The sequence below is a fragment of the Leptodactylus fuscus genome, chromosome 2 (genome assembly GCF_031893055.1).
Source record: "Leptodactylus fuscus isolate aLepFus1 chromosome 2, aLepFus1.hap2, whole genome shotgun sequence".
Classification (NCBI taxonomy): Eukaryota; Metazoa; Chordata; class Amphibia; order Anura; family Leptodactylidae; genus Leptodactylus; species Leptodactylus fuscus.
The window spans coordinates 254,186,790-254,330,968 of NC_134266.1; the positions used below are offsets into that span (position 1 = coordinate 254,186,790).

A 144,179-nucleotide genomic window follows, 5' to 3' on the forward strand; every position below is an offset into this window, starting at 1 on the left:
ACCATGAAAAAAAAAAATGTTTTGAGGCTGGTAAACCACTTTAAATTACTTCATACAGCGACTTTTTAAAGCTGGACCTGGTGTCATATGATGGAAACCAACCCCCATTCCCTGGGTCGCTCTACCTCCTCTTTATAGGTAGCTACCTGTATTATAACGGCTAGCTTTATTTAGAGTCTGTGAGCCACCATAGCACAGATAAGGGCGGGTTCACACCTGCGCCCAATCTCCACTTTGCAGGCTTCAGCCCGAGAAACTGGACAGGAGATGGAAATCGGCAGTCAGTTTTCAAACCCATTCATTTGATGGGTTTATAGTTCATAGGGTCCGTGGCCAACCAAGCTCTCCATCGTTTGGGCCCCAAGGTGGATATGAACCACAGACAGAACAAGTGTGAACTTCGCCTAAACCAGGGGTGAAAACGAGAGCGGAGGTAAAGCAACATGTCAGAACAAGCCAAAATCCCACAGGTCCATGTTCAGAAAGAAATAAACTTAAAGAGGACCTTTCATGGATTTGGGCACATACGGTTTTATATACCGCTGGAAAGCTGACAGTGCGCTGAATTCAGCTCACTGTCAGCTTTCCTGATCTGTGCCCCAGGTGAAGAGTAATCAGTGCCGGTACCGTAGCTCTTCACCATCAGCGTCTATAGCGCTGTACAGTGTGAGCGGGGAGGAATGCCCATAGGCAGTGTGAGGGGTGCCCATAGGCGCTGCTGTGAGGAAGGGCGTTCCTGACTGACTGTCTACTGACTGAGCTACAGTACCGACACTGATAGCTCTACACCCGGGGCACAGATCGGGAAAGACAACAGTGCACTGAATTCAGCGCACTATCGGCTTTACAGCAGTATATAAAACCGCATGTGCCCCAGCTTATGAAAGGTCCTCTTTAAGCGGATTTCACACAGTTTTTTGGGAATTCACCTAAAAAATGCCTCCCAATAGAACTCTATTGGGAGACATTTTTTTTGGAGACTGATTACTGACCAAAAAACTCCATGTGAACTCAGCCTCAGGGAGCGTTCACACTACCGTCTGTGTCCGACAGGTAGTGTCCGCTCCTACATGTCGGGTTTTTCTGTCCGCTTGAAAAGTCAGACATCTTTACATGCGGACAGTGAAGGAAGGGCACGGAGTGCAAAAGAACGCACCCGATGCCCATTTAAATAAATGACAGGTGTCACGGACACAGCTAGTGTCCGCTCCTAATGTCCGTGCCAGATTTGGAGCGGACACTACCTGTTGGACACAGACGGTAGTGTGAACAGTCCCTTAGGGTAAGTTCACACAGAGTTTTTTGTACTGGAACCTGAGGCGGGGGCCGTGACTGCAGCAGCATCCAGTCGCACACTCCGCTCCGGATTAGGCCCAATGAATCGGCCTGAAGAATGAATATCTCGCTTCTTTTTCCGGAAGCCGGAACAAACTGATTTCAATGGGAGCAGATACGGCCTCAAAATCATAACCAAAAATCTCCATGTGAACTCAGCCTTATACTCCCTTTCAGAAACTGTAGTAAACCATAGCCATAAAGTGCAGATAGTAAATATGGATTCAGTAGTAAATCTGGTGTGTGTGAACAAGTCCTTGCCGTGACTACACAGAAAAGTTCACCTTTCTGACAGGAAATCTCTCAAACTGTCCATAGTAACCTCACAATCCCACCATGAGGGGTAGAGGGTAACTACGTCCACATACTGATGCCCCTTCACTACACATACACAACCGTTCTGAGGTAAATCCCGCCCTACAATCCTCTCCTAGCACCAGCTCAGCCATGTTTACACGTCCCCATCCGCAGTCACAACGCCCGGGGTGTCAGTGTTTGCCCTCAGACAGGTAAACCTGACACGATAAGCTGAGAGCGCCACAGCTTCCCCGGCTCCCGCCGCTCTCCACACCCGACAGCCTTTGCGGCGGCCAACGTACATTGCGTAAGGGCTGCTGGGATTCGTAGTCTCTTCTCTGTTCTGTGAGGAGAACCAAGCCGCGGGCGGAACTACATTTCCCATCGTGCTCCGCGCTCCTGCCGCTGGGTTAGCTTTGTTTGCGGAGGGCTTGGCAGGAGTAAAGCGTAGCCGGGCATTTAATATTTGTTTGAGTCTTTTGGCACCCGGGTGACTGCAGAGCTGGATGTGCAGGTAATAGCCGAGGGAGAAACGCTGCGACTTCTCCTGTCTCGTGGCTCTGGATATGCGTTTCTAACTCTGTCCCTGGAGTTTTAGCTGTTGCATCGCTGCAGACTTGTTGCTATGTAGGACAGGGCGCACCGAGGACTTGTTGCAAGTATATAGTTAGAGAGAGATGAGGACATTGTCTCAGCTTTTGCACATAAGCAACATTGGCTTATGTATAACAATGGAATATTTTGCATCAATTTCTCTTATTTCTGATATTATTCTATAGCTGACACAATTCAGAGCCGTAGTCTAGCTCTCCCGAGGCTGTTTACCCCCAAAATGACCCAGTTGTTGGGGTCTGGCGTTCCTAATGTTGCATTGCTTTGGACAGAGCCCTTCAAAATGTGCGGGCTACCTTATAATAGCTTGTTGTACCCCATCAACCAGCCGCTCTTTGTAGTATTATGTCATGTGATGTACAAAGGGGATATGGATGGCGACAATCTGGCATGGACAGGACTGAGTGGTGATATTGGCTGTAATCTCAGTCCTTCAATCAAAGATCACCGTGTGGCCCTACAACACCTGTACTAATGCAAGAGAAGGGGGTTATAAGTTGCAAAAAAGACTGATCGCTAGCCTTAGGTATTGCTGCAAATGTCTGTGACTGTGCCGCCGTAGGAGGTGTAGACTTGGTAAAGAACATCCCTTGTATATTTACTAGCTGGGAATTCGCTGTAGATGTTCCATCTTGGTATTACTTAGATCGACATTGATATTGGTTGGACTTGATTTACCCGTTGTATTATTGCTGTACCAGCAAAATAAGGCTAAATTCACATCCACGTTCCATCTAAAATCGACAGAGAAAAAAGTTCTGCAAGGCTTCATCATAAAACCAGTGGCAACCTGTCAGACCCCATGATAGCTTATGCAGTCCATGGGTAACTGCTTTTAGCAGCGGTTGGGCTCTCCATCGTTCAGGTCACCATGTGGACCCAAACGATGGAGAGAAGAACGCAAGTGTGAACCCAGCGGGAATGAGGTTTTACAGAATTTCATCCACGGGCTGCAAAGACCGACCTGCTTTGGGATTTATTTTTTTTTTAATCTATTCTGAATAGGGCATAACTGCTGAAGAGTTTTCTTGATCCAAATGCATTTCTGATACTGATGACCTTTGCACAGATTCCCCATACCGCAGTTTCCACTGCCTGTAGGCTGCTGGAACAGATGATCTGCGTGCGGTATCTGAATTGGTGTGCCTTTGGCTAAAGCCCCACATAGCAAAATGCAGCTATGCTGTGTTTTTCTTTGAGTTTTGTTGTGTTTTTTTTTTCTTTGCCTAAAATGCTGATTATTCCACAGCTTAAAATAACTTGGTTTGTTTTTCTAAAGTACCATTCACTTTGCTGTTACTGAAAAATGCAACGTTTTATTTTCTGCTCCCCCCCCCCCCCAAGCATCACTTCTCTCCACTTTTTTGTGCGGAAACCGTGCAGAGACCTCGTGGACCCCCTTATAGTCTATAGGGTCCGCAGGTTTCCTAAAGTAACCGCTTTATTATGCAGATTAGGTTTCCATTCGGGGGGTCCCCAAGTGGACTTCCCAAACGGAAACCCATCCGCAGATGTGAACCGGGCCTTAGCCTTTGCATCTCAGTCCCATTTATTTTAATGAGACTAAGCCACAAACAGGCTGCATAACTTCAAACTGCTGGGGTATAAAGGATTGCTGTGCAGTTCTGATCTGGATATTGGATAGTGGTGGCACCAGGAGAATTGAAACTGTGGTCATATATCTCCAGCTCTTGTCCATTGCTGTAGTTTCTTGCAGGAGTTGGGATGTTGGACCCCACAGATCAGATACTGATGGCCTATCCTTTGAGTAGGTCATCAGTATCAAAAATGCATTTGGGGCCTCCCACCCCTTTTTTTTATGTCTATAAGTAGGTTGTTCTATGAGCTCTTCTCTGACCCATGTAATGTCTTTTTCTTTTTTATTGCAGTGATCCACCATATCAATATGGAATTAACCCTGCAGTTCCTGTAGAGCTGTGATACCCCGATGAATATGCCAGAGATGATTTCTTCCCCAGATTTCAGCAGTGAACCTAATTTTATGGCACAGTACATATCAAACATTGGCCGTGCTGGTGTCATTGTAAATTCTGCTTTCCCCAATCTGGAATCGGGCGGAGATGTGCAGGCAGTAAGGCCTCCTAGTGCCCTTTCAGGAATGCGGGTGCCCACACCTTTCTCCGGGAGCAGTAGCCTGTTAAGTGAGGATTCTTTTGAACACCAAAATGCTGCCCAAAAACCACCGCACCATAAAACGGACCATCCAGGACAGATCTCAATCCTTAAAGACCCTGACTGGGAAGGGAGCAGAAGCCGACCACACAGCAGACCGGTGTTCAGAGAGGAGAACGTTTTAAGAGAAGAACTCAATGACCCACTATTAAAAAAACTGGAACAGGTAAAACAGATGGATTTGTCACTGATTTTGGGGCTTCTTATTTCTTTTACACACTGCTGTTTAGTTAAAGGGATTTTCTGGCCTCTAATGGAGTTTTCATATTGATGACTTATCCACTTGATAAATGTCCTGGACCATGTGCATAGCAGCCGTTTCAGTGGCCTCCAGGTGCTAGAAGTAACACTGCAATTCCCCCAAAATCACTGCTATACAGTGGACAGGGCTGCACGTGATTAAGTTTTCTGTATGAAATTTTTTTTGGGGGTAGGAATACCCCTTTAATGGGCTTACCCTTGAAGTCTGCTGCTGTTCTTGCCATCACCAATTTTAGATTGCTGGGGGTGTGACATTCGTGGCCCCCACGGATCAGCCAGACACTCTGGAAAACAGCTGACGCTGGGTTGACACCACCACTTGATTTCCGTTTTTAGGTTTCCGTCTTCTGCAGAGAGAATACGGAAACCTGTTAGACTATGCCCGGCCGTGAGCGTTTTGTGCTCTCCGCGGCGAAACCTTTTTTTTAAACCGGACACTGCATGTCCGACTTTGTGCCCGGATAAAAAAAAAAAAACAACTGTTTCACACCGTAGAGGCACAAGACACTCACGGGCGGACACTTTGCAAACCCATTCAAATGAATGGGTTTGAAAAGTGACTGCAGGTTTCAGTCTCCTGTCCAGTTTTGGGCAGGAAACGGAAAGCTGCATAACGGAGACCGGGCGCAGATGTGAAAGAGCCCTGAAGTGACACCAGATTGTCCCTGCCGATATTTGCTGGGGTGAACTTTAAAGCCTGATTTCTACTAAAAAGGAAGTGAAATAGGTTAATACAGTGGTCAAAAAAAGGTGCGCTGATTCTTAAACTTTAATTCTGTTCATTTTGCATTGATGTTAAGTAGTAGTAGGTTTGTGTACAGATGGTCATGCATGGTAGAACTTATTGATGGATTGTGCCATGTTGATTGTATTAGTCTTCAGTGTTTTTAATGCTGTCCGTGCCATGAAAAGTGTTTCTTAACCTGGCACGAAACTTCTTTTGTTGTAGCTACCCTAAAGTGCAAGTATATGAAAATCATAATGTAGGATAAGAAATTGGCTCATATATGTGTATTATCATGGGTCCTTGCAGGGAAGCCGTGAACCCAAGGGCAAAACTCAGGGCACGACCTATTCCTGTCTATTTCGCGTTCTGAGCTTATTAATGAATTATATAGGACCATTGAGCTCACGGATGGGATATCCTCCATGTGCTATTTCCAAATGGACCCGTACATTTACACATTCGTTTGGCTACTTCCAACAACTTCTAATTGCAGAAGTTGCAGAGCCACCTAAAATCAGCGGAGAGAAAAGTCTTGCATGAAGAATTATATTATAGTCAATGGGGTCTGCCGGTCTCTGTGTGTAACAGCTGTTTTAGTGGTCCGACTCTCCGTCATTTGGGACCACCAGGAGACCAGAGCGCTAGTATGAACCTGGCGTCAAATCCAACAGCCCAATCCATGTTTTCTCTGACTCCTGCGGTCTGCGGAGAGTTGTAGATAAGAGCTTTAGGCTTATTGTCCCTTTAAGATACCACATACTTGTGTTGTTTGGCACGCTGTATAAACTGCGACACTTGTTCTCAGCCTGTCCTTCTTTTCACCGTTGTGAATGATGCAATGTATTGATAAACCTGACATTCTTATTATATTGTATATTTGCTTTGTAGCTGAAAGAAATCCAACAGCAGAAACAAGAGCAGCTAAAGCAGCAGCAGATGGAGCAGCTACATAAGCTCATGGAGGAGCAGAAGATACTGCTGAACTTGGTGTCGCGACAGCCCGCGTACTCCGGTTTGTATTAACCCTTTTGTTTGAAAAGTGTACGTCAAATGGAAACAATAAAAAGCTCTTCAGCTATGGCTTTATCTTAGAGACTGAGCTATCTAAGATGGCCGTGTCCTGCTCAGGGAATGCAGTCTGTGTGTTGTCCTCATATCCTGTCCCAGTCGCAGCTTGTCTGAACAGAACTAATAGCAGCGTAGTGATTTATGATGCTGTGAGTTACACAATTACTGAATGTCTATTGTCCTGTACTCACAGCATTGTTTTAGTACGGGGCAGCAGACCTGCCACAGACGCCAGGTTTTCGTAGTCCTTTCTTTCAAATCTTTTAAGTGACAAAGGAAATCTTTTAAGTGCAAAAATTGGCCAAAAAAATGTTGCACTAATGGAGAATTGGTAAAATGGCCAGTGTATATCTACAGAGGACCACTGACATTAGGCTAAAGATGGTGAAAGTTAACAATTTCATCCATGACAAATATCAACAAGTGAAATTTAAAGGAAGGGAGTTGAAATTGACTTGTTTGGTCTGGTGAATGCTGATGATGGAGATGACATTTCTGGCCGTGTGACTTCGCCCCCTAATTCCCGATCCCACAAGTAGATAATTGCCTGTAAGGGTCAATGCTCACTGAGTTTTTTCGGTGAGGATTTTGACGCTGAATCCGCCTGAAAATCAGCCTCCAAAAAAAAAGCCTCCCAATAGAACTCTATTGGGAGGCTTTTATTGGAGGCGGATTTGGAGGCAGAGTCAGCGTCAATATCCTCGACAAAAAACTCTGTGTGCAGAGGCCGAGTTCACACAGGGTTTTTTGGTCTGGAGTTTGACGTGGAGGCCGCCTCAGATTCCGGACCAAAAAAGGGCTAGCTGCTCTTGGATGCTGGTGCCAGTCATGGCATTCCGCCAAATAAATGGGCCTAGTGGGGAGGGAGGTGTCTTGAGGCAGATGTCCGCGGAATCCGCCTGAAGAAAGGACGTCGCTTCTTTTTTCCGCGAGTGGGAACAAACCTCTTGCGGAAAAAGGAAATGACCGGCTTCCATTGATTTCAATGGGACGCGGGTTTTTTTGGTCAGGATTTTAACGCGGATTCTGCGTCAAAATCCTGACCGAAAACCCCGTCTGAACTCAGTCTATAATTGGAGAAGGATGTAGGAGTCAGAGTGCTACTTCCCATCACATCACCCATGGGTCATCCTGTAACCACTACCCCTGGGTCCATCACCCTGGATCCTCTAGACCAGGCAAGTGAATTTCAATTTCCCAGTAACCCTTTTAACATTGGACACCCAAAAGTTGTTTGTGTAAGGATTGCTCAACCATAAACCTATTTGTGTCTGATTTATGATTACTTAAGCCTAGAAGTGACTCCCCACACACAATCGAGACTTTATTACTTTCCCATCGCCCTTTGTAGGCATTGTATTTTCTTTTACATTGTTTGACGACATATACATTGTGCTTAAAGCCAGCTATGAATGAACAGTACGCCCGAGGCCTTCAGTTAGTAGGTGCTGATTTTTACAGGAGGTGGACAACAAGGCTCCACTAGCAGCTTATCTGCAGATTAGCCGGATAGACCAGAGCGGCCACAACTGTATACAAGTGTTACTATAGTAATGTGTGTGTATAGTAGGAAACTTTATACACAGAAATACACTATGGACTGCGGCATCGGACGTGTGACTGGCAGCGTCATTGTAAATATTCATACGTTACTTTGTGGTTTGTGATTTCTTTAGAAATATTGTTGTATGTTGCCAATTTTTTTCCACTGCCTGATTATTTTTTATTTTTTTTTCCCGATCTATTTTTTTTCCCCTTCTGTTTAATTAATATACTTAATTAATGTTTTTTTTTTCCTCTAATGAATTTTACTGCTAGTAGAAAATAAGTGTCAAGCTCGATCTTCAGCCAGATTCTTGCTGATGATTCCCATTCATTATTAGAATCTGATGCTAAATTTGACACGGTATTTGATCAAGCGGAAAATTCTGCTTCAAAATCTTGAGGGTCCATTCAAATGGAGGAAAATAGTCAGGAATTTGTTGTGGAATTGCAGCGCTGAAAAAAAAGACATTGCTAGCAGAAAAAGGAACCCATTAAAGTCAATGGGAGGCTTTTTTTCAGTACTGAAATTCCACATCAAATTCCTCACCATTTTCCTCCGTGTGAATGGGCCCTTTAGCTGATTTTTTTCTTTTTCAGGTACGAAAAATTCTGCCATGTTAACTATTAGAGATGAGCGAGTACTGTTCGGATCAGCTGACGCATCGAAATGAATGGACGTAGCCGGCACGCGGGGGGTTAAGCGGCCGGCCGGCGTCAAAGCGGAAGTACCAGGTGATTCCATTCATTTCAATGCATGCGTGCTGTTCGGATCGGCTGATCCGAACAGTACTCGCTCATCTCTATTAACTATGCCTTCGGGTACATGCATACCATCAGGGTTTACGTTCAGAAAATGTGCATGTAAATATATAATGTATACACATGGAAAATCTACACCAATTTCCACTGAATTTCACGCATGTACATGCAGTATTTATTGTTGTTATTGACTTGTTCTGTATTTTTAATGTCTATTACTCAATTTCCATGCAGAAGAAAATATGCGCCATGTGCATGAGAAATAGAATATCTCATAGATTTTAATGCTAATGGATGACGGTCCATTTTTCCACATTGAATCCACACGGAAAATCTGCAAGTGTATACTTTATGTACCCTAACAATCGTTCATATACATACATGCAGGACAGTGAATGCTCTATGTGAATGAAGCTAAACAAGTACCGATCAACTTGCTGTTTTGTTGAACGTGACTGCAGACTTTGTCGGGTTTAACCATGGCACACAGGTCTTTATAGGTGTAGTATAGCCAAGCTAGGTGAAGACGTTTAAGACTATTTGCATTATTGTGTTTTTTTACAATTTTTTTTTTAATTTGGTGCATTGGAATAAAAAAAAAAAATATTAGCAAAAACTATAAAAGGAGGTTGTTTTAGGGCTAGTTCACACGTTATTTGGTCCGGATTTTTGGTTAGAATCCAGACCAAAATGCACCTGCCGCAGCTTTCCGCTCCGGATTAGGCCCAAATGTAAGGGCCTAGTCCGGAGGGATTGTCTTTCCGCGGAATCCGTGTCATGACAGGGCAGGTCGCTTCTTTCTTCCGCGAGCAGTAAAATACGAAAAAGGAAATGACCGGCTCCCATTGAATTCAATGGGAGGCGGTTTTACGACGCGGATTCCGCATCAATCCGGACCAAATAGCTACGTGTGAACTAGCCCTTAGAAGATAACCCATGTCCACTGTAGCAAGGGATAAACTTTTTCTTTGTATTTTGCTAGTCAATGACTGGTCATAATAAAAAATCTTGTACTACTGTTTGTTACTGTTACAGAGCATGAGCAGCAGACCCTCCTATCCGGACACCATAGCAGTTCTTTGTCCCAAAAACATCGTTCACGCATCATGTCCCCGGTCAGTGGCAACATCCCCAGAGATTCCCCGTACATGAAGCATGATCTTATCACCAAAGACTCTCCATCTCGGCCGCCTTCTGTATGTGTTCGAGAGCTTAGTCCTGAAAAATCCAAAACGCTAGAGGAGTTGTTAAATGAGGAGGACACGGAAGGTTACTCTGGTAAGGAATATTGGCTCCTGCTCTCTGAATGGGGCATTGTCCTATTCTGACATTCACTTTCTCTTTTCTGTGACTATATATTTAATACAATATATTATAGGTGATGGAAATGAAACAGACGATTCCTCACGAGAAGAAGATTCCTCCAGGGTACAGCACGAAGGGCTTACTAAGAACAGTGCAGATGACAGGTGAGTGGTTTATTCCCTGGGGAGGGCGTAGAGCGGAGATAATTGTATCTAGCATTATTCCTACTGTTCTAGGTGGTTAGGGTCCCACCTGTCTGGCTATCTGCACATATGGTGTGGGGCATAAGGTGGGGGTCCTGCACATATGGTGTGGGGCACAAGGTGGGGGTCAAAGCTCAGCCATAACACACTTGTGTCTATACTTTTTCTCACAATTTTAAATCTTATTGGGTATTGAGTTGCAAAGTAGACTATACCAGTTTGGCCAGGGTAATGGAAATGTGATGCTACAGAACCATGACGCTAGTGTGAACAGAGCCGTAAGAGTATAAAGCACCGATAAAATATTGAATGACAGCTATGATCCCCGTGTAAATAACATTGGTGGTGGTTCATTGTTATCATGTTAGTTCTGTGAAGAGAGACCATGTATTCAGAAGCACCGAGCATTTCTTTGTTTTCATATTTGGTATGTGAGTTTTATGTTACAGATAATTGTGTGAGCGTGTTGGAGTGCGTTCACATCACGATTTTTTACATACAAGTTCATAGAGATAAAAGATCAGTTTCTGTATGTTTTGTGTGTGTATGTATATATATATATATATATATATATATATATATATATATATATATAATTATTTATTTATTTTTTTTAAAGGACAGAGAAATGTAGAATACCATAACTCCTACTTCTAGCGTTTATTTACATGTAATTCTGCCAGGAGTAACTATAAAGTAACATGTAAAATTGCAAACCGCTGAGAAAAGCCCAAGAATACATAATATAGGAGATCCGGGGACAGTGGACTCCAAATACAGGACTGCAAATGCAAAAAAAAACCCATCCCAAACACGGGAAAAGAGAAATCAGAGCACGATTTAAAAAATAAATAAAAAAGTTGCATACAGTCCGTTTCCTAATATCTTATCTGCAATAACACAAACAGCTAGTCACAAGTCATCTTACATTTACATTATATAGACTGAAGAATTCTCTTGGTGCCTGTGCACAGAGAAAACTATTTGCAGACGTGCTGTGAGTAGAAAAACGTCCCCTCCCATCTTTATTTACTATGTGAGGAGGTAACAGCCCCCTTCCCTCACTGTTCACTTGTCTTAAAGCCTGATTTATCTATTATTATTATTATTATTATTGTTTATTTATATAGCACCATTAATTCCATGGTGCTTTACATTTATCTATGGACAGACTTTCCCTAGTAACAGGCAGTGAACAGCACATTGGTTAGAAGGGAGACACCTAGTGCAACTTTGGAGAAGTTTTTTTTTTTAAGCATAAAAATCAACATTTTTAAATAAAGTGAATTACATTTTGGTCCTGAATCACATACTAAATGAGACTAAGTTGTCTGTTAAGTCCCATTGTAAGGGCACAATCTTTATTTACTCTATAGGCCTATTATGTCCAGCATCAAGGAAAGAAAAAAATCATTTGAAGAGTTCTTGGAGGAGCAGATGAGGATTGAAGAACAAAGACTTAAACAAACTAACCTGCAACAGGTAACTTTTACTGGGCCCGTTTCCTAATACTTGGTGCTAAACCAGTTTCCACTTTTGACTCCTCTGACTGCTTGCGCTCACTAGAACACTGGGATAGAGTTACATGAGATTGTGAAGGACAGATTTAGGTGTGACACAATACCTTTCGTCTTTAGTTTGTCTGGGCTGTTTCTCAAGTTGACTGTATTGAATCTACTCTTATGCTGTAGGTAAACAGTTTGTACCTGTTCTTTAAACTGCTCCCTATACAAGGGGACTCCAATAACAGACCGCAGCTTATTCAGATCAGTGTGTATAGGCTGAATATATGTACCTGCTGATGGACTGACAAAACAGTCGGTGAGAAATTGGTGTTTGCAAAGGGAGTGATCCTTACGAGCTTGTATGTAAGTGTAGACAGATGAAGGGAAATCTTTCTTAGCCTGTTGTGGGCTACACATTTGGGATTCGGTATCTGCCTAGTTACCATATTGATTGATCTTGGTTGACTCGAATGGTGAGAGTCCCACGCTGCAAGTGACACTTCACCTGACAGTATAGCGCTGAGGAGACCTTATAGGGACCTGATCTGTATATATGGTGTATATCATATAGATGTCTTAAATAGTAAAACAATTTTCTGAGCACATCTATAGTAAATAGTTCCAACCGTTCGTGGACTTTGCATGTAGTGGTCCTCTGGCACGACTCACTCCAATAAGGGGTCTACGATTCTTGTGCTTCCGCCCAATATTTTTTTCTGCACGGTTTACATTCCCCTCCTGAAAATAAAAAGTTCATGCTTGTGATAAGGTCATAGTCGCGTTTATGACTAATTGACTTATTATTATTGTTGTTTATTTATATAGCACCATTAATTCCATGGTGCTTTACATTTGGGGGTTTACATACAATACACAAAATATACAGGTAGATATAATACTAACACTGACAGACTGGCACAGTGGGGTAGAGGGCCCTGCCCGCGAGGGCTTACAATCTATGGGGGAAGGGGGGTAGAGACAGAAGGAGAGGGGGAGACTGTACAGATGGCAGTGCGGTGATAGTGTTATTGGAGGTTGTAGGCCTTCCTGAATAGGTGAGTCTTCAGGGCCTTCTTGAAGCCTGTGATTGTGGGGGTCAGTCTTATGTGTCTTGGTAAGGAGTTCCAGAGTATGGGGGATGCACGGGAGAAATCTTGGAGGCGGTTGTGTGAGGAGCGGATGAGAGAGGAGCGGAGCAGGACGTCATTGGAGGATCTGAGGTTACGTGTGGGCAGGTAGCAGGACCAATAATATCGGGTAACTTAATTAGGCTGAGTGCCAGCTGGTCTAGAAATCACACCATTCTATGTGTTGGTATTCATTCTTCGCTCAGCAAAAAATGTATGCTGATGCACCTTTATTCAAGAACACAGGGGTTAAATAGTAGCAGAGAAGGAAGTGATATAACAACGTAAGTTTTCATATTCATTCCTAATTGGTATGGGACATCTCAATCAAACAGAAAAAGTGAAAACCAAAGTGATGGCCAAGGGGCTCATATATTTTGACATTGGAAAAGGGCTTATAGCCGGAAGAAAATTTCCTGTATTCACCCTGGGGGCTTTGCAGGGAGAGAACACAGTAGAATGGTATGTTCAGATAGAGAAATTGGTGCTGATTTTCAGGCAGATACTACTTCAAAATTGGCACCAAATTCTGACCTGAGTCTTCCTCTTGTATTCAAGAGGAGACAGAATCCAAATTAGATGCTGAAAAATAACTGCCCTGATTTATTTAGCCCGAATTAGATCTATTCATTTGGGGCTAACTCGTGAATGAAAGTCGAAGCCAAGGGACAAAAAGTGGAGGAGTTGAGGCAGAAGTCTGACTCTTAATTCCTCTTTACTTTCTTCCATGTGAACCAGCCTTAAGTCGGTCTCTTTTCTTCCTGGTGTTACTTGCTGCTTCATTCTCTACAAACTACGATACACAGAACCAAAAGGAAAGCTTTTCATACTCTTCTTGACTACTATTGTGTGTTGCTGTGTTGTGGTTCTATAAGTTTTCACTGCCTGTGGCCGACTCAGTCGTCATATTTTGCCTTCTGTTTCTGAACTTCCAAATGTGCCTTAATAATATTTCTTTGTTATGCTGAAGGCCATTGAAGAACAATCAAGGAGTAAGCCAGAAGTGAAAAGGCCATTTCTTCGTAGAGGTGAAGGGCTTGCTAGGTTTAAAAGTGCCCCAACTAAACAAAGCAAACATCAGGAGGCCAAAGCCATTCCTCAGAAGGCTTCAGAAGTCCCTGTTCCTCATAAAATGGAGAAAGTGCACCTTCAGAGGAAAATTGCACCACTGAGCAAAGATCTGGCATCTGAAAATGGTTCAGGAGCAGCCAAAATTCCAGCTGTACCTGGAAGAGAGAAGAGTGAGTCCATGCAGAAAAAATCTGTTCTGAAAAACCACAACTTAAAACGTAGCTTGTCCTTTGCACATGGACAGCTAGAAGATAAAACCACCTTCAGTGGGAGAAGTTCTGTTCCCCTGGAGAGAAAAGGATTGCCAGAACTGGATAAAGAAAATGTGGACAGCGCAAAGTCCACTGAAGCAGGCAATAAGGTCCAGGATGGTGACTCCAAAAGTGCCAACCCTGCAGAAATATCATTCGAAATTTCCTTCCAAAAACGAGCAGTGAAATGGGAGAAGGAGAAACAGAAGGAACACTATGAATTGGATGAATTTTTGCTCCTGGAACAAGCTGCTGATGAACTCTCCTTTTCCAGCAACTCTTCGTTTGTCCAGAAACTACTTGACCCTAATTTTCAGAATGACAGTCGCAGGTTGTCGTCTACACCAGTTAAGTCTACGGAGAAGCACCACGAAAAAGTCTGTAACCCTATAAGGACTACAAGTGGAGGAACGTCGAATCAGAGAATGGAGGCGTTAGGGTCTTTGTCAAAAACTGATCCTAAAGTTGGACTTCTTGAGAAAATTGGAAAGAACTCATCTGAGTTACATAGGACTAGTGAAGAGGCAAAAAAATCTCATGTTTCCGACCCCGTTTCAAGTGAAGGAGACTATGCATCTTCAGGAGATGAACATGGTAACTCAGTTTCCAGTAATAATGAAGAAGTAGACAGTGATGAGGGCATCAACACCAAAGAACTCAAGGAGTCTCCTAAACGACTCACCCGACACAGTAAGGGCAGGGATTTCGATCTTGACTTATCTGATGGAGAAGAAAATGATAGTAAAGAGCAAACACTATTGGCAGACAACGATAAAACATCCTTGAAAGATGATGATGATGGTTCTTCATCCTCTGACTCAAGTCAAGTAGTGTTTGATGATGAGCGGACTTGGGATGACCTCGGGAATGTGCAAAGTTTGAAGGGTGTTTATGAAAGTAATTTTGCTACGAAGCAGTTTATTCCATCTGAGTATACCAGCAGTAGTCCTACAGATGCCCCAGACAAAGGCATCACAAGGAAAGTGGCATCAAAAAAAGGAGACCAGCTTAAAGCTACAACTACTAGTACTCCAGATACTCCTCCAGCTTCAGAACTCATGATGAAGTTGTTTCCAGCACTAAAGCCCAAAGCAAAACCAGAGGCTCAGAATGTAACAAAAACTGTGCCAAGTCAAGAAGGGCCAGGTAAGAACATATCAGTGGCAATACCCTCATTGCCCCGAACAGCTTTATTTGCATTGACCAAAACTCTGATCTTGGCAACTCAAGCACCAAGTCATAAGGGGAGAACACTGTTAGGTTAGGGCCACCTGAATTAAACTATGGTGTGGGGTGGGTGGGCCTGTTTGGTTCTGATGACTGCCTTTAAAACAGCCATAGACTGGGGCCCCACCGGAAAAATTGCGGCATTTTACAGTAAGGGCAAAGTGGATGGGATTTTAGCGAATCCCATGCCCACTTTGCGGTAAAAACCGCGGTGCGGACATATGTCGATTTCCAAAACCAGCGCAGTTTTGGAAATAGCAGCATGTCAATTATACTTATGGAATTGGCGGTTTGCTCATGGGTATAATTGTAACAAAGTTCGCGGAGGAAAATTCCAAAACTTTCTGTCTAAAGCTATCTGGGAATATCTGCGATGCTGCAGTGTATTTTTTTGCTGCGGCACGTCCCATGGGGCCTTAGCCTTACATGTGTTCACACTAGGTTCACACTAGCATTCGGCTTTCCATTCTTTGGGTCCGCTTACAAAGTTTCTGATCCCATAAACTAAAATGGGGTCCGTCGGGTTTCTAATATCTGTTGACCAAATGAGCAATTGGATGATGATCATCTAATGTTCATGGGCAGACTTGGAGATAAGCTGTTAGATCACATGACAACAGGGTGGAGCTAACCTGCTGTCTGCATGAATAGACATCCTTTAATGAAAACAAACTTGAAACGGGCATAGTCTTGCCGGGTAGTCTGTTCTATGACTATATAAGCCTTCATACATGGTGTCTTATCAGTTTTTCTGCTGCTGATATCTCCATTATGGCGACAGCACGTTTTACATTTCTCTCTGGGGCTTTGGGTGTGTACAATAAAGAGAAGTTTGCCCTATCCATTACTAAGAATACTGGTTTATTTACATGTAATTCTGCCAGGAGTAACTGTACAATAGCAGCTGAGAAAAACCCAAATGAACATCGTATAGGAGATACAGGAACACTGACCTGCAAATTAGGTAAGGTGATCCCTGACACAGGAAAAGGGCACAGTCAGGAAAGTTGTTGTCTGTGAAAAATATCCCATCTGCAACCACTCAAATCGCCAGGAGTGAAGTCACCACTGTCACTGTGAATGTCTTGCATCTGTGAATGGGGCTTCCATAGTAACAGGGGTTTAACTGCAAATTGGATAGAAGAGAGACACCTAGTGGCAGTAACTTAGGTTTAGAGAGATTTTTTCAGGCAGAAAGCAATATTTTTGATTAAAGTGTATTACTGTCAGGAGGGGCATTCTTCACAGCCCGGCTAGATTGTCAGAAACGCCCTTCTGACAGTGAAGAGATATCGGTAACTGCACCGATATCTCTTGCCCCGGGGCACATAATGAGAAGGCAAACAGTGCTCTGAATTCAGCACACTGTCTGCTTTCTAGTGGTATTAAAACCATGTGTGTCCGAGGACATGAAAGGTCCTTTTTCCTTGCCTTGTATATGGTAGCTCATAACTGCTTTGGAATTTTACAGCTTGTACTGTACGGTTTCCCCACTTCCAGGCGATGCTGTACGGTCTCAGCTTTTGAAGGAAAAACTAGTTGAATTAGAAACAGAAATTGAAAGGTTTAAGATGGAAAATGCCTCCTTGGCAAGACTCCGGGAAGACAAAGAAAAGACTCTGGAGACCCTAAGGTTTGATATATTTTACTGGATTGTTATTATTTAATCATTGTCCAATCAAACAAGGTCTACTTACAGGAGATGTGCACTTCTTACAAGTCTTTTACATATAAATGGCCCCCTTACTGACTATGGGGCGAATATTTGTTGCTGCTGGGAGTAGCAGGTATTGACTTCTCAATTCTACTATGTTTTTACAATGCTCTCCAGTTACTTCCAGACACTTCATAATACTCCTCAGTGGCTCCAAACAATAGTTGTGCCATATAAATTAAAAAAAAAGCTATTTACCTAGCTCAGTCCCCATGCAGCTCTGCTTCACTTGTTTGCAACTTGATGCAGCAAAACTGTACAGAGTTGCAGCTGCTGAATGGTAGAGCAGGAAGTTCAAGACTTCCTGCTCTACCATTGCATTCAGTTTACCCATATCTTAGGGTTTGCCGGGTTTCCACATGTCCCCAGTTGGGAAATGGTTGTTTTTGCTCTGTGTGATCTCCAGGGAGAACTTTATTCTACTTAATTTCTTAATAGATTTTATTTAATCATTTTTTTCCATTTGTCTGTAAATTTATGATTTTAACAGGAAAGAAGTTGCAGACTTTGAACAGCAGAAAACAAAAGAACTAGCCAGGATTGAGGAGTACAAAAAAGAAGAAATGAAGAAACTCCAAAAAGAGCGGAAAGTGTTTGAGAAATACGCTAGTGCTGCGCGAGCAATACCGGACAAAAAAGAACGGGAGGAAATTCAGGTGAGGGCGATGTAGCCACACAACGTATGTCCCAGCAAAAACACTTTGAGCAACTTGCGCATCTTATATAAATGATTCTCCGATTGTCATCAGGCCAAAGTCCTGTGATCTTGGCTGTCGCCCTTCTCTTCTGACTGACAATGTATGATGCAGAAGGCACCAGAGATGTCAGTCAAGGCTATAAGGCAGAGGGGCGTGTAGTTTACTTTGTATCCATACCATATGTTTACATGTAAATGTGCATTTTGATCTATTTCCAAAGACTTTAAAGCAACAGATCAAAGACTTACAAGAGGAGTTGAAGAAAAAGGAAACAAAATGGTCGACTACCCATGTGCGTCTCCGAAACCAGATAGAAACCTTGTTAAAAGAAAACGGGGAACTGCGGGAAGAAATCAAGTTTATGGAAAAAGTCCGGTTGGAGTCTTGGAAGAAAACGGAAGCTATGGAAGGCAGAAAGAAGATGAGTGAAACGCCTACAAGTCAGCTGAAGAGATCAGAATCTGTAGTAAGTGACTTCATCCTATCAATGGCCATGGTCGCATTCATTGCTACTTATTACAGCTACCTACAACCTTAGAGATGCACAGAACCATATTACTACAACCAAATCCAGGGGGCCATACTTATACCTCCAATTATGAACTACTTTACAGACATTAATAGTTCATGTGAACGAGAAACTTTGTAATATATCTTAATAAGGAAATAGGTTTCCTTCTCCGCTTTTCGAGCTGAGTTATTTTTTAAGTATTAGAAATGAAGAAGAATCCGGTGCAGGCACACCCCCTTAGAGTCGCAAGTGGTATTAAATAGTCGTGATAAGGTCAAAGTCATGCTTATGACTAATTGACCAATAAACCAAGGGTAACTGTCGCCATCCTAATTAATTAGGCTGAGGGCCAGGCGGTAAAGAAGTCACACCACTCTGCATTGGTATTCGTTCTTCTCTCAGCAAAAGAATGTATGCTGACGCACTTTTTATTAAAAACACAGGGGTTAAATGATAGCAGAGAAAGGAAGTGATATAAACAATGTTTCATACTCATTCCTGATTGGTATGATACATCTCAATCAAACAGAAAAAGTATAAGCAGTGCCATATATAGCCAGCTACTCCCGGTCCTGCGTAGTAACCTTGGGGAGATGTCTTCTGGCAGCAAGCCAAGCATTTGTTTTTCTTGCACTCATCCTGCATGCAGGCGCCATCTTATCATATAACATTATACCAGTTTCAAGTATAAGCAACTATATCTAGCTTTCAGCTTTTAAGTATAACAAGGTTTTTCATACATTACATGAATATAAACTTCACGGTCATACACTACAGCTTTGTGACTATTTTATTCCAAAAGATTGCATAACATATTGAAGAATTCCCTCCAGTATTTGCAATAATAAAGTACTGTACAGATGTAACATGTAGTTCTTTACAGCCTCATAGCATACAGTATAGGACTGTGAATTGTGCCGTCGGACATCTTAAAGCCTCTTCTCTCAATTTTCAGAGTCCACTGCACATGTTAAAGCAGAGACGAACACCTGTCCCCGAACCAGAAAAGAGCACAAAGATTCTCCGAAGCCACTCGCCCATTAAAGGTACACTAAGTGAGGACGGGTAATTGTCTTATATGCACAACATATCGGGGCACATTTATCAATACTGTCAAAACTTTTACCCCCCCCATATAATCCCATTAGCAGTTTTAGCCATATTCGTGAATCTGTCATATAGACCTTCATAAATATGGAGTATGTCTAGAAGCACCAAAATTCTGTGAACTTCTTCAGTGGCATTATACATCTTCTGCTCCTTCAGGTTTATCTTCCAAAAGTTTCCGAAATTCATCTCTCAGTGACTCCAGTAATTCTGAGGCATCAAAAGCCAAAGCAGCAGAGTCTGTGACTAGTAGTACGCCCCAGGTAAGCAAATTTATCACAGATCTTTGCAAATTTAATAGAGAAGAGACCATGTTCCAGTCTGTGACCCTCAAAGATCTAGTTGATATTTTTTCCTTTGCTTTGTGTATTTATTTTTGGCTATAAAAATACTAGAACATCCTATAAGTGGTTGCAGGTCTCTCTGTTCCCATGTTCTCCTACTTGTAGGGATTGGTTATTGCACCGTGTGGGTGCACTTATTCTGTCCGCATCTCTATGTTTCCCTGCAGGTTCCAGACAAGGTGCTATCTACAGAACCAAAAAATGACAGCGCCCCAGTGAAAGACAATGACTATGTCCAGGGAGAAATTACATATCCAGATGGAAAGGTGAAATGACTGTTGTTAGTGTTTTCTGGTAGTGTATTATATTTGTGGAGGAGTCCATCCTCTCAGGCTAAGCGCAAAGCAATCCGTACAGAGAACTGAAGAGCCTAAACTTTTTAAGACTAGAGATGAGCGAACACTATTTGAAACTCCAGTTTCGAATAGCACGCACTCATAGAAATGAATGGACGCGGCCGGCCACCGGCAAAGTCTGCATGCCGGCCACTTCCATTCATTCCTATGGGTGCATGCTATTCGAAACAGCTGTTTCGAATAGTGTTCGCTCATCTCCAGTTAAGACTATTCTGTCTTCTCTCCTATATCTTTATCTTTCTATCTGAGCTTTCTGTATGTTGTTTTTCTTTTATTACAATTGTATTGTCGGTGTTGCTGTAACATACTGAATTACCCCATGGTGGGACTATTAGAACAGGGCCCCACCTTGCGGAAACACAGCTTTTTTTGTTGCAGATTTTGTTGCGTTTTTTTGAGTCAAAACCAGGACTAGATTGAGCAGAAGTTAGGAAGTCTTTATACTGCTATATACCGTATATACTCGAGTATAAGCCGACCCCCCCCCCCTTCTTTTTAAAGCTGCTTTTTTCCCCACTATTTTATGGGAGATCATATACATTACTATTGCGGCTGGTCATAGACCACCCACAAAAAATATATAATTTTTTTTTTTTTGCTTGACTCGAGTATAAGCTGGGGGGCTTTTTCAGCACAAAAACTGTGCTTAAAAATTCGGCTTATACTCGAGTATATACGGTATTTCCAATTCCATTTGTAGCTATTCTTGGCTTTGGCACAAAAAACCACAACAAAAAAAGCTGCATTTCCGCAATGTGGGGCCTCAGCCTTAAAGGGATTCTATCGTTAGAATTCCCTTTTTTAACTAAGAGCACTTCAGCAGAAGAAGAGAAGAAAGGTTATTCTTCTCTTACCTTTCTTTTTGTGATCTTGATTGTAATGTACCATCACTCGGTTGAAATAAGGTGCTCAGAAACGGCCTCTCACTGCCGTATTATCAAATAAGAAATTTCCGGCACTCATTTGAACTTCCAAAATAGTGACACGTTTTATTACATCCAAAATGATAAACATTTTGGTCCCATGGACATTCTTCAGTACATCGGGTGCAGTGGAGAAAGTAGAATGGAAGTCACACAGGATACCCAGATAGTTCAGTTGTTGCAATCCATCTGAACTATCTGAGCATCCTGTGCGATTTCCATTCTATTTCTGATCCGCACCACTGTTCCTGAGAAATTTGTTATTTCTTCCATCTATAAATGGAAGAAATAACAACAGCACTGGGGGCATCCGAAAACTCTGCAGCGACGCTTCTGTCTTCTTCTCCTGTCCGCCTCTTCACCGCGTCAATGGTCACATCTTCATCCAAAAGCGCCGACTGCGCATGTCCTTTGGCCATTTTCCTGTGGCTGAATGGACGCTAGTGTAAGAGGCCACAGGAAAATGGCTGACGGACATGTGCGCTTTTGGATGAAGATGCGGCAAGGAGAAGAAGACGGAGGCGTTGCTGCAGAGTTTTCGGGTGCCCCCAGTGCTGTCTGAAAACTTATCTATATACGGAAGAAACAAACTTCTCAGGAATGGTGGTGCAGATCAGAAAAATAAAGGTAAGAGAAGAATAGCCTTTCTTAAGGCTATTTTGATATGTACTTAGTTAACAAAAAGGGAATTCTAATGATAGAAACCCTTTTTAAAGGATTATCTTATACATAAACAGGTTTTATTATATTAGCCTATTATTTAGTGTTGTGTGTGATTTGGAAAATTACGTGCAATTTAAATAAAATTTTCCATACAACGAGATCTATATAAAAAAATTTTGGGGGTTGTTCGTTTTAATGTACTGCAATTTTTCATTCCCTAATTTGCAGGTAGAGCGGATTTTAAGAAATGGCTGTCATGTCATTTTATTCCCAAACGGGACACGTAAAGAAGTCAGCCCGGACGGAAAATCTACAACTGTGACCTTCTTCAACGGGGACGTGAAACAAGTGATGTCAGATCAGAGAGTGGTAGGGGTCTGACTACACCTCCTTTGTCTTATGTTTGACGCCTTTTGCGATCACTTTTAGAATTTCTTTCATTCTCTTTTCAGATTTATTATTATGCTGATGCACAAACCACACACACAACGTACCCCGATGGACTGGAAATACTTCAGTTTTCCAATGGACAGATAGGTTAGTGGTCAGTTTTGTAAGACATTGCGTATGTGGTTGAACAGGCTGCGAGTACACGACACTGATTTACTATTGAACGACTCTGGAGGAAAGCTTAGACACGACATCTTTCTGACTTGCTCTATAAGAGGAAGTGATTTCGTGGGAAAGGCGCAAGGCTGAAATATAACAAATTGTACAACCGTAAAGAAGCAGCAGATTTATCATCCAGAATCCTCCACTGTGATAAATCTGGCACATTTTCAGACTTGTCAAGTTTACTCTGTTACTATTAGTACATGTGAGCTATAGTGTGTTGTGTACGACCTGCCAAACGTTCCCAATATCAACGTCTAGAAGATGTCAGGAGAATTCTGTCTTCCTTCTCAAGTCACCATTCCTGACGTAATTATATAGTGTGAAATTATGTAGAAAAAAAACAAGGGGTTGTACCATGGAAAGTATTTATCATCTATTCTTTGGGGTGGGGGGTCTGACTACAGCGACCCCCGCTGATTCTGAGAATGTGTGTTCAGCCTAATTGCAGCCAGGCTTACTATAGATGCACCAGGTGGAAAACGTTCCCCTATTCACTTCAATGGGAGCACGGAGGAAACCGAAGTACAGCATTCAGCTATGTGCGGTTCTCCCGGCTAGTCTCTACTTCTTGGTTTCTCTCGACAAGCAGGACATGACCATTGAAGCCAATCCTTGGCCAAAGCAGTGACAGTCGAGCTGAGTGCTCTTCTTTGTCCAGAGGAACTAAGCAGTAGAGACCAGCAGGGAAGACTGAAATTTTAATTTACAGTCCAGACAACCCTTTTTAAGCTAATAATCCAGAATATTTTACGGATGATAAATCATAATACAATATATTTTGTTCATTTAGAAAAACATTTTCCCGATGGAAAGAAAGAAATAACATTTCCAGATCAAACAATAAAAAATCTTTACCGTGATGGAAGAGAAGAGAGCATCTTCCCCGATGGCACAGTCATAACCACTCACCCGTAAGTTACATCTAATGTATTCTGTCCAGGAAACACGGTCCACTTTTTGGCAGTTTGAAAGGGACTCACTGCTTCATAGCAAGTTATGGTGCTGCGAGTTCCCAAATGACCGTAGCGATACTGTACTGACATACAACTGTCATGAGGACGGCATCACTGGCTATTCAAGAGCACTTTACTTTAAGTGGAGCTTTCATGTCCTGTAACAAAGTATGTGTTATGTCGCTGCGAAGTTGACAGTCTGCTTAATTCAGTGCTGTCAGTATTGCCTGTATGGCCTAGTATCAGAGAGATTGGTGCTGTTTGTTTTGGTATACATGTCGCTGCACAGTCAGAGGGGATCTTTTTACAGCTCAGCCCCATTGCTGGGCGGCAACACCCCTTTCGCTTGACTGTACAAGACTACAGAAATCTGGGTGTGTGTTCCTCACCACCTATTGATAACGCAGAATTGCTGACCAAAACTAACAGTATCAACATCTCTGCAGCGGGGACAGATACTGGTATAGAACATGTATGATATTAGAGGACATGAAAGGTCCCCTTTAAAGGGGACTAGTGTTGAGCGAGTAGTATTTGATAGAATACCTCGCCGACATAGGAATGTGTGTAATCTGCCGAACACCAAGGGGTTAAACGCTTCGAATATTCGAAGCGTTTAACCCCTCGGTGTTCGGCAGATTACACACATTCCTGGGCCGGCGACGTATTCGATCGAATACTACTCGCTCAACACTAGTCCCCTTTAAACAAGTATTTCGGTAAATTCACGTGGGATAACTTTATGATGCTGCCAAGCACAAGAATGGGGATCACCCCACATGGCTGCTCATGTGTTGTGCCGATTTACTAGCAGTCCCATCGAGATAAACAGAGCAGCAGCAAGTAATATGCAATGTGTATCCGTTATCAAATACGTTACACAATTTCTCTCAGTTTGCATTCTGGCATGTTATCTACAGTGGCGGCCAAAAAAAAAAGCACCACCAGTGGATTTTGTCAAATGTATATGATGCGTATATAATGAGTCCCTGCAGATGATATGTATACCTCCTACCACGAAATGGTGCGTGTTTTGTTTGGTCGCCACTGTATGTTAGTCATCCCCTTCACCATGTTCATATAGGGTCCTGATTGAGAAATCTCATGTCACGTATGGCTCTGGGTTACCTGCCGGCATGTATTCGGATTACCACTTGGCATATAAGACTACATTTTCCATACACCTGTGTCTGCAAAATTCACTGAAAGTAGATATTTTGATGAATAATGATGTGTCTGTATGCCCTGACTGACTGTATAGGTTGGGCTGTGATGAAGAACTCGGATACACTTTGCAGCAGGTGTTATTATTAAAGGGGAAGTTGTTCTATGCAAAGCAGGTTTACTCACTGAGTAATGTTCCAGTCCTGCAACATTCCTATATACAGTCTAAGAAATTGATCAAACAAGTGCAATGCAAGTGGGGGAGTCGTCCGTAGCAAACAGATTTTACTTTTTAGAGGACACATGGAAAATGAAAGCTGGACCTATCTGGTGCAGTAAGTGCTCCACTTTCCTTTGCGCATATTTTGATAAATATCCCTCCATGTCTCACAGCTGTTGAGATCTGTCTGTTTGATATTAGAGATGAGCGAGTACTGTTCGGATCAGCCGATCCGAACAGCACGCACGCATTGAAATGAATGGATGTAGCCGGCACGCGGGGGGTTAAGCGGCCGGCGTCAAAGCGGAAGGACCAGGTGCATCCATTCATTTCAATGCGTGCGTGTGTGCTGTTCGGATCGGCTGATCCGAACAGTACTCGCTCATCTCTATTTGCTATCAGTAAATGAGCACACGCCATTCAGAACCATTGAGATCTAGCACCGGCCCCATTTGGAAGTCAATATAGTTGCATTTGATTTATTTCATAGCAGAAATTTATTTATTTTTTTCCTCTACATTTAGGTGCAGGGGATTCAGCTAATGTTTTTTTCTTGTACATAATTACCAGTCTGACTATAGTAAAAGCAGTCCCTATAATATAGCGAATTACCTTGGAGCACTGCGTTCAGTTACGTGACCCCCAATCCATTCTCATCATCTGCTGGATCTATTCGCAACATAGTGTCCCTTGTGTAGCAACTATGCCAAAAAAGAGGAAGGGTCTTTCTTATCAAAAAGGCCCCTTTAAACAAAACCCCATATCATAAATACAACCCCTAAACCACTATCACAATAGCAATAGGTTTCTAAAGCTGCCACTCTCTCAAATGTCCCTTGCAGCATGAAGGAAAAATAGAATGGCTGCAAAGAGTCATGTGGGCGGTCCCAGCTTCCAGAAGAGTCCTGCAGTCCCCTTGCTTCACTGTGCATGTGCTAGATGTCCCTAGATAGCTGGTTAGTAATTATGTATCCCCGGGCTGTGGGACGTCTATCAAGCCAGGACTGCAGGGATCCTCAGGAGTCTGGGACCACCCACCCGACTCTACAGGCAGCGCACACTACTGTTATTTTTTTCCTTTAAGAACCCTTTTACCATTGTAATGTTGGCAGTTTTAGGGGCTATATATGTGCTCAATAGATTGCCAGTCTGGAAAAGGCATACGGGTGTGTTCACTATTGTAGTATGTCCGTGATCTATTCCTATTATTTACTAATGTTTATTTTCACGCCTCTAGAGATGGGACTAAAGTTATCCAATTTGACAACGGTCAGCGGGAATTGCACACGGCACAGTTTAAAAGGCGAGAATACCCGGACGGCACAGTCAAAACTGTATACACCAACGGCCAACAGGAAACCAAATACGCATCAGGAAGGGTCAGGGTTAAAGACAAAGATGGCAACATTATCATGGACACGAAGATATGAAGGATTCTGTTATTTATGTCATTATTTATGTTTGCGCTATGTATATATATGTTTTGTAAAAGCAGAACGTCCCTATGTACTTACTGTATATACGAGCTGTACATAAGCATTTTATTTTTTTAATGAACATGTAAGTAAAGTACATTTCTTAATAATAATAATAAAAACAAGATGAAGTGACAGATCACACGGAACTGCCTCGGTGGAGATGGGACTCTAGGATCCCGCAGCTCATACAGATCCTGGACGGGCAGATCACATGACTGCCAGGGTGAGCCGAATCTAGGCTTGTCATCCAATTATAAAACCACTGATCAGAACTGAATGGTACAGGTGGATATAAAAAAAACTAATATCTTATTAAGGAAATCTGTTTCCTTCTCCAGGTTGTCTCTTCCTTCTTATCTTCCCTTTAGTTTGTCTACATATCCAACTCATACTTAGAAGTCTATGGAGAGGGAAGGGGGAGGAGAGAATGTTAATTGATTTATTGCTCATTCTATGCAGTGGTTGAGTCTTATCTTGAACATACAGCAGTGTAAGAAGAGCTCCTTCAGTGTAATAGGGTTTAGTAGACAGCCTCCTCCTCCCCACTCCTATAAAATATGTATAAGATAACTTGGCTTGATAAATGGAGAAGGAAACTGATTTCTTTAATAAAATATACAAAGTTTCTTATATTCACATGTACAATTTATTAAAACTTGTTTTATAATTGCAGGTATTCTTTAAATCAGACGTCCCCAATCACCGGGCCACAAACCAGTATCAGGTCGTTTATGACTTGGTGCCATTCTGCCCCGGTCTTCAGGGATATTAGTCTGGCTACTAGGTGTTCACATAGCATAGGAGCAGCGGCAGACTCCTGGTACAGAACCTGTTTGCTGCAGCAGCCCACTTTCCATTTACCTAGTATTAATACAGCTGCTGGGATCTGTTCTGACACACAAGATGTCTGCATCTTCTATGTCACTGCTAGAACCTTCACTTTAGTGCCGCTGGGATCGGGGAACAGAATATAAGATGCACACATCCTGTGTACAGGAAGAGATCCCTGGAGAGCTGCATATCATCTCTTACCACAGGTAATGGGGTACTATTATCGTAATAGTGCCCCCCAGTTAATATCATTACCTGTATGTGGGGGGATGGTAGTTAACTTTTATAGTTATAGTAACCCTAATAGTGCCAGTCCCTCCCCCACCAAAACCCTGCCCCCCACCAGGCCATAGGAAAATTGACCTACTTCTAAGGGTATGTTCACATGGCAGAATTTGCATTCCGTGTGTGAACATTACGCACGACTAGCCACAATGGCAAATGAATGGGCCCAATTGTAAGGGAGCCGCGGAATCCGCAGCAAAAAGGGTCACCTCGCTTCTTTTTTACGCTACTAGCTAGTGGAAAAAAGAAGCGAGTAGCTCCCACTGAAGTCAACGGGAGACAGTTTTGGCAGCAGATTGTGAGGCCGATTCCACATCAAAGTCCGCTGCCAAAAAACTGTGTAAACTGACCCTGAGTGGTTCTTAGTAGAGATAAGGTTGGGCACCGCTGCTTTAAAAATATATATTGAATATTAAAAACTGGATGAGACACAGACACAATGCACAGTAGCAACCTTTAATGGCCACCAACATCATTTCTAATGACATGGTGAAAAACAAAAACTACTTCTATTTACATCTGTCGCCAAAAACAATTCTCTAGTACTAACTTAATGGTAGCTGAACAAACATGAACTAAGGAGACTTCTCACCAGAAGAGAATACAACGTGTTACCTGTAATGAACAAAGAGAAACCGAGTAAGACATCTTGATATTGCTTAGACATCCAACACAATAGAACATCGCCAGTAAAACAGAGCCTACCCTTAAAGGGGTTGTCTGGGAGAGATTAAATTGACTTACCAGATCCAGCCTTGTCATGCCAACTCCCCCACCCAGGGCATGTGATGGGAATTAGCGCTCTGCCCCCCAACCCCCTATGCTAGGGTTTCAAAGTAATGCTAGGTTCACATCTGCATTCGGGTTTCTGTTCGGGGTGTCCGCTTGCGAAACCCCCGAAAAGAAACTGAATCCGCTTTAAAAAAAAAAAAAAAAAAAACGGTTACCTGCGGACCCCATAGACTATAATGGGGTCTGCATAGTTTATAACTTGTTAGCCAGAAAAATTGAAAAGTGAAATTATGTATATAAAAAAATAAATTAGATTTGCAACAGAATGGGTAAAGAAAACTTGGAACATGAGCTGATGTATTATTAAAATAAGCCGTGCCAATAAAACGGAGGTTTTTGTTACAAATGGAATGAAAAAGAATTTGCGAGCAAGTCCCTCTTTGTGGAAAAAAGGCAAACTTGCTCTAAGCCTGCTTTTCCTTACAGTAAAGGAAGGACAATATGCCAGGTGCCATTTTATGGTGTCTGCATAAATCCATCCTGACTTTTACACTGTGAATTGCCTAGGGTACACCATATCTTGCACCAATGGAGGAAGTACATAAGAATGTGCCAAAATAAACCTGCCTGAAGAAGGGGCCTCTGTGCTCTGAAAGCTGGCAGATACAATTGTTCTGGTTACACAATGAAGGTATCAGGTCTAGAAGATCTTCGGCTAGTAAAAAAAAACCTTCCCCATCAAAGAATGTTCTGTATATACTGCTGTAATCTTAAAGGGGTCTTCTTGCTCCCCACCAAATGCTAGAACCTCAGCAGTAGCCACAGATGTCATCACTGCAGTTCCACTCACATCGTAGTTAATAGCCCATCCCATTCACACAAGATATGCTGTTGACAAACTATCATCTTTGTTCCTTGCCACTGCCCCATGTAAACACACCCAGTAACAAAGTCCTGCTGAAGAAGAATTCAATATACTGCAGTCAAGAATGTTTCAATCCATCAGGCGAATAGCTAATACCTTCACATATATTCACATGTCATCTAACTCCGCCAGTCCCATTGCAATCAATGGCTTGTGCACCAGCTCCTGGTTGTCATCATACAAGAACACAGTTTTTTCTGGGCCGGCCTAAGAAAGGAGAGACAGGACAGTCACTTAGGTTTAGTTATATGACAAATCATTCAGACACGACCATTCACACACAGAGACAGGTAGCATGTTAAAGGGTTGCACAGTTACTGTCCTGTGGTTAGGGGTTGTGTCCAATCGCCGGGTCCCTCGATGATCAGGATTCTGGGGGGGAGCAAAAGTCCCCCTAAAGCTGCCTTGTGAATGTAGCATTCTATGGGGCTGCCTTAGTCTTGATAACCTCATAGAAGTGAATGGAGCGCTGCTCACAAGGAGGCCTTAGGGAGACCCAGCGCTGGGACATTTATTCCTCGTCCTGTGGCTTGGTGACAAGTATCTACAATGGCAAAACCCCTCTAAGGCTTTACTAGGACTAAATATAATATAGTTGATCACGGTTCCTAGTCACAGTTACAATATAAAGTTCTGGCTGCCTGCAGTGCCCACTAGAGGGAGCTAGCAGAATATAATTATACAATGAACTGTATACACAGTACACCGTTAGCTCAGCACAGAAGATCAGTGTGGGCCAAGTCTAACCAAGCCTGCTGATCTGCTGCAGGAATGGGCTGTGGCACTTGTGGCAGCACTGCCGCCGGTTACATGTAGTAGCATGGTGCATAGCATGGTGCATGAAATTGCAGCTCATTCCTGTTCACTTCAATGTAGACAGACGTCAATGTTGATAATGCAGTGCTGTTGAGTGATGTGTGCTCATTTATACACCCTGAAGGGTGGCGGTCTGAAGAGTCAGAAGCCCTCTCCAGCCTGATAATGATATCCTATCCTATCCATCAATATATTGAACTAGGTAAACCTGATTAACCCTTTGTATCTGTATCACAAATGTAGAAATCTCGCATGATAAATAGCTAGATGGACACACACAAGATCTATCTATCTATCTATCTATCTATCTATCTATCTATCTATCTATCTATCTATCTATCTATCTATCTATCTATCTCCTATATATAAATATCAATAAGATCTAAAATGTTCTTACAATGCATGTAGAAGTATATGTCTTTCCTCCCACCATGTCCATCATCTCAGTCATTGCCTTCATGCTCCACATTGGGCAGTAAGAAATTCTCTGGATTTCTGGATCATTTTTCGGAGGCTTAAATCCAGCCAGTTTCACCTTGATAGCTTTTGCTGGATACTGAATAAGCGATTCGGGCAGCTGAAATAAACTGGAGGGAAAAAACAAATCTAGTTTCTACAAGTCCATACATTAACCCTTTTTCCTTTCTCTGCCACTCACGTATTTATACGTCCTCCCAGGGTGGCACTTTTGTAGTCGAGGACGTAACTACTACGTCCTTACAACCAATGCCAATATCTCAGGATCGGTTATTGCTATGAAGATGCTCTTGGATTCATTTTAAAGAAGAGAATCTTATACTCAAAATGATACCAAGATCATCATGCCCTTACAGATCTGGAGCGAATCGCTAGTGAAAACGCTATTCGGCATTGAGATCTCAATGCAGAACACAATTCCCAACAGAGTTTTTAACAGCAGATTTCTCCGTATTGGCAAGAGCTATCATGATGATCTTTGTATTACTTTATGAGCTTCTTCTCTTTACAATGAATCCAAGCTCATCTTCATAGCCCTAACGGATACTGTCCTTTCCTCCTCCAGCCTCAGGCAACATCTTAGAGCTGCAGGTAAAAGAAAGAAAGAGGAAGGAGCAGAGCTGCAGAGACAATGATAAATCATTATCGTCTGTGCATAACCTATATGTGACTCCAGGGGAGGGAGTAGCGAGGACTGCTGTCTATGTTATCCCCTCTCCTATCAATCAGAGACCATACTATACTTTTACACTCTGATTGTCACAGAGAGGGATAAAGTAATACCCCTCTGAACTTAATCACAGGGGTATTCTTATGTAATACCCCTCTGAACATAACCAGGAAGTTTATTGACACTGTGACCCAGACATTTACCATCATCCAGGTCACAGCGCCAAAAGAGTTGCACCAAACATTTACACAACACATGCACAAACTCATCAATAAAGTTTACATCTGACCCTGTCCTGTCCATGCCTGATCTTTATACAGTGAATGAAATTAAATGTGAACAAAATCTTGCACATGCGTTGTGCTCACGAGATTTCATTTACGCTGTCAGGACTAGCTGCTCATTGAAGCAGTGAAGACAAAAAGAATGAGGAGGGATCTTCAAGCAAGAATAGGGTGGTGAAGAAAGTTCCAGGCTGATGACGTGGGTGTGCTCAGAGCACAGGGATAATACTGGCTGTGCTCCAACAAGACTCATTAGCAGATGAAGAAAAACTTTTTTTTTTTTTCTAGAAAACGGCTGGAAGGGTCAGAAAAACAGAGGTATGGCTAAAATAGCCTTTCTAAAGGCTACATTAATATAGGCTTGTTTAAAAATGATAGACAGCAATGATAGACTTCCTTTAAACCCAGTCAATGCCTTATAAATGACTTACACAAAATCTGCCTCATACTGAAATGTAGTGCGTGCCGCCTGCCAGTGAATTACCCTGATAAACTGTGAAAAGCACTTACCGTATATACTCGAGTATAAGCAGACTTTTTCACCACAGTTTTTATGCTGAAAAAGCCCCCCTCGGCTTATACTCGAGTCAGGCAGCACAGGACTGCAAGGATCTGCATAAATTAAGAGAAGGGGGGTGTCCTTCAGTGGTTGCTACAGTAATGATATAGGACACTCCCCTCTTCACTTAATTTATACAGGTCCTTGCAGTTCTGTGCTGCCTGACTTGAAACTTCCCTGCTCCTGTGTCTGCATTGAGGTGAGCTGAAAGTGAAAGTAAAACACACAGGTACATACTGGGGTTACTCTGCCTATTAATGTCAGGCATTTGGGGTTATTAATTTAGTTTTAGCAACTCCATGTGCCTCACATTAATAGCAGTTAACCCCATCATGTCCCTCGTATTAACCCCTGTGTGCCCCATATAAGGGTTACTAATATGTGAGACATATGGAGGTAATAATAAAGGACCTTAATAATGTTCAATGTAATAATTATTACCCCACATATCAGTAACCCTTATGTGAGGCACACAGGGGGATAATGTGAGGGACATGATGGGATTAACTGCCATTACTATGAGGCACATGGAGTTACTAAGCTGCAATGCACATGAACATGATGTCTCAGTTAATGTAATTTTATTGGTATCTATTTTAATTTTTGAAAATTTCCAGTAGCTGCTGCATTCCCCCCCCCCCCCTTCCCCAAATTTTCCCAGTATTTTTTTGTGGTAAAATTAGGGGCCTCGGCTTATACTCGAGTACCTCTAGTTATTATTTTTTTATACTACAGTAAAAATTTTTTTTTTTTTTTTTTTACCAGATACCCCACTAACAGGGTATTTTTGTAGCCATTTCCCCATCAGTCTGCTATATAGATAGGACATAGTGCCTCTGAGTTGAGCCATCTCCAGAGAGGAAGGCAATCACTTCACGTGACTAAATCGTGAGGGGATCACACAAGCTTGTGAGCCAAAAAGCATGGCAAAGCTGCAATTAAAAAAATTGGCTGTGTGGCAACCCGAACCCAGTTTGTAACTGGTCAAAGGCCTTTAAAAGTGCCAATCACTTGTATCTGACCCAGAAGGGTTACACCTGTCATTTGAGCCACTGGCTTACCGATCGTTCCAAGTTCAGAGTTTCTTCCTCCCCATCCTTTTAACTGTTATAACTGGGATGCCAAAAAGTACAACCAGTGGTGCAAATACTCTATTATATATGATACACAGTCTTGTGTCATCTACCGTATATAACATCTATAGACATGGCAACTATAGGTTATCAATCACATCCTACTGCAAATTCAGTCTTTTTTATTACCTGTTGGTATCCACTACTTTTGTAGATCCATAATCAACAAATTCCATGAGACAACTGACGGGGTTGTAACATTTAATGGATTGTAATTTCGCTCTATGCAACAATCCATCTCCGTAAACTGCAAGACATGGCATAGCTGTATATAAAAGGGGAAAGGTCAGCGTATTACAGTGACTATCAGGGACGTCTACAACAAGCAGGGACTGTCACACTCACTAAGTACCTGTTCTAAAATCTGTCAAGTATGGCAATTCATTCTCTTCAGTGTTGAGCTTGTTAAGGATGAACTGAAGAGGATCGCAATCGCCATCACCGGACCCGCTGGTCTGGCCTTTTTTAACAATACAAATCCAGACCTGCAAAAAAGGGGAATCGTTCAGTACAACTAGTGTCACATCCTACAGGAAAGAGAATTCCGATCGTACAGATTTTAGTCAGTATTATGACAAACATTTGTAATACACTTATCCCATGTAAGGAACTCCAAGCATTGTGGAGTAGGGGAGTGCCGTACAAGCGCTCATCCCCAACACCCATAAGGGTCAGTTATTTTACAGGAAGCAAAATTTACCTATTAGTAAACTGTTCGCATGTGGCAGGAAACATTGTACCCAGAGGAAACCCACACAAACATGGGGAGATCATATATATTTCATGTAGCTTTTGCTCTTGGTTGGATAAGCAACCTCTTTATAAATGGAGGCTGGCCCCAGGTCAGCTTTTTAGGGCTAGTTCACAATGGTCAGGATTTTGACACGGAATTCGCATCAAAATTCTGCCGCCTCCCATTGAAATCAATGAAGAAGCGAGCTGCCCTTTTTTTCAGGCGGATTCCGCAGCTGATTCAGCTGCGGCGTCCGCCTCGCAACACCAACCTCCGGACTAGGCCCATTCATTTGGGCCTAATCTGGAGTGGAAAGCCACGATAGAATGCAAGTGCACTGCAACGACATTCCGCTGTGGCAGCCGCGACGGAATGTGTTCACGCGGAACCCCGTGTGAACTAGCCCTTACAGTAGCGGCAGTAAGCCATACATTTCAACTGCAATGGTCATGGCAAGGAAACGTACAATTACATGCGGATCAGTTCTATGTTCAGGTGGTGGCGGTCTAAAGGGGTGGGGTTAAAAGGGAGTCTGTCACCAGAACCCAGACCCACAGATAATAAGTTAAAGTGACCTGAATCAAACAGTGTTTTCCTCTTTGCTGCTGTTTCTGGCAATATGCAAATTACCTCTTAGGACCAACAAGGGCGTTTCAGTTATTCTAAAGAGGTAAGAGACCAGACCTTCATTGCTCCAAAGACCTAATTTACATATTGACAAGCACTGTGATATTTCTTGCAACCGAGGCATTGATTCACTTAGCTCGGCCCAATCCCTTTAAACCGATACCTAAGTGTATATATAATGTACTTACAATGTCGGGTGTTTCAATATGCGTCACTTTAGCTTTGAAGAGCTCTCCTGGCCCAGGCAAGGACTCTGACGAATATTTAGGCAATAAAGGGGTTTCATAATCATTTTGAAGCAATTCCTAGAACAGAAATATGACATTTCTGACTTTTCGAACTTGTCCCAAATAATATTCGAGCACATCTGTACATTACATTGTAATGCAATAGATTAGATATGAGTTGCAAAAAGAAAAAAAAAAAGAAAAGCAAATTCCATCAAATTTGTCACAACAGGGACATTACTTTTCACTAAATACTTACAATAATGTGATAGTTGGGGGTCCGTGAAAATTTAGAATAGATGACACACTGATGGCCATGCTTTTCATGGACCCATACGCACTGCAGTGAATGAAACCAAGCTACAAAAAACAGTTAGTATATAGGGCCTCGTCCAAAGTTTTTGTAGCCTGGTTATACAGTCCTATGAAAAAGTTTGGGCACCCCTATTAATCTTAATCATTTTTTGTTCTAAATATTTTGGTGTTTGCAGCAGCCATTTCAGTTTGATATATCTAATAACTGATGGACACAGTAATATTTCAGGATTGAAATGAGGTTTATTGTACTAACAGAAAATGTGCAATATGCATTAAACCAAAATTTGACCAGTGCAAAAGTGTGGGCACCTCAACAGAAAAGTGACAGTAATATTTAGTAGATCCTGCTTTTGCAAAGATAACAGCCTCTAGTCGCTTCCTGTAGCTTTTCATCAGTTCCTGGATCCTGGATGAAGGTATTTTGGACCATTCCTCTTTACAAAATAATTCAAGTTCAGTTAAGTTTGATGGTCGCCGAGCATGGACAGCCCGCTCTCAAATGATCTGAAAACAAAGATTATTCAACATAGTTGTTCAGGGTAAGGATACAAAAAGTTGTCTCAGAGATTTAACCTGTCAGTTTCCACTGTGAGGAACATAGTAAGGAAATGGAAGACCACAGGGACAGTTCTTGTTAAGCCCAGAAGTGGCAGGCCAAGAAAAATATCAGAAAGGCAGAGAAGAAAGTGGTGAGAAGAGTCAAGGACAATTCACAGACCACCTCCAAAGAGCTGCAGCATCATCTTGCTGCAGATGGTGTCACTGTACATCGGTCAACAATACAGCGCACTTTGCACAAGGAGAAGCTGTATGGGAGAGTGATGAGAAAGAAGCCGTTTCTGCAAGCACGCCACAAACAGAGTCGCCTGAGGTATGCAAAAGCACATTTGGACAAGCCAGCTTCATTTTGGAAGAAGGTCCTGTGGACTGATGAAACAAAGATTGAGTTGTTTGGTCATACAAAAAGGCGTTATGCATGGCGTCCAAAAAAAACAGCATTCCAAGAAAAACACTTGCTACCCACTGTAAAATTTGGTGGAGGTTCCATCATGCTTTGGGGCTCTGTGGCCAATGCCGGCACCGGGAATCTTGTTAAAGTTGAGGGTCGCATGGATTCCACTCAGTATCAGCAGATTCCTGAGAATAATGTTCAAGAATCAGTGACGAAGTTGAAGTTACGCCGAGGATGGATATTTCAGCAAGACAATGATCAAAAACACTGCTCCAAATCGACTCAGGCATTCATGCAGAGGAACAATGACAATGTTCTGGAATGGCCATCCCAGTCCCCAGACCTGAATATCATTGAACATCTGTGGGATGATTTGAAGCGGGCTGTCCATGCTCGGCGACCATCAAACTTAACTGAACTTGAATTGTTTTGTAGAAAGAAATGGTCCAAAATACCTTCATCCAGGATCCAGGAACTGATTAAAAGCTACAGGAAGCGACTAGAGGCTGTTATCTGTGCAAAAGGAGGATCTACTAAATATTAATGTCACTTTTCTGTTGAGGTGCCCATACTTTTGCACTGGTCAAATTTTGGTTTAATGCATATTGCACATTTTCTGTTAGTACAATAAACCTCATTTCAATCCTGAAATATTACTGTGGCCATCAGTTATTAGATATATCAAACTGAAATGGCTGCTGCAAACACCAAAATATTTAGAACTAAAAATGATTAAGATTAATAGGGGTGCCCAAACTTTTTCATAGGACTGTATGTCCACTGTGTATGCAAGCAGTAGGAGCGACCAAAAATGGCAACAAGAACCAGAAAAACTGCGACCAACGGAATCAGAAACTGGGGAAAGAAGAATTTACCCAGAAAACTGACAAGTAATCCCACAAAAAAATAGGCTTAGTTAAAATGAGTTTCCCAATAACAGAATGACTTTAACCACTTCCATACCAGATCCTTTACCCCCCTTCCAGACCAGGCACATTTTCAGGTTTTAGCCATGTTCCAGTTTAACTGCAAACTGTTTTTCCATTACTTTGCCAACCTATATGTATTTGGTCTCCTTTTTCTCGGAACATAATGGGCTTTCACGTTTTATAACAAAATAATTGATAAATTTAACCTTTTAGAAAAAAATAGAGGGAAAAGAGTAAAAAATGTGTAAAAAAAATGCTTTTTCCTACATTTATACACGATAGCCTCAAAAAAAAAAAAAAAAAATGCAATAAATATATAGATTCTAAAATATATTTTCTTATTTCTGCTGTTTGTATTAATACCACATTTGAGTATTTTATCCATTATTTGGGCCTACAGAAGAGCCTGCAATGAATGGTGTGCAAACCGCTGTGTTTCTGCACCCTGAGGCCGGGGCGTTGCTCAGTGTTGGCGGTGTTGTACAGTGCTGGCAAAGTGGATGGGATTCTTGCAAATCCCATGCCCACTTTGCGGAAAAGATCGCAGCACGGACACGCCACGATTTGCAAATCTGTTGCGGCTTTGGAAATCGTGTGTGTGTATGTGTAGTGATTTTCCAATCTCCCTCTCTGTCAGGATCTGAGGAGAGGGAGATTGGTAGCCACTTTATATACTTTTATTACTTACTAAGTAAACTTTATGTGAGCAGTGTGGCAGACTGTCACAGTGCTCACATGCCCCAGAGACCACTATGTCCTATCAGGGTGGTCTCTGGGCAAAACTCTGTGATCATAGCTGTCTTCTGAAAGCTGACCACGGAGCATTGCTGGGGGTGGAGGCAGAAGAGCTGATCTCCCTCTCTGATAAGCTAAAGGAGAGGGAGATCAGCGTTCAGCCAGTGAAGTTTGTCTCTGTGACAAACTTCCTTGTGATCGCTGTGACTGGCTGTCACAGCGATCACACACCCACACAGGCTGGTCTCCTGACTGGCTGTCACAGCGATCACACACCCACACAGGCTGGTCTCCTGACTGGCTGTCACAGCGATCACACACCCACACAGGCTGGTCTCCGGATAAGCTCTGAAGTCTCTGCTGTTCAGTGGAGACTTCGGAGCTGTGTGCAAGGGGGGTGGAGGGAAGGAGGGGGGAGGTGCAGTGGAGCAGAGGAGTATATTCTACTCATGCACCATACGATCTGATCGCTGTGACAGGCTGTCACAGCGATCGTATGCCTAGAAACCACAGAAGCTGGTCTCTGGGCAAAGCTATGAGGTTTCCACTGTCAATAGACAGCAGGACCTCATAGCAAAGTACAGGAGGGGGGTGGAGGCACAGCGGAGCAATCTGCTGATGTGCCGACTGTCGTCGTTATCTCTGTGAAGGTGTGTCACAGGGATCACATACCTGGAGACCACACAGAGTGGTCCCTGGGTGAAGCTCTGAGGTCTCCACTGTCTATTGACAGCGGGACTTCAGAGCTCAGTACGATGGGGGAGACGCAGTAGAGCAAGTTCTGCTGGACGTACAGGTACGTCCTGTCAGAACTAGGCAACCACCTTCCGGACGTATATAGTCTTTGGGCGGTCCGGAAGTGGTTAAACTGCTGTGACCGTATAAAGTTTCCATGGTTCTGAGGATGTGTCATTTGGCTGAAGCATCATTCCATTGATCTGGCTAGCTTCCTGAACAAGTTTGCACATAATCAAAACTTACCTGGAAGTCAATTTGCCAAATGTTCTCCTGAGAAATGTCTGTAATGTAATTTGTCTCCTGAAATAAATCCAAAAAGTACAATGAGTTTTCTCTATCTTTCTGAGAAATGTTATCATTTTAAAGCAAGAAAATGAAGAAACTAAATATACATAAGTCACAGAAAATACGTTCTTGGTGCTTAACATAAAAGTTGAGTCTAAAATGGAGTGGAAAAAAGGGATCCTATCATATAAACACATTTTTTTTCTGGTTGAGACGTAGGAATATCCTTAAGAAAGGCTATTCATCTCCTACCTTTAGATGTCTTCTCCAGACCGCCGTTCGCTTGAAATGCTGGTTTTCGCCTTTATGCAAATGAGTTCTATCGCAGCACTGGGGGCGCCCCCCCGATCCTGCGAGAGAACTCTCCAGCGCTGCCTCCATCTTCTTCAGGAACGGCGTCTTGACGCGTCTTCTTCCAGGGGTTGGCTACAAACTTCTAGGCCTTGGGCAAAGCCAACTAGGTATGCCCGCCGGCCACAAGAAAATGGCCACTAACACAGTATTGTAAGCGGCCATTTTTGTGTGGCCGGCGGGATGCACAGTCGGCTTTGCCCGAGGCCTAGAAGTTTGAAGCCAACTCCCGGAAGAAGACGAGTCAAGACCCCGTTCCTGAAGAAGATGGAGGCAGCGCTGGAGAGTTCTTTCACAGGATTGGGGGCGCCTCCAGTGCCGTTTACGCGCTGTGGCCCGCCCCCAGTGCTGCAAGATAACTCATTTGCATACCGGTGAAAACCGGGATTTCAAGCAAACGGCGGCCCAGCAAAGACATCTAAAGGTAGGAGATGAATAGCCTTTCTTAAGGCTATTCCTACGTGTCAACCAGAAAAAAATGTGTTTAAATGATAGGATCCCTTTAAAATCAGGTGTTTGATGTGGATACAGGTGGTACCCGATACTAACAGCCACATTCGGCAGCGCCACCTACTGGGCCCATGGCATACCAGGAAGCACCTGATTGTACACACTCCATTGTAACAGCTGCCTTGATATACATGTTGCCTTAATATCCAACAATCCCAGGAACAAACAGGAAAATGCAATTCAGTGTTTTCCAATGTAAAATAATGCACCCGAGGAGAAGGAGCTAAGGATTGCCCAGTACTGTCAGTTTTGTGTTAGCCAGGACATTAGAAGAGTAAGGTTTAGGCCTTATTCACATGAATAAAAATGAACAGGTGAGAAATCTGATAAATGGAGAAAAAGGGATTTTCCTGTGATTACATATATTACAAAGTTTCTTTCTCCATTTGTACTATTAGTTTAGGCCTTAAGCACATGGACGTGCCGTTTATCACTGACCTAATGTTTGTGAAAAACAAAGTGCAAATTTTTTGAAACATCGCATGGCCATTATAGACCCATGATTATCAAAGGGACTATTCACACACCGCTATCTATGTGCAACTTGTGCATGTAAGTTTTGCACGTTGGGTACATCAGTTTTTTGTTATCAAAACGGGCCTGTGAGGGTGGTTTATCGGGTTGTGTTGAAAAGTTGGAACGGCAGTGCCCATTTCAATAATGTAATCGAACATGATATCAACCTTTACAAAATATTAAAGGGTTAACTAAAGTCTATGTTAAAGGGGCTACACCACAAAGTGAAGACTGCAGTAGCTGAATATGGGTAGGACTGGTGGTTGATAGAGATGAGCGAATACTGTTCAGATCAGCCGATCCGAACAGCACGCACCCATAGAAATGAATGGAAGCACCTGGCACGGCGACTGGCCGCCGGCAAAGTCAGCGTCACAGGTGCTTCCATTCATTTCTATGGGTGTGTGCTGTTCGGATCGGCTGATCCAAACAGTGTTCGCTCATTTCTAGTGGTTGGCGCTTTCATTCACTTCAATGGGAGCGCCAGAGATAGCCGAGCCGAAGGCACTGCTGAAAAGAGTGTTACCGCCATACTGCGCTGTCCATTCCAAATGATCTCAAGATCACTAGATATAAATAACCACTTAAGGGCTAGTTCACACGTGAGTATAAGGGGAGGTTTTTGACAGCGGATTTCGCGTCCAAAACCTCCCCTTATAATGGTGGTCTATGGAGACCGCCGGGCTTCTGTTCTCCGCTAGCGGCGAGCTGCTGCTAGCGGAGAAAAGAAAGGACATGTCCTTTCTTCAGGCGGAAGCCGCGCAGGTTCAGCCGCGCGGCTTCCGCCCCCGGCAGCTCCCTCCTATGTCGGCTCATTCATTTGAGCCGACAGCAGAGGGTTAAGGCGCGACAGCGATGGTCGCGGCAGGCGGGTTTTGACAAGAGAGAGACGCGGCTCGCCGCGTCTCTCTCTGTGTCAAAACCCGCGCGGGCAGTTCACGTGTGAACTAGCCCTAATAGTGTACGATGCACTAAAACTACTTACTATTATGTTGTTGTTTATATCACGGTCTATACGAAGGCCATGGTTGTATAGCTCCAGAATAGCAGAGACTGAAGCATTTCCACAATATATACGAACAGACGCGCTATCGTGAGAATCTTTAGGAGGCTCCTGTGAAATGTATAGGGTTAGAGGATCACTTACTAGATAATAATCGTTAACATGACTTCATATAGAACAAATAATTTTTTTTAATAAAGCAATTTAATCTATATAATTGAGAATCAGTAGTTAAGGAAGTCTACCACCAAAATCACTTTATACCCACTTGTATGCTGTTGGAGGGTTCTTGCTCACTAGTGTTAAAGTGAATCTTGAGCGAAAAATTCTATATTTCTTCCATATATGTAAATGAGTTGTTTGGTGCCCATGAGGAGTGGCTGCGTCTGCTACAATATCCAATTTATTCTGTGGTCACCACCTATCTCCATCCCATATACAAAAGAAAACGGGTGCTACAGTGGACTAGACCATACCCCCGGTGCACTGAGCAGCTTTTTTGCGTAAGGAATAAAGGGTGAATTTTTCAGCAGCAAGACTACATTTTGGCAAAAGAATGTTAAAGGGGTTTTCCTGCTGTGCAGCTTCCAGTGTACCTTCCACAAGAGTTCCCTCTCACTTAGACTCCCCTCCTCTTTCACTCCATTCCACCCCCTCCCTGTCTCCCTAGCTAAGCTATCCTGTCCACTACTAGCCCCTCCCCTGTCTCCCTAGCTAAGCTATCCTGTCCACTACTAGCCCCTCCCCTGTATCACTAGCTGAGCTATCCATCCACCACTAGCCCCTCCCATCTCACTACCTAAGCTATCCATCCACTACTAGCCCCTCCCCTGTATCACTAGCTGAGCTATCCCTCCCACTACTAGCCTCTCCCGTCTCACTAGCTAAGCAATCCCTCGCACTACTAGTCCCTCCCCCGTCTCACTAGCTAAGGTATCCTGCCCACTCGCAGCCCCTCCCCCGTCTCGCTAGCTAAGGTATCCCACCCACTACTAGCCTCTCCCCTGTCTCACTAGCTAAGCAATCCCGCCCACTACTAGCCCCTAACCTGTCTCACTAGATAAGCTATCCCACCCGATACTAGCCCCTATGCCCTTCCGTCTCCCTAGCTAAGCTATTCCGCCCACTACTAGCAGAGAGGGAAGGAGCCGCTCTAGGACACAGGAAGGCTGGTAAGTATTGATGGGGATAGAGGGGGGGAGTAATAGTGATGTTTCGTTTCAGAAACAGTGAAACAAAAAGTCACCGGATTATCAGAAAGTGTCCCTGGGGCAGTCACATGACAGCTTGAGGAATATGGGTAATTTTAGATATTTTTTTTAATTTTTATAGAGGTAACTTAGAAGTTAGTTGGGAGGAGGGGGTTTAAGTTTAGGGGTTAATTCTTAGTTTATCCTGGATAAACCCCTTTAAGTGTTCCACTAACAAGCCCTACAACAGCATATACATGGTCCGGAAGCAGGCTGGTGGCGGTAGACTCCTTTTAAATGGGTACAATTTTGGTAAACATTTAAAAGGGAGGAGTTGTTTCAGAAAAGAAAGAAAGAAAGAAAGAAAGAAAGAAAGAAAGAAAGAAAGAAAGAAAGAAAGAAAGAAAGAAAGAAAGAAAGAAAGAAAGAAAGAAAGAAAGAAAGAAAGAAAGAAAGAAGTTGTTCCTTGACAATCTCATATCCCTCTCTGTCCACGTTCCAACTGGTCTCTCTCAGAGCTACCTGAGCAGTCAATTGCTGGGTATTTTTAGGGCCAGCAAGTAGAGAGAGGCAGAGGCATGAGAAGGGCTGTTACTTAGTAATTTTATGGAATAATTTTTTTTTAGGACTTTACTTTCTGGAAAATCCTTTGAAATATTTACAATAATAGTAGGAATTACTGATAAAACATACAATTTTCTGAGCACAGAGTTCACCGGCTGTGTTGCACCTGTGATCAATAAAAAGCATGAAATATTCTTTCACAATCAGACTACTGGGACAGTTTTAAGTGTGAATGGGTCAGTAAAAAAAATAGGTGTTGAACAGAATCTGCAGTCACACAGCCCAGTTTTGGCTTCGTTATATTATAGTCCGTATTAATCCACTGCTGACTATCACAATCTAAATGGATAGCCCAGGATTACAAGAAGAAAAAGTCTGTTTTTTTTTACTTTCAGAAAAAGGGTCTGCTTCATGACTGTAATAAGATAAGATAATACAGCTTCTATTTTATAGACTTCAGGGTTGATGCTCTCTGATAACTTATATAGTAGTCATAAGCAGCCTATGGGGACCTCAATGCCATTCTTGACATTCCGAGGCATTGCTACAATGTTGCTACAGACAAGTGTACGTGCTAACAATCATTATATTCCTAATTTGTTTTACAAAACACCATTATATAACACATTATAAAATACCACAATATAAACGGTGTCAATTCTCTCCAGCAGAAGTTCTTTCAGAAACTGAATCGCATCCGGCTGCCAAAGTTCACCAACCTGATAAATCAATAAGTAAATGAATATTAAAATACTAATCCAGTAAAACACGTCGGTCACAAGTCTTCATCATTGATTCTTGGTTTATACAGAATGTGTGATAATATAGGGAGTGTTCTTTCCTGTTTCAGTATAAGGTGTGTTCACGTAGGAATTTGAAGCAGATTTTTTTTTTCTGCTGGTCAAAAACTGATGAGGATTTTGACGCTGAACTTGGAGAAGCACACCGCTGTATTTTGGCATTATTGGGCAAGGACAAATCACGTAAGCAAATTTTAACAAATTCCGCACCGATGGATGGGAGTGCTCAGGCGGAACCCGTCTGAAGAATAAGCAGGACTCTAATTTTTTCCGTACCAGAAAAAAAAAAAAGCTATCTCCCACTGAAATGAATGGGACAGATTTCAGGTGGAATATGAGATGGATACCCCCTCAAATTCAGGGTCAAATTCCGACATGTGAACACAACTTGAGGTTCTGCTTGCATAAATAAAATAATCAAATAAAGATTTTTTTTTGCAATAACATTCAATGGGCAGATGAGTCCCAAAGTTTGTACCTTCCCATATTGCATCTCTCTTTTTTAATACAGTGTATAAATGGTTGTGCAGATTAACCAAGTATACCGTATATAGTCGAGTATAAGCCGAGTTTTTCAGCACAGTTTTTGTGCTGAGAAAGTGCTCCTCGGCTTATACTAGAGTCATTACGGTAACTTTCTGCTAGCAGGCCAGGTACGCACCCCCCCACCACCACCTTCACTGCTCCATCACACGCAGGGTGACGTGGCCACGTAAGGTCAGGCCCGCACCCGGCGTATGTCTGCTTCCTGGCGTGCTAGCAGAAGCATCATAAGTAGTTCTGCAGATTGAAATGTACAGAATTGCAATTCTCCTGGCAGTAGCGTGGCGATGCTGCGGCCCCAGCACCCACCCCGGTGTCTGTATGCCGGGTTTGTAAGGGCCGGTTCACACATGCTGATGTGCTTCGTCTGTAAGGAGTCCGCATGAGGACCCTCCCGGACAGAATACAAGCGCAACTTGTATTGCCGTCTATGGGACTTGCAATCAAATGATTGCAGGGTCAAGCCACCTAGGGGGGGCTAATAAAATAGTGAAAACAAAAAGTTTAAAAAAATATAATAAATAAAAGTTCTAAATCACTCCTTTCCCTAGAATAAATATAAGGGCGGGTTTACACCAGCACCCGATCTCTGTCATGCAGGTTTCCGTTTTCTGTCAGCAGAAGACGGAAACAGACATCCACGGTCCGCCGGTGAGCGTCTTCTGCTGTCCATGGCGAAACCGTTTTGTCTTTTAACGGACACAAAGTCCTGCATGTCTGACACTGTGTCCAGTTAAAAAAAAACCAAAACCCGTTTTGCCGCGGAGAGCAGAATACGCTAACCAGCGGACATTTTTCAAACCCATGAACGGGATTGAAAACTGCCTGCCGATTTCCGTCTCCTGCCAAGTTTCTCGGGTAGGAAATGGAAACCTGTATAACGGAGATCGGGCGCTGGTGTGAACCTACCCTGAAAGTAGAAAATTACTATGAAACACATACACATTAGGTATCCCTGTGTCTGAAAGTGCCCGTTCTACTGAATATAGGGGATCTGCAGTGCTCCTGTTCTGTCGGGAAGAGGTTAATAGGAGCACTGCAGATCCCCTATACTCAGCCAGACTGAATTCCAAGTGTGTGTGTGGGGGGGGGGGGGACAGTCCTCAAGCTCAGGGAAGGGGCAGACAGACAACCAAAACACCCCCTCCCCTTTCCCAGCATCTACTGCACCCAAGAACTCCGACCATTTTAATTTTTGAAATTTTCCAGTAGCTGCTGCATTTCCCCCCCTCGGCTTATACTTGAGTTAATAAATTTTCCCAGTTTTTTTAGGTAAAATTAGGGGCCTCGGCTTATATTCGGGTCGGGTCGAAAATAACGCAAAACTGACTTACAGGGAGAATATCACTCAGCTGGCATGGTATACCATAGCGCGGAGTATGTGGATTATACACAGATGGGTAGAGGTGACATTTGGGGATTTTTTCTGTATAACCAAAATCTTCATACTGCACCTGTGAATTTAGACACAATAAAATTATAAACACACAATGGACAAAACACGAGGAACTAATGGTATTTGGTTAAAGAGAAGATCATAAAACATTTAATTGATGACAGAGGTCTTTGTGGATTTTACACCAATGTCCTAAGACTATCGGATGCATTGAGGTTTAGACAACAGGAAAAAAAAAACAACAACCATATATTGAATTTTAACTCATATTTTATTTTTTGCTATTGTGTTGAGGCGTGTTTGGTGAACATTTTATTCATATATTTAATTAACCTATCTAACTTCCTTTTAATAGAAAACATAATCTAACATTCTTAATAGCAACCATATAACTGAGCTCTACACATTTGTATTGACAGCATGCAGCACTATAGCATTTGCCAAAGGGGGCATGGCGACTTCAAATGGCTGTACATGTGAAGTGTATATTAGGTTACAGCTACTCCTACTGCCCTGCACTGATTTGACACATCACTGTAGCATAGCAAAAAGAGAACTGTAAAGCTATGAGGAGCTGCACAGTTCTCTCAATGATCAAACAGATCAAGGAAGGGGGGATGGCATTAATGGAACCCCCGCTGACTAGCAGAAGACCAGCTAAATATATTCTTGCAAAAAGTGCTTTTCAGAGTCCAAAAATATATTGACATTTACATATAAATATAATATTTCATTATTTAACTATTTTTGTTGTTGTTGCACTAGAGCACTTTTAATATAATGTACTGGAAAACCTTTGCATGAAAAAAAACACATATTTGTCTACAGCAAAGGGGATCAGAGTCTTGTCATACAGTGGTCCTTGCTGGGGGTCACATTGGTCATGAGAGCAAGTGTCACGCTGGCATGTTGCCACTCCATCCATCTCTATGGAACTGCCAGGTAAAGCCAATAGCTGAAGTTGAAGTAGTCATATACCAATTAATGGATTAGCAGCAAACCTGTGCAACAATCACTCCTTTTATTTGGAGGATTAAAGGACCCCTGTTGTGTCTGGTAGGGGTCCCGATTCTGGGGTGTAATAAATAAGTTATACTTAAGGGCCAACCCTATAAAACTGATTACAGCTGAATTCTTTCCAAGCTAACAACTGTTTATTATACAGTAGCATTATATTGTGAATTGTCATCGACTGTACGCAGTATAAGGCTGTGTTCACCTTTATGCTGAGAAGACTCCTCTATACCATCTGCATGAAATCGGCAGATGAAAAAGTTCACAACTTTTTTTCATGCACCGCTTTCAATTTTAAAACATTGAACACCCAACAGTCCCTATTATAGTCAAAGGGGTTACCCAGGCCCCATATATAACTACTATTTTAGCGTTCCATCGTCTGTTGTTCTGGACCCGTCAGATCAGTACAATGGACAGATGATGCTAGTGTGAACCTCGTATAATAACAGGAAAATCAGTAAATCATTTCCTATCAGTTTAGTGTCTTGTCTACAATTTGGGCTATCCAAATTTTTAAGTTAACTTAACCTATGATATTAATAATCTAGCCATACCGTAATCATATCTCCACCGAGTATGTCAACAACCTTCCCTCGGTATAACATAGTATCAGATCCCTTAACAAGGCAGCCTTCACCTTTCTTCCAAGAGTAGGGCGCCATTAAACCAAGGCATTTAAATGAATTCTGGATCTCAAGCATTAGCAGAACAAGGTCATTCTCTAAAAGAACAAAAACAAAAACATTTCACTTTATAGCAGATACCAGAGACAAATATATAACATGCAGTATGACCAGCTGCAATAGTAGTGTACTGCCGTCTATGGGACTTGCAATCAAATGATTGCAAATGATTGCAGGTTCAAGTCCCCTAGGTGGGGGCCAATAAAATAGTGAAAAAAAGGTCTAAATCCCTCCTTTCCCTAGAATACATATAAAAGTAGAAAATTACTGTTAAACACAAACACATTAGGTATCCCTGTGTCTGACAGTGCCCGGTCTACTGAATATAGGGGATTTACAGTGCTCCTATTCCGTCAGGAAAGGGTTAATAGCAGCACTGCAGATACTCTATATTCAGCCAGGCTGAATTCCAAGGGGGGGGGGGGGGGGGGGGAAAACCCCAGTCCTCAAGTTCAGGGAAGGGGCAGACAGACAACCAAAACACCCCCTCCCCTTCACCCAAAAATTTTTAATTTTTGAAATTTTCCAGTAGCTGCTGCATTCCCCCCCCCCTCAGCTTATACTCGAGTCAATAAGTTTTTCCAGTTTTTTTGTGGCAAAATTAGAGGCCTCGGCTTATATTCGGGTCGGCTTATACTCGAGTATATACGGTAAATGATGTCCATCAATAAAGTACAGTAATAAAAATAATGGCATTACCCAAACATTCCTGGACTACATATATAGTCCCATCTTCAGCAATATGATGGACTTTAGCTAAAAATGTCTTCTGATCAGGCAGCACAGGAGGCAGGTAGGGCTCATCAACCATCGACTCCATAACCGGCTCTGTAATGTTACTTTGCTCACTTGTTACGGTTACGACACTCTCTGACTCTGGTTCACTTTTAATGTCTTTCACCGGTTTGGGTTCCTGAGGACAATTCTTAGCAGATAACTTTGTATTTTTGTCTTTAACTTCTAACAAGGAATTGCTGGAGTTCCTGTGAAGAGAATGTGGGATGTTTAGGTAGAAGCAAAAAAGCAAACACACAGGGATTAAAGGGGAGAATAGCCAGGTGACCCCCAGTACTCTAATCTTTGTTCGAGAAATGTGACAGTGATATGTCACTGGAGCCAGACACGGGTATATGTGTGTGTGTGTGTATATATATATATATATATATATATATATATATATATATATATATATATTAGACAGGTGGCTTCATCGGTTGCCTTAGTCTACCACTCATGCACACTTTCAAGGACTTGAACTTATAAAAAAAAAAAAAAAAAAAAAAAAAAAAAAAAAGATGCTGCCATATAGGAATGCTTCCAGAAATAGAAGAGTTAATATCGGTAGTTTATTTTTGTCAATTAAAAATGAAGTTTACAACTCAACCCACAAAAACAAGCCATATGGCTACGTTGACAAAAAATATAAAAGATCATGGCTTTAAGCATCCAACGATGAAAAAAATGCTTGTAGTTTAAAGCTAAGTTCACACTAGCACTTGATCTCCATTAAGGGTTTTGGTCTCCAATTCCACTTGAAAAATGCAGAGAGAAAATTCCTGCAAGCAAGTCTTTTCTCTCTGTATTTTTCAGGGGGAAACCCACCAGACCCATTATAGTGCATGGGGTCCGCGGGTAACCGCCTTTTATGCGGATAAGGTTTCCGTTCTTTGGGTCCACAAGCAGACCAGAAGAACAGAATACCAAATGCTAGGGTGAACACAGCTTAAAGACTAAAACAGTCTGGTCACGGGTTAAAATATACATATATATTTTTAACCCCTGTGCACTGAAAAGGGGTTCTAGATACCCAGCCTCAGGCAACTAAAGCATTACTACATAGACATTCTTTTCAATAAAAGCTCCACAATACTTCAAAAGCAAAGACTGCTTATTGTGGAGCTCTTTAACAAAAAAAGGACAACCCCTTTAAAAATGAAGATGCCTTGAGCAAAACACAAGTCCTGCATTTAGTCATTTCCTTTGTCCAGTACCCCAGTATAGTGCAAACGCTGTCTGATCTGCTGTGACCACATATATCAATTGTTTTAGACACTTTTACAACCCATATGATAAAGGCAATGCTTTGCGGAGAGGGATGTGACCAAATTCGCAATGCCATGGTGCATTTTATTCCAAGCCAAGTAATAGATGGTGTAAATTTATATTAGGCAGTCTAACGGGCATAGTCGTCTTGGCATTTCCATCAAAGTGAATGAAGTGCTAGCCAAGCATGCGGGTACTTGGGGGGTAATTACTACCCTTCAATGGCACTCTATTGCTGTTGCTCTCAAACTATGATGGATGAGAGCAACGGACATTAAAACTATTTCAGAGAATTGCAGGGTCACCAGTACAGACCTTCTATCTCTCAGAGCCAAACCCTTTTTCACCAAGAATTCAGAGATGTCCACCAGCTGTTGGGATTCATCCTTGCATAAAATTCTAACAGGCAAAGGCCAAGATGATGCATTGTCCTATAGAAGAAAATATAATAATACTTGACATTAATACAATGCTAAATGCACTAATACTTAAGCCACATTACCCTAAGTAGTCACAGATACAACCTAGTCATGCCCTTTGCTTATCATACCTCCTTGCAATCTACTTCGTGACATCAGCAAGTGAGCAGGCCTGATGTCAATGATGCCCAGGAGATGTGACTAACAAGGGAACAGCAGGACTAGACTGAAGCTGCCCCCCGCCCATACTGACTACTTAGCTTTATTTGCAGATCACTTTTTATGCTTTTAGACATGTTTAACTTCAGCATAAACATTAGAGAATGGGAACAATGCAAAGCCAAGTACTCTATCCTGTACATCATGGGACCAGTTTATGGTGGAATACTACCAGACAGGTTCCCTTTAAAATAGCTTTTTTTGGCCACATAATTTTGCTAGTAATACCGCAAATTTAATCCAGGGGCAGTAATAATCATGTTAAAGTCTGTAGTTTTACAGATAAAATTGTCTGGCCAAGTCATAAAGATATTTGAAAACACAGTAAACCTCATATAGGCCGGGTGGTGACCCGCATACAACCAACCCGCAACAGATGCATCATTTTCCCTATGGTTAAACCGGCCCCAATTCTGACCCTTAACCCCTTAAGGACCAGGCCATTTTTTGGTTTCGCATTTTCGTTTTCCCCTCCTCACATTTCAAGAGCCATAACTTTTTCATTTTTCAGTTCACAGAGTCACATGATGGCTTATTGTTTGCGGGACAAATTGTACTTTGTAATGGCATCATTCAATATGCTGTGCAATGTACTGGGAAGCTGGAAAAAAATTCAGAATGAGGTGCAATTGGAGAAAAAATGCATTTTTTGCCATTTTCTTATGGGTTTAATTTTTACAGCGTTCACTGTTTGGTACAAATGACATGTTACCTGTGTTCTACGTGTCAGTACGAACGCGGTGATACCAAATTTATATAGTATTTGAAATGTTTTGATACTTTTAAAAAAATGATAAACTTTGCAAAATAGAAAAAAAATTTTGTGTCATCATGTTCTAACACCTGTAACTTTTTCATATTTCCATGTATGGAGCTGGTTGTGGTGTCTTTTTATGCGGGACAAGATGACGTTTCTATTGATACCATTTGGGGAAAGATCTGATGGTTTGATCACTTTTTATTCAATTTTTTATAGGAGGCAAAGTGTTGAAAAAAACGCTTTTTGGCTGTTTTTATTTTTTTTGCCGCTACGCCGTTCGCAGTACGGGATAAATGTTTTAATATTCTAATAGTTCGGGCATTTTGGAGCGCGGGGATACCTAATATGTTTATGTTTAATGTTCTTTAATTACTTTTATAGCTAATCTAGGGAAAGGGGGGTGATTTGAACTTTTATATTTTTTTTATTTTTTTTAATACTTTTAAAAACTTTTTTTTTCTTCTGTTACATTTATGATCAGACCCCTTAGGTACCTTGAAACCTAGGGGGTCTGATCGCTCATACTATTCACTGCAATACTACAGTATTGCAGTGAATAGGAAAATCGCAGCACTTCTATTAGACGAGGCCTCTGGCATCGTCTAATAGATCTAGTGCAGAGACAAGCCTGGAAGCCTTCAATAGGCTTCCGGCTGTCATAGCAACCGATCACCGCCCTCATGTGACGTTCAGGAGGGCGGCGATCGGGGAAACATGGCGGCGCCCATGCCGCCGGCGCCGTTTACACGCTGCGGTCGCGTTTGACCGCAGTGTGTAAAGGGTTAACAGCAGCGATCGGCTCGGGCACCGACCGCTGCTGTTATTGGCAGGTCCTGGCTGTATTATACAGCCGGCATCTGCCGTGTATGGAGCGAGCTCAGCGTGTGAGCTCGCTCTATACATCCCCATGCGACCCATGACGTACAGTTACGTCAAGGGTCGCTAAGGGGTTAAAACATTTCCTCCAGGTATAAACAACTTTTCAAACCTGAATAGTGCAGGATACAATAAGAAACTTTGTAATATATCTTACTAAGGAGATCAGTTTCCTTCTCCACTTATTAAGCTGCTCTTCTGCTCCTTATCTTAAATCTGACTGCTTGTTTACACTTTTCTCCTTCTCCATATTTAGCCTCACACATACAAACCTATGAAGCAGGGAGGGATGGTGTAGGATTTCTCCTGCCTAGTTAATGGATTTATTGCTTCATTATGTTTATTATCAGCTTCTTATCTACAACTTAGTAGTGTTAAAATAGCTGTGAACACAAGAGTGAAACAGCAGCAATTGTTTCAGTGTCTTTTCTATATCTCTCCTCCCTTCATAGATTAACATGGAGAAAGTAAACTGCCCGAAAACTGGAGACGTAAACAGATTTCTTTAATAAGATATATTTAAATTTCTTATTTTCGCCTGTACTATTCATTTATGAAAATGTTCTTTTATATAATTGGTAGGCTTTAAACAAACTAGTGACAACTAGCGAATGCTTAGGTCCCCTGCTGGTCTCTCTTGACACACACGAAATGACCGCTCATGTAATCAATGGCAGAGGCCAGGCATTGTTGCCGCTACTGAGTGGATATTTCCTATTCAGGGACTCGTGAAAGCATTGGGGATCGCTTTACAGGGTATGATTTTTTTATTTTATTTTTTTTACACTGACTTCAATAATCACTGTGACTGTGGCTCCACAAAGATAACTGGAAAGCAAGTCACAAGCTGTTGCAGTCCAGTTCTGACTTCCACCAGCAGGCCTGTAAAACACAGAAGAAGCAAATACAGTTATATTACTTCTATTATAAAGTGAGGTGGTAAGGTAAACCAACATCTTACTCAAGACATTTGTAAAGCTAAGAGCGGGTTCCCATTCACTTGAATGGGATTGAAAACTGACTGCCGGGTTTCCCTCCCCTGTCCAGTTTCTCGGGGCAGAAGACGGAAACCCAGCAGGATTGCATAAAGCGCGCACGGGCGCAGATGTGGGCCCGCCCTAAGTATGCATACACCAACTACTAGAGTAATGCACATGTGACAAAGGAAGCACACTTTTGTATGTATCATTATGGGAATATGTTTTTTCGTGTATCTATCATTTGAGAATATAGTGTTTATGGATGTATCGTACAATGGTAGGTGTGTTATAATTAATACCTGGGACTGGTAAATAGTGAGATATTGGCGGGAGGTCTTATACACCTTCATCAATATGTATACTAAGAACCTCATGGTCAGTATTGTAGAATTTGCTGAGAAGCAACAGATCAATGTATAAGACTGGGATGTGCGGGCCATGTCTTTCTCTCTTTTTACATACTCTGTTTCCCCGAAAATAAGTCATCCCCCGAAAGTAAGACGTAGTAGAAGTTTTGATGAATTGCCTAATATAAGTCACCTCCCGAAAGTAAGACATCCCCTAATAATAGTCTTTCTGTGCAAACATTGTATGAAGAAAAACATTGCAGCCGGCTGAACACTGTGCACGATGTTCCGTGTACACAAGTATGCCGGCTTCTGACGCCACTGCGATACGTTGTATCCAGTGTTCCTGCTGCCGTAGGATGAGCCCGCTGTGCATACACTAAGCATCAACAAACCAAAAAAGGAACAACAGGAATAAGGTATAAAAATATAAATTTTATTCAACAACAACAAAACACATAACACTAATAAAAGGTGACTAATCACCAGTTACCATCAAATGACCGTGGGTACATGGGTGGTAAAATATGGGTAAGAACACCATAAAGGGGATAAGAAGTACAATAACATATACACACAGATCTATGAGGAGGTAAGTATACCAGACAGTCTCATATAGTCGTACTAGATATCAGCATATAAAGATATTACTGCACAATTGTTATGTAATGCATAAATAGTGTTATGACTCCCCCTAGTGGGGTATTTTGGAATTACACCGAATATATATGTATATACAAGTGTATTGAATAGACGGTGTAGTCAATAGAAATAACAAATGCATTAAGGAGGGAGTGTAATGCTGAACAATATGCAGTACCTCCTAAACTATAAGTATTACCCCCTATCCGGAAGGAAAAGGTATAAGTCTAAGTGACTCATATATTAGTAATAGTCATACCAGAATCACTAAATATCAGTCAAATGGTGAGCTTACCCATAGTGTAGGAACCAGTGTTCACCACAAAAAACGTGCCCACGTGTCCCCGGGGTGTTCTTACCCATATTTTACCACCCATGTACCCACAGTCATTTGATGGTAACTGGTGATTAGTCACCTTTTATTAGTGTTATGTGTTTTGTTGTTGTTGAATAAAATATATATTTTTATACCTTATTCCTGTTGTTCCTTTTTTGGTTTGTTGATATTAGTTGAACTCAGGATCCTATGTTGGACCATACTAGGGGTTATGCATGATGCCTTGATATTTCTTAATTTTTTCCCCCTTTCTACCATGTTTGTCTATATACACTAAGCATCGTATGTGGCAGGGAATCCACTCTCCCAGCTCATCCCACAGCAGCAGGAACAGAGGATACAACGTACGGTATCACAGCAGCAGCCAACTTTCCTGCGCACACGGAGCACCGCACACAGCGTTCAGCCGGCTGCAATGTTTTCTTTACACAATTTTTGCGCAGCAAGCACATCTCAGCGTAGCGCAGTGGTGGCAGCAGCACACAAAAATAAAATAAGAAATCCCCTGAAAATAACACATAGCATATCTTTAGGACCAAAATTTAATATAAGACACTGTCTTATTTTTGGGGAAACACGGTAATATATATGGTAAGTCTCTTCCTTCACCATTTTTATTATTTTTTTGCCCCCCATTTGCCCAGGTGTTTTTAATTAGCAGGAGACTGCAAAAAGGGACCCACCTACTAGCTCTCAGTCCTCTGACTGGAGCAATATGGTAAGGTGAATTTTTGAGATCTGTTCACATGGTACGGTGCTGCGTGGCGTCTGCTGCTTCTGTGGCACTGTGCCCGTGGGGCGGCGCGGCCCAGAGCCTGGGGGCTTGTTCTGGTGGCAGGGGTGTTGCCGGACCACTGGGTCGCTCGCCCTGGAAGCGCTGTGTTGCGGGCGCTGTGCAGCGCCGCGCCCAGTAGAGTAGGGACCCACTATAAAGAGGTTGCTGTGAAGTGGCTAGTGGGCTTATACACCTTGATCAATATGTATACTAAGGATCTCATGGTCAGTATTGTAGAATTTGCTCAGAAGCAATAGATCAATGTATAAGACTGGGATGTGCGGGCCATGTCTTTTTCTCTTTTTGCACATAAACAGTGTGACATTGCCGTCCTGTGAGTACAGGAACAGACTCCCTGCCTGTTTATGACCCAGTCTGGACTTAACTTCTTTGAAGTAATAAACACCAGGTCATGTTTATGGCCTAATAACGCTCTGTGACTACCAGGCTCACTCTGACGTAAAGAGTGGGGTGGTCAAGAGCAAAGTTAACCTTCCATTCCAGCAGGGACTCAACTTTCATGAAGGAACTTCCCAATTGTCCTTGAATTGGCTTCTCCATGACCTCAGGGAGTAGGAGGAAGGAGAGCACTCTGGCATGAGGCCTGGCTAAGTACAAGCCAGAAGCTTTGTCTTACAAGAGACTGTGAATACTTTGGAACTTGATTGACTCTGTGGAAGCCAGTGAATAGGTCACCAGTATGAAAAATGCACTTGGAGCCACAAAATTTCCTTAAACACAGATGGGCCCTTCAGGACAAGTGACACCTTTTGTAGCTGCTATTCACACTGTTTAATAGACAAGGCTCCCGATATCCTAAAATAATACCTGAAAATAGGTGTTCTACACTAGTAAAGTCCTTTAAAAGTACATTACATATAATGAAATCAATCATAATACAACTGATTCATTTTGGATATGGACTAATAAGCCCAATCGTTTATAATACATACTTTATATCCATGAGGGAGCACTCCAGACACATGCTACCATATACCATAAAGCTTTCATCCAGTGTTCTTAAATTGGTGACATTTGTCACTTCCTGTAGACCATAGTCATAACAGAATACCTGGAAAATAAAGTGATTTGACAATTTGAAGAATGTAAAAATAAAAATATAGAAATTAGAGAAACTTCTAAAAAATAAGAAGGTATCCTTTTCATTGCTCTAGTAAATTGTTCTGTTAGTTTTCATTGGTAAGGCTTGTATTACATGTCCGAGTTTTGGCCATGAAACTCAGGGCGGGTTCACACCTTCGTCCGGCAGAGACCAGAAGACGCTCAAGGCCGCTCGCGGGCGGACACTGACTGCCGGTTTCCGTCTCCTGTCCAGGTTCTCGGGCAGAAGACAGAAACCCATAAAGCGGAGACCGGGCGTTGGTGTGAACCCCATCCTTAGTCTGTGCATGAGCCGGATTTACTGGCCTGAACACTATGTAGGAAAACAGTCCTGGTCTCCTCACACAATACTGTTGAGTAGTAATTATATTACAGGACTATAACATATGGCGGAGAGGCAGAGATTCCTATCAGCATAGGTAATGGCACCGTGTTCAGACTGGTAAATCCAGCTCACACACACACAGTTTCACAACTGCAATAGGGTCGTGTGAAAGTAGACTAACAATACAGTGTTCAGACAAAAGCACAACCAACAAATCAATGGGGTTTTCTCTCCTGATGAAGAGGCAAGCCAAGCCTGCACCCTATCACTCCATTGATTCTCTATGGAAGCCTCAGGAATAGCCATGTATACTATTTCTGGCCATTATATGACTTACATTTTGCATTATTCAGCTCTTTTCTACCAGGCGGGCTTTATCTGTCATCTGCATTTCTTCCTAATCTGATGGATTAAGACTAGCTAATATACGCTGCACACAGTAAGTAGAGGAGAATCTGCTCTATAGCTCTCACTTCTACATACACAGAAGAAGTACTGACATGTACTAATGTGAATAAAGTACTGTGGTTGTCATAGAAAGCTCTTATTTAACTCCAGCATGAAGCTAAGCCTCTGTATCCGCTTCTCTCTCTCTCTTGCTGCTCGTATTCACTCTTCCCCCCTCCCCAGATTTCTATAGAGAAGTGTAATTTCAGTCATGTTAAAACAGTTTCTTTTGGAACCAGAACAAGTCCAAACTAAAACTGCTATTAGGGTCCATGAACACGACACAGTGTGCACCCGAGTCGGGGGCTGAACTTATTACAGAATGCAGTCGGGTGATAACGCAAGTGCATTCCATTATGCAATCACATCTATGGGGCTCCCGTATCCATTCCATTTTGATAACATGGATGATTATAAAGCAGGTCCTACTTTGCTCCATGTTATCGGAACGGAATAGATGCAGAAGCTCCATAAGGTTGAAGGTATCAAGGAATGCACTTGGAGTGTCAGCTGACAGCATTCCGTGATAAACTTGTCCCTCAACTTGGATGCAAACTCTGTCTGGAGTGAAGGCCCATAGAGGGAAGCAAACATAAAATACATTGTTACTCACCTCTCCTGCGCTGGTCCTCATCCTTCAGGGACCGCTGGGGCTTATGACTGGGCCTCAGGAGTCATGTGGGTGTCGCAGCATTGTGACTCTTGTGTCTGGGCATCACCACACCACTTGACCACTAAGGCCTAATCATAGGCCTCAGTGGTCCCTGGTGAAATTTTGAAGGCCGGAAGAGGAAACAGAGTCACCCTGAAGTCCAGGAGAGGTGAGTGAGACATTTTTTGTAATTTTTGTCACCTCCAATGTGTCTCCAATAATAGCAGTTAGGAAGTGATCAGTCCAAAATTGAAACAGGTAGAAGCTCACGAGTACTGAAATAACCAAATTGAAATAACCGATGTGCACAAAATCACGCTGGTTAACTGGATTGATAGTCAGTTTGGGGTATTTTTTGATTAATTGCCCAACCTTACCTGGACTACTGATTTCTGCAAAGTCTGCTGAAAAGTAAGCGACCATTTAATAGGCAATTTTCTCTTTGAGTTATTGTACCAGTAACGGCAAATGGCATCTCTGACATGTCCAGTGAAATATAACATACACACAACCTCTACACGTACAGTTCGGGCCAGAAATATTTGGACAGTGACACAATTTTCGCAAGTTGGGCTCTGCATGCCACCACATTGGTTTTGAAATGAAACCTCTACAACAGAATTCAAGTGCAGATTGTAACGTTTAATTTGAAGGGTTGAACAAAAATATCTGATAGAAAATGTAGGAATTGTACACATTTCTTTACAAACACTCCACATTTTAGGAGCTCAAAAGTAATTGGACAAATAAACATAACCCAAACAAAATATTTTTATTTTCAATATTTTGTTGCGAATCCTTTGGAGGCAATCACTGCCTTAAGTCTGGAACCCATGGACATCACCAAACGCTGGGTTTCCTCCTTCTTTAATGCTTTGCCAGGCCTTTACAGCCGCAGCCTTCAGGTCTTGCTTGTTTGTGGGTCTTTCTGCCTTAAGTCTGGATTTGAGCAAGTGAAATGCATGCTCAATTGGGTTAAGATCTGGTGATTGACTTGGCCATTGCAGAATGTTCCACTTTTTTGCACTCATGAACTCCTGGGTAGCTTTGGCTGTATGCTTGGGGTCATTGTCCATCTGTACTATGAAGCGCCGTCCGATCATCTTGGCAGCATTTGGCTGAATCTGGGCTGAAAGTATATCCCAGTACACTTCAGAATTCATCCGGCTACTCTTGTCTGCTGTTATGTCATCAATAAACACAAGTGACCCAGTGCCATTGAAAGCCATGCATGCCCATGCCATCACGTTGCCTCCACCATGTTTTACAGAGGATGTGGTGTGCCTTGGATCATGTGCCGTTCCCTTTCTTCTCCAAACTTTCTTCTTCCCATCATTCTGGTACAGGTTGATCTTTGTCTCAACTGTCCATAGAATACTTTTCCAGAACTGAGCTGGCTTCTTGAGGTGTTTTTCAGCAAATTTAACTCTGGCCTGTCTATTTTTGGAATTGATGAATGGTTTGCATCTAGATGTGAACCCTTTGTATTTACTTTCATGGAGTCTTCTCTTTACTGTTGACTTAGAGACAGATACACCTACTTCACTGAGAGTGTTTTGGACTTCAGTTGATGTTGTGAACGGGTTCTTCTTGACCAAAGAAAGTATGCGGCGATCATCCACCACTGTTGTCATCCGTGGACGCCCAGGCCTTTTTGAGTTCCCAAGCTCACCAGTCAATTCCTTTTTTCTTAGAATGTACCCGACTGTTGATTTTGCTACTCCAAGCATGTCTGCTATCTCTCTGATGGATTTTTTCTTTTTTTTCAGCCTCAGGATGTTCTGCTTCACCTCAATTGAGAGTTCCTTTGACCGCATGTTGTCTGGTCACAGCAACAGCTTCCAAATGCAAAACCACACACCTGGAATCAACCCCAGACCCCTTTAACTACTTCATTGATTACAGGTTTACGAGGGAGACACCTTCAAAGTTAATTGCAGCCCTTAGAGTCCATTGTCCAATTACTTTTGGTCCCTTGAAAAAGAGGAGGCTATGCATTACAGAGCTATGATTCCTAAACCCTTTCTCCGATTTGGATGTGGAAACTCTCATATTGCAGCTGGGAGTGTGCACTTTCAGCCCATATTATATATATAATTGTATTTCTAAACATGTTTTAGTAAACAGCTAAAATAACAAAACTTGTGTCACTGTCCAAATATTTCTGGCCCTAACTGTAACTACTTTAGATCCTGACACAATTATTTTAACAAAAGCTGTATCCTAGAAATAGGTACAAAAGATTCCCCACAGCGACAATTGGTTAGGCAACACTAACTGTAAAAATCGGGGCACATGATTTTCTTTTTTATATGTAGATTGTGAGCCCCATATAGGGATCACAATGTACATTTTTTTTCCTATCAGTATGTCTTTGCAGAATGGGAGGAAATCCGCGCAAACACAGGGAGAACATACAAACTGCTTATAGATGTTGTTCCTGGGGGGGATTCGAACCCAGGAGTCCAGCGCTGCAAGGCTACAATGCTAACCACTGAGCCACCATGTTGCCCCGGGGCACATGATTTTCTATGTAAATGTGAAGGTTGTGTAAACTACAATATTCTTACCTCAACCTGATTGTCCGATATAACTTTTGTAACCTTTGCGCGTCTCCACTTCTTATCATACTCAACTGCGACCATCATATCCACTTGCCACTGTATGGCTTCCGGTTTTGAATTCTCGTACCGCTCTAACATATTCGCTTGCAAACTGGAACCCCCAAAGCAGAAAAATATGTTAACTGGACAATCATTAAAAGGGGTCTCAAGGATCATATTCATACGTGTAGCTTAAAAGGGGTTGCCCAGGATAAATCAATATTTTAATAAAAAGTCCCATGCTCCTTCCCCCCTCCAACTTCCTAATGTACATCTGTTTTCAATATTCTTTTGTTGTTCTGTAATAAATGTAGGTCATGTGACTTTTCTGTTGACATAGTGGGTTTTCTGTCTAATTGGTATCCTGACCTGCTACATTAGTGTAAAGGACCTGCCCACAGCCCCATTGTACTCACCATTTCCTCTTGTGAGATCCAGACCCGATACATCATCTTTGAAAGGCTCCTCTTCACACATGTGCAATAGCACCAAAACGCTTTCATGCACAGTGCGGAGGGAAGCCGTTACACATCCATCTCTACTCACCAGCTTCAGCAACAGCGCAGGGGATGCCTGTTCTATTATTGCACATGTGGTGACATCCCAAGCGCGGACAGGAAGATAAGTAAGTATGATGAGGTGGGGGAAGAAGGATGGGTGTTGAGTTAGTTAGGATGGGCTAGTAATGAAGGGAAGGGCTATCTACGGAAACAGGGAGGGGGTGTGAGTGAGAAAGGGGGAAGTAGTGAAGGGCGTAGTGAGAGAGGGATGGGGAGGCAGTCAGCTCTGAGTGAAGTGCAAGGTCTTATGGTAGTAGTAGGAAAACAGAACATGAAGCTACTCATGTAAACAAATGCAGAAGATGCCAGGAGCTCACAGTCTAACTCAGAAAATCACCCAAAACACTGCTACAGGTATTTGGGTTCCTTATTAACCTATTAATAACACTAACAGACTTTTTTGAAAATGAAAACCCCTTTAAGCTGACAGAAGTGTTTTACCAAACACTCCGTACGGCGATTTTGTTCCCCTCTCCGCATGAAAAGTGCAAAGAGAAAAGTGCTGCTTTTCAAGCAGAAACCGAACAGAAACCACACAGACTCCATTTTAGTCAATGGTGTCCGTGGATTTCCTAAGCTAACCACTTTTTTATGCGGATTAGGTTTCCGTTCGGGGGGTCCGCTTGGGAAAACCCATGCGCAGATGTGAACCATGCCTCATCCATCTTTCTCTCTTTGCCAGATACAGCTAAATCTCTCTCCATAGTGTTTACATTTAGTTGCCTAGATTACAGACCTGCTCTTAATTTGGGATAAGGATTCCGTACAAGACAGGTATGTAAAGATACTCTATAGCAGTGATGGCGAACCTATGGCACGCGTGCCAGAGAGGGCACGCAGAGCCCTCCATGCTGGCATGCGTGCGGTCGCCCGGATCGCTCACCAACAGGGAATCCGGTACAGGATTCCCCGTTGATGAGCGATCACTGCCTTCAGTTGTATGTGCAAATGCACATACAGCTGAAAGCTGTCAGGGTAGGCCGCGGATCGCGCGACCGTGGCCTACACTGGCTGCAGAGTTTGACCTCTGCCCCGACGCGGGCGCGATGACGTCATCAGCGCCGCCAGTGACAAGAAGGTGGATGCCGGCGGCTCTTCAGGGGTGAGTATGAGAGTGGCTCACTGTGTATATGATGTTGGGGGGAGCGCTTATAATACTTGGTGGGGTGTATGATACTGGGGGGGAGTGTATAATACTGGGGGGGCTTATAATACTGGGTGGGGTGTATAATACTGGGGGGAGTGTATAATACTGGGGGGAGTGTATAATACTGGGGGGAGTGTATAATACTGAGGGGGCTTATAATACTGGGGGGAGTGTATAATACTAGGGGGGCTTATAATACTGGGTGGGGTGTATAATACTGGGGGGAGTGTATAATACTGAGGGGGCTTATAATACTGGGGGGAGTGTATAATACTGGGGGGGCTTATAATACTGGGGTGGCTTATAATACTGGGGGGTGTACTAAAGAGCATATAATACTGGGGGGGGGGGGCTATTTATAAGCACACAATACTGTGTGTGGATGCCACTGTGGAGCATATAATCCTGTGGGGGGGGGGGGGACACCTACTGCGGAGCATATAACACTGGGGGGCTACTGTGGTACTGTGGAGAATATAATATTGTGTGGTGGGCCCACTGCAGAGCATATAATACTGTCTGGGGTCCCCTCACTATTTATATCACACAGTATCTGTTTTATAGCAGACGTGATATTAGTACAGGATGTAAGAATATTACACGGTAACTATAAAACAGATCCTGTGCGATGTAAATAGTGAAAATTAATTGTTCAAAGTACCAAATGCCGAGACCTTTACATTTCAGTACAACGTTGTTTGTATTATTGAAAGCTCTGTAAAGCCCCACATGACTGTAATTTTTGGTCAGTAACTGTCCGCAATTGTGGATCCGCATAGTATTAAGTCTATATTGTCGTGTTGGCACTCCGTGAAAATTTTGTGGGTTTTGGGTTGCAGTTTGGGCACTCGGTCTCTAAAAGGTTCGCCATCACTGCTCTATAGGTTTCCATTCACCCAAAAGAAGTGAAGAGAGTGCTTTGGGCATCAATACATCTTGTGACGGATGGTGTAGTCGACACCACAGTGCTATCCATAAGTATTTTATATAAAATGTATAATGAATGGTATTCTTTTTTTTTTTCTCCAACATGGGCGTTTATGGGCACCCGTTGACAATGGCATGTGTTGACGTTATACATTGGGAAATCCTCCTATCATATATTACAGATGCAGTGTGAATAGAAGCTAAATGTGACACTATACATTTTTTTAGCCATTATGCAAAACTAAAGACATTACTTTTTGATAATGTTCTGTGAAGTTAACCACCGTATGAAGATTTTGCTGGGAGACACGACATGACTGATGTACACTTCAATCTCTTTCCGCTCAAACAGAGAGATGTTATCCATGTATTCTTCCTCAGAGTCAGGTAATAGATTGGTTACTGGATCCCATACTTCCTGCACTGGCAGATGATCAATGCGGGAATCGGATTTACTGAAGAGCAACAAAAAAATTGATAAAAATTCCTCCAGATCCCAAAGTTAAAAAACAATCAGACAGAACAGTTCTTTACGCTCTGGTGCATACCTCCATTTAAAGGGAGTTTCCAGAATAAATTATTGATGATTGATCATCAATTAAAGATAGTCAGGGATGCGACATTCAGTCCCTGGTCGATCAATTGTTTTAAGAGGCTGTAGTGTTTAGGTCCTCATTGTAGCCTCTTCAGTACATACCAAACATATCACCTGTACTTGGTATTGCAGCTTAGTCCATTCACTTGAAAGGGACTGAGCTGCAAACAAGCCATGTGGTCTATGAATGTGATGTCACTTCACCTGTGAAGCAGAAGCACAGCCCAGGAGGTGCAATTGCTGCTTCAAACAGCTGATCCATGAGAATCCCTGGTATTGGACATCAATTAAAATGTCCCAGAAAGCCCCTTTATATGAAGGATCCTTACAGAGTATCAAGACTAATGTACATTTATACTAAGTAAACACAGCAGGAATAGGCGTAGGTTGCTGTTGCAAAGTAGGGTTGAGTCTAAAAAGTTAAAGAGGACCTTTCACCATTTTGGGGACATGCTGTTTAATACACTGCTAGAAAGCCGACAGTGCACTGAGTTCAGCGCACTATTGGCTTTCGTGTTCTGTGCCTCCGGTGAAGAGCTAGTGGTCCCAGTACTGTAGCTCTTCACTGTCAGAAGGGCGTTTCTGACAGTCAGCCAGGAACACCCTTCCTCACTGAAGCGTCTATAGCGCTGTACTGTGAGAGGGGGAGTTGCTTACCGCCCAGCCATGACACTGAGCAGTGAAGAACGCGCCCCCCCCCCCCCCCCCCAGTACTGGTCTACAGCGTTCAGTACAGCGCTATAGATGCTGCTGTGAGGAAGGGCGTTCCTGAATGACTATCAGAAACGCCCTTCTGACAGTGAAGAGCTACGGTATCAGCACCGATAGCTCTTCACTGGATGCATAGAACGGGAAAGCCAAAAGTGCGCTGAATTCAGCGCACTGTCAGCTTTCTAGCGGTGTATTAAACCGCATGTGCCCCAGGGGGTGAAAGGTCTTCCTTAAACAAGGGCTAAACAGGAGAAACAAGCCTATCCAGGCAGGCCACTTACTATACAATAATATCCGTTAAAAATGTGTCAATGTACCAGAGCTGTGGTTTTGGAAATTGCAACATGTCAATTATACCTACAGAAAATCTGCCAGTTTCCCTATAGGTAAAATTGAAACAGAAAGTCCGCAACGTGGGGCCTTACCCTTACACTACATCTCCTGCATTGCAAAGATGCTCCGTAAGACCCTGAAGGAGCAAAAGTTGCAGGGACAAGCACGGTCAGCACTAACAGGAAGACAGGAAAGCATATATAACAAATACAACTCAAAAAAGTATCATGTAATTGTAGGATATGCTCCTGCCAACTATTTCTGTTATCTATTGCTGAGCATAGTGACAAGTGAATTATAGTGCTTTTGGTGTACATCAGGGATATTCTATAAGTAAGCACTATAAGGTTAATGTATCACAATACTGTTTGGATATGGTCACCTAGTTTGAAGTCTAAAGTCTGATACAATAACTAAACATATCACTGTGGGCTCGCTCTAGAGACTTCGCACATATGTCATGTATCATGAGTGTCTCTCTGCCAACTCAGCTGAGCTGTAACTATCCCCAAGGGTACTTTAAGATTTGACCACTCACAGACAATGAGTTGGGATCCCTGTTTGGAACCAAAATGAGTTTCTACCGTAACAATATTCAGATGTTAACGTCTTGCAAAGAAGAAAAACTTACCACTGTATATAAGAGGCAACTTTTTCCTCAACAAGCATGGTGTTAATGCTGGTCACGTTGCTTGGATCAATATCAAAAATCTCAACTGATAGCTTGTTCTCAAGCAGGACACCTGCGTAAGCAAATAAAGGGTGCATGTCAAAAAGCTGCTCTGGTGTAACTCACCGTCGAGCCCGTACACTGCCCCATCATTTCATACAGTCCTTGACTTGCTTCTTGCTTATGTGAGAGGGATTGTCAGGAGCACCCAGGTCCCCATTACGTTTTGAACCTGTGTAATATTCTTATACTTGTACTGTTTCTTATGTGCCAAATAAACTGAGAGTATGTTATTTGTTCTTTGTTTTTCAACTTTCCTGGCCTAATATTAAAATGATCTTTGATAATGCTGGATTAATGGTGTACCCTTCCTCATGTCTCTATCCTTTTCCTCCTCCCTTCTCTATAGAGAAAAAAATAAATAAATTTATACTTATTTGTTCACAAAATGTACTGTAAAACTAAAATGTATTTATTAAATGGATTTATCTCTGAACCTGACATTTACAAACACATAGACTGTAAAAAGTAAAGGATGCAGGAACTCCCATGTGCTAAGTATTCGTGATAAAGCGAATTTCAAGCATGTTCAATCAACCCCAATACATGAAGCCTGTGATAGAAAGCCTCAATTGTAATTATAACATACTGTACACATGCAATGACATGATGCCGAGTTCTGTACCTAGTGAAGTACACCTTAGCTGTTTATTGCCAGTCAGCTTATCAAACAGAAGACACGCATCTGAGCTCCAAATTGGTCCGGCATTAGGAGGCTGAATATAAGCAAGCCTGCAGCAAATTGCCTGAGAATACACGAATAGTGAAAAGGGTTAAAAAGGCAAAATAAATAAAAGACTATTAAAAGGGAAATTCAAATGAGTTAGTGCACTGAAGGCGGGTCTCCGACTCCATGGAGTTCTGCTCCAGCCACTTAGGGTCCATTCACACGTAGGAAAATGGCCCTTTATTTGGCGCTGAATTTTCAGCGCTAAAAAAAATCCTCCCATTGACTTCAATGAGTGCCTCTAGCTTTTTTTTTTCTTTTTTTTTTTTACCACTCGTGAAAAATTCCGCTAGTTAAAAAAAAAAAAAGCTAGCAGAACCAATGAAATCAATGGGAGGCTTTTTTTTTCAGCGTGGAAAATTCCACAACAAATTCCTCACCATTTTCCTCCGTGTGAATGGAACCTAAGGGTATGTTCACACGGAGATTTTTGCAACGTGGAATCCGCCTAAAGATCCTCCTGCAAAAACGTCTCCCATTCATATCAATGGGAGTCACTCACTTTTTTCCCCCCGCTAGAGGTTTTTTACCAGCTAGCGGGGAAAAAAAGCAGCACGTCAGCTATTTACTAGACATAGAAAGAACAGTAAAGGCCAGTTTTCTGGAGTAAAAAAAAGTTGCAAATTTGGTTTTTGTGAAAAGATTTGTAACTTTTAAGGCTGCCCTTACCGCTTTTCAAAAAGGAGGGTGGGACTCAGCACAACGTCCCCTTGGCAATAACAGTATTTACCTTGCGTGGTAAATCCATGAACTCGTCCTTCATCCTTCTTAAGCCTACAACATCAACTTTAGCAATATTGCCAAAGTCAACATAGTTTATGATTGCTTCGTAAGGATTAGGTAAAGCTAGAATAAACGAAAAGGAAAGAAATGTAAGCGTCAGAATGTTTCATTCCGAACAGTCTGTGCCCTGTTCTAAATAGTCTAATAATGTAAAGAATTTATCACCCCTTCTCGACAGTATTTTCATCCTCACTTCAAAAACTTTTTATTTTTCTGTCGACATAGCCGTACGAGGGCTTTATTTCTGGGATGGCTTGTACTTTTAATGGCACAATTTAATATAACAAGTATTTAAAATCTGTGTTACCGATCTTCGTACACTCAGGTTCCTTGGTTGCATTTGATCCCAGCATCTAAGTGGTTAATGCCCATGATAACAGTAATCTCTGTTATGGACAATACTTCCAGGTCCCTGCTGTGTGAAAGAGCACAGATCCGGCGGCAAGTGTGTCGGCGCTACTTCAGAGTGGACGCCATTGTTAGTCACGTGCACCAGAATGTAACATGTGCATAGGGATTAACACTGAAATAGCCACGGGGGAAGAGGGGAGGTTACACTGCCCCACTGTTGTGCCTTTGGGTTTGGTAATGATGACCAAGCTCCCCAACAGAGTGGACGAAAGTAAAGCAGTTCAGATGGACTGGTATCATGTGACCTCTGTCAGTGCTGCTGTTTGGATCTATGACTCCTCCTCCACGTCAGCCAAACAGCAGCACTGACAGATTAGGTGTCTTTACAAGAACAGGAGGTGCTATGTCTGGCCTCTTTTTTGCCCATCTGGAGGTGTTTAGGATAGGTCATGAAAATGTGACAGTTTGGGGTCAGACACCCACAACTCCTGCTAATAAGCTGCTTGAAGAGGCTATGGCACTCATGAGGTTGCCTTGATGACAGATGGGCTCACACATTTTGATCAAAAAGTATGCTAAGAACTTCATGTATTTATACAGTAGGCATAGCAGCAATGTTCTTGGCACTAGCAGAACACTGTTACATTTTTTGTGTTTGCATGGTACAATAGCAGCTCACACCCATTCAAGTGAATGCAATACCAAAAACATCCCCAACGTTATATAGGACATTGTCCCTGGTATTCACTGAAGACGCCACAGCCCTCGTGTGAACACTGCAGCCTCTTCAACCAGCAGATCTGTGGGGGTCCTGGGTGCTGGACCCCACCCATCACATTTTAAGGATAAGGCATTAAATACAAGAATGTGGAAAAATCCATTTGGTATGTGATTAGCATCTAAGGGCTAGTTCACACGTGGGCAAAGGGGAGGTTTTTGACAGCGGAATTCGCTTCAAAAACCTCTCCTTTAACATGGTGGTCTATGTAGACCACTAGCTTTTTTTTTCCTCCTAGCGTTTTCCGCCTGAAGAAGCGACATGACCTTTCTTCAGGCGGAAAACGCCTGAAGAATTGCATAGAAGTGAATGGGAGGCGAAAACCGCGCGGTAAAAAACGCAAAAAAAAAACGCGCGGTTTTCGCCTGCAGTTTCTATAGCACATATAGGAAAAAAAAAACCCTAGCGAAAACCGCTAGCGAAAACCGCGTCAAAAACCTCGTCAAAAACCGCGTGGAATGCAAAAAACAGCGTCAAAAAAACTCCTCGAGGTTTTTTACCTCGCACAAATAAGCTAGGCGGTTTTCACGTGTGAACTGACCCTAACTGTTTGTGGAACAGGGCCCCCACTGTCTTTGGCTCTTTTTGGTCCCTATACCTCCCAAAAAAACACTGGAATAATAATGATAAAAATGTCATTTACACCCCAAAATAGTACCAATAAGAATTATAGCACGCCCTGCAGAAAAACAAGTCACACAAATAAAAAAGAAAAAAAAAAAAAAAAAGTTTTCATATCTGCATCTAATTTCCCTTCAGTCAAGTGAAAAAGAACTGTTAGGACTAGTTCACATGTAAAAACCCCCTGGCTTATTTTGGTCCCGAAAAAAAATGCTTCCTAATTAGGAAGCGGTTTTTTGACCTTGAGGCTTTTTTTTGGAGCGTTTTCTGGAGTTTTTGGTAAAAACTGCTTCAGAAAATGCCAGGCGGTGTTCCCCTCCCCTAAAGTGAATGGACTGTTAAAAAAAAAAAAAAAAAAAAAAGGCGTTTTCAGTCGCGTTTTTTTTTTTGCAAACCCCCCCCCCCAAAAAAAAAAAAACCGCTAGGCGTCTTTCGCCTCCTATTCACTTCTATTGCTTTCCTCAGGCGGAATCCACCTGAAGAAAGATCATGTCGCTTCTTTTTTTCTGCTAGCAGAAAAAAACGAAAGCTAGCGGTCTCCATAGACCACCATTGTATGGAGGCAAATTTTGAGGCGAAATCTGCTGTCAAAATCTGCCTCATTACCCCCGTGTGAACTAGCCCTTAACAGGATAATCTTACCCACAATTTCTGCTCTGTACCACTGATCATTGTCATCTTCAACATCATATTTAGCAATGCAAGGTTGACCCACTGATGGGGACACAATTTGCCAGTCCTCAGCCTCTTCGCTGTTGTATACTTCCTGAATCTCATTCACAGTCTTTGAATATTCTGATTCTCCAATCTGAAAGTGGTGAAATAAACGTAATCCAATGCCAACAAAAACATGCGATAAGAGACAGTGCAAAGATGTAGTTACACGGATATGAACAGGGCTGTGGAGTTGGGGCAACTAGTGGGTGAAGCTGGAAAAAAGTTACCAACTCTGGCTTTAACATAAAATTAATAATTCTTTGAAATAATATTCTAGAATTATTAAATCCTATCGAATTAATTAGATGTATAGCTTGTTAGCTATTTACACAGTCCAGTCACATTAATGTGAGCACCTGTCAAAATCCAGAATTACCCCCTTTGGCAAAGCGGACCGCTGCGAGACGTGCAGGAAGAGAGGGGATGTTGTGATGATGTTCACTGAGATGTTGAGCCATGCCGACTCCAGTGCCGTGGCCAGCTGCGCTAGGTTACGCGGTTGAGCATCCATGGCGCAGACAACCCGATCGAGGCGGTCCGCGCCATTGGGTTCAAGTCTGGGGAATTTGCTGGCCAAGGGAGTACGGTAAACTCATCCTGGTGCTCCTTGAACCACACACGTACACTGCGAGCTTTATGACACGTCGCATTGTCCTGCTGGTAGATGCCATCATCCTGAGGAAAAACATTTCGCGTGTAGGGGTGAATATGGTCCGCATGGATAGATGCATACTTGTGTTGGTCCATCGTGCCTTCCACAATGATGAGTGCACCCAGATGGCTGATGACGCGCCTTCTGCCATTGGTTATTTAATGTTGATGTCAAAAGTAGGCGGCGGTCACATTAATATGACTGGACTGTGTACTTTCATAGGAATTTAATCACCTGCTTTTCCCCTGAATTAGAGGATTTTTACTACTTCGGACTGACCACGGCTGTCAGATATTTACAAAGTAGCCAGAGTTGGAGCAGAACTGTGGAGAAATAGAAAGATTGGAGCTTTGGCCTACTCACTCCACCGCCGTGGATATGGATATTAAACAAGACATAAGTATAGGAACTTACCATATGGATATAAAAGTCTGATGGATTGATTGAATAGCAAATAAGAACGCAAACTTCACTCATGTTGTTGGGTAATACAGGATCCTTGTAATAAGCGACCGTCATGTGGTTTAATGCAGTAGAAGTGTTTGAGGGAATCCTGCAAATTTTTGCACAAGTTTAAAAACAGCCTTTTTGCAAAATTGAGCAACCAGCAAAGATACACTGAAAGACTTACAAATCCTGTCTATTATTTACATTGTGCAAATAGAAACCGGACAGTCTAACAAGTGCCAGATTTATCATAGTGGGTGATACTGGATGATAAATCTGGTGTGTCTTTAGCCTGTCTGGACTATACCGTCTATTAGCTGACTTGCTTGATGACAGAATTATGTGGTAACATTTTTGTACAATACTGGTGCACACTGGGGCAACTTAAGCCATAAATCTTTTCTGTAAAGCCACGCCCCTTTGGCAGACCAGGTAAAAAACATTTTCTAAAGCTTCTTTTATTTTATTGTCAATTTGGCTGCATTTTTTTTTAACAATCAAATTCTGTTTACCTCTTGCGAATCGCTGCCTCCATTGCCAATACATTGCTATTTTTGTCAAGAGGCAAATGAGCTCTCTGAAGCAACAAGGGTGTAAGCGACAATGCCCTCATTGCACCACAGGATTAATTTGCATATTTATTAAAAAAAAAACAAAAAAAAAAAAACAGCATCGGAGATACCGATTTGCAAGGGGAAAACACTATTTGATTTAGGTAACCTATCTATTTGCAGGGCTGGGTTGATAGGATGGCTTCTGGTGACCCTAACCTATCTGCGGGGCTAAGTTGATTTGCTGGATATTACTGACAGACTATCTTTAAAGAGGACCTTTCACCACCTGGGGTACACGCGGCTTTATATACTGCTAGACAGTGCGCTGAATTCAACACACTATCGGCCTTCACGATCTGTGCTCCCGGTGAAGAGTTATCAGTGCCGGTACCGCAGCTCTTCACTATCAGAAGGGCGTTTCTGACAGTCAGTCAGGAACGCCCTTCCACACAGCAGCGCCTATCGCGCTGTACAGTGTGAACGGGGAGGAATGCCCCCTCCCCTCCTGATAGTGCTCGTCCATAGATGAGTACTGGGGGGGTGTTCCACCCCGGTCTTACAGTACAGTGCTATAGGCGCTGCTGTGAAGAAGGACGTTCCTGACTAACTGTCAGGAACACCCTTCTGACGGTGAAGAGCTATGGTACTGGCACCGATAGTGTCATGACCTGATTGTTTGTGTTGGTGTATTGTTCTGTCGGGGATTTGATCTGGGCTTCTGTGATCTGCTGGTGGGTTCCCTACCATTGAGCCATCAGTGTGCACATAGTGTTCTGGTCTTCTGAACACACTTGAGGTTATAGGAGTCTAACCTCAGGTGTTATGTATCGCCATCATCCTATGGGAGGATCTGGGGGCCTTTATTAGGAAGAGGGCTGGCTCCACCAGTTGCCGGTTTTTGTGGTCCCAACTTAGAATTCTTGGCCTTAGGAGGAGGAGGAGGAGTGTTCTTGTGCTTACTGACTAGAAAGGAGTTTGAGTGTTGTTTGTGTGTGAGTTGTTTTTTTCCCTCCACACTTTTACTCTGCCCTGCCCTTCACGTCTGTTTGTTTGCCACTATCTGGTTGTTTGAGGTGGGTTCCAGTTTATTTTACCCCAGTCTCATGTTTACCCTTTCCTCACCTCTCCACTGTCCCTCTCCTCATTCTCTTGTTGCGTATTGTGTTGTGCTGCGTGTCAGTTGTCCAGCACCTCCCGTCCTGTTTGTTTGTCCGCAGCTGCACCTTTATTTCTGCAGGGGTGACCACCCTAGAATCCCCAGTCCCTAGCTTTCTTGCAGCTCTTGCCCTGTCTGTCTGTCAGGTCTTCGTGCTAGAGAGCCAGGAGTCGTCGGGGCCAAGGTTAGCTTGGAGACAGCTGACCACCACCTGTAGGCAGGGCCTAGCTAGCCACCGTAGTGCCAGGGATAGTCTCCTTCCCCTGTCTCCTTAGCGGTGCAATCTGCAGCCTGGAATCTGTGTCTGGACTCTGACACGAACGTGACAGATAGCTCTTCACCCGGGGCACAGATTGTGAAAGCCAATAGTGCGCTGAATTCAGCGCACGGTCAGCTTTCTAGCAGTGTGTAAAACTGCATGTGCCCCAGGTGGTGAAAGGTCCTCTTTAAACCAAAATCCAGATGCGTTTAGGTTACAAAACTACTGCACTACTGTTGATATGGGTCTACGCAGCTTGAACAACTATTGCCCATTTCCCCAGCAATTCGCCACATCCTCCACTTAAAGAGGACCTTTCATGGGTCCAGGGCACAGGCAGCACTGAATTCAGCGTACCGTAGCTCTTCACTGTCAGGAGGGTGTTCCTGACAGTCAGTCAGGTACGTCCTTCTGCACAGCAGCGCCTATCGTGCTGTACAGTGTGAGCGGGGAGGAACGCCCCCTCCCCTCCTGATAATACCTGTCTATGGACGAGCACTGTGAGCAGAGGGAGGGGGCGTTCCTCCCCGATCACACTGTACAGCGCTATAGGTGCTGCTGGGAAGAAGGACGTTCCTGACAGAGTGTCAGGAACGCCCTTCTGACTGTAAAGAGCTACGGTACCGGGACCGATAGCGCTTTACCCGGGGCACAGATCGGGAAAGCCAACAGTGCGCTGAATTCAGCGCACTGTCAGCTTTCCAGCAGTATATAGAACTGCGTTTGCCCCCAACCATGAAAGGTCCTCTTTAAGCAGAAGACACTTCAGGATTTATCTCAGACCCTTGTTCCATGTTTTTATCTTCCTCAATGTGTCTTTCTGATAGTAGTAGTCCTTCCGTACAATGCATAAAACTAATAAAGAGCTAACCGATGCAGGAACAGAGCAATGGCATTATATAGGCAGCTTCTATTTGCAGAGGTGCATAACAGCATCAGGTCTTAAATAGTTACCATTGTTGCCTTCCTACCTTAGTTTTGGATGAATAATAGAGCGTGAAATAATATTAGAGGATTTTTGTACCTTGTGCGCCCTGCTTTCTGTAACCAGAACTGCTAGAAAACAGTTCTATATACTCACGTTGCCAACTCCATGAAGATAAGGGCATCCCGGAGAGACACAGGCATGTCAGTATTAATCTTATTTCCAAAGGGTTTCTTTAAGTCGACAATCAGTTTGTCGTGTTCTTCCCTCAAGACTTTCATAGATACGCATTTATTGCCGACCATTTTTAAAATGTGATTTTTAACCTCCTTTGGCCATAATCCATCCTATAAAAATAGCATTAAGTCTTCATTCAAAATATCTAAATCTTATTTTTTGGGCGATAAACAGACATTACTATATTACAGCACAGAACTGCTAGATCATCTTGGAAAATCATATCAATCGCTCAAGGAATTTGGTGCCGATTGTGAGGCGAATGCCGAATCTAAATCAGCGTCAAATTCCATCCCGTTTCTGCCTCCCATTGATTTACTGGGAAACCGTGTTGGCAACCATTTTTGGCTCTCTGTTCTCTTCGCTTCTTCGGCCTGACGTCAGCGACTGCTGATTGGGTCTCAGGGGTTCCGTCGGTGTCGTGACACGTCATGACGTCGGCGTAACTCCTGAGGCCCTAGAAGAGAACAGGGAGCTGCGCCAGAGTCCAGGGAAGGTGAGGATCACAGGTTCATTCCCCTTGAGGGGGAGGGCTAAAAACAAGGTAAAAAAATATTATCAAAAATATAACGTTTCAAATCACTCCCTTTCACTAGATCACAAATAAAAAATACAATAGAGTCCCCAAGTCCAAAAACACCATAACTAAACAGAAATGAAAATGGTCAAGCTGCCATTTTTCCTGCCCCTTCCCTTCCCCCAAAAAATTGAATAAAAGCTGATCAAAACATCAGACATTTTTAAAAACGGTTTAAATAAAAAAGGTCCCACAAAAAAGATGCCTTACACAGCCGCATAGGTGGAAAGAAAAGCGGGTGAATATGGCAACTCAAGAGAAATTTTATATTACTCTGATACCAATGACTGAAAGAATAGGTAACGTCACAGTGACTGCAATGAATGGCATTAAAGTAAAACCCATAGGAAATTATATGGAAGCAGTTTTGTTTCTATATACCCCCAATTTTTTTTTTCTAGCTTCTCCGTACATGGTACACAATATTAAAGTGTCATTAAAGTACCATTATGAAGTACAACCTGCAAAAAATGAGCCCTCATGATGCTCTGTGAATGGAAAAAAAAGGGATTTTGGAAAGCAGACATTAAAAAAAAATTACAATAAAAAAACAAAAAAATGTGACGGGAAGGGGTTTTCCATTTCCCAGGTGTTTAAAAAAAACTAAAAAAAACTCATGACCTATGTGCAGTATAGGTCACCAGCATGTGCTTGTGGAGGTGTGAAACCCAGACCCTGCGCTGACCAGTTGATCCTGCCTACTGAAAAACACTGCACTGGAAAGAGTCAGACGGAGCTCTGCTCTTCTAATAGGTGCAGACCATTACTGTAGTGCCATTGCTATACTGTGGATGGGATGATATAATAATAATACATTAGCTTTACATAGTGCCAACATATTCTGCAGCACTTTACAATTTGTAGGGTTCAAATACTGACAAAATGAGACATTACAGAGTAATAAGTCACACAATGGGACTGAGGGCCCTACTCGCAAGAGCTTACAATCTATGAGGTGGAGGGTGTGACACAAGATGTAGCAGGGACAGCATTGGTGTTAGCATTACTTATATAGTGGCCCAGCTGATATACAGTGGACAGGTCTGAAGCTGTGTTTGCAATGGAGGAGAGCTGCTTCCAATACCATGAGGCAGCAGGATCAGCTCACTGGTGCAGGGTCCACGTGGAGATGAGCGAGCAACATCATCCTTTGAAAGCCTTTCCTTACACATTAGACTAGTCTTTACTGTTAAATGCGTTTGTGGTCTTTGCTCTCAATGAAGAAGGGATTTCCAATGCTCAGGTGTTGTTTTTTTTCTAACCTGATGACTAGAGTTGATTTGATTAGTTTTCGATACATATTTTCGAATACCTCGCTCCATAGGAATGAATGGAAGCGGTCGGCGCTTAACCCTTTGCTGTTCGGCCACTTCCATTCATTCCTACGGGAGCGAGGTATTCGAAAATATGTATCGAAAACTAATCAAATCAACTCTAGCCATCAGGTTAGAAAAAAACAACAAAAAACAACACCTGAGCGCTGGGAATCCCTTCTTCATTGAGAGCAAAGACCACAAACACATAACAGTAAAGACTAGTCTAATGTGTAAGGAAAGGCTTTCAAAGGATCATGTTAAGAACCAGAATAACCTTTTTTTATAAGTAAAAAGTAATGTTTCACTTACTGGACTTCGTGGAACAACATCCAATGAGCAATGAACGGCAAATGGGGGCATGAACCTTATGCCTTCTTCCTGAGCTGAACTCAGTTTTATTAGGAGTGTATGCAAGTCAGAAACTTTTGTTTCACAGAGCACCGCCGGGTCACTCTTACTGACACAGCCGCCTGCAAACCTTCAAAGAAAACACGGATATATTTTACAGCTTCAGAAAATGAAAAAAAAAAAATCAAACTAAAAACAAAAACATATGGTGGAAGATGGAACATGCACCAAATTTATTTAATGTCGCACAAAGTGATAAATCAATCAAGTGGATGCATTTATAAATCGGACATGTCTGTCTTCAAATGTTACTCCACTTTGGACAACCGATGGACCCCATTACAGTCAATGGGCTCTGCGTGTAAGCCCTGTTTTAGCGATCTGACCCTCTGTCGTTCAGGTTCTCCAGTGATATCAGACAGACAGCCCAGAGCAGAACCTAGGCTAACAAGCCCGCCATCAATGGCAAATTAAAGGAATACGGTTATTATAACGTTGATATGAAATTTAGGCCAATGCTCTATCTTCACCAGACAGAATATGTAGAGTTACACGGAGAGACAACATACCTCAATGCAACAAAAGTCTCTGATCCGCCATAATCGAGTAAGAAGAGTGTTAGGCGAGTGATATCTTCAATTTTATATCTCGTAGGACCACAAGGTTTTAGGATGCATTTACTTTCCAGAGGAATCAGCTCTATAATGCTTCCGCGGCACCATTTATTATATGCAACGCTTCTGAAAGCGATTATTTCACCTAGAAGACCAGGGACAGGTTTAGCAATGAAGGTGCCTCTTGATAGAAAACAACTACAGCTCTTGAATACTGCATGAGGTTGAATCAAAAAGTATATTAGAAAATTGTCCAACTTTTGATTATAAAAAAAATGGGATTTTTGTAGATACCATAAAATCCCATGTTGAAATTATTGGGGCTAGAGCGCCACGGGTATATATGTCCTGCATTAGGTATATACAAAAAAAGATGGACTCTGCCCAGGTGGGCTATTCCCTTTCTACAGATAGCAGAGAGGAATAAATGTCTGCATGTACCAACATATTCCTGGAAGGAGGGCCTAGCCACAGAAGCTTCCCACCTAGGCTGGCATAGACAGAGAAAATAAAGTGGACTTGGTAAAACTTGAGGACGGGGCTCAGGTGCCAGCCTTGCAAAGCTGGGGGACAGAAACCTTATGCTGAACCACCCGAGGCGTGGCAAACATATGTACAACGTGGACCGTCAACAAGAAAGGAAAAAGCAAAGAAAGCATAAGGCAGAGGTTAAAAGAGCAAAAGCTGCTGAACAGTAAGTGGACCCTTCTGACAAATTCAAGCATGTCTCCTATAGGCACTACAGTGCTACAGATTGAAATAATACTGGAAAATTCAATTTTGAATTACACATGTAATTAATTATAATAAAGACTTACCGTATATGCTCGAGTATAAGCCGACCCAAATATAAGCCGAGGCTTATTATATATTTTTTTTAAAGCTTCTTTTTTTTTTTTCACTATTTTATGGGAGATTCTATACATTACCATTGTGGCTGGTCATAGACCCCCCCTCCCAAAAAAAGATAAAAAAAAAAAAAAAAAAATACTTAGGGTATGTTCACAAGGCGTAAAATGAAGAGGAATTTCTCTACATTTTCCTCTGCCAGCATTTTTGCTGCGGACTGACTCAAACAGGGTTTTCCCCTTGACGAGATATTGGTGCTTTTTTCAAAGCTTGAAAAGGGAACAATGGAGTTCCGAAACGCGTTGGCGTTTTTTGGGGGGTTTTTCTATTTGTGTTTTTTTCATTTGCAATTATCATGATTTGGTCATTTTTATGATATCTATTAAAAGTTAAATTTTATCTACTATCGGAAGAGTTGCCGGACTACAGATTTTTCTATATGTCATGTATTTCCAGCACTTTTGGAGTGAAGTGCAAGCCGTGCACCCCGAAGAGACCTTTTCAGCATTAGAGGTGAGCAGGAACAAACTTTGCCTTTTTTATACATGAATATAAAATACCTAGCTCCAATACATCTATAGGACCACAATGGCTGCATTTCTGACCAAGTGTAGTTAGCATCCGCTCAAGTATGATGATCTGCCTCCTATGGGCAATGCGATGGACATAAAGGTTGCAGGGATTTATCAGGTGACTTAGGTATACGAGTTCTAGTGGATCTGAAAGATAAAATAAAGTGGAGAAGTTGATCAAATGATCTTTTTTTTAATCAAAATCACAGACAGAAGCCAAGGGAGAACTGAGAAATGAGAGAGACTGACTTTTCTTCTGACAAAATGGAGCAGAGGCACCCATCATCTTCTCGTTCTTCTTGAATCTCTTTGGCTTACAATCACTGAATTCTGTAAATGGAATATAAACTATTAATAATGAATAATGTACATAGTTACATACCTACATTTTACATGCATTGATATTTTTATCAGAATTTCTAAAGTAGCACACTCACAAAAGAAAACAAAACACAACTTATATTCCCTGGTCTCTTCCAAAGGTACGTGCTATACATTGTAGTAACACTGGCTATATTTGTGAGTTATCCCCTCACGCCTGGTCCTCGGGCTGTGTCATGTGACCAACAATAAGGCTCTCCAACCGTGGGGCAGATAAACTAATAAATATGCAAAAGAATTCTAGTGTTATTTGCATGAAAAACCTGGTGTATATTCTTTACATCTCATTTTCTATGTGATTTAGACACTTTCTAACAAGTTTGTGTGGCTTGCTGAACGGGAGTCTGGCTTAATATGCTAAACTGTGAACCATAAGTCGCACCAAATTTTCATCCATTGCGCCAAATTTTTGCACCAAAGTTTTGCTGTAAACTAAGCAAACTAACAAGTGGTTTAAAGTTAAACTAAGAAGCAGTGGTGTAACTAGCAAAGACTGGGCCCCCCAGCAAACTTTTGACTTGGGGCCCCTACTCCCCACCACATAGCGCCCCCTTTCCTGGCCCCCACACTGGTCTTTTCAGACCCCAGAGTATAATGATCGGAGACCCAGGGGAGGAGATGAACATAAAACACAATGTTACTTACCTTTCCCAGGCTCCGACACACTCCCTACTGCTTTCGGTCCTCTTCAATGTTAGTACAGGTCAGAGTTGTGACGCATAATGACGCATAATGACGCCGGCCCAGCCCACGTAACGTATGGGACAATACCAAAGGTGCCCGAAGACTGCCGGATGGCAGGAGGGGTAAATAACAGTGTTTTTTTATAATCCATCACCTACTCTGGCCATCCAATCATTATATTCTGGGGTCTGAAAAGACTCTGGAATATAATGATAGCAGTGTTTATTATTATTATTGTTTATTTATATAGAACCTTTAATTCCATGGTGCTTTACATTTGGGGGTTACATACAATACACAGAATATACAGGTACATATCATACTAACAGTGATCGGCTGGCACAGTGGTGTAGAGGGCCCTGCCCGCGAGGGCTTACAATCTATGAGGGAAGGGGGGTAGAGACAGAAGGAGAGGGGGAGACTGTACAGATGGCGGTGCGGTGATAGTGTTATTGGAGGTTGTAGGCCTTCCTGAATAGGTGAGTCTTCAGGGCCTTCTTGAAGCCTGTGATTGTGGGGGTCAGTCTTATGTGTCGTGGTAAGGAGTTCCAGAGTATGGGGGATGCACGGGAGAAGTCTTGGAGACGGTTGTGTGAGGAGCGGATGAGGGCAGAGCGGAGTAGGAGGTCATTGGAGGATCTGAGGTTACGTGTGGGCAGGTAGCAGGAGATTAGGTCAGAGATATATGGAGGGGACAGGTTGTGGATGGCTTTGTATGTTAGCGTTAGTAGCTTGAACTCAATTCGCTGGGCTATAGATAGCCAGTGGAGGGACTGGCAGAGGGGAGCAGCCGATGAAGATCGGGGGGTGAGGTGGGTTAAGCGAGCAGCGCAGTTTAGGGTGGACTGGAGGGGGGCGAGGGTGTTTGCTGGGAGTCCATGCAGAAGGGTGTTGCAGTAGTCTAAGCGGGAGATTATGAGGGCCTGGACGAGCATCTTGGTAGTTTCTGGGGTGAGGAAGGAGCGGATTCGGTGGATGTTCTTGAGCTGGAGGCGACAAGAGGTGTTGAGGGTTTGAATATGTGGTTTGAAGGATAAGTCGGAATCCAGGGTTACCCCAAGGCATCGGGCCTGTGGGACAGGGGTAAGTGGGGTTCCATTAACTTTGATAGATGGGTCAGGTGGAGGGGCCATACAGGATGGGCTGAAGATGACAAAATCTGTTTCTCCATGTTGAGTTTGAGAAAGCGGGAGGAGAGGAAGGAGGCTACGGCCGCTAAACAATCTGGAATTCTGGCCAGCAGGGAGGTAATGTCTGGTCCAGAGATGTAGATTTGGGTGTCGTCGGCATAACAGTGGTACTGAAAGCCATGAGATTCTATGAGTTGGCCCAGGCCAAGGGTGTAGATGGAGAACAGGAGGGGTCCTAGGACGGAGCCTTGGGGGACACCTACAGAGAGAGGGCGAGGTGAGGAGGTGGTGTGCGAGTGGGAGACGCTGAATGTGCGGTCAGTGAGGTATGAGGAGATCCAGGAATGGGCCAGGTCTGAGATACCAAGGGATGAGAGAATTTCTAACAGGAGGGAGTGGTCAACTGTGTCAAAGGCAGAGGAGAAGTCGAGGAGGAGGAGGACAGAGTAATGGCGCTTGGCTTTGGAGGTTAGCAGGTCATTGGTGACTTTTGTTAGGGCAGTTTCAGTGGAGTGCCGGGGTCTGAAGCCTGACTGAAGTCTGTCAAAGAGCAGGTTGGATGAGAGATAGAAGGAGAGTTCTGAGTGGACGTGTTGCTCAAGAAGTTTTGAGGCGTACGGGAGCAGTGAGATGGGACGATAGTTGGCAGGGGAGGACGGGTCGAGGGACGGTTTCTTAAGTATAGGAGTGACAGTGGCGTGTTTGATGGCTGAGGGGAAGGATCCATTGGTTAGGGATAGATTGAAGAGATGGATTAGGGCTGGAGTGATAACTTCAGTGAGCATGGGGATGAGATGTGATTGAATCGGGTCGAGCGTGCAGGAGGTGAGGTGGGATTTGGAGATTAGGGAGGAGAGTTTTTCATCAGTGATGGAGGAGAAACAGGTCAGGGATGGGGAGCAGCGAGTAGTTGGGTGGATGGATTGTCGGGGGAGTAGGGTGAGGCTGTCTCTGATGGTGTCAATTTTAGTTTTAAAGTAGGAGGCGAAGTCGTCAGCTGAGATAAGTGATGTCGGAGGGGGGGCGGGAGGACGGAGGAGGGAGTTGAAGGTGGAGAATAGTTGTTTGGGGTTGCGAGAGAGTGCGGATATGAGTGTGGTGAAATAGACCTGCTTGGCGGCGGTGAGTGCGTTCTTAAATGTGAGAACTGCCTCTTTGTACCTGAGGAAGTCCTCCTGGGAGTGGCTTTTCTTCCAGAGGCGCTCTGCAACCCGCGAGGCACGTCTCAGTTTTTTAGTCTGGCCGGTGTGCCAGGGTTGTCTATTGGTTGGTCGGGCTCTGGAGTTTGTGTAGGGGGCTACAGAATCAAGGGCTGAGGTAATGGTGGTATTATAGAAGGCAGCAGCGGCATCTGTGTCCAGGATTGAGGATATGTCAGCGAGTGGTAGGAGAGAGTCTGAGAGGGTGCAGGTGTCAAGGCGGTTGAGGTTCCTGCGGGGGTGTGGTGGTTTAGAGTGGGGGGTCCGTTGGAGAAGAGAGAGCAGAGAGCGTTAGCAGGTTGTGGTCAGAGAGCGTGGATGGAGAGTTAGAGAGGTTGCATATGGAGCAGAGGCGGGTGAATATTAGGTCTAGTGTGCCCCCCTTTATGTGGGTGGCAGAAGAGGACCAGAGGGAGAGACCAAAGGAGGTGGTGAGGGACAAGAGACTGGAGGCGGAAGGGTGGTCTGTGTTAATGGGGATGTTGAAATCCCCCATGATGATGGTGGGGGTGTCTGTAGATAGGAAGTGTGTGAGCCAGGTGGTGAAGTGGTCGATAAAGGCAGCGGTAGGTCCTGGCGGTCGGTATATGACGGCCAGTCGGAGGTTGGCGGGTGAGTAGATACGAACAGAATGCACTTCAAAGGAGGGGGGGGCTAAGGGCAGGTAGCGCCTGGATAGGGGCAAATGAACACTTGTCTGACAGGAGGATGCCTACGCCTCCGCCAGGTTTGTTGTTGGGGCGGGGAGTATGTGAGAATTGCAGACCTCCATAGGTGAGTGCAGCGGGGGAGGCTGTGTCTGAGGGTGTCAGCCATGTTTCAGTGAGACCAAGAAATGTAAAATCATTGAGAATGAAAAGGTCGTGGATGTAGGTAAGTTTATTACAAACGGAGCGGGCATTCCATAGTGCACCAGGGAGGGCAGGGGGAGGGGTAGGAGTGAGTGAGATTGGTTTGAGATTTCGGGGGTTCTGTGCTCTAGCGCCAGTTGTGGGGAAACGGCTGACAGTGGAGATTTGCTGTGGAGGTGCAGGGTTTATTGGGGTTTTGCGGGCATGCAGCTTCACTTACCGATCCCCACTCCTGCTCAGCTCATAGTCGCCGCTGCTTCCCAGGTGGCCGTTAGCAGGAGCAAGGATTGGTAAGTAAATAGGGCCAGATACCTGCTGGGGTTATGCACCAGGGGGACTCCTAATGTCCCGGGCCCTGTGGCAGCTGCTACCTCGGTATTTAAGTCTACAAGTACGCCAGAATTTCAAACAGCATTCAATACTTTGGAAAATCTGGTCGAGTTAAAGTCTGTCTAGAGTAAGTTTGCAAAGACTGTTTTAATTCATGTGCCCCAGTGTTTTATATGTGGACAGAAGGTCAGTTTCTCCATTCATTCCCTACGAGTCTCACATCGATGCTCTCAAAAGGAATGAATTCAGAAACGCACTTCCTATCCACATACAAGACACTGGGGAAAATGAATAGTAAATTAGCAGCATCTCCTGTCCTCTGTGTGCCAGAAACTCACATGTATCCCAGCGAAGAGCTAGCACAGATCCGACTTACAATTTATACCAGTTTCTGCTGCAAATCATAGTAAGGGCTAATCCCACTATGGGACGCATAGGGTTAAGTGTTTATAGGTATAGCTTGTTACTATCCTTGTCATGGCAGGAGTTATTTTCGGGTTCGTGGGGCAAGTTTCCTAGGGTGAGTACAGGGATACTTAGGCGAATTGGTAAACCTCCTAGGACATTGCACGGGGTAAGATCAAAACAATTTATATCTTTACCCTGTGATGTCACCCTTTACCAGTGTTACCGGATATAAGTACATTATATTCCCTCACATTATTAGTGTATTGTATTGTTCTGTTTTTAGGGGTTTATATTAAATGTTAAGTTTTAATGGTATTTATTCATCAGTGCTGGTTTTGATTGTATTTTTTCTGGTGATAGTGGTTTGTTATCTCATATCGGGGAACGGACCTATTGATTTTGGTACACCTTTGCTGTATTTGGTTATTCATTCTATCTATCTAAGAAGAGCTGTAATGTCCCGCTCCCCTCTCGGCACTAATCTGCGGCCCGCTAGGGAGTCCAATTGCTCATATAATATACTGCAATACAACTGTATTGTAGTATACTGTAAATTCCATTCACTTCTACACGCTGCCTATGGTATTGTGTAATTGGACCATACTAATGAAAGGCCTGTAAGCATTCAATAGGGATCAAGCTATCATAGCAAACAGCTCACTCTCTCCAATGTTTGGGGGATGGCGATCAGGACCAATATGTCCTGACGTTTAGAAGCCTCAGTTGCTATAGACCGAGGTATCTAAAAGGTGCCTTGGTCTATAGCCTAAAAATAGGTCAACGACAGGGAAATCCTACTAATATTATAAATGTGAAAGTTTGTGTGTTTGGATGTTTGGATGTTTGTGAGTTTGGATGTTTGTTCCTCAATCACGCTAAAACGCCTGGACGGATTTGCGTGCAATTTTCCACAAACATAGTTTTCCCTCAGGATTGAGTCACAGGCTACTTTTGGTGCCACTAAACAACATGGCTTCCTAGCAGGCGACTCACAAAAGCAGGACTCCTAGCCCCAGCTATAGACTCACACACACTGCCTGGCATTTCCTGCCTCAACCTGCCTGCACACTCCTTACTGTCACCTCAGGAGTAGCCCTCACTCTACTCACTCACATAACACATCACATTGTCTGTATCACTACATACACAATACAACACATCACATTGTAATTACATGTATCTCCTATCACTGCTATATACAGTACCTGATACATATATACTCATGTACACAGGCTGTATATACTATATAATTACATGTATTACCTACCACTGATATATACAGTACCTGATACATATATATACTCCTGTACACAGGCTGTATATACTATATAAAACAGTGCCTGATACATATATACTCCTGTACACAGGCTGTATATACTATATAATTACATGTATTACCTATCACTGCTATATACAGTGCCTGATACATATATACTCCTGTACACAGACTGTATATACTATATATTACATGTATCTCCTATCACTGCTATATACAGTACCTGATACATATATACTCCTGTACACAGGCTGTATATACTATATATTACATGTATCTCCTATCACTGCTATATACAGTACCTGATACATATATACTCCTGTACACAGGCTGTATATACTATATATTACATGTATCTCCTATCACTGCTATATACAGTACCTGATACATATATACAACTGTACACAGGCTGTATATACTATATATTACATGTATCTCCTATCACTGCTATATACAGTGCCTGATACATATATACTCCTGTACACAGGCTGTATATACTATATAATTACATGTATCTCCTATCACTTGCTATATACAGTACCTGATACATATATACTCCTGTACACAGGATGTATATACTATATATTACATGTATCTCCTATCACTGCTATATACAGTACCTGATACATATATACTCCTGTACACAGGCTGTATATACTATATATTACATGTATCTCCTATCACTGCTATATACAGTACCTGATACATATATACTCCTGTACACAGGCTGTATATACTATATAATTACATGTATTACCTACCACTGATATATACAGTACCTGATACATATATATACTCCTGTACACAGGCTGTATATACTATATAAAACAGTGCCTGATACATATATACTCCTGTACACAGACTGTATATACTATATATTACATGTATCTCCTATCACTGCTATATACAGTACCTGATACATATATACTCCTGTACACAGGCTGTATATACTATATATTACATGTATCTCCTATCACTGCTATATACAGTACCTGATACATATATACTCCTGTACACAGGCTGTATATACTATATATTACATGTATCTCCTATCACTGCTATATACAGTACCTGATACATATATACAACTGTACACAGGCTGTATATACTATATATTACATGTATCTCCTATCACTGCTATATACAGTGCCTGATACATATATACTCCTGTACACAGGCTGTATATACTATATAATTACATGTATCTCCTATCACTTGCTATATACAGTACCTGATACATATATACTCCTGTACACAGGCTGTATATACTATATATTACATGTATCTCCTATCACTGCTATATACAGTACCTGATACATATATACTCCTGTACACAGACTGTATATACTATATATTACATGTATTACCTATCACTGCTATATACAGTGCCTGATACATATATACTCCTGTACACAGGCTGTATATACTATATAATTACATGTATCTCCTATCACTGCTATATACAGTACCTGATACATATATACTCCTGTACACAGGCTGTATATACTATATAATTACATGTATTACCTATCACTGATATATACAGTACCTGATACATATATACTCCTGTACACAGGCTGTATATACTATATAAAACAGTGCCTGATACATATATACTCCTGTACACAGGCTGTATATACTATATAATTACATGTATTACCTATCACTGCTATATACAGTGCCTGATACATATATACTCCTGTACACAGACTGTATATACTATATATTACATGTATCTCCTATCACTGCTATATACAGTACCTGATACATATATACTCCTGTACACAGGCTGTATATACTATATATTACATGTATCTCCTATCACTGCTATATACAGTACCTGATACATATATACTCCTGTACACAGGCTGTATATACTATATATTACATGTATCTCCTATCACTGCTATATACAGTACCTGATATATACAGCCTGTGTACAGGAGTATATATGTACTATATAATTACATGTATCTCCTATCACTTGCTATATACAGTACCTGATACATATATACTCCTGTACACAGGCTGTATATACTATATATTACATGTATCTCCTATCACTGCTATATACAGTACCTGATACATATATACTCCTGTACACAGACTGTATATACTATATATTACATGTATTACCTATCACTGCTATATACAGTGCCTGATACATATATACTCCTGTACACAGGCTGTATATACTATATAATTACATGTATTACCTATCACTGCTATATAGAGTACCTGATACATATATACTCCTGTACACAGGCTGTATATACTATATAATTACATGTATCTCCTATCACTGCTATATACAGTACCTGATACATATATACTCCTGTACACAGGCTGTATATACTATATATTACATGTATCTCCTATCACTGCTATATACAGTACCTGATACATATATACTCCTGTACACAGACTGTATATACTATATATTACATGTATTACCTATCACTGCTATATACAGTACCTGATACATATATACTCGTGTACACAGGCTGTATATACTATATATTACATGTATCTCCTATCACTGCTATATACAGTACCTGATACATATATACTCCTGTACACAGACTGTATATACTATATATTACATGTATCGCCTATCACTGCTATATACAGTGCCTGATACATATATACTCCTGTACACAGGCTGTATATACTATATATTACATGTATCTCCTATCACTGCTATATACAGTACCTGATACATATATACTCCTGTACACAGGCTGTATATACTATATAATTACATGTATCTCCTATCACTGCTATATACAGTACCTGATACATATATACTCCTGTACACAGGCTGTATATACTATATAATTACATGTATCTCCTATCACTGCTATATACAGTGCCTGATACATATATACTCCCGTACACAGGCTATATATACTATATAATTACATGTATCTCCTATCACTGCTATATACAGTACCTGATACATATATACTCCTGTACACAGGCTGTATATACTATATATTACATGTATCTCCTATCACTGCTATATACAGTACCTGATACATATATACTCCTGTACACAGGCTGTATATACTATATAATTACATGTATCTCCTATCACTTGCTATATACAGTGCCTGATACATATATACTCCTGTACACAGACTGTATATACTATATAATTACATGTATTACCTATCACTGCTATATACAGTGCCTGATACATATATACTCCTGTACACAGGCTGTATATACTATATAATTACATGCATTACCTATCACTGCTATATACAGTACCTGATACATATATACTCCTGTACACAGGCGGTATATACTATATAATTACATGTATCTCCTATCACTGCTATATACAGTACCTGATACATATATACTCCTGTACACAGGCTGTATATACTATATATTACATGTATCTCTTATCACTGCTATATACAGTGCCTGATACATATATACTCCTGTACACAGACTGTATATACTATATATTACATGTATCTCTTATCACTGCTATATACAGTGCCTGATACATATATACTCCTATACACAGGCTGTATATACTATATATTAAATGTATCTCCTATCACTGCTATATACAGTACCTGATACATATATACTCCTGTACACAGGCTGTATATACTATAGATTACATGTATCTCCTATCACTGCTATATACAGTACCTGATACATATATACTCCTGTACACAGGCTGTATATACTATATATTACATGTATCTCCTATCACTGCTATATACAGTACTTGATACATATATACTCCTGTACACAGACTGTATATACTATATAATTACATGTATCTCCTATCACTGCTATATACAGTACCTGATACATATATACTCCTGTACACAGGCTGTATAACACATCACATTGTCTGTATCACAACATACACAATATAACACATCAAATCACATTTGCTAGCCCACCAAACTTTTTAAAGCACTTTTACAGTTTCACACGTCTGTGTCCGCCCAATACTCAACTCACCGCAGACGAAGTCGCGGGTAAAAGCTAGTTGTAGATAATGCCTTTAAAAAAGACCTGTCACCAGGTACAAAATGCTAAATGACATCTAGTACATCATTTGTTTGCTGCTGTGCCTCTGAAAAATATGGTGTTTGTTTGTGAAATCAAAAGATATGGCCCCGAGAGTAATCACCCACTTGGAAAATAAAAATTAATTTACCGTACATTTAACCCACCAGCGGTCTATATTTGAGGAACAGGTGGAAGTATTTAAAAAAAATGGATATAATTTAGACTTTAGATTCTCTTTCATTACACATTCCCTGGATACAGAATTATTAATCTCAATATCTCACCTTTTTTCACTAGTTTTTCTTTGCTACATTCAAAGGCAGTATTATTCTGAGACTCCAGCAAACCTGAAATGACATGATCAGAAGTAAAAATCTTCAGCACTTATCTACCATACAACATTTAGAGAAAAAAAAATCCGGTAAATCACTAGAATTGGTTATTCCTTTGGAGAATAAAGCTACATGCACTGCAGAACGGACAAGAACAAAAGATCTGTCCTAGGTTTTGCCTCCAGATGGATCCGTGATAATACATGGGTGTGTTAAAGTGTAACTAAACTTACAGACAACTTGTGATTTCTGACAGTACATTTATCATTAAAGGGATTCTACCATTAAAACCTTTTTTTGTGGATAAGACGTCGGAATAGCCTTTAGAAAGGCTACTTGTCTCTTACCTTTAGACGTGGTCTCCGCCGCGCCGTTCCTTAGAAATACCGGTTTTTACTGGTATGCAAATGAGTTCTCTCGCAGCGATGGGGGCGGGTCCCAGCACCCAAACAGTGATGGGGGCATCTCCACCGCTGCCAGAGAAGCGTCTCCAGCGCCGCCTCCTTCTTTGTCCGCAGCGTCATCTTCAATGTCTTCTTCCGGCACAGGCTTGTAACGGTAGAATCCCTTTAATACATTTTGTAATATACTTTTATTAACACATTTTGTCTCCTTTCTGTGAAACCCTGTATTTTTTTTCACTCTTTCCATTGCTTCTGTATGGAGAGCTGTTCCTGCATCTCACTGAATGTTACTGTGTATGGGAGCAGGGACAAGGGATGTACAAACTTGCTTTCTGTGTCATATGAAAAAGGAGATTCTTTTCTTTCCTCCTCTTTCATATGACACAAAAAGCAAGTTTGAACGTTTTATAATGTCAGAGATATACGGTAACTGTTTGAAGTGACCCTCCCCCACCCCCATTTTATCTACCTCTACTCCCATTCACAGTAACATTCAGTAAGAGGCAGGAGCAGCTTTCAATACAGAAGCAAAGAGTGAAAAATGAAGGATTTCACAGAAAGGGTACAAAATACATGAAGTATATTACAAAATATATTAATGACACAAATACTGCCAGAAAATCAAAAGTTGGCCGAAAGATTAGTTATACTTTAAGGCCTTGCAGCTCCTTAACCCTTTCCCGACATCCACCGGAGATGGGCGGCCGCCATAGCCGCCGGGTGTCTACTGTGTTACACAGTAGACAGCCAGCGCTAATGCGTCCGATCGGTCCCCGGACCGATCGGAGGCATTAACCCCTCCGAAGCCTCGGTCAAAGGCGCCAGAGGCGCCATTTTCTCGGCAGCGCATGGGCGCCGCCATTTTGCCGGTGATTGCTGGGGCCTGGAGCAAGCTCTAGGACCGACGTCACGTTTCCATGACAGCCTGGAGCTTTTTAAAGGCTCCCGGCCAGTCTGCAGCATCTTTCTTTTGCAGGCTGCTCTATGCAGCCTGCAAAAGAAATGATGTTTTTTTGCAATGCATCAGCATTGTAATGCATTGCATTAGTGATCAGACCCCCTGGGGTTCAAGACACCTAGGGGGTCTAATAAATGCAAAAAAAAAAAAAAAAAAAAAAAAGTAAAAAAAAAATATACATTTTTTTTAAATAGTATTAAAAATTTAAATCACCCCCCTTTCCCTAGAACACATATAAAAGCAGTTAAATACTGTGAAACACATACATGTTAGGTATCCCCATGTCCGAAATCGCCCGCTGTACAAATCTATAAAAATATTTTTCCTGTTCGGTAAACGCCGTAGTGGGAAAAATAGTCAAAAGTGCCAAACCGCCGTTTTTTTCACTGTTTTGATTCTGATAAAAATTAGAAGAAAAAGTGATCAAAGCAATAACATTTCCCGAAAATGGTAGAACTAAAAAGTACACCCGGCCCCGCAAAAAAAGACGCCCTATGCATCCCCGTACACGGAAATATAAAAGAGTTACGGCTGTCAGAATATGGCGACTTTTAGAAAAAAAATTTTTAACACAGTTTTGGATTTTTTAAAGGGGTTAAAATGTAAATAAAACCATATAAATTTGAAATCCCCGGAATCGTACCAAAACACAGAACACAGGGGACATGTAATTTTGGCTGCACAGTGAACGCCGTAAAACCAAAGCCCGTCATAAAGTCGCAGAAATGCATATTTTCTTCAAATCCACCCCATTCTTAATTTTTTTCCAGCTTGCCAGTACATTACACAGAATAATTAATGGTGGCACCATGAAGAAAAATTTGTCCTGCAAAGATTAAGACCTCATATTAAGACCTCTCTGGGAGCAGAGAAATAAAAAAGTTATGGGGTTTAGGAGGGGAGTCAAAAACGAAAATCAAAAAATGCCATCGGTGGGAAGGGGTTAAAGAGTACAACTCCCTCCTAAGTTTGGAAGAACTTCCACTACATGCTGAAAATGAGTCCAAACACAATAAAACTTATCCCCTACTCCAAAGAAGGAAACTACAAACTCACAAGATTGGTCTTCCTCGATAATTTCCTCAATAATAACATCAGGGCTGCTCAAGGTTTGAGATTCTTGAAAGGTATGGAGGTTCTTTCCTGACGTCAGTTGACTGGTTGTGTCCATCTTGTAGTCGTCTGTCTTCATATACCCAATATCAGATTCACACTCTTCACGCATCAAATCTTTAGCACAACTCTTAAGACGCAGTCTGGTGTTTCGGGGTTTTGGCTTGACATCTAAGTGCTGAGAATCCTTAACTATTTCAATCCTGCTAGGTGTGGACTGGCACCTAATAGAGAATAAGCGTAATGTCAAAAATCCTACTAATATTATAAATGTGGAAGTTTGTGGGTTTGGATGTTCCTCAATCACTCAAAAACGGCTGAATGGATTTGCCTGAAATTTGCCACATACATAGATACTTTTTATCCTGGTAAATGACGTCCCTACACGACTGCTATGTAGGAATTTAGGTTCACACAACACTAAAGGACCTGTGATGATTTCATTACAGGTCCTTGAGCCGTACTCTGATAGGATCAGGCTTTGCGGTGGGCGGAGCTGCATGCTAATTTGTGGGCAGAGCTATATTGGATGAAGCTGAACACTGTGAAAGCTGAAGAAAATGGAGTCTCATGGAAGATCAGGAGACTACAGAACATGCAGGCTGTGTCTGGACATGAGGAGTATAATGGGTGTAGAGTTTCAGTGAATATGACGGGGAATGTGTTGTTCTGCCTCTGATGGGGAGGGGGGAGAACTGTGGCACACTACAGCAACATCCATTAAGCCGTTTGTAACATAGAAGCTGCTCAGACACTCTTACACAAGACAACCCCTGTAATCCAAATTGCCAGATGTAGCAGAGCTGAGACAGCGCGGTAGCAGTTTGTGTGTGTAACACGAGGCTATGTGCTGTTTGGGCTCTGCTGGGGGGGAAGGGCGAACTGTGTCAAAGTTCAACAGCAGCCATTCAGCCGTGTCTTAACAAAGACGCTACTAGGACACTCACAGAAGACAACCCCTCGATCCAAATTGCTAAATGTAGCAGAGCTGAGGCACGCAGTAGCACAGCTTGCTCTGCTCTCCGTAGGGATGTACATACAGCTGCGTCTGCTACGCATATGCACAGATATAGCAGAGCTGAGACGCGGACACAGGCGGATCATCGCGAACCGCATTTCGCTAAATATAGGCGGCTCATTGCCAACAACAACCCCCCAGACGAAGTTGCGATACTGCTGGAAAGCCAACAGTGTGCTGAATTCAGCACACTGTTGGCTTTCCTGATCTGTGCCCCGGGTAAAGCGCTTTCAGTCCCAGTACTGTAGTTCTTTACAGTCAGAAGGGCGTTCCTGACAGTCGGTCAGGAACGTCCTTCACTTCAGCAGCGCCTATAGCACTGTACTGTGTGAGCGGGGAGGAACGCCCCCTCCCTCTGCTCACAGTGCTCGTACATAGACAAGTATTATAAGGAGGGGAGGGGGCGTTCCTCCCCGCTCACACTGTACAGCACGATAGGCGCTGCTTTGAAGAAGGATGTACCTGACAGACTGTCAGGAACGCCCTTCTGACTGTAAAGAGCTACAGTACCGGCACCGCTAGCTTTTTACCCGGGGCACAGATCGAGAAAGCTGACAGTGCGCTGAATTCAGCGCACTGTTGGCTTTCCAGCAGTATATAGAACTGCCTGTGCCCCAAACCATGAAAGGTCTTCTTTAAAGATTCCGATGTCATGGCAAATAAAAGTATTTATTTTCTTGAAAGTTTAGCATTTTTGTAATGGTATTAAAATATGAAGAAAAAAAATTATTGTTCTGCTATTATGCAGAACAATTGGTCCTGCGGAAAAAAGCCCTAATACATGTCTAGGAAAAATAAAATACAAAAAAAAAAAAAGTTATGGCTTTTGGAAGGTGGGGAGTAAAAAAGAAACCTCGCATGTATTGTACAGATGTTAGAGTTACGTGCCTGGCCAATATTGGAGCAATAGAACATATGAAAAGGGGAGAAAAAAAAAAAAAAAGCATATTATCCGTATTGTACTTACGCAGGACTGTAAACACTAGCAATTGTTCCCAGATTGTCAAGGCTTTTTATTGTGTCACCGTCTATACTGAAACTGTGAAGGATAAAGAAACGTGAATTCCATAAAATGCCATTTACAACAATTCTCCAACTTCTCACAATCCATTTGTTAGATGGGACCCTTGACTATAAGCTGATCACATTCCTTCTCCTGCAACCCCCTTTCCCACATTCAGCTGCTCTTTGTGATGAAACATAGTAGCAAGTGCTCGATTTTCCTGCAGCACCCCCACAGGGAAGATGAAGTATTACACAGTGTCCCCTCAAATCAATGGGTTGTCTATGTAACACAGGACAGGACAGGTCCTCCAGAGTGACAGATGCTCTTTAACCCTTTCCCGACATCCGCCATAATAGTACGGCGCATGCCGGGTGTGTAACTATGGCGACCTCCCGGGAGCGGTATTGCTCTCAGTGTGTCAAGAGTGGGAGAAGAGAATCGTGCTGACAATTCAACACAATGGGCAGCACTGTGAGCACATCCTTTAGTGGGTTACTATTGTTGCTCCATGTCACAAACGTGTCAATAACGCGATAATGAATAAAGCTATGGTACAAATGAGCACACCATTGTTTTTCTTGTGCAATTCTCCATGTGTTTGATGTCTCACATGACCCACTTCCCATTGGAAAAAGTAAAGTTGAATCCAAAACGGTGGCTTTGCAAATGGCCGCCACCCAGCCTCAAATGTTTCCCCCTCTCGTGTACTAATATATCACAAACGGCAAGGCGATATCAGCAACCACTTCCATTTTATCTGGGTGTATCCATACTTATGGCCCACACTGTATTGTTGAACCTCACTCAAACGTCATCCAAATAGTTACTGAAGCCACCCCCGTTCCAATATCTGTATACTCCACCCTGTAGTAAGGAAAAGTACGATGCATCCTGCAGTACACTGCACTTGATCTTAATTTTGGGGTACACAGTGATCTTGGGTACATTCATGACAAGAAAAGACCAATACTATAAAACACATCCTACCGTCCTAACGCTGAGTTCACACCAGCGTTTGGGTCTCCGTATCAGGTTTCTGGCAGAAGATGGAAACCTGGCAGACCGAGTCCGGCCGTGAGCGTTTTATACTCTCCGCGGCGAAACCGTTTTTTTTTTAAACTGGACACAGAGTAATGCATTTCCGACTCTGTGTCCGGTTAAAAAAAAAACGGTTTCGCCGTGGAGAGCATAAAACGCTCACCAGCGCTCATGGCCAGACACTTTTCAAACCCACTCAATTGAATGGGTTTGAAAGATGCCGGCAGGTTTCTGTCTCCTGCCCAGCTTTGTGCAGGAAACGGAAACCTGCAGAACGAAGACCCCGGGTGCAGATGTGAACGAGCCCTAAAGAGCCACGTATGTACAAAATAATAATATGTACGTGTATGGTGTGGGCGGGTGGAATTCTTGTTGGTAATTGTAAACCAAGAATATCTCCAAACAAGTCTTACTAGTACTACAGAGATATGTAATGCTATATAATACTGTTCACACCTAGTAAAATAGTTTCGATGACCATCTACATACTGTCCACCAATAACAGGATTCCCTTGTAGTCACAGCTGGGATTGCCTTCTTTTTTTTTTCTTTTTTTTTTCTTCAGGGTTTATACAGATCACATTTTATGTGTAAACTGTATTTTATTGAAAATTTTACAACAAAATAAAAGGAACAGACAGACAAAACCACAAAGTATAGCAAAAATGCAAAATGAGGACCAACCATGGGCAGGTCTAATGGCACGGGAACAACCACACATGGGATTGCCTCCTTTTACTTTTTTTTTTACTTTACTGTTTTTTTATTCTATTCTTTTATTATTATTGTAAAATACTTGAGAAACGCTACCTTATATCAGGAAACTTTTTCAGAGACTCCACTGCGTCTTTGTCTTGAAAACCCATTTCCAGGTCTAACACGAGCTGAAAAACAACAAAACATTGACGTAATACAATCCAAATAAAGAATAAAGTGTAAGAATACAACATTATGTAGACAAGTAACATCCCATTTGCATGTAAAGGCGATTACGTTCACTCCGCATCAACTATATACACATGTTCTCAGGGTATAAGATATCTTTCTAGAAAAAAATAACATTTTGAACAATATACCAAATGCTCTGGGAGGGCAAAATGGAGTATACTTACTTGATCCAGATTACAGTACATGGTCATCAATGGTGACTGCTTTAGACCATCAGCAAATGCAATTCTAGTCTCCAAACACTTTTTCTGCTTCTCCATGTTCTTGACAGCGTTCTGCAGCGTTATAGCATGCATTTCACTGACTGTTCTTAATTCAGTAAGTAGATCGGATTTCCTAGGAAAAAGTAACAATAAAATAATTCCGACTTCATATTGTAAATATTACAGCTCACCTACTTCCCCTCTGCACAAGACACAGAGCATGCCCTCAATAATCTCTGTTAGAAGGCAATGAGTTATTCAGTCAAACTTCTATGGTCTGTTGTAAAGTATACTGTCACGTACAATGTTCAGCTGTCAGGGGTCAATTCACCGCACTCCCTCAATCTTGCGCTCACCCTTCATTCAGGCTGCAAAGTGAGTGTACCTCGCACCCCAATAAAGTCCACGCACCTAAATACACACTGCCACTATTACTAACCGTACCTTTTTTTAAGGACAAGGAAAAGTTTTCCAAACGACTGATGAATCGAAATGGATACGCGCCTTTCCAGCAGCCGAATTTTAGTATCCACATCTTTCAAAGCCTAAACTCAAAAAAAGGGAAGAAAAACTCAGTAATCCACAGTTCACATTCAGAGGTACAGTCATATCCCTCTCTGGCCTGTAACAGCATATACACAGCACTAAATGATCAAGGGACACAAAAGGAAATGATCTTTTCTCTATGAAGAATTTAAAGTAAATGCTAAACATGAAAGAAGTAATAATAACATAAAAAAACATTCCAGCAATTCTTCCTGTCTCAACAATTCTGTCTCCTATCGTCCCTTTTGTGATGTTACCAAGATCAGAAGATACAGTCTACTTATTCTGCAGGATTTTCTGTATAACCTTCATATTCCCATAGGCTACGGTCACATCTGTTACATTGATATCTGCAGTGGAGAGTGTTCAGCACCTCCAGCAGAGTCCGTGTAAAATTGTGGAAAAGAAACTCCAGCAAGGGCAACTTTTTTCAGAAATGTCATAGAATAAGCAATCTATATTTGACTGATCCCATCGATGAGGACCCTTGGTATCCGTTGAGGTGTGTCACTAGATGGATTCCCCTTTATTCTTTAAATGAGCTCTCTAATTTCTGAGACAGACAGCTTTTCCTCGGGATACCTGGGACCCCCATAGATCACGAGTACTGAGGCACTACTGCAGTTTGTCCTGTGCTGCCTCAGTACCAGTGATTTGCAGGGGTCCATCATTCGCAGAAACCAGATAACCCCTTTAATCCATTCTTCGATTTCTAATCCGGAACAGAAGGACGGATTTAACAACAATGACGTAAAAGTTCCCCAAGACTGTGTACTTCAGGTTTCCATTGGATACAGCCAATGATGTTGTGATCCAGTGATGGCCATGCTTACATAGCGGCATGCAGAGTACCATTTGAGCTGCTCATATTGATGGCTATATTCAAGTAGATGGAAGCTCAACACACACAGGCTCTGGTTTTGTGCCCTCTTTTTATTCATATGGAACAAGGTTAGTTCCCGTAAGGGATCATACAGTCCTACATGTTAGGAGAGATAATCTATGAAAGTCATTATGAGCTATAGTACTATACTCTATTTTATTGGAGGTTGTGACCTGATAGTGTTCAGCCCACGGCACGTTTCAGGGATCAGGACCAGCGAGCCACAAGGAGACACTAAGCCTTGCCCCATTACCAAGAAGAAAAGCGAAAGTGAAAGTAACCACTCAGATGCTGTGAACGCATTTGACCATGAGTGGCTAAACGCCTGTGATCAGAGTCATCTCTGATCATGGGCATTGCTGCTGGGTCTATTATTAACCACAACCTACAGCCATGCTTAACATGCAATTTAGGAACTTCTGCGGTGTGCAAACAAAGCAGAGGCCAATAACATGATCACTGTTTACCTGCAAAGCTGTATTAAGCTGGCGAAGAGTATCATTCGCAGAGATCATTGCCTCATTAATCTTGAGATAAAGATTGTCCTGAAAAATAAAAGCAGAATGTGTGTGTGGTGCAATAGTGCTGGAAGAAAATGCATTATAGTCCGTGGAATAAACACTGAAATGGTCAGGTGAGATTTTCCAAACCAAATGATCTATAATGCATGATGCGGCACTCAGACAGGTGGGCACACTCCTCTTTTGCTGTTCATAGTCTTCTGATCGCAGAGAAAAAGATGTTAAGCACTATATGCAAATTACGTTTAACCCCTTACCACCGCAATCATTTTTCAATTTTCCAAACCCCATAACTTTTTCAAAAGTTGCCGTTGCACGTGGACTCGAATAGCACAGAACTGCGTGTGTGTTGCTATACCAGGCATACACACGCGCAGTCCCCCTTCGATCCACTACACAATAATAACCGTCTCTCAAGTACTGGGAGCGCGCAGGCGCCTGAGGTTCCGATCGGGCGTGTGCGCAGCTGGACCACAAATAAAGGCTTGCTATGCGCACGCGTCCTCTCCAGCAGTCGGGGAAATCGGACGCATGCGCATTCTATTTTAACAGACGCCGGACTCTGCTGTGCTTCCTGCACACGTGCGCCATAGTGCGCACGCGTGAACACAATTTTTGTGCGGGAAGCAACACTAGCACGTCCGTGAAACACTATATATAGTTTGCCCTCCACCAAGGCAGTAAGCTTCTCGGCTGGACGGCAAAGGTAAGCCAATATGCTTCTTTATTATGATGTTTATGCCTATGATTATTGCACCATCACAATCTAACACTAGAACTACTCACTATTGACCATAGTGTTGTATGAATTTTTTTTTTTTTTTTTTTTTAAACGTTTTTTTGGTAGTCATTTGTTGGTAGCCTTTTATGGTGATTTCTGATGCACATGCGTCTGAAAAACTGCGAAAAAGATTCTGGTTGTAATATAAAATTGTTGTGAATACAGGTTTTACATGATGCTGTGTCAAAAAGTTTTTTGCCAACCATTATTTATATATTTTTACCTACAGATTGTCTCTTTTAATATATATTGTAATTTGTAACAAATGACTATTGCTTATCTACACAATAGCCAAAATATTGGTTGTTTTTGTATCACTACAAAACAACTTAGGTGTAGATATTGCTATATGATTTTTATCCTTTATCGTTTTATTGTTTATTTAGAACTATTGCACCTGAAGAAGGGCAGAGTGTATGCCCGAAACGTGTAGTGTGTTGTTCAATAAAAAGTCGTTTTCACTTAACCATTCAGCGCGGGTCCTTCTTGTTCCGGATTTGTAATTGCAAAATCAGCAACTTGGTCCATCCTTGCACAGAGCTATATAAGGGCTTAATATTTGTGGGAAAAATTGTACTTTAAATGGTACCATTTAATATTCTTCACAATGTACTGGGACGCTGAAAAAAAATTCAGAATGGGGAGGGGGGGGATGTGCTTAGTTTTAAGAACATTTACTGTGCAGCCAAAATTACATGTCACCTATATTCTATGAGTTGATATGAGTCTGAGAATATCTAAAATTTATATAGATTTATTTAAGATACAAAAATGATAAACTTTGCAAATAGCAATTAACACTGTTCTAATAAAACAACTTCCCCAAATCCTCTTCCCTTTCAGTATATAACATAACTTCCCTTCTCCACATAGGGAAACCAGATCAGAGCACATAATAGAAAGTCCCTTTCCACCCATAAGCTATGGCTTCCTAAAAGTAATTGTTCCTAAAATCCCGCCATTTAACCTTTGACTCTTCTAGATCAGACCAGTTTTAGAAATGACCCAAATAGGTGCACTCGTTCCTATCGAGCCAACTAGTCAGTTCTAGTATTGACACCAACTGATAGTCAGGTACTGCCCATTTGGTTTATGTAATGTCGCCTGCCTTACTCCCTCTTTTTTATTCTCCCAAATAAACCTAAATATCTGGGGGGTTTTCACTTTATAGGACGCACCTGAAGATAAGAAACACCCAGATTTTAAGAAGGAAACACGAGAAAAAAAATATTTTGGGAATGATCATTCATTTTAGAGATACGTGCAGGTCCCAGAGATGAGACAATCGGCTATCATTCACTTTTGGCATCACCTGTGCATGTGCCATAAATGTCTTTTGTGGGAAAACCCCTTTAGGCTAAGGCCCCACAGGACGGAAAAACCGCTTCTGGTACGCATTGCGGTTCTCCTCGCAGCACTTTGCGGAGTTTTCCTCCACGGACTTTCTGTTACCATTATATATATGGGAAAGGCGCTGGTATTTCCGTAGATATAATTGACATGCTGTGATTTCCAAAACTAAGCCGGTCTTGGAAATCGCAGCATGTTCGGGCTGCAGATTTTACCGCAAAGTAGGCATGGGATTTGCATGAATCCCATCCACTTTTCTATTAATGTATAATGCCGCGATTTTTCCCAAATTGCAGCGCTTCCGGCCCTAAAGAGGATCTTTCATGTCCTCATCCATATGCGGTTTTATATACTACTCGAACGCCAACAATGCACTGAGCTGTGAGGTACGCCTCCCCGATACAAGTCTATGGATAAGTACTGTCGGGGGGGGGGGGGGGGGGGGGGGGGGGGTATATAAAACCACATGTGCAGGAGGACACATGTTTAAAGGGATTCTACCATTAAACTACCTTTTTTTCTAATAAACACGTCGGAATAGCCTTAAGAAAGGCTATTCGTCTCCTACCTTTAGACGTGGTCTCCGCCGTTCCGTAGAAATACCGGTTTTAACCGGTATGCAAATGAGCTTTCCGCAGCAATGAGGGCGGGCCCCAGCGCTGAAACACCGATGAGCGCGTCCCCATTGCTGCCCAGAGCTCTTTCCTGCGCCGCCTCCTTGTTCTGCAGCAACTCCGTCTCTTCTGGCTTCTCTTGCTCTTGTAGTTCGATACAGGAGCATAGAGAGGCCACCCCAAAATGGCCGCCGGCCAGCTCCTCCTGTATTGAACTGCAAGAGCGGCTACCCCAAAATGGCCACCGGCCAGCTCCTGTATTGAACTGCAAGAGCGGCTACCCCAAAATGGCCACCAGCCAGCTCCTGTATTGAACTGCAAGAGCGGCTACCCAAAAATGGCCGCCGGCCATTTTTTGGGTAGCCGCTCTTGCAGTTCAATACAGGAGCCGGCTGGCGGCCATTTTGGGGTGGCCTCTCTATGCTCCTGTATACAACTACAAGAGCAAGAGAAGCCAGAAGAGGCAGAGTTGCTGCAGAAGAAGGAGGCGGCGCAGGAAAGAGCTCTCGGGCAGCAATGGGGATGCGCTCATCGGCCTTTCAGCGCTGGGGCTCACCCTCATTGCTGCGGAGAGCTCATTTGGATACCGGTTAAAACCGGTATTTCTATGGAACGGCGCGGCGGAGACCACGTCTAAAGGTAGGAGACGAATAGCCTTTCTTAAGGCTATTCTGACGTGGTAATTAGAAAAAAAAAGTTTAATGGTAGAATCCCTTTAAGTGAATGCAGCATGCTAGGGTGAACTAGAGGTGCTTAGAGGTTGAGTTACCAAAGCACAGTAAACCAATGACCAGCATTGCACGCTACTCTCTTGCCTCTGAAGGTGGAAGCAATTATAATAGGGAATAACTGAATACGCACTAGCTGTAAATCAGAAATATACTAATATATATATTTTTCTTTTTTTTGTTCATACTCACCTTGACATCACTGGAAATCGCATTCTCCGTATCCATCACATGTATGACACCGTCTAGAACAAAAAGAAAATCTGTTTCTAACTAATGCTGGCAGACAAAATCCAAAATACTTGTGATCTGTAAATGAGATGACATGCTGACAACGGAGACCTTATGAACTTGTACACTACAACAGGTAGGTTTATGCTAGGTTCCCATCTGCATTGGGGCATCCATTCTTCAGGTCCATTTGGGGACCAGAAAAATGGATTTTCACAGCCTGGCTGATTGTATTGGTATAGATGAAACTATAAAATATAACTTTTAATAATTGCCACTTACACAAACGTGTACGTTTTAGCCTAAGTGGCAATTATTAAAAGTTATATTTTATAGTTTCATCTATACCAATACAATCAGCCAGGCTGTGAAGATCTTTTATAGTGGTTGAATTATACCCCTGTGAAGCACCAGAAAAATGGAAAACCAATCTGCTTAAAAAGCAGTTACCTACGGAAACCCATGGACACCATAGACTATAATGGGGTGCGCTGGGTTTTTACCTAAAAAAATGCAGAGAAAAAACTCCTGCTTTTTTTTCAAGCGGAATGGGGGTCAGAATCCACGAACACTAATATAAACTTGGCCTTATATAACGCTTTAGTATTTGGTAGAGTCTGTGTTCATTGACCTCAACCGGTGATATTCTATGAATGCGTCTAAGACAGTTTTACTTTTCAAGTTGTGATTGCAATAGCGCCATTTTGGAATACACACATTTAAGAGATAAACTAACGGATGGATGGATGGATGGATAGATAGGAGATAGATAGATAGGAGATAGATAGATAGATAGATAGATAGATAGGAGAATAGATAGATAGGAGATAGATAGATAGATAGATAGATAGATAGATAGATAGGAGAATAGATAGATAGGAGATAGATAGATAGATAGATAGATAGATAGATAGGAGAATAGATAGATAGGAGATAGATAGATAGATAGATAGATAGATAGATAGGAGAATAGATAGATATGGGATAGATAGATAGATAGATAGATAGATAGATAGATAGATATGATAGATAGATAGATATGATAGATAGATAGATAGATAGATAGATAGATAGATAGATAGATAGATAGATAGATAGGAGAATAGATAGATATGGGATAGATAGATAGATAGATAGATAGATAGATAGATAGATAGATAGATATGATAGATAGATAGATATGATAGATAGATAGATAGATAGATAGATAGATAGATAGATAGATAGATAGGAGAATAGATAGATAGGAGATAGATAGATAGATAGATAGATAGATAGATAGATAGATAGATAGGAGAATAGATAGATAGGAGATAGATAGATAGATAGATAGATAGATAGATAGATAGATAGATAGCATACTGAATCCTGGATTGTCAGTAAAGCATTCTTTACACATCCTCAACATCTGCAGCTCAACACTAAAATAAAACATCTTTAAAATGTTTTTATTGCTCAAAATAATTAAATATAATTGTGGGATGGCTGCATCCTTTCCTCTTTTAGGCAATTATCTATAGATCACAGGAAAGAGACCTACAGTGAGACCTAAGTTTGCCATATAAATGTAACGCGGATGTGCATGTGTGGCCATTGCGGCAATGACCTCTACAGAACTTACAAGATGGCAATTCTTCAGCAGTCTTATAAAGTGACTGCAGACATGGTCATACATGCTGAATTCTATTTATTGCACTACTGCTTTGGTAATCACTGTGGATTCCAGCAATTCAACACCCAGCGCTCAGTAAAACCTCTGTAAGATCCATGAATTGTGTCCTAACAAATGGATTGTTCAGGATTTTAGTTTTTAGGGTCTTTCAAATATCTGATCGTGCAGGGCCAACAGGTGGCCCCTCATGCCGATCTGCTGTACGGGTTCAGCTTCCGTATACTATATATAACATGAGGCCGAAAGCAGTTTACACCATGCCCTGTACAGCGGCGGGTGCCAGTACTGCAGCTCAGCTACCAAATACACAAGGAGTGCAGCATTCAATGCTGTGTATAGCAAGGCACAGGTAGAGGCCCGGTACAGCTGATCAATGCAGGGATCGCTTGTAAGCCCCGCACTGATCAGATATTTAGAATAGCCCGTAAAAAATGAAATCCTGGACATCCCCTTTAATACTGATATGAATTCAGACTTACCATTAACCACTTGCTTCATCTTTGATTTACTATTATTATCGTCCACTAACATGACTGAATCTGAGCTGTAAGGAAAGAGAATGGCATTTTGTAAAATCCTGCACAAACCAAGACACTGTACATTTTTTTTAACATGGAGCCAACCTAGAGTCACAATTGTATTTACAGCAATTCCATGCCTTGCTTTAGCAATGTACTGCTTACTATATAAAGGGTATTTATTTACAGAAGTCTTTTGCTATGTCATAATGCGGAGACCCCTATAATCACCGAAACAGAGGGGCAAAGTGCTCAGCTCAGCTGTGTGTCCTGTGGTCAGACTTGGGGTATACAGCCCACACATGGACCGTATAAAAATACCAGACCTATAAAGACCAATAACTCCCTTCTTACCTGCTTGAAGATTCTTTGGAGGACAAGGAAATTGTCATAATTGATTTCCCCATTGTGGAACCTGGAGTTTCAGGAAGTTCTTCCCTACACAGAGGAAAATAAAGCACCAATGTTAAATTTCAATTTCATGTATCCTATGAAATAAAACTTCTCTCTCCTTCTATCAGATGAGCCCTAAGATGAAAGACTTGGACCAAATAAGTTATGACCGATGTACAGAATCTAATAATTTGGCAATCGGTAGGGATCTGACTGCTGGGAGCGCAGTGTCCTGTGTGTAACCGCTGTTTTAGCGGTCTGGCTCTTCGTCGTTTCGGGTCCTGCAGTGGCGCCGGGGAGCATAACGCTAGTGTAAAACCTAGAGAAGAATAAAAGCCACAACTTTATGTCAGTAGATACTTACATTGCCAATAACTGTACAGGATTTTCACTTTGGATGGAGATGTCTTCAGAACTGTTTAAAATGTTGCAGTCTTCCTATTCAGTGAACAGATTATGAAGCAAATTAGTAAAAATATCCTATCCTACTATACTAATATTAATAAATCCTACTACTATATCCTATCCTATCCTGAAAGTTTGTATGTTTGTTACCCAATCACGCAAAAACGGCTGAACGGAAATGTGAAAGGTTTTTTGTTTTTTTTTAATGTAGATTGTGAGCCCTACCTAGATCTCACAATGTACATTTTTCCCTATTAGTATGTCTTTGGAATATGGGATGGAAAGCCATGAAAATACGGGAAGAACATACAAACTCCTTGCAGATGGTTTTTTTTGCCCTTGGCGGGATTTGAACACCAGGACTCCAGCGCTGCAAGGCTACAGTGCTAACCACTGAGCCACCGTGTGGCCCCGGAAATGTGAAAGTTTGTATGTTTGTTACCCAATCACGCAAAAACGGCTGAACGGATTTGGCTGAAATTCTGCACATAGATAGATAGGAACCCCAATTAAAATATAGGCTACTTTTTATCCCGGTAAATGACGTCACTACATGACTGTTAAGCACAAATTTACACACACACTACGTTTGAGGACCTTTGATGACATCATAGGACCTTCAGCTGTCCCATAGGATCACGCTATGTGGTGGGTGGAGCTACTCACGAATTTGGGGGCGGAGCTAAACAGGAGGGAGACTGATACTGTGAAAGCTGAAAAAGATGGAGTCTCACAGAAGATGAGGAGACTACAGAACATACAGGCTGTGTGTGGCCAAGAGGAGAATATCGGCTGTAGAGTTTCAGTAAGTAGGACGGGGAATCTGTTGTTCTAAAAATACAAAAGATAAATGCTACATCCGACTCAATTGTAGATCCGATATGGTTGCATCGGACAAAACCCCAACTGCAAGGGGTCAACAATGTTCAAACATTTACAAAAAAGTATGTCCAGCAGCCATTGAATAAAATATAACTTTTACTTTATCAAAAATAAAAAGGAAACATCTTACATGCTCCAGGAACAAGACAGAAGAAAAAATATCAGCTTACGCGTTTCGGGACATGTTGTTGCGTCCCTTAGTCATAGCACTGTGCTATGACTAAGGGACGCAACAACATGTCCCAAAACGCGTAAGCTGATATTTTTTCTTCTGTCTTGTTCCTGGAGCATGTAAGAGGTTTCATTTTTATTTTTTGATAAAGTAAAAGTTATATTTTATTCAATGGTTGCTGGACATACTTTTTTTGTGAATGTTTGAATCTGTTTTTCTGCCTCAGATGGGGGAGGGGGGAGAACTGTTGTACATTTCAGCAACACCCGTTCAGCCGTGTCTAACACAGAAGCTGCTCAGACACTCTCACACAACACAAGCCCTGTATTCTAAATCAGCAGATGTAGCAGAGCTGAGGCAGCACGCTAGCAGATTGTGTGTGCGTAACACAGGGCATGTGGTCTTCGGACAATGCTGGGGGGGGGGGGGGGGCTCAAACTGTATCAAATTTCACCAGCAGTCATTCATCCGTGTCCAACACAGGATTGCCCGATGTAGCCGAGCTGAGGCAGCGCGGTACCACAGCTTGCTCTGCTCTCCATATGGATGAGCATACAGCTGAGGCTGCTGCACATATGCATAGATGTAGCAGAGCTGACACGTGGACACAGCTGCATCACCGCCAACCAATTGGCTAATTATTAGCGGCTCATCACCAACAACAACCTGCAGACTAAGTTGCGGGCAGAAGCTAGTCTAATATAAAGTTTGTCAAAGGTTGCACCACCAAAGCTTGTTTTGACAGGTCAGTGGTAGTCCGTCTGATTCAAAGAACAGTGTCCTATGTCCCCCATGTGCATATTACCACTCCATTACCTGTCATACTCCCAAAGACATTGAATGGAGCGTCCATGTGCATACACAACTTGCTGCGTCATTCATAAGGTGGAAACAGGTCTCTATTCTTGAGATGGATGAGGGGTGACTGCAGCGGTAGTGTGAACCCAGCCTTATCTACTATGTGTGCAAGCAATGTTTGAGGTCTGTGACTCCATGATACAGCTGGTCCCACTTGCTTCTATGTAAAAGCTTATCATCATTTCTGTACTGCTCCCCTTTCCCTTAAGGTGATGATCATGTAACCAATAATCGATGAAAGAAAAGAAAAAGTTGAGAAAATGGAAATAAGCAAATAACCTTACCTCACACAATGGGCATATCATGGTTAAGGAGTCCATCCTACAAGAGCATACTCCACACAGGTAATGTCCACATTCTAAGGTTTCCACAAAGTCACCTAAAATATTAAAAAGAAATGCGGGTAATGTGTTGTATCCAAAGGACAATGGTAGCAAATCATGGAACGGAGGTAGGGTACTGTCTACGGTGCCCTTGCGGCGGCCATGTGATCTCATTACCAGACATTTGAGGCTTCATGCATCCTACTGTGCAGGTCGAGTTTTTAGCGGACTGTGACTCTGGTGAATCTTTCCGACATGTACAGGGGGCTAGGACTAGCATCTGACCTGTTGTGCCTGATGGGGAGGCTTCTTGCTGCCACATACTGGAGGAAATGCATGAAAAGGTGGACAAGATCGGAATTACAGAAATAGCCAACCTAGCCACACGCCTGGCCACCTCTCCATTCATTTTCTGCCTGTAGGCAACAATCAGAGTTTACTCCATAACTTAGGACCATGTCATGTGAAAAACCAAGCCTATTGGTTAAAAAAAATAAAATAATAAAGGACTTTTGCTGGAACAAGCCTCGCCTCTGGTCACTGCTGGGATGCACAGCTGCGAGGGACACCAGAGCGCTGAAGACAGGGGAGAGTGTTTTGTTTTTTTTTCTTCTTCTTAGGTCTCACCTACCCTGACCTCCTACCCCAGCACTAAAACATCCTGGACAGTTTTATGTTAAACTTTCACGTTCATGGTTCGTTAGCAGTTTCTCAGACCAATATGGAGGCACTTTCTGTTGTTGCTTTTGGAAAAACAAATGTAGCTGCCACAACCAGAACTACAGCAAAACGAGCCATTGCTAAAATAATAATAATAATACAATAAGTACATTGCCGAGCGAGGGGAGAGCTGCAGCCCAGCACAGTATGCCCCCCATATGCTGGGACCTCCATACACCGGCGTTGGCTGCAATGAAGAAGTGCTGACATGCTAACGGCATTTCTACATATAACCATGCCGTTATGTCTTCAGTATACAACCGATTTAGGCTTTATTGTCCCCCTGTTTAACTGAATACATATAAGATCTTGTTTATTTTGTTTTTTCAATGATGGACTTTCATTTATTGATTTAGCTACCCGGTCATATCGTCCAAAACATTAAATTTTTGGATGCAAATAAATACATAAATATTCATGATTTCCTGCGAGTGTCACATTTATAAGTCTCATGACTTGTCTGCAGTTTAGTCCCATTCAAGGAAAATGGACTAAGGGCTCGTCCACATCTGCGCCCGTACTCCGTTCTGCAGGTTTCCGTTTCCTGCACAAAACAGGGGCAGGATACGGAAACCTGCCGGCATGTTTCAATCCCATTCATTTGAATGGGCTTGAAAAGTGTCCGGCCGTGTGCGCCAGTGAGCGTTTTATGCCCTCTGCGGCCAAACCGTTTTTTTTTAAACCAGACACAGAGTCGAACATGCAGTACTCTGTGTCCAGTTTAAAAAAAACGGTTGCACCGCGGAGCGCATAAAACGCTCACCGGCGCACACGGACGGAAACTTTTCAAGCCCATTCACGGCCGGACTCGGCATGACAGGTTTCCATCTTCTGCATGCAGAAGAAGGAAACCTGAAAACGGAGTTCAGACGCTGGTGTGAACCCAGCGTAAGTCGCAACAACAACCACAGCTACTACCGTGTTTCCCCAAAAATAAGACAGTGTCTTATATTAAATTCTCTTCCGAAATATATGACCTGTGTTATTTTCGGGGGATGTCTTAAGCGGCGGCTGGAGCGGGGGAAAATCGGCAGTCATGCTGGTGCTTCCTTAGCGGACTGCCGGTTGTAGGTGGTCCAGGAGTTGGAGGGGGGGGGAGTTTGCTACTACTTACCTTCCACATCTTCGTAGCAGCGCTGGTGCTGCTGTTGGTCGCGTCGGAAGTGGTGGGCGGGGCTTAGCGGAGTTTAGTGAGGCTTCCAGTGGTTGCGGTGGAGAGCCTCACTTAGTGGGCATTGCAGCCGGCTGAACACTGTGCTCCGTGTGCACAGGAAAGCTGGCTGCCTCCTCTGCTGTGATACCAATGTTTCGGCTGCTGTGGGATGAGCTGGGAGAGTGGACTCCCCGCAGCATACGATGCTTTCCCAGCTCATCTTACAGCAGCAGGAACAGTGGTATCACAGCACAGTGTTCAGCCTGCTGTAGTGTTTTTTGAGGGATGTCTTATTTTCAGGGGTGGAGGACCTTATATTAGGCAATTTAACAAAACCACCTCCATGCCTTACTTTCAGGGGATGTCTTATTTTCGGAGAAACCCGGTATAAAATGTATGTATGTTACTGTACTTGGATTTCAATAAAGAGGTTGCAACTCTTGTCCAAATTCTTAAATCTCTTGGAACAGCTGATCAGTGTGGGTGTCACTATAGATACTAATTACCAATCTACAGGATAACGAAAAATGTGTCTAATGGCTTGAGGACTGACCAATGGAACCCCTAGCACTCAAAACAGGGGCCTGCACTTTTCTTTAAAGGGATTCTACCATTAAACTACCTTTTTTTCTAATGAACACGTCGGAATAGCCTTAAGAAAGGCTATTCGTCTCCTACCTTTAGACGTGGTCTCCGCCGTGCCGTTCCGTAGAAATACCGGTTTTAACCGGTATGCAAATGAGCTCTCCGCAGCAATGAGGGCGGGCCCCAGCGCTGAATGAATAGAATAGAACTACAAGAGCAAGAGAAGCCAGAAGAGGCGGAGTTGCTGCAGAACAAGGAGGCGGCGCAGGAAAGAGCTCTCGGGCTGTAATGGGGATGTGCTCATCGGCCTTTCAGCGCTGGGGCTCGCCCTCATTGCTGCAGAGAGCTCATTTGCATACCGGTTAAAAACGGTATTTCTACGGAACGGCGCGGCGGAGACCACGTGTAAAGGTAGGAGATGAATAGCCTTTCTTAAGGCTATTCCGACGTGTTCATTAGAAAAAAAAGGTAGTTTAATGGTAGAATCCCTTTAAGTGCTTCTTCATGTGAAAGTGGCAGTAGTGTGTATTGCGTGGCTGGTGTTTCATGCACCTTTACGTTTCCAGAATACAGGGGAATATAGCCAAGAAAATCTAGTCCATACATCAACCAAATTTTGTTGCCCAGAGCCCCTATGAGCATCATTGATCTGTGATACTAGGAATCCCTGCCTCTTCACAGCTCTATATTTGATAAAGTAGATGCACAGGATAGCAGGGACTCCCCTATCATAGGTCACTAGAATCCTTGGAATTCAGGTCTGTGAACTGGTTCATATAGCCACTATTTTCCTGTGTACAGAAAGCCTTCATGAGCTGCCAGAGATCTCCAATGGTCCCATACAAGTGAACGGAGCGGTTGCCACCCATTGACAACAGTGCTCGACTGAACATCAGGTAAACTTGCAGACCCCTTGTCTTGTAACTGCTGGAAGAACCAGTGGTCGGACCCCCAGCAATCAGTCACTTAATATTTAGATAGGAGATAAGAGACTATTCTGTCACCACCCTTATAACGTTCACGATGGCTACAATGTGACGTTTTCTGTGTCAGGGACTGTAGTAGTAAAGATGAAACTTTTTCTGATTTGTGACCTCACATAGCGGGCCATGGTATAAAAAAAAAAGCGCGGCAAGAAAAACCACATCAGAAACACACTGCGGTTTTTCCTGCAGCACAGAGGTTTCCTTTGTGGAACAACTTCTTCTATTGTACCTACAGGGAAACTGCCAGCATTTCTGCAGGTGTAAGGGCCCGTTCACATGGAGTAAACGCGTGTGTATTTTGGCAAAATACACGTGTAAAAATAAGACTCCCATTAATTTCAATAACATTTTACACGTGTAAAAAAATGTCATTGAAGTCAATGGGAGTCTTATTTTTACACGTGTATTTTTTACATGTGTATTTTGCCAAAATACACGCGCTTTTACTCCGTGTGAACGAGCCCTAATTCACATGCAGTGATTTTCCAAAAGCAATACTGCATTTTTCCCCATAGACTTATATGGGGAGGCATAAAATGTAACATTCAATGGAAGAAGTAAAAAAAATACAAGTGTTTTTGCTGCATTTTTTTTGCACTTTTTTTTTAGTTGTGATTTGCTATCTGTGGCCTTCGCCCCCATGCACATGACTGAGTGTGTCGTCCGATAATCCGTTCCGCTGCTTATACAGATGGTCATATCCTGCTGTGCCGTTGGAACAGAACGGATAAAAAAAAACCCCATAAATATTATATCACAGAAGGCCCGCAGTCATCTGAGAGCATTTAGTTAAAAAAAAAAAAAAACAGCACTCTGTGCGCTGTGTACACAAGGCTTAGAAGTGGTTTTCTGGCCAAAAATAGAATTTTCCACAGGATATGTCTGAACGCTGTAGCCTCTTCAAACAGCTGGTCTGTGGAGGCGCCAGGTGTTGGACCCCCACCTGCCACTTTCCAATAGTTTAGTCTCACCAACACTTGTTTTATGGAAACCCCAAAAGTCAACTTGTCATTCTTAAAGGGGAGGTTTTCATCAAGGATTTACTATGACCTAATAAGCCTATCTGACTGATAGTCCACCCATATAACAGACACACCCAGGTTTTATAACAAACTACCATTTATTACGCCATAGACTGCCTGTGACCACACTGTAAGAGCATGTGACTACCTCTACCAATTACATCACTGCTCTCATTTGTAAGCTGCACTAGAAATATGAAAGCTAGAATGTGATTGGTTTAACCTGAGACCAGTTTTTTGCCGACCTATTTCAAGCGAGACATGCTTCTATACTTCACAAGTTTGGTGTATGTCAAAACTGACGCATTAGGCCACACAAGGAGCGTCATCTTACCCGCGCTGTGCTGGCAGCTATCACACGTCACCTCACCGTCCGCCATTTTACAGCCTCGGTTGCCTTCGCGCTGCTCCTCACAGCTCCGCAGCAGAGCGCGTCATCAGGGGCGGGGCTTCTCTCTCAGGCTGTCACGTGATGGGCGTCGGCGCGCAATCCTGTCAGGGTCTCCTGTGCTCTGTCACTGGGTCACGTGATCCCGGGCTAGGCGTCCTGTTCACGGTCTAGGGGTCTTGCGTAATAATGGAGTCTTATGCGCAAATAGTGGTGTATGCGTCATGGTGGTCTATAGATATCAATTACTGCGAACCTTTCACTAAGCCCCGCCATTACAGTGCACCTAACAGAGTCTGCCATAACTAGGAGTGCATAGAGGAGACTAGCTGTTGCCCATAGCAACCTGTCAGCACTGCTTTCATATTGCGGTCACAGGTTGTGGAAAAGCTGCATTTTGTGGTTTTTTTGTAGATCTTGCAGTATCTTTGTGGCTTTAACAGGGGTAATATAAGGCTGCATGCTACCCAAAGATTGTAAAAAAAAAAAAATGGATGCAATGGCTCTATTGACAGATCTGTGGAAATGGACAAAAAGAGGACAGGTACTGCTTATTGACGGTCTGTAAGGCTGAGGCCCCAAATGTAAATGCGGCTTTTTTTTGTTGCAGATTTTGCTGCGTAATTTTGAGCCAAAGCCAGGAGCGGATTGAGCAGAAGGGAGAAGTATAAGAACTCCCTAGATACGCCCTATCCTTCCTATAGCCATTCTTGCCCTTGGCTCAAAAAAAGTTGTGTTTATGCAATGTGAGGTTTCTGCCTTAAAGAGGTTGTCCCATCACAATGATCCTATCTATACTGCTGGTTAATGTGAATGTAAGACTTTTCCTAAATACATTGCTTCAGCAAAACTGCTTTGTTTGTCCACTATCTTACTTTATTCAATTTTTTGTGGCCACAGCCCTGACCTAGCTGCTCCTGAGTCAAATGATGTATCTGCTGCTCTCAGGGGGGAGGGAGGAGGGGCTAAGTGCAGGGAGCCAGCCTGTGTTTCTAGCTATTCCTGTGTCTTCACCATGTGACCTAGGTCCTGCACTCAGATAGGGGAGAGGAGCTGCTTTCATTTCTTCTGTTCTCCCAGTTATCAGGCTAGCTAATCCAGTTGTGTTCATTATGGCAGAGACAGGCAGTCTCTGTATGTAACACAGAATGGAGTTGCTGCTGCCTGTACTTCATAGTCCAATATGGATGGGTGGAGCTACTCGCTAATTTGGGGGCGGAGCTAAACGGCAGGTTGCCTGTGAAACCCCGCCCACCAAATGATGGAAGCAACCAGGAAGAAAGAAGATTTTACAAGAGTGAAGACTGCTGAGTATGTGAGGTGGGAATACCCCTTTAAAAGGGGGTCTATCTTTTGAAAATCTCGTTTTCATCAGATCGGGCACAGGCAGTTTTATATACTACTGTAAAGCTGACTGTCGGCTTTCCCGATCTGTGCCCGGTGTAAAGCGCTATCGGTCCCGGTACCGTGGCGCTTTACAGTCAGAAGGGCGTTTCTGACAGTTAGCCAGGGATGCCCTTCTGCCCAGCAGCGCCTATCGCACTGCACAGTATGAGCGGGGAGGAACGCCCCCTCCCTCTGCTCACAGTGCTCGTCCATAGACGAGCATACCTCCCAACCGTCCCGATTTCCGCGGGACATTCACGATTTGGGTGACCGGTCCCGGTTGGAGGGAGGTATGTCCCGATTTCAACTCAGATCTGCGTCGAACACATATGCGGCTGAAGCAAGGAGCTGACACAGGTCAGCTCCTCGCTTCACCGCTGCCGCCGGCTATTGGCTTGTAGATGCGATGTGACACATCGCGTCTACAAGCCAGTAGCCAGCGGCGAAGCGAGGAGCTGACACAGGTCATGTGGAGACATGACTCTGGGGGCAGAGGTGGGGGACATGAATCTGGGGGCAGAGATGGAGGGGACATGAATCTGGGGGCAGAGATGGAGGAGACATGAATCTGGGGGCAGAGATGGAGGAGACATGAATCTGGGGGCAGAGATGGAGGAGACATGAATCTGGGGGCAGAGATGGAGGAGACATGAATCTGGGGGCAGAGATGGAGGGACATGAATCTGGGGGCAGAGATGGGGGGACATGAATCTGGAGGCAGAGATGGGGGACATGAATCTGAGGGCAGAGATGGAGGGGGGACATGAATCTGGGGGCAGAGATGGAGGGGGGACATGAATATGGGGGCAGAGATGGAGGGGGACATGAATCTGGGGGCAGAGATGGAGGGACATGAATCTGGGGGCAGAGATGGGGGGACATGAATCTTGGGGCAGAGATGGAAGAGGGACATGAATCTGGGGGCAGAGATGGAGGGACATGAATCTGGGGGCAGAGATGGAGAGACATGAATCTGGGGGCAGAGATGGAGAGACATGAATCTGGGGGCAGAGATGGATGGACGTGAATCTGGGGGCAGAGATGGGGGACATGAATCTGGAGGCAGAGATAGAGGGGGCATTAATCTGGGGGCAGAGATGGGGGACATGAATCTGGGGGCAGAGATGGAGGAGACATGAATCTGGGGGCAGAGATGGAGGAGACATGAATCTGGGGGCAGAGATGGAGGAGACATGAACCTGGGGGCAGAGATGGAGGGACATGAATCTGGGGGCAGAGATGGGGGGACATGAATCTGGAGGCAGAGATGGGGGGACATGAATCTGGGGGCAGAGATGGGGGGACATGAATCTGGGGCAGAGATGGGGGGACATGAATCTGGGGGCAGAGATGGAGGAACATGAATCTGGGGGCAGAGATGTGGGGATATGAATCTGGGGGCAGAGATGGAAGGGGGACATGAAACTGGGGGCAGATGAAGGGTGTATATGAAACTGGGGGGGACATATAATTTACGGGTGACTGTAAGAGGATTATACTGTGTGCGGGCACATGAAAAATTAACGAGTGGGCGGAGTCAACACAAAAGTGGGCGGGGCTAAATTTGCACATTTTGTCCCTCTTTCGGTTCTTCAAAAGTTGGGAGGTATGGACAAGTATTATCAGAAGGGGAGGGGGCGTTCCTCCCCGCTCACACAGCACAGCGTGAAAGGCGCTGCTGGGCAGAAGGGCGTCCCTGGCTAACTGTCAGAAACGCCCTTCTGACTGTAAAGCGCCACTGTACCGGGACCGATAGCGCTTTACTCGGGGCATAGATCGAGAAAGCCGACAGTGCACTGAATTCAGCGCACTGTCGGCTTTTCAGCAATATATAGAACTGCCTGTGCCCAATCTGATGAAAGGTCCTCATTAATTAATGCCAAGCTGAAATAGGCTTTATAAAGGCTATTCTACTCACACTTTTCTTCCGCTTGTGCTACTTCAAGTTTGAGCAGAGATGACGGCTCATGCTTCGTCAGCCATTTTGTGGTGGTCTCTTACACGAGTAGTTCTATGAAGTACTGAGCATAGAACTACCAAGCAAATTGCATGCCCAGTTGGCTCTGTCTGAACCGAAAGTGGCAGAGCCGACTGCGCAATCCCGAATAGAACAGTGCCGATGCTACACAAGACTTAAAGTGGATGTCTAGGAATTTCAGTACTCAGGAGGCCGGAGAAGGTGAAATACCGTATATAGAAAAAAAAGAAATCAAAATCCCCCATCCCCAACACTAAAGTGTCTGCTGCTGCAATGCAGTGCAGCGTGTGCCGTGCCTTTGCTGGCAGAAGTCCTGCACCACATGTGACTGCTGAATTCTGAAATTCCTGGACAACCCTTTAGGCTGAGGCCCCACGTTGCGGAAATGCAGCTCTTTTTGTTGCAGATTTTGTTGCATTTTTTTTTAAACCAAAGCCAAGAATGGCTACAAAAGGAATGGTAAATATAGAGGAAGTTCTTATACTTCTACCTTCTGTTTGATCCACTCCTGGCCTTGGTTCAAAAAACCACAACAAAATCTGCAACAAAAAAAAGCTGCGTTTCCGCAACGTGGGGCTTTAGCCTAAAACCTTTATGCGCCACATTCTGAAATTGGAGACTACATTTTTTCCCAGATTTAAAAAACTGACAGGAAACTGTGAGACCCAATTTAAGGGTAGGTTGACATGTAGAAATTTGGATAGAATTTGAGGAAGTCTTCCACTTCCGATTCCTCTCCAAATTCCACTTTTGTGGATTCCACTGTAGAAAGACGAAGCAGAGTTGAAAACAATGTGAGCCAGATTCCTAAAAGACACAGTTGCAATTTGGAGCTGAATTTCTGGTGCAGAATGCTTGGCAGAAATATAGGATGAAACCCAATGGACCTCTTTTCAGTGGAGCCTGCCTGGTGCCAGTGCTGTCTAGTTATGTGTCGTCGTTTTTCATTATAAACAGAAAACACAGCGCAAGTGTGAACAGCGCCTAACTCAATGAAATCTTTCAGAATCCATTACACAACAAATCCACCATTGTTTCGGTACAATAAAAGCCTTGAGGCCAGTGGGAACAGAGCCTACTAGAAATCAATAAAGTGGCTATAGGAGTTCAAAATCCTCACCCCTACCAAACCTCACAGAGACACAACTTTACCTCATGTGGAGGAGCATTTAAGCCATAAAATGTCTAGATGCTATTACTTTATTTACATATTGGGCTCCAGATTTTTGCGTGTCAAAGACAAATGTGTACCATGAAAACACACATATACTATACTAGCAGGAGGACCCGACTTTGCACAGGTATATTTATTTTTTTGTTTGTGTAGTGGCCCCATAAGAATTGTCCAGTTTTGTGGTGTATTTTGTATATCGTTTGTGTATGTCCATAAGCGTCATGTGATCATGTGTGTCTCATTTCGGATATCAGTGAAAAAACTGCGATCGGTTGTTATGGAGACCTGGAGTAAAGTTGTATGTATGTGACCTTGTGTAACAGTGTCATCCACAGCTCCTTGCCCCTTTATGGCTGACATAAAGTAGTGAAGAAAAATGGCTGGGTTGCTATGGAAACCTGGAGTAAAACTCTAATATGTGGTACTCTGTGCAGAGCCGTGTATCTAATCCTCCGCTGTGTGCTGACGCACAAATCTATTCCACTGGCATGTGATTCTGTGTGGAGTGGTGCATATCTAATCCTCTATCATGTGGTACTGTGTGCAGTGGCGCATATATAATCCTCTGGCGTGTGGTACTGTGTGCAGTGGCGCGTATCCAATCCTCCAGCGTGTGGTATTGTGTGCAGTGGCGCATACCTAATCCTCTGGCGGATGGATTTGTGTGAAGACGCGTGTATCTAATTCTCTGGCACTTGGTACTGTGTGCATATGCGCATATCTAATCCTTCAGCTTGTGGTACTGTGTGCTGACTTGTGTATCTAATCCTCCAGCGTGTGGTACTGTGTGCAGATGCACGTATCTAATCCTCCGGTATTGTGTAAAGACGTGAGTATCTAATCCTCTGGCGTGTGGAACTATGCGCAGACGTGCCAATCTAATGCTGCGGCATGTGGAACTGTGCGAAGACGCGCATTTCTAATCCTGTGGCATGTGGAACTGTGTATAGACGCACGTATCTAATCCTCCGGCGTGTGGAACTATGCGCAGACGTGCCAATCTAATGCTGCGGCATGTGGAACTGTGCGAAGACGCGCATTTCTAATCCTGTGGCATGTGGAACTGTGTATAGACGCACGTATCTAATCCTCCGGCGTGTGGAACTGTGTGAAGACACACGTATCTAATCCTCTGGCGTGTGATACTGGGTGCTTACCTGTGTATCTAATCCTCTGATTTGTGTATCTCAGTTTGTATATCAGTATTGGATTGTACATGTGGAGTGACCATGTGTATTGCAGTTGAGTGAGTGAGTGAGTATGAGTGAAAGACTTGCAGGTTTGTATTGGCTAATAGGGCGTTCAGGGTGTTGGGAAAGCTGTATCTCTGGAACGATACGTCTGAGTAAGTTACGGCCTCGTCTTAAACCTTGCCAGACACCTAAAGTGTCTGTGTGCCAAATTTGGTGAAGAACGGTCCAGTCGTTTGGTCGCGCATAGAGAACAGACAGACAGACAGACAAGAATTCATTTTTATAATATAGAGAGATATGTATAGCTATAAGTATATTTATATTGTCCTTATTGCTCAGCACTTCGTTTGAGGAGTCATTGTGTAAATATATAACATGACCACAAGATGGCGCTCTATCCCTCAAATGATAATCTCCTTGTTTTACGACTTGAACTGCTAAAAAAATTTTCTCAAGGTTTTGTTTACAAAGATAATTTTTGGGGCGTTTCACATGGAAAAGAAACATTGAATGCTAACAGCAGAAATGTCAGTGACACTGCGATGTCCTGACAACTTAAAGCGTAACTAAACTTCCAGACATCTTATGATTTTCTGGCAGTATTTGTGTCAGTAATACATTTTGTAATATTCGCTTCTGCCATGTGATACTAAGGTTACAGTGCTATCTAAATTATTTCCAGAGATATCACTGGTTGAAACACAGTCGGGATTGGGATTTGTATATGACATATATTATATGGTTGCATATAAATATTCTAAGCCCGACTGTTTCCATACCTCCCAACTTTTGAAGAACCAAAAGAGGGACAAAATGTGAAGCGCACGTAGCGTGCCACGGCAAATTTAGCCCCGCCCACTTTTGAGTTAACTTCACCCACTCGTTAATTTTTCATGTGCCCGCACACAGTATAATCCTCCTAAGTCACCCGTAAATTATATGTCCCCCCTCTATCTCTCCCCCAGTTTCATATACACTCTTCATCTGCCCCCAGTTTCATGTCCCCCCTCCATCTCTGCCCCCAGTTTCATGTCCCCTCCATCTCTGCCCCAGATTCATGTCCCCCATCTCTGCCCCCAGATTAATGTCCCCCATCTCTGCCCTCAGTTTCCTGTCCGCCCATCTCTACCTCCAGTTTCTTGTCTCCCCTCCATCTCTGCCCCCAGATTCATGTCCCCTCCATCTCTGCCCCCAGATTCATGTCCCCCCATCTCTGCCCCCAGATTCATGACTCCACATCTTTGCCCCCAGATTCATGTCCCCTCCATCTCTGCCCCCAGATTCATGACTCCACATCTTTGCCCCCAGATTCATGTCCCCTCCATCTCTGCCCCCAGATTCATGTCCCTCCATCTCTGCCCCCAGATTCATGTCACCACATCTCTGCCTCCAGATTCATGTCTCCACATCTCTGCCCCAGATTCATGTCCCCCATCTCTGCCCCCAGATTAATGTCCCCCATCTCTGCCCTCAGTTTCCTGTCCGCCCATCTCTACCTCCAGTTTCTTGTCTCCCCCCATCTCTGCCCCAGATTCATGTCCCCTCCATCTCTGCCCCCAGATTCATGTCCCCCCATCTCTGCCCCCAGATTCATGTCCCCCCATCTCTGCCCCCAGATTCATGACTCCACATCTTTGCCCCCAGATTCATGTCCCCTCCATCTCTGCCCCCAGATTCATGTCCCTCCATCTCTGCCCCCAGATTCATGTCTCCACATCTCTGCCTCCAGATTCATGTCCCCCCATCTCTGCCCCAAGATTCATGTCCCCACATCTCTGCCCCCAGATTCATGTCCCCTCCATCTCTGCCCCCAGATTCATGACTCCACATCTTTGCCCCCAGATTCATGTCCCCTCCATCTCTGCCCCCAGATTCATGTCCCTCCATCTCTGCCCCCAGATTCATGTCACCACATCTCTGCCTCCAGATTCATGTCTCCACATCTCTGCCCCCAGATTCATGTCCCCACATCTCTGCCCCCAGATTCATGTCTCCACATCTCTGCCCCAGATTCATGTCCCTCCATTTCTGCCCCCAGATTCATGTCCCCACATCTCTGCCCCCAGATTCATGTCCCGACATCTCTGCCCCCAGATTCATGTCCCGACATCTCTGCCCCCAGATTCATGTCCTCTCCATCTCTGCCCCCAGATTCATGTCCTCTCCATCTCTGCCCCCAGATTCATGTCCCCACATCTCTGCCCCCAGATTCATGTCCTCTCCATCTCTGCCTCCAGATTCATGTCCCTCCATCTCTGCCCCCAGATTCATGTCCCGACATCTCTGCCCCCAGTGTCATGTCGTCCTCTCCTTCATCTGCCTCCAGTTTCACGTTCTACCTTAGTGTACGCATTCACTTACCTTCTCCTTCGCTCCCTCGCCGCTCTCTGCGTGCCTCTCTCTCTCTCTCTCTCGCTGACACAGTTGTAGAGGCGATGTGACTTCATCCCATCGTGTCTACACAGCCAGTAGGCGGCGTGCAGTGGCGAAGCAAGGAGATGATCTGTGTCAGCTCCTTGCTTTAGTCGCGTAAGAGTTCAACTCAGATCTGCATCCTCTGGACGCAGATCTGAGTTGAAATCAGGACATACCTCCCTCCAACCGGGACCGCGGGACACGTCACCGAAATCGTGAATGTCCCTCGGAAATCGGGACGGTTGGGAGGTATGTGTTTCAACCAGTGAAATCTCTGGAATGAGTTTAGATAGCATTGCAGCCTTAGTGTCAATTTTGTACATTTTATAATGTCCAAGATATAACAGTTTGAAGTGACCAGTGTGGTATCAATCGCGGTCACAGTAGGAGTGACCGCAACCGGGCCCAGAGGGGTACAGGGCACACGGCTAGCTGGAAATAGCTGAGGCCCCAGACCACCATGATAGTGGTCGGGGAAAGCCTAGTTCTCTGAACTCTATAAATACTGTTACGTAGCCTCTTCACTACTCACCAAGCTTAGCGCTGTAACCTGTATAGTGACTGTGCTTGGTATTGCAGCTCAAACCCTTTCACTTGAGTGGGATTGATATGCACACAGGCCATAATGTATGAACATCACTGGTCTGTGAAGCAGAAGGAACTTGGCCACCTGTAAGGGTTCATTCACACAGAGTTTTTTGGCGCTGATTTTGATGCTGAATCCACGTAAGAATCCACGTGGAAAAAAACCCTCCCCATAGAGTTCTATGGGTTCTGCTAGTGGAAAAAAGCTTCCTTCAGATGGATTCCGCCTGCAAAAAACCAACGCAATGGGAGGCAGAAAATCCACGTTGTGGATTTGGGCGCAGATTTGGGACTGGATTTTGGCACGGAATTTGCAAAAACCACGTGGAAAAACCACTAGCCTTTTTTTCAAGGTCCACACACTGTGCTGGAGGAAAAACACATTTCCTAATTCCTGAAGCAGATTTTTTCCTCGCCAAAAAACTCTGAGTGAATGGACCCCGAGGGTCCATTCACACAGAGGGAAATGGTGAGGAATTTGGTGTGGCATTTCAGCGCTGAAAAAAAAAGCTTCCCATTGACTTCAATGGGTTCCTTTTTAGTCCACCGTGTCAAAATCCGGTCAAAAAAACTCCTGTGGGACCCCGGCCTAACATGTATATTCAGATTTTGAAGCCATTATCTTGAAATTCACGCTAGAAATAAATTGACATCCTGAAGATTTTAAAAATCCGCACCATAGGTCAATTTCCACATGATGTCCGTGAAAAATTCAATTTCTTAGTGACTTTAATACTAATGGATTATGGTGCAGATTTTCTGAATATAATCCTGATGACATGACAATATTAAAATTCAATTCAAGTGAATGGGAGCTATTCACATGACTGTTATTATGACCGTCCGTTGTAACAGAGCGTCAAAATATTGGTTATGTCTAGAGATGAGCGAGTACTGTTCGGATCAGCCGATCCGAACAGCACGCTCCATAGAAATGAATGGATGCACCTGGTACTTCCGCTTTGACGGCGGACGGCCGCTTAACCCCCCGCGTGCCGGCTACGTCTATTCATTTCTATGCGAGCGTGCTGTTCGGATCGGCTGATCCGAACAGTACTCGCTCATCTCTAGTTATGTCCAATTTTTGGATCTCTATACACTGTAATGTATGGGAGATCCTTGAAAATGGCTGCAGCTCGTGAAAATTGAGGTTTTTCATCTCGGTTGTCTGAATGTAGCCTCAGGCTGCCTTCACACGATGTAAACGCGAGCTGATTTTGTCAAAATACATGTGTAAAAATCAGCCTCCCTTTGACTTCAATGCCATTTTTTACATGTGTAAGAAATGCACTTTTTTGTGCGTTTTTTGCACGTTTTTTACACGTGTAAAAAATGGCATTGAATACAATGGGAGGCTGATTTTTACACGTGTATTTTTTACACGTGTATTTTGCCAAAATGAGCACGCATTTACTCCGTGTGAATGGACCCTCGATAACATCTTATGCCTGCAATGACAACAAGGGGGCGCTCACTGCCTTCATATCTATATAGCTCCCTATTCCATTACAGAGCAGATCACCGTATACTCCTCACTACAGCTGGAACAAATGTTTGGTACAAGATTTTGCTGTAGATATGGCCACACATCCACCACCAATCCAAGTGTATTACATGTGTTTTTGCCATGGATTTTTCACCTGATTTCACTCTTTGCATTCTGATTAATGTTAAAAATCTCCATTTTTTTGTAGTCTTACCACAGTTTTGACATCCACAAATGTGCTGTACAATATACTGTTGCATATTTTTAGTGCGGAATCCAAAGTGAAAATCAACTACAGATCTGTAAAGTATTAACATACCCTTATTGATCATAATCCAAAATACGTTATAATATATATATAATTATGGTGCAATGCTTGGAATTTACCATAATAATACCGTATATACTCGAGTATAAGCCGACCTGAGTATAAGCCGACCCCCCTAATTTTACCACAAAAAACCTGGGAAAACTTATTGACTTGAGTATAAGCCGGGGGGGGGGGGAATGCAGCAGCTACTGGAAGATTTCAAAAATGAAAATGGTTTTTGGGTGCAGTAGGTGCTGGGGAAGGGGAGGGGGTGTTTTGGTTCTCTGCCCCTTCCCCAAGCTTGAGAACTGAGTTTTTTTCCTCCCACGTGGAATTCAGGAATATAGAGTATCTGCAGTGCTCCTATTAACCCCTTCCTGACGGAATAGGAGCACTGCAGATCCCCTATATTCAGTAGACCGGGCACTGTCAGACACAGGGATACCTAATGTGTGTGTGTTTCAAAGTCATTTTCTACTTTTATATGTATTCTAGGGAAAAGATTTAGAACTTTTATTTTATTTTTTATTATATTTTTCAAAGCTTCTTTTTTTTCACTATTTTATGGGAGATTAATAAAATAATAATAATAATTTTTTTTATTTTTTTTTGCTTGACTCGAGTATAAGCCGAGGGGGGCTTTTTCAGCACAAAAACTGTGTTTAAATATTCGGCTTATACTCGAGTATATACAAATTCTTTATATCATGAGAATTCTTATTTTCTCTATATTAGGAGGCTGAGCGGATCCGACATCAGCAGTCTGAATGACAACCCTTGTGAGAGCTGAAAACCAGGGAGGAAAGACAGGGGTATTTCTAAATTGGTCTGAAAAGTATTTTCAGAGACTTTTCTTCCTTATTTTTTCTCTTTTTTTTAAATGATAACCATTTTCTCTTGCACCTTGTCAGATGTGGGACTTAGCATATAAAGTTACCTCACTGCTTCTATGGACAACCAGCGAGGAATGTGGCCTTATACTGATATTTGAGTAAGTGACTCATGTGCTGATATCTGTCACCTAATTATAATATGGTCCAGCAGTTCTGTGGTTATTACGCTGGGTGTATCTGAGGACAGCTTATATTTAGCATCTGACAGATTCTTCTATCATTCCTAACAGAACCTGGCAGCCGGTGGTTGTAAAAATGATTTACCGTGCAGGTGACCTCTTGAAAGATTACCCATAAAAACCACAGCACTTATATAATAAATCGCTTGTATTGTGCACTGATATGATATATTGCTAGTGCTGTGTAGTAATAGAATGGATCGCTAGTGCTATAAACGGATGTAAACATTTCTAGAGCTGAGTATTAAAATAATAGATTATTAGTCATACGTGTTAAGTATCATGACTTACAATATGCATGTGAATGGGACATATATATGCCCTCTCAGTGGCCGCAACATAGTATAATGCCCCTTAGGGAAAGTTCACACAGGGTTTTTTAGTCAGGATTTTGAGGCTGTATCCGCCTCAAAATCCTGACCAAAAAGACAGCTCAAATTGAAATCAGTGGGAGCCGGTCAGTTCTTTTTTCCGGGAGCTCTTTGTTCCGACTACCAGAAAAAAGGAGCGACATGCTCAATCTTCAGGCAGAGTCGCCTCGTGACATCTGCCTGAAGACACTCCCTCCTGACGAAGCCCATTCATTTGAGCCTAATCCGGAGCGGAGTGCGCGACTGGATGCCGGTATTTTGGTTCGGAACCTGAAAACCTTGTGTGAACTTACCTTAAGTGACCCTCACACAGTATAATACCTCCGCAGTGGCATCACACATTAACCTTTCCCCCCCATACATTAAAGGGGTTGTCTGGGATAAATTAAAACTTTACCCCTAAGCTAAACCTACTTCCCTCACCTAACTTCTAATTTACACCCTTTAAAAAAAAAATTATATTTACGCATATAATGTATATTTACCCATACCCACTATTTTTATTTCCTGGTGACATCCTGTTTTGCTGTTTCCGGAAACGGGAGGTCACGAGTACTCCTTTCTGACCCTGTCCCCTGCATGCTCCCCACTCACTTCCCCACTGGCTGTTGCTTCCTTCGTAAGTGAACCGGAACTGGCGCCTGCGCGATAGAACAACTGCAGAAGTAAAAAGAAGCAGCGTTCTATTGCGCATGCGTAGCTTCTGCCAGAGTTCCATTGCGCAGGTGGCAGTTCCGGATCCCTGGTGCAGGCAGAAGAGGGGACAGTGGCACCTCAAAGTCATCTCCAGGACGACAAGACAGGTAAGTATGATGGGGTGTGGAGGGGATTGGGGGACTAAGTTAGTTAGCTAGCTAGATAGGGCTAGTAGTCTACAAGCTAGCTACAGAAATGGGGAGGGGGTTGTGAGGGAGGAAGTGAGAGGGGGATCTGAGTGAACTGCAATGCATCATGGTAGCTGTAGGCTAAGACAGAAGGAAGTTACCCATGTAAACAAATGCAGATGACACCAGAGAAAGCCAGAAATCACTCAAAACACTATGAAAGGTATTTGGGTGAACTTAGTGCTATCAATGGGTTAATAACAGACCTATTTTAAAAATATTTTTTTTGCCCAGAAAACCCCTCTTAGGAACCGGAGGCAACAATAATTACAGTGAGTCTTGGGCAACTAGAATCCCCAGGCACCAAGGCAAAAACTGTCCTAAGTGTACTACGCTCTCCTACCCATAATGTAACCAGTCCCCAGAGTTCTTCACCAGAGTTCCTGATGGTGGGGTTGGACTTGATAAAATCCAGGGCCTAGAACCACATCTGCCCAGAGAGCAAGGCACACCCAGCGAACCCCAAGTAAGGAGGACCCAGAAAAACCCAGACACTAACCTCAGTGGATGAAGTTCAGGAGAGCAGGTCAGCTCGGAGAAGCATACGTACAGGGCAAACAGGTAATCCAGAGGTCAGGTAGTTTCCAGAGGAAATCAAGGCGTAGTCAATCAAGCCGAGTTGGTTCACAGGAGGTCACATAGTAGCAGGAGGGAGAGGCAAAACTGTAGTCAGGAGCGCTGGGTCATACACAGGTGGTTAGTGGAGTAGCCAAATCATGATCCAGATAAGGGAGGTCAGGAGAAAACCAAAGGTCATACACAGGAGGCCAGGAAGATGCCAAATCAGGAGATCACAAAGATGATGTCTGTAAAGCAAGCCAAGGTCATACACATGCAGGGAGTACAGGAATAGCAAAGACAGGAGACTGGCAGGGAGTAGTGACTAGAGTGCTGATGCTGAATAACCAGCAACGGGCCAGAATAGGGCCTAAATAGCTGCTGACTTCCCTGACCCCGGAAATGCCGGTCCCGCCACGAGGGAGAAACCGGAACCTCCGCAAACTCACTCGCAGGCTTCCAGCCTATCCAGTTTCACCATTCCGGCGCTGGACATGGAGTGGGCCAGGAGCCTCCGCGCAGCACAGTGGAGGCCCCGGCCAGCTCTAACAACCCCTTTAACTTGTTGCATGCCAGTGGCCCGTCAGATATTATATTATAATGTCCCCCTCCTGATTGTCCCCACAGTTTCATGTCCCCTTCCAGATTACTTTCATAGTTTCATGTCCCCCTCCAGGTGCCCCCCACATACTGTTTATCAAACAAAGAAAATCATTAATACTCACGTTTCCCAGTTCTCCTATTCTCATCTGTCTCTGCTCCATGAGGCTTCAGGGAGCAAAAGGCGCAATGTAAGTGACGTCACTACATTGCACCTACTGTTTCAAGACACCAAGAGCAAGGAGCAGTGCTTGAATGGTGAAGCAGGGGTTCAGTGGTGTAACTAGGAATGGCGGGGCCCCGTGGCGAACTTTTGACATGGAGCCCCCTCCAAGAGGGGTACATGGGCGTGCAGGCTATATGTGAATAAGAGGGTGATGTGGGGTGCAGGGTGTGTATAAGCAAGAGGGGAAATGGAGGTTCAAGCTGTGTGTGAACAAGAGGGTGATCTGGAGGGGGGAACCCCCCATTCCGCCATACTCTTGCTCACTCACAGCCTGCATCCCCATTCCCCCTTCTTTCTCACACACAGCCTGTACACCCATGTACCCCTCTTGCTCATACACAGCCTGCATGCCCATGTACCCCTCTTGCTCACACACAGCCTACACCACCCGTTCCCTCCTCTGGCTCACATAGGGCAGAATGGGGGATGCAGACTGTGAGTAAGAGGGGTACATTGGTGTACAGGCTGTGTGTGAGAAAGGAAGGAATGGAGGTGCAGACTTTCTCACACGCAGCCTGCACACCCATGTACCCCTCTTCCTCACAGCCTACAACCCATTCCCCCCATTGTACACTGACCTGTACATTTCGGGTAGCTCCACCCACAAAAGACACTGAGTCTATGTTAGTAGATGAAAGGACCTTTGATGACGTCATGTCTCAGGTCCTTCAATCTATTAGTATAGATGCCGGCACAGAGCTTGGGACAGCGGGCAGGAGATAGAAGTTTCTCCTGCCCGCTGTCACTATGGAAGTGCCGGGAGGCAGCCGGGGCCTGGACAGCAGGTGGCCCCTGCTTGGGTGCAGTAGTAAAGGCAGTAATTGCTAGCTTTACTACTGTTAAAAGATGGACTGTTCGAGGAGGTAGCTCCACTCCGCATCCATTTTCAGGCGGCCCCACAGTATATAGGGCCCGTTACGTGCTGGAGTTACTCCAGCGGGTAACGGCCTATTTAAAAAAAATAAAAAAAATCTGCAGTGATAGCAGCTGCCCCCCAGACCCCCTAGTGTCCCAGGCCCTGTGGCAGCTGCTACCGCTTCTACCCCGGTAGTTACGCCCCTGCATGGGTTGTTCTTTGCTCCATTGTATTCAAGCCTTCTGCACTCCGAAGACACAGATGAGTTGGAGTCTGCACATACCAGGGCGGCCCAGGCCCACTGCCCAGGACAACAGTACAGCACTGTGAATGGTGGACTGTCCAAGGCCAACTACTACCCCCCCCCCCCCACACACACACACACGAAAGTTATAAAAATACTGCACTGCCCACGCGTACCACTCATCACTGAAGCCACCTGACTGAGATATGTTCCTGCACCCCATGTGACCACGGAGGCCAATCAACGGCTGGAGAAGGACTGCTAACATATGTGCATGACATCGCCAGTATGTTAGGAGGACCTATATTGCCAGTAAGTGTCCCAGGGATCCCAGACCAGGTGGAACTTGTCTATCCTCAGTGGTCACATGCCAGTTATGAATACATGAGGTTTTGGGGGGGTTTTTAACATTGTTTTATGGGGTTCCCTGATGTCAGGAAATCTGAAACACACTGTACAACCCCTTTAAATGTATAACATGCCTTATAATATTTAATATGCAATAGAGGCCAAGATACCATAGAAATCTACATAGTGGTTTAAGTCCAGCCTTTAATAAATAATAAAATATGGAAGTTATATCCTATACAGAAGACTAAATCTCGAGCTACGCTATGTATTATCATGTAGACAGGACACTGCATTCTCATGCGGCTGGCTAAACATCAGAATCATCACTGCAGGCTATGTCAAAATACTTAAAATAGCTTCCTTACATATAGAGCAAACATTTCTTACTTATTGTTCATCTAAGTATAAACCTCGTCTGTCTAGTGAGAAAGCCAAATGGATAAACAGATTGTGATCTATGATAAGAAGTCGTATTTATGTTTATGAGACCATTGTATCGTTGAGTTTGGTGACCGGGAAATTGTGGGAACGGTCCGAGTAGATTGTAATTAAAGTTCAATATAGTTAATAACACGTTGATCCCCCCCCCCCAGTCTGTGCTCAGCGGTAATAAAAGAATGCAGACTTTTGTCTTCTTTTTTTCATATTTCTTTAGTTCAGACCTGCAAACCTTGTCCTGAAGTCTGTGTTAAAACCATCAGAATGTAGAGCTAATTGAATCAAAGCCTGGAACATTACTATGGTGGTATTGTTGGTTTAAAGCGACCCTGCGGGAAAAAGCTGACGATCCAGAAATAGTAGAGATGTGCCCCACTTGACTACAAAGTCATGTCTCCGAGAGCGTTTGTCAAGACTTGCTCTGGCAACCTGCACAGGAGGGATGATAATGCTAATTTTAGGGTTTTGTGCTGTCCATGGTAGATCTGTGAAAAATGGGTCAACTTTTTTTGTTGTCCTATATGTTTTCATATCTCTGGGTGACATCTATGTGCTGTCTGTGCTTCTCATAAACCCATAGACTCCAAATTGGACCAGAGTACAGCATATCTGTATTTTCTCTTTGGGAATGTCGGTACATGGAAAACAAACAGACGTTTGCATGTGCCCATTGAAATCAATGGGTGGGCGTGCAGTCTGTACATCATACTCTATAAAATGTGCATGTGTGAATAAGCTCTGGGTGTGCAAAAAAATAACTGTGAATTGTTTCCTGTATCGCCTATATCAGAAGGGACCTTGCAAGTCGAGGTTGTAGTAGGCTTTCCACCTTCACCCCAGGAATGGCAGAAAATCCCCTAATTTTATATACCTTTAATGATCCTACTCATCCTATTTTTGCCCATTTACATGGATCCCTCAGTAGCCTCAAATCTATGTGGGATAAGGGAAAACCGGTGCCCATGGGAGGCAAAATGGGTGTGAGAAATGTCCTATTTGCACGTCTGTATTGCATCTTGGTCTTCTGGTTAGAGCCTTAGGATAAGTTCACACGGGGGTTTTGGTCAGGATTTTGAGGCCTTATCCACCTCAAAATCCTGACCAAAAAGACTGCTCCCATTGAAATCAATGGGAGCTGCTCAGTTCTTTTTCCAGGAGCCATTTTGTTCCGGCTTATGGAAAAAGAAGCGAGTTGCTCATTCTTCAGGCCGTTTCGCCTCGTGATTCGGCCTGAAGACACTCCCTCCTCCGGACTAGGCCGATTCATTGGGCCTAATCCAGAGCAGACCAGCATTTAGTTGCGGATACCCATTTTTTGGACCGGAACCTGAGGCGGCCTCCCCTTAGACTTCTGTCTTTGTTATGAATCCACCATTCCAGAGGTATCAATGCCACTAGCAGTATATTGTTGAGTGGGTGGATGATTCCTATCTAAAACCAACCTCTTATAAATTTATTCGACTGTAGTCTTGTGCAGGTCTATGAAAAGAACATCCAGTACACTGATATCATCTGTGTGCAGTCTGTGTTTTTCATGAACCCTATCAATAGAACAGATGGATCAAGCTACAAAAACACTCAGAAATAGTCCCTGCTCAATATTTTGAAGCTCGGTCCAACAGCCTCGCCCATGGCCTACAGAAATTAACTGGTCTGTATGCTATCCTTTATTACAGATCTGTAACAACAGATAACACACGGACTAAAATTACAATCCTATTCATGGGGTCTTAGTTCCTTCCAGACTGGAACTGGCCCGATTCCCCCGGTGGGCCCCGTGCCTTTAGGTGACCCTACCAGACCCCTACTGCTATTTTAATAGGCAGTGGATGCCCAGAAATGGCCTCTATTAACTTACCTATCCCTGCTCCTGCTCACGGCCTTCTCTTCCCTCTTCAGCCTCCAGGGGGCCCACTCATTACATCATTGTGACCTGATGTGCGGCACACAGGGCCCATTGAAGGCTGAAGAAGTAAAAGAAGGATGTGAGTAGGGATGGGGAGCGGTAAGTGATGCAGCCAAGTTTTCCCGCTTCCATACAAAGTTTAGCGGTATGTTTAGTTAGTACAGTGGTGCATATCGTATGGTGGGTGAGCAGCATTGCTTCTGACATGTTATTGCCCGTAGCCACGCTGTCTTGGTACAGGTGACCTGCAAGGGTCCTGACCGTGGGCAATGGGTCCCTAGAAACAATTCCACGGGTGTACCCTAGACATCCCAGTCCGACACTCGTTTCTTCACAGTATTTGTTATATGCTGTATAGCAGATATTCCCCGCCAATGGTCACAAAGCAGCTGGAGAACAAAAATCAGTGTATAAGAGCATGACCCCAGCAACATAAACCCCAGACATAAAGTGCTTATTTCTTCTAAGCTGCAAATACCAAAAGAAGCAAGAATTAATATTTAACTCCAATCGGATATTTCCTTTCTGTATTCCTAATCACATATTTATTGAAAGATGAAATGACTGCAATTTACTTCATTCAACCAGCGAGCAATCAGCCCGGCCTTTATCCTTCCCAATACTGAGACTAAGTTCATGTTTTGGGTTACATAAACATTTTAATTTCTGATCCTTTTAAGGATTCCATGTCTCTTGTCTCATAAAACAGATTGTGGGAGAAAACTCATTCATCTAGTGAGGCAATCTGCCTAGGATTTCAGAATAGAATGAAAATAAATAATTGTACATGGTATAAAAATGTAGGATATTACATTACATCCATTTCATATCGCTAACAAACATAGTTTTTGGCTGCAGACAGCATTACATAGAGTCCTATGCTGCCGTAATCAAAGGAATTGTAATCAGTTTAATTCAGTTCATCTTCCTTTGTGTTTATCTAACTTCAGATATTGCTTACTGGTATAAAACAATAGTCTGGACTTGTATTTGAAGCAGCACAGCATGTGGAAAATAGTTGTGGGGTTATACACGCATAGATTTCATTTCATACATGCACATTAATAGAGGGATAGAACTTGCCCTCCCCCCCATGGAACAATATTTATCTTAAAGGCATATTACGGTTCTGGCATTGTATAATAACTTTACATTATATACTTTCACTATTCATTCTTCACAATTTACTCTTGCTGCCATCAGTAGGAATCTACATTGTTCACTTTCTTAGGATACAAATCTGTCCTGGTCATGGGATATACACAGAGGTGAATGGCTTGTTACAAAATAAAGCAGCCACCAAAAGGCTTTATGGTATGTTCACACACTGAAAAATAAAGAGAAATTCTGCAGATAAATGGGCCTAACAAGCAGGGAGTCTCGATTCCACCACAGATTCCACATCTTGAGACTTTCAAGATGTGGAATCTGTGGTGGAATCAGCCATGGAATCCATGGCAAGATCGAGCAGGATGCTGATTTTTTTTTTTTCAACATCCTGCTGTAATCTTGGAGAAATCTGCCACGGATTCGGAGGCGGGATCCACCCCTGAATCCATGGCAAATTCCTATGTGTGAATGCACCCTTAGGGTGCCTTCACACGACATAGAGCGCCTCTCCTTTAGACACGTATACACATGTCCGAGTGCGGCGCTTCAATACAGAACCCATTGATTTCAATGGGTGCCGATATACGCGCGCTACCCATTGAAATCAATAGGAGGCTTTTTTATCCATTGATTTCACCTATTCGGTGTGTGTTCATGTGATTTTTACAAGAACAAAACTCAGCTAAACCTAAACCCAAGTTTATGTCATGTGTTCATGTGTGAATGCCTTTAGACCAGGGGTAGGGAACGTACGGCTCTCCAGCTGTTGCAAAACTACAACTCCCAGCATGCATACTGGTTCTACTGTTCTGGGAACTCCCATGGAAGTGAATGGAGTTGTAGTTTCACAGCAGCTGGAGAGCCAAAGGTTCCCTACCCCTGCTTTAGACTAAAGCAAAAGCTAAATAATGAAATAGATGCAGCCCCCGCCAGAGTGCCATGACTCCATAATTGAGCTGATCATGCAGGTGCTGGTAGCTAGGCCCCGCCAATCTGATATTGATGGCTTATCCTAAGAATAGATTATCAATACAGATGGACGAACTGAATTGTCACAAAATGGGTTCAACCCGAATATTCCAGTTTCTTGGGTTTTTAATGAAGACGAATAATGGCGGTTCATCTCACTCAAACTAAAATGGGCACTATAACATGTATTGCACAGTAAAAATACAGAATAGACACGTCTTGTGAGTCATTTACCGCCACCTACAATCTCTCAGCTTCCTGAAGTCATAGATAAGGTTGTGTGGACTAGTACATGAGACATATCAGTGATGGTGGAAGTAAGGAATGGATATGTTATTCATCACTTCATAATACACAGCATTGAGAGCTGCAAAGCTTGCAACAGAGCTAGGAGTAGGAGAATTAGAACACAGTTTAGTCAGATTTAATCAAATGGTTATTAGAGATAAAAACCATAGATAGGAGGGAGTTAGAATGCCTGCTGTTATGCAATAGAGCAGTGGCAAGTGTAGGTACACTAGTGCTACCCTATAGACTTCAATGGGACAAGTAGCCTGAACTAGTAGAATCCATGTGAGCTGACCCTATAAAGGAATGCTGCTGTGTGTTTCTGTGGGTCTGTGACCCCAACGTGGTCTGCAAATGGCCATTACGTGGTTTCTGTGACCCCACTATGGGGACCGCTGTATCGATAACTTCCTCAAGCAAAGTGCCTGGTGAAATGGTGACCTGGGAATGTTGGTGCTGTTCTTGAGGCTGTAATTTCCAAAGTACTGCCCTATTTGTCTCTTTGTGTAGGCTGGCACAATGGGTGGTGCATTGTCCACTCCTGGTACCATTACATGACAACCCCTTCAGGTATAGCTTTATTGTCTCTTAATGTTTCTCAATTCGTTTACAAAGTAGCAGGAATTCGATGTAGAGGTCTAGGATTGTCTATTAACCAGCTGCAGACCAGAGATGTAAATATATCCGAGAATTGCCATAGAGAATAGTCAGAGACTTTAGATTTATTTTACGCATGTAGACCTATGAATTTAAGCAATGCCCTCAGTTATGACCCTAATATCAGATATCGGTGGCCATGTTTATGGCGGTTAAGCCAACATAAACTTTATCGTTGCAGCCTTGTGGCTGTCATATGGATGTCACGCCATACAAGCTGTTTTGACTGTGGTCATGGCTGTAAACAGACAGGGCTGTATTTGGTTCATTCATGGGGTATAACGGATTGATTTTTAGCACTCTGTAAGTGCTGCTTACACTTGTAGGTTCGGCATGTGCTAGGTCGCAATAACCTGGCCTGTGTAGATGGAAACACTAAAGCTCTCATGCCAGGAACAGTGAAGAAAAGGAAATTACTTTAATGCTATCAGGATTTTCTGTTAGCCAGAAGATTTTGTAGAGAAAACTAATGATTATCTGTCCACTGGCCGGCGGACCTGGTATGTATTAGGTGAACACTATGTAATAAAACGTAGAATATTAGTGTTTGTTACAATAAAAATATATTACAGGTGTGGTATCAACTCTATCAAAGGTTCATATTGGAATGGGCTATGCTGGTATTTTTTGGGAAAAGCTGCAGCCACCAGACAGTTTAAGTATACATGGGGACTCTCGTACATGGACATTGTAATGCAGAGGGTCCTCATCCACTAAACTAATATGGCCAGGGGCTGTTTCTCATAGTGCAGTCTAAGTAGCTCTTTAGTTTTCAACCCAATACAGAGATCTGATCCTTGCTGTAGGAAACATGAAAATCACTACAAACAGAAGTAGCCTTAGTTTAATGGCTGATGACTCCGATGAGTCTAGAGACGCGAAGGGAGCAAGCAAGGATGTGGACTTGTAAAACTGTAGGACTTGTACCGAGCATATAAAATAGCTTGCTCCAACACGTCCATAGGACCAGAGTAGTTCAAGTATGATGATCTGCCTCCTATGGGCAAAGCGATGGGCAAGGATTTATCAGGTGACTTAGGTATACAAGTTCCAGTTAGTTTGAAAGAAAAAAAATATAGCAGCGAAGTTGATGAAATGATCATTATTTGATCAAAATCATAGACAGGAGCCAAGGGAAAACCGTTAATGAGTGGGACTGACTTTTCTTCTGACAAAATGGTGCCCATCGTCTTCTGACTCATCGTGAATCTCTTTTGGCTTACAGCCACTGAATTCTGTAAATGGAATACAAAGTATTAATATTGTACATACAACAAGGCACCAGTTTTCACAGATCCCCCATACATCACATGCTCATTAATTACTGTCATCACTCATAAAATATACTGCGATACTGTTGTGTTGCATTGTATTGTGATATTACCGCTGTTCTATTACATCCTGCTTGTGGCAGAATGTAATAGAGCTACTATAGTGGCAAGCCATACAGTGTTCAATAGGCTTCTGGCTGCCCCATCATGACTGGGGAGCCTCCCCCTCTTTTTGGCTTGACTGTAACAGTCACTATATATCATGGCATCTAAGACTAAGGCCCCCATGTATTGAACCGCTGCCAAAAAGCACTTTGGGAACAACCACGACGGAAACGCATTACGATTTTTCTCACATCCCAAAGAGACTGCAGAGTTTTCCTTTGCAGACTTTCTGTTTCCATTATACCTATACGATAACGGCCAGTGTTTCCATAGGTATAATTGACAGGCTGCTATTTGCAATAAGCGTTTTTCAAATTTGCAGCATTTCCGCTGTGAATTATTTTCTGCAATGTGTGGATGGGATTAACCAGAAGCTCATCCAATTTGCATTTAAAGTAAAACGTTGCTGCAAAATCGTAGCATTTACAATACGTGAGGCCCCGGCCTAAGGGATCTAAGGGACTGTATTATCAATAGATAGTGGTGCAATAGAAAAAAAAAAAAACTAATCATTGCACAAAAACAAGACCTCATATGGCTATGTTGACATTCAAATGAAAAAGTTGTCTCCTTTGAAATGTGACAACAGAAGAAAAACTAAAAAAAAACAGAATCTTTAAACAGTAAATTAGGCTGCATCCTTATGAGGTTAAGATGTAATATGTTATGTATATACAATACTGTGCAAATGTTTTAGGCAGGTATGGGGAATATTGCTATACAGTAAGGATGCTTTAAAAATAGAAGTGTTAGTTTATTTTTGTCAATTAACAAAATGAAGTGAATGAAGAAAAGAGAAATCTAAATCCCATCAGTTCTTCTCAGTACTTACAGACAGTGTTTGAAGGAACTCAGCATGGAGGTTATGCCAAACATCTCGGAGAACTAAGCACAGATCTTCTGTGGGTTTGATTGCTCCAATCCTTCTGTCTCTTCATGTCATCCCAGACAGACTGGATGATGTTGAGATCAGGGCTCTGCGGGGGCCGGATCATCACTCCCAGGACTCCTCCTCCAAAGGGAAAAGGTCACTCCAAATATAAATGGGATTTAGATTTCACTTTTCTCTATTCACTTCATTCTGTTGCCAAAACTATACTATGAAGACTTCTGTTTCTGAAATATTCTGACTTTGGTTTGCAGGAGTCTTCTACACCTGCCTTAAACTTTTGCACAGTACTGTACATGTACTACTGAGTTATACATGCCCAATAGTATAAATGTGTGGCCCCTACACAGTAATACCTTATATTACATACATGGTACAAGATCCTAAAATGAACCTGACAATTAAGAAGTGTTTGCTTTGTGAATTCTAGAACATTCCAGTTAGTAATAGGAAGTCTATGAAAAGGATAAGGGATTAAACATTATTTTCTTGGGCACCATATTTGATACATTTGGCAATACAGATTGAAAACGTTAGCAGCTTCCTTATAGATATATTATGTAACGGAAGTATAATTTTAGCACTAATTGCTTTCCAAAACCCATCCTTCCTTTGGTGCTAAGCAACATTGTGTGTAAGGTTTCTAAATATAAATGGCAAGTATGCTGTTTGTAGCTCTTCCAGGCATATTTTTATAGTTTTTTTTCCAAATTAATTGCCCATTCACCTTTTTATAATTCCTTATTGAATTCCAAGTACATGCTGGGCAGGGATCCCACATTGTCTCCAGGGACTGCATTGTTAAGGCATGTTTAGGATTGAACAATAGAATCCTTTATTATATAGACAGGCGTCAATCACTTTCTTTAGGCTTGGAATTATACTGCAAGATATAATTCACTGCCGGTGAGCTGAAGTGTATACAGATGGTAAAGTGTTGTCATTTCACTTGACTTTTCAGGCTAAGCCTCTATGTGAGGAGTAATTCTATATCTGGCCATTAGAAGACTTATATTTTGCATTATTCATCAGTTCTCCCCTCTTTATGCTCTATATATAGTTTGGATTCCTCTCTGAGCTGTTGGGTGAAGACTAGCTGCCGTATACTGCACACAGTGAATAGGGGAGGAATCTGATCTATATCTGTCTCTGTCACTGATAAATAGCTATGGGATTATATCAGTGGTGAACCTAGCCTCTCTGCTGCCTGAGGCAGACAATCAAAATACGCCCCTCCCCCCGGGTATTTAGTCCCGGGGGGTGGGGGGGTTGGTGTTCATGTTTTGATCATCCACCGCAGGCGGGGGGGGGGGGGAGGGGGGGGTGCTAGCGGTAACATTACAATAAATACAATGCAATAATATTTTATGCAGTAATACTCACAAGAGACGTCTTCCCACATTTCCCATCTCTACCCTTTGGACCGCCATGACCATTTCTTCCAGCTGTGACTTGACTCTGTAAAGTAGCAGGCTTCGGGCCTGTATGATAATGTCCCAGATGTCACGAGGTCTGAGATATTACCATATAGGCACAAAGCCTGTGCTAGCAGTAACAGGCTATTACTACTAGCACAAACTTTAGGCCTGTATGATACTGCTAGCGCAGGCTTCAGGCCTACAGTATATGGTAATATCACAGACCACGTGATAAATGGCCCTAAGGGACTATTCGTAGCTAGAAAGAGCTGCAGGAAAAACCACAGCAGAAACACATCGCAGTCCTTCCTGCAACGCTTTGAACAGAAAGTTTGCACAGTTTTCCTCCGCAGACTCTGTTACAATTACATCTATGGGAAAGCCGCCAATGTTTCCGTACATAAAATTGACATGCTGCAATTTCCAAAACCGCGCCGGTTTTGGAAATCACAGTGTGTCCGTGCTGTAGTTTTTACCACAAAGTGGGCATGGGATTCGCATGAATCCCATCCACTTTGCAAATACTGTAAAATGCTGTGATTCTTCCTTTGTTGTTTACACCGCGGGCAAATCACGGTCTTTCCGACCTGTGAGGTCCCGGCCTTAAAGTTTCTTAAAGGGACTGAGCACACTCTAGGCAAAAACTGAAGTATTACGCCCACAACCAAAAAGAAGAGTGGAGGGCACTGGCAAGACTAGACAGGCGGTACATCAATTTTCTAGATCTTCTTTCTGTCATTCAGTATTTACGTCCATGATCACGTGATGGGCACACAGGTGCACGGCTTGTTACAGTCACAGCAGTTGTGCAGCCATGTGTCCATGATATGACTATGGACTGAGCAGAGATCTAGAAATCCGTAACAAATTGATAAGTTAAGTATATTGGAAAATTATATAACTTTTCATTCTACAAACAATAATATTTGTCTCTGAATATCTAGACCACCCCTTTAAGGAAAAAAAAAACATTTCCAGCCATTTAATGCAGTTTAATAAGGATGTATTCTCAAGTCTGGTTATATTGATATCTCCGTCCTTGACTTACTTTATTAAACACCTTATAATTGATACATGCACTGGGTTGGTGGTACCAAAATACAACTGTTATCACAAAGGGTACCCCTTACTTGATGGCTAAAACCTAACTTTTATTAAATAATTTGCTAAAAATTCACTCTAAATATTCCCACTACACAAACACATACACACCCAGGACCCTATATTCCACCTGGTCCCTATAAGTGAAAATAACTTAGGAGGGGGTTGGTTCCTGTCAGTTCAAGGGTTTAGAATCCAGTTGGTGGTTTCACTGGATTATTTTAACTGTCAAGAAACCCCTTTCAATGTGACCCCTTCCTAATACCACACCATGTAAAACCAGACAAACAGTACTGTATGGCCAACAAAGGGTTAATTGCTAAGGGTTAACTGCAATGGGGGCAACACCCATAGTGTCTCTTGTGGGTCACGGGGGATATTGTCACTCCTTAGGGAGAGACCACCATATAGGTGTGTGGAGACTTGTTAAGCCTTTAGCACTCCACTTTGCAAGGAACTATGGGAAGAATATGCAAATCCGCCTTCCATGATGTAATTAGGAAGACAGTTGCTGCCTCATTGTTGCAAACCAATAGAGGGCGCTCACTGGAATGTGCAAGCCTGTCTTAAGACAGGATTCCAGTGAAATAACCCAATAATGGCTGCTCCCTTTAGCCTCATGCCCGACCTTCCAAGAGGCCTTTGTTTAGCAATGACGCTGGGATTAATACCAGGTTATAGTCTCTCAATCAAGGACAGCTGTTTCGATCTGGTTGGATCTCATCAGCCCGATGTAGAGAGGACTATAACCTGGTAGAGGTGAGAGGCTTAGACAGGGTTCGGGGGTATTGTCACTCCTTAGGGAGAGACCACCATATAGGTGTGTGGAGACTTGTTAAGCCTTTAGCACTCCACTTTGCAAGGAACTATGGGAAGAATATGTAACACAAGTCTGACTCACTACCAGCACTGCAGCCCACCACCAGGGCTGCAGGAATTGTGGTTTTCACCGCAGCTCTTTATTATTTTATGTACTACTCCACTCTGCTATTAAGTATCGCTCTCCTGATGAACCTTTTTGAGGCGAAACGCGTCGAGAGATAGAGAGATAAATGAGAAATATGATGTATTGATAGACAACTGTAGCACTGTTAGACTGGCCAGGAATTAGCTGGGCTGCATGAATATTGGTTTTTTTGTCTAGTCCTGCATATAAACAGGCCACTTGTGTTACTGACCCACAAGAGACACTATGGGTGTTGCCCCCCATTGCAGTTAACCCTTAGCAATTAACCCTTTGTTGGCCATACAGTGCTGTTTGTCTGGTTTTACATGGTGTGGTATTAGGAAGGGGTCACATTGAAAGGGGTTTCTTGACAGTTAAAATAATCCAGTGAAACCACCAACTGGATTCTAAACCCTTGAACTGACAGGAACCAACCCCCTCCTAAGTTATTTTCACTTATAGGGACCAGGTGGAATATAGGGTCCTGGGTGTGTATGTGTTTGTGTAGTGGGAATATTTAGAGTGAATTTTAGCAAATTATTTAATAAAAGTTAGGTTTTAGCCATCAAGTAAGGGGTACCCTTTGTGATAACACCTTATAATTGATACCCTGAAGGTAATATGTTAGAGGGATTGTTTGTTCAGTGAAAGCAATATTAAATGAGTTTGTACCTTGATAAAGATGGTTTTAATTTCACTTTAAATAACAAATATTCATTCTGCAAAATTTCCAAAGTTCCTTTGGGATACGAGCTATAATGACTTCTCTGTACAAACTATTTTTAATCAGATATTTAAAATAATATTTCCTACGTGACTGGCGGAGTACCTTGGAACGAGAACACTTTTCTACTCTCCTAGATGGACATTCCAACCCTCTGAATCTGTAAACACAGCTAAGGAATAGACCTGTTAGATAAGGAAAATCATGCTAATGAGCAACAGGTCACCACGAGGTTCTCCAAATATTTTTGCTACTCTGATGGGTATGTAATAGCATCTTGTTTTATTTTTCACTCTTATGAATCATCCTTGGTGTTTATGGGCGATGGGCTTCAAAGCTAAGACCCGAGTCCTATAACACTGTAATATATTATCCATAAGTGACGCTAGGTTCACACCTGCATTCAGCACTCCGTTCTGTGCTTTCCGTCTTCTACATGCAAGAAGACGGAAAGCACAGACCGGGTCCGGCCGTGAGCGGCGGTTGAGCGTTTTATGCTCTCCGCCGCGAAACCGTTTTTTTTTAATCCGGACACAGAGTACTGCATGTCCGACTCTTTGTCCGGATTAAAAAACCCGGTTTCGCGGCGGAGAGCGCAAACCGCTCACCGCCGCTCACGGCTGGACAGCTTTCTCACCCATTCAAATGAATGGGTGAGAAAGAATCCTGCAGGTTTCCGTCTCCTGCTCTGTTTTATGCAGGAAACGGAAACCTGCAGAATGGAGACCGGGGCACAGATGTGAACGAGCCCTAAGTGAATATTGAATTTTTCTGTGCGTTTTCTAATTATTTTTTTTTTTGCATGCAATTGACCTAAATCTTAAGATTTGAAAAAGAGAATACAATGTGACAGATTATATGAATGTTCTGCAGAAAATCCAGCACTGCAGTCAGGTATCCGTATAAAATAAAACTTAACTTTTATTGACTTGTAGTTGCTACATTAAAAAATCTGTGTGCAGCAATAGGAGTAGCAGAAGCCTACGCGTTTCGGGATAGACCCTTACTCATGGCATACAGAGCTGTAATATGCTGCAATCTTATATAAAAATAAAAGAGACACACATAAAATCCAGGCCCCTCCCATCTGCACATAGACAGGAAGTTAATTAATTAAGCAACATCTGTGATACATGCGATAAGATGCAAGTGAAACAGGAACGAAAGCAGACAAAGTTGGCTGATTGTAGTCAAAATAGTTCAAACAGGTTAAGGTAAATAAGTAAATAAATCATAATTTTTAGTGACATAGATAAAACGTGACATGACCAAGAGATGTAACATCTTCATTACATAGTTGTGGCACCATACTGAAGAAACATAATGACAACATCCCTTTCTATGGTGCATAATGCACCAGGAGGATAGAGTACGTATTATACTGAAAAAAAAAAAAAAAAAAAAAACAAAACACTGAGCTGAACACCGTACTGGAACATGAAAGTGTGATTTGTGTATGATGCTCCAGGAGGATAAGATAAGTATAACTACATTAAGAATTGCATGTGTATCATACTGGAAAGAAAAAGGAGAGAAAAAAAAAAAAAAAATTGGAAAAAATGAATAAAAAAAAAAAAAAAAAAGGGAATTTTTTTATTTTATTTTTTTTTCTTTTCTTGAATAAATTTTTTTTTTTTTTTTTGAAAAAAATAAATAAAATTTATAGAAAAATAATAAATATTTGAAATGTATAATTGATGCATAAAGACTATAGGAATATAGGATGAATTGTTGCAGTTAGTACAATTAATAAATAAAAGCTAAGTCAGTACGGAAGTTCATTCCGTGGGGGAATCTAGTTTTGAGCATGAAAATCCAATAGGCTTCTCTACGTAAAAGTTTTTTCTGCCAATTTCCCCCTCTGACTGGTTTGTTAACCCTCTCTATCCCGTATGCTTTATTTTTTAATGTAGCAACTACAAGTCAATAAAAGTTAAGTTTTATTTTATACGGATACCTGACTGCAGTGCTGGATTTTCTTCAAATTTGCTTCCATTTGACCTCATCTCAGCCGAGAGAGATTTCCTGGCACCGGTCTTGAGGTTCCACGATTCACAGCAACCAGCAAACGGACAGAGTGAGTGCACAAGGTTTTTTTTACCTATTTTTGAATTGTATGTCACTTTGGATGAGGGCTGTAGCTATTTTTCTAGTTTTGGACTATATGAATGTTCTACTTTTAATAACTGATCTTTTATCAGATTTACATTATGGTATAAATCTATTTTACCTTCCTTACATTCTTTACCTGACACTCAATGTTGGTCTCCTTTTGGGATCCTTAAGGGAATATATGGCCGGTGGCCATTTTTGGGTAGCCGCTCTTGCAGTTCAATACAGGAGCGGCCAGCGGCCATTTTTGGGTAGTCGCTCTTGCAGTTCAATACAGGAGCGGCCGGCGGCCATTTTTGGGTAGCCGCTCTTGCAGTTCAATACAGGAGCGGCCGGCGGCCATTTTGGGGTGGCCTCTCTATGCTCCTCTATAGAACTACAAGAGCAAGAGAAGCCAGAAGAGACGGAGTTGCTGCAGAAGAAGGAGGCGGCGCAGGAAAGAGCTCTCGGGCAGCAATGGGGATGCGCTCATCGGCCTTTCAGCGCTGGGGCCCGCCCTCATTGCTGCGGAGAGCTCTTTTGCATACCGGTTAAAACCGGTATTTCTACGGAACGGCGCGGCGGAGACCACATCTAAAGGTAGGAATCGAATAGCCTTTCTTAAGGCTATTCCGACGTGTTCATTAGAAAAAAAAGGTAGTTTAATGGTAGAATCCCTTTAAGGCTATTCCTACTTGTTAGGGGAAAAAAAATAGCATTTTAATGATATAATCCCTTTAAGGATCCCAAAAGGAGACCAACATTGAGTGTCAGGTAAAGAATGTAAGGAAGGTAAAATAGATTTATACTATAATGTAAATCTAATAAAATATCAGTAAGATCAGTGAGATGTACCCTATATTGACAGAACTAGGGTGTGTAAGGGCAATAGCCATGAATGTTTGGTATCTATGGTGGCTAAATAGAAATCAGTAATGGCGGAGGGTCATCCAATAACCACCCTGGGCAGGTGACCTGCAGCATAGTATAACTTTATTTGGCCCCATCAGATTCAGACATTGCGGGAAAGGGATTTTTAAACAAAGTAAAAGCGCCTGAGGGCCAAAAAAAGAGCCTATTTCCTGCACATTAACAGCATTCACAGGACATTGTATCATGATACATTAATTGCTGAATTCCCTGCATAATACTGAGCACAACACTGTGACTGGCAAGTTTCCCGAAAATCTATCAGCAATTGTATCTCCCTCGGCCTCAACTTTACAACTTATACAAGAAAACTTTAACATGCTGAGGGACCCGCTTAGGAAAATATTATGACATCCTATGAAATAGGCTCTTGGAATTCAAAACCCACATTTTCCTGTAACAGATTTTCATATCCTTCTCCTTTAATGAGTAAGATCAAATTCTGCTCTAATTTAATACGGCACCAGAAATGTGAAGACAGATAATGAACAAATTACAATCTCGCAGGACTTCACCCCTATGGTAACATTACTAGACTTGGAGGGGGTGGGCAATGTAATATGTGGATAGAAATACTTAGAACAATGTACTGTAACATTCCTGAAATATTGCAATTAAAAGGGCATCAGGTGCGGAATCCTACTGGAGGACTAAAGGGAAGAATGGAGGGACAAACTGTACATAGACATTTACTTTACATACCAATGAAATAAATAATACTGTGTGAAGGCAAATTTTTCACCAACCTCAATAACGCCAGTTCTTTGTATCCTTTGGCACGCCGCTGATTGTGATGCAGTGGGATTTTTCTTTTTTTCTCTAGCCCCTACTGTTCCTGAGCAATCATTTCTGTGAGTCTGAGCACTGTTATACTCTCCATTGTCAGCTGGGTGGTCCCTGTCTTTCTGCTCCAGCCAAAGCCCACCTGACAATAGAGAGCTGAATTAGTATATTGCCTGCTGAAACTGACAGCAGTGACTTCTTAGGATCGGTGGAGGCTAGAGAAAAAAATTCCATCTGAATCGCTGAAGCCACATCTATTGAAGGATGGGAAGAGTTGGAGTTGGTGGTGACTAAAACAATTAAAAAAAATATATATTTTTAAAAAATCTAAAAAATTTAATCACCCCTTTGCCCAGATTTCATATTAAAGGGATTCTATCATTAAAACTGCAATTTATTTTTTTTTTTTTGTCGTTAACACACAGGAATAGCCTTAAAGAGGAACTTTCATGGTTTTGGGCACAGGCAGTTCAATATACTGCTGGAAAGCCAACAGTGTGCTGAATTCAGTGCACTGTTGGCTTTCCTGATCTGTGCCCCGGGTGAAGAGCTATCGGTCCCAGTATCGTAGCTCTTTACAGTCAGAAGGGCGTTCCTGACAGTCAGTCCTTTTTCACAGCAGCGCCTATAGCGCTGTACAATTTGAGCGGGGAGGAACGCCTCCTCCTCTCCTCACAGTATTTGTCCATAGACTCAATTGCGGCGTCGGAACTATGGCCGTGGGCATGCGCAGTCGGCTCTACTAGTGTCTCACTAGCAGAGCCAACTGCACAGGCGTCGGAGGTGATGCAGAAGAAAGAAGGCGAGGATCAGCAGAAAATAGAGGCGTCGCTGGAGCCTGTTTTCGAGCAGCAGTGGGGACGCCTCATCGCATTTCCAGCGCTGGGGCCCGCCCCCATCTCTGCGAGAGAACTAATTTGCATACCGGTAAAAAAAGGTATTTCTAAGGATCGGCGCGGTGGAGATCACATCTAAAGGTAAGAGACGAATAGCCTTTCTAAAGGCTATTCTAACGTCTTCTCTAAAAAAAGAAAAGGGTTTTAATAGTAGAATCCCTTTAACTCGATTTATTGTACACCCTCGGAGGAGTTTCAGGCAAAGGCTTTTTCTGTATAACCTTAGCCTAATAAGACAGTGAATATATTGCATGTAGACATATGGGATCAGATAAGAGGGAAAGAAAGATGAGATACCTCCCCACGTGTATCCCCCAGAAAAGAATATGTCTTCCAGGAATATAAGGTTCACATTGCTTTGTGTTCAGTAAGCTTTCTCTAGGATTCATGATGTAATACACAAACATGCTGAGCGTGCAGAAATGTCAGGTAAAGGATAGATGACATTTTTACCTTCTTACAGAAATCCCAGCCCTGGGTATTACAATATCCCCTAAGTTTTTCTTGGCTTATGAAAATTAAAAGTGTTCTTTGCTAAATCACATTATGCAGCATTACGTCATACGTCATTGCAGATAACGCTGATGTGAAATCCCATTGCCAAGTTGCAGATGTGGGGATGGTAACCATTATACGTATGAGTGGAGTTAGGAAAGGATTTACACATTGCGCCAGAACGAAAATTGGAGCTGGAAATATTTCCTAAACCTGACATTGCAACTTCTCAAATACTTGTGATATTTGACAAAAGTTTAATAAAATAAGGATTTTACGGGACATTAGATATGAAATGAAAATATATGATTTAAAATTGGGAAATAAAAAGTAAAATATTGAAATATAACTAAAATTGATGTGTATATAGGGGTGTGGAGAGGTGAAAAGACTACCCAGGCCTGGGTACTACAGTATATCAGATGTATAAATGGCATGTGATGTTTGATGGACTCTGGTATATATTTTCTACTTGGGCCCAGGACCTTGAGCTCAGGGCCCCACGGACCCAAAACTCAGCTGGTGTAAGCGGCCATTTTCTTGTGGGCATGCGCAGTCGGCTCTGCCCGAGGCCTAGAAGTTTGAACACAGCTCCGAAAGAAGACGCGCAGAGAGGCTGTTCCGGAAGAAGATGGAGACGGCGCTGGAGAGTTCTCTCGCCGCATTGGGGACGCCCCCAGTGCTGTTTAAGTGCTGGGGACCGCCCCCAGTGCCGCGAGAGAACTCATTTGGATACAGACGAAAAATTTCTACTGAATGGTGGCATGGAGAAGCTATCTAAAGGTAGGAGAAGAATAGCCTTTCTGAAGGCTATTCCTACGTGTGATCGAGGGGAAAAAGTAATTTTAATGATTGAATCCCTTTAAAGGGATTCTACCATTAAAAAACGTATTTTTTCTAGGTAACACATCGGAATAGCCTTTAGAAAGGCTATTCGTCTTCTACCTTTGGAAGTGATCTCCGCCGCGCCGTTCGTTCGAAATACCGGTTTTTACCGGTATGCTTATTAGTTCTCTCGCAGCGATGGGGGAAAGCAGACTCCAGCGCTGCCTCTCTTCTTCTGCATCCTCCCCTTCCTTCTTCGGCTTGACGTCGGACGCCTGCGCAGTACGCTCGGTTCGGGGAACTTGCGGTGTCGGAACTATGGCCGCGGGCACGCGCAGTACATTCGCCGAACAGAGCATACTGCGCAGGCGTCCGACGTCAAGCCGAAGAAGGAAGAGGAGGATGCAGATAGATAGAGGCAGCGCTGGAATCGGTTTTCGAGC

General features: G+C 42.9%; 2 protein-coding genes across 2 annotated transcripts; one reads left to right on the forward strand and one right to left on the reverse strand.

Annotated features, from left to right (window-relative positions):
• The first annotated feature begins 2,046 nt into the window (after positions 1-2,046).
• Positions 2,047-26,286, forward strand: CPAP (centrosome assembly and centriole elongation protein). The gene is made up of 17 exons (XM_075266057.1): positions 2,047-2,146; positions 4,134-4,603; positions 6,314-6,437; positions 9,833-10,075; positions 10,176-10,266; positions 11,682-11,787; positions 13,908-15,405; positions 16,987-17,119; positions 17,691-17,856; positions 18,119-18,364; positions 19,365-19,455; positions 19,676-19,779; positions 20,028-20,126; positions 22,031-22,171; positions 22,255-22,339; positions 23,208-23,328; positions 25,992-26,286. The coding sequence occupies exons 2-17, from the start codon at positions 4,193-4,195 to the stop codon at positions 26,182-26,184; spliced, it is 3,852 nt and encodes a 1,283-aa protein (XP_075122158.1). The 5' UTR covers positions 2,047-2,146; positions 4,134-4,192; the 3' UTR covers positions 26,185-26,286.
• A 1,616-nt stretch (positions 26,287-27,902) lies between these two features.
• Positions 27,903-94,507, reverse strand: RNF17 (ring finger protein 17). Its single transcript, XM_075266056.1, has 34 exons — positions 94,376-94,507; positions 94,074-94,147; positions 92,187-92,258; positions 90,141-90,425; positions 88,198-88,199; positions 87,679-87,741; positions 77,344-77,424; positions 77,083-77,241; positions 75,629-75,818; positions 75,021-75,189; positions 72,738-72,928; positions 69,655-69,793; positions 68,514-68,679; positions 66,069-66,184; positions 65,237-65,357; positions 64,513-64,624; positions 62,497-62,697; positions 59,576-59,720; positions 55,413-55,531; positions 52,170-52,260; positions 49,420-49,535; positions 48,904-48,906; positions 47,761-48,044; positions 46,933-47,099; positions 45,300-45,419; positions 43,261-43,341; positions 40,851-40,979; positions 38,447-38,503; positions 34,493-34,609; positions 33,297-33,429; positions 33,074-33,209; positions 30,219-30,408; positions 29,102-29,212; positions 27,903-27,963 (listed from the first exon to the last, which is right to left on the reverse strand). Exons 1-33 carry the CDS (start codon positions 94,505-94,507, stop codon positions 29,114-29,116), a joined length of 4,260 nt encoding a protein of 1,419 aa, XP_075122157.1. The 3' UTR covers positions 27,903-27,963; positions 29,102-29,113.
• Positions 94,508-144,179: the final 49,672 nt, after the last annotated feature.

What these genes read in the sequence shown, in the direction of transcription:
- CPAP (XM_075266057.1), top strand. Translation starts at nt 4,193, where the DNA reads ATGAATATGCCAGAGATGATTTCTTCCCCAGATTTCAGCAGTGAACCT. An exon ending in AAGACTCTGGAGACCCTAAG is followed by an intron (nt 17,120 to 17,690) that starts GTTTGATATATT and finishes TGATTTTAACAG; the next exon opens with GAAAGAAGTTGCAGACTTTG. An exon ending in AAGCCACTCGCCCATTAAAG is followed by an intron (nt 19,456 to 19,675) that starts GTACACTAAGTG and finishes CTGCTCCTTCAG; the next exon opens with GTTTATCTTCCAAAAGTTTC.
- RNF17 (XM_075266056.1), bottom strand. Translation starts at nt 94,507, where the DNA reads ATGCATGCTATAACGCTGCAGAACGCTGTCAAGAACATGGAGAAGCAG. An exon ending in GAGACTTTTGTTGCATTGAG is followed by an intron (nt 75,190 to 75,628) that starts GTATGTTGTCTC and finishes TTTTCTTTGAAG; the next exon opens with GTTTGCAGGCGGCTGTGTCA. An exon ending in TGTAGTCCAGGAATGTTTGG is followed by an intron (nt 47,100 to 47,760) that starts GTAATGCCATTA and finishes TTGTTCTTTTAG; the next exon opens with AGAATGACCTTGTTCTGCTA.